At 36.6% G+C, this 121,896-nt stretch overlaps 3 protein-coding genes across 3 annotated transcripts; 2 read left to right on the top strand and 1 right to left on the bottom strand.

The window, feature by feature from the left end:
* The first annotated feature begins 20,945 nt into the window (after window positions 1-20,945).
* On the top strand, window positions 20,946-95,080 carry mical3a (microtubule associated monooxygenase, calponin and LIM domain containing 3a). Its single transcript, XM_058751359.1, is given in 49 exon segments — window positions 20,946-21,070; window positions 40,618-40,995; window positions 41,144-41,351; window positions 41,786-41,902; window positions 42,079-42,180; window positions 43,089-43,244; window positions 43,712-43,812; window positions 48,746-49,003; window positions 49,411-49,526; window positions 50,060-50,186; window positions 50,492-50,585; window positions 50,730-50,756; window positions 51,147-51,294; window positions 54,027-54,223; window positions 54,371-54,489; window positions 54,568-54,639; window positions 54,730-54,909; window positions 56,899-57,000; window positions 59,180-59,263; window positions 59,864-59,974; window positions 61,014-61,100; window positions 61,802-61,921; window positions 62,271-62,369; window positions 62,545-62,655; window positions 63,409-63,507; window positions 64,752-64,859; window positions 65,554-65,740; window positions 66,206-66,303; window positions 66,483-66,573; window positions 68,944-69,139; window positions 70,225-70,481; window positions 71,641-71,730; window positions 73,006-73,182; window positions 73,958-74,020; window positions 75,132-75,209; window positions 75,635-75,748; window positions 75,967-76,049; window positions 76,166-77,627; window positions 77,630-78,025; window positions 78,725-78,819; window positions 78,915-79,133; window positions 80,666-80,716; window positions 81,620-81,727; window positions 81,853-81,946; window positions 83,387-83,437; window positions 84,115-84,165; window positions 91,570-91,669; window positions 93,113-93,186; window positions 93,278-95,080. Coding segments are annotated over 48 exon segments (7,539 nt in total). The 5' UTR covers window positions 20,946-21,070; window positions 40,618-40,719; the 3' UTR covers window positions 93,463-95,080.
* A 942-nt stretch (window positions 95,081-96,022) lies between these two features.
* Window positions 96,023-105,585, top strand: ttc38 (tetratricopeptide repeat domain 38). The gene is made up of 14 exons (XM_058752320.1): window positions 96,023-96,153; window positions 96,646-96,723; window positions 96,802-96,883; window positions 97,198-97,369; window positions 98,073-98,246; window positions 98,385-98,460; window positions 98,869-98,988; window positions 99,079-99,138; window positions 99,458-99,496; window positions 100,944-101,025; window positions 102,513-102,678; window positions 103,627-103,786; window positions 103,868-103,941; window positions 105,115-105,585. Exons 1-14 carry the CDS (start codon window positions 96,124-96,126, stop codon window positions 105,200-105,202), a joined length of 1,401 nt encoding a protein of 466 aa, XP_058608303.1. The 5' UTR covers window positions 96,023-96,123; the 3' UTR covers window positions 105,203-105,585.
* A 145-nt stretch (window positions 105,586-105,730) lies between these two features.
* On the bottom strand, window positions 105,731-121,030 carry tspan33b (tetraspanin 33b). Its single transcript, XM_058752321.1, has 8 exons — window positions 120,851-121,030; window positions 118,389-118,446; window positions 118,165-118,292; window positions 117,135-117,209; window positions 116,247-116,342; window positions 114,763-114,891; window positions 112,124-112,285; window positions 105,731-105,836 (listed from the first exon to the last, which is right to left on the bottom strand). The coding sequence occupies exons 1-8, from the start codon at window positions 120,944-120,946 to the stop codon at window positions 105,768-105,770; spliced, it is 813 nt and encodes a 270-aa protein (XP_058608304.1). The 5' UTR covers window positions 120,947-121,030; the 3' UTR covers window positions 105,731-105,767.
* Between the last annotated feature and the right edge of the window lie 866 nt (window positions 121,031-121,896).

A 121,896-nucleotide genomic window follows, 5' to 3' on the forward strand; every position in this document is an offset into this window, starting at 1 on the left:
GTGTGTGTGTGTGTGATCATCATCACAAAGAGGGGATATTCTGCTGCCAAATGGTTTAAAGAAAACCTATGAGACATTCACAATTAGCCATTAATTCACTCCCTTAGTCCCATAATGTCTTGATCATTGTTCATTATTGTGTGGGCGTTTCCCTGGGACAGAGACCATATGGAGGGTCTCAGTGGGGGGTGTGAGACTCAAGAGGGAGGGTGGGTGTTTACACAGGCGTCTTATGGGTCGACCGACATGAATCTGCATATGCTATTAGCGTCATTAACAACTCACAACTTGCTATTACAATGACTAATGAGAATTCACTGTTGATGAGAGGAAAAATCTCATCCTAAACTGAATGAACTACATTCCCATATAAGCCACATGATCGATACTTTAAATGTGACACTTTGAATGATGTTTCATTACATTAATGGCGTCGGCAAGATCAAAACAAAGAGCGACTGTTTCTGTGAGTATCTTGAAACATCGAGTTATTATCGAACAATGTCAAATAGCATATCAGAGAATAATCGCTATTCTAAACATTAGTGTTTCCTTCACTACTTGAATTTTCAGGGCCATAGCAAACGAAAACTAATTTTACCCGTTTGTGGATGTGAGTTTGCAGCATCTATTAATAAGATAACAATATATTTTTAAAAATACTGGGTATCGCGAAATAACGACAAGAAACGTCTTTCTGTTGAGTTGTCCATGCGGACTACACATAAAAACAACATACCTGAGTAATTTGAATCACGAACATGAGTGATTCAAAAACATACAGCGCGACCAGTGTAATCTGATTCACGAGCAAATGATTCTTATGAGCCGGTTCCATTTAGTGAATCAAAACACCAGTGTAGTCTGATTCCCGAATGAATGATTCTTCATGAGCTGGTTCATTTTAGTAAATCAAAAGCATACAGCAGCAACAGTGAATTATTATTATTATTATTTTCATTTTATTCATAATTAAATGCATTAAATCTGGCCATAATGTTCATAATAATATTTTAATGTGGAGGTCTATGTGTGTTAAAGCGCTAAAGTAAGTTACATGTTATATAACCAATATAAGAGAACAATTTCAATTTCTATTTGTTTCTGTTGTGCTGTGTGTGATACTATGCAGTTTTAAGATTTATGTTTTGATTGTCAACACAGACGGGACTAGACTCTGTAAGGCTGCTTTTTCAGATTGCCTGTTGACGTGGACTATTCATATTTCATCCTCATCTCTGCACTAACCAGATAGACATATTCTTTCCTTGCCTACAGGCCTTCCTTTGCGTCAGCACTCATTCTCACAACCCCCCAATTACCCTGCCATAACCCTGTCTGTGGCTGTATCTTCTACAACCCAGAAGCATTAATCATTCCATGAGGCCGATTCCTTTGTCTGTGGGTCAGCTTCAGATGCCAGTGCAAAGCCATACAGCCCACATGGACCCAATTCGAGGCCATTTTTTTGTCTGTAGTGAATGATTGTGAATCACTGGCTTGGTTGTGCCTCTGCGGCTAAGGCCACTTATCCAGAGCTGCAGCAATATGCTTGGGTTCAAAAGCAGCTTGGAGGAGCTTGATAGAAACCAAAGCCATCTCTTATAGCTTATCGTTATGAATTAAGCAGCAGATGGGGGATATTATCATATTACAAGACTATAATCTTGGGATTAAATTATAAACCTGATGAATTGTGGGCATGCTTAGGTTTCAGGCTGGATCGAGCCTTGAGGTTTAACTCAGACTCAAAGTGATTTTTCAAAGTCTGATTCACCCCTTTTAAATAGCAAAGTCTGAGGAAATTGAATCAGACATCTTTGAAGAGGGACAGATTAATATGGTCCAAGTCTTCCAGTCTCATTGGGCACACAGCGGGTTGGAAAGGTTTTGTCTGGTTATGATGAAGTCTGGAGCATCAAAAAGAATTCAGAGTGTAAGCAGATCATCTGTGGAAACGATTTACACGGGGTTCGAGTAGACACAATGTTTATTTGTTTACCGTGGTTTAAAATGATCAAAAATGATGGTAAAGATGTCACCAAAAATAAATAAATAAATGGTTAAATAAAATAATCTATTTCTAAAATATTATATAAAGATATTCATAACTAAATGCTGTTCTTCTTGAACTTCCATTCATCAAAGAATCCTGTAACAAAATTATCAGTTTCCACAAAAATATTAAACAGCACAACTGTTTCAACTGTGATAATAATAAGAAATATTTCACAATCACAATATACACAATCAGCATATTTGAATGATTTTTGAAGGATCGTGTGACACTGAAGATGGAGTAATGGTTGCTGAAAATTCAGCTTTGTCATCAGAGGAATAAACTGTTAAAATTCCTGTAATTTTAATAAAGTAAATGTGGCCTTGGTGAGCATAATAGACTTCTTTCAAAAGCACTAAAATGCTTATGTCTTTTTTCCACCTTTTATTACCCCTCATGACTTGTGTTTCTCTCAGTGTGTAGTCAGTGGCATTGGATAGCTGTGGTGAGTCTGGGCCAGAAACTTACTTCCACCATTAAAAGCCTCAGACAGGGGGCACTTTCTCAGCCAAGGACAACTCCAGACCCAGTGCTGGGGGCTGTCAGCCTCCGTCGCTGGCAGGACAAAGCAGCGTTCACTCTGTGTGTACAGCATATGTGAGCCCATAGTGTTATGAGATACTAAATGCCTGTGCTTTTTACTCTGTAAAATGACTCTCAGGAGTTTGTGCGGTTGACATACCTTTGACTTTATTTTGGCACACAACAGAGAGCCATGAGTCATGTTGACATCACCTAAGGTAAGGTCAGGTGAAGGTGGTTTTAGTATCTTAAAGGGAAATATGCAGTTGAGAGACACTTTTATCATAATTGCATGCACAAGTGTATTAATTGATATATAATTGTTAAATTTACTATAGCAATTTGGATTGAAATTTTTTCCAGTGCAGTGTATATTTGATATACTGTATGTACTGCATTAAAAAAAATGGCAAGAAACATCTTTCTATTGAGTTGTCAAGGAGGTAAAAACAACATAAATGACCAGTTCAGTTCAATTTAAAAACACATGACTCATGTGAGCTGGTTCTTTTTAGTGATTCATAAACATGCAGCACACGAGCTTCATGAGCTGCTTCTTTAAAATATAAAAGAAAATATAAATCAGCAACAATGTAGTCGTTCATTCCCAAATGAATGACTCTTATGAACTGGTTGTTTAACTGAATCAAAAATATACAGCGCATCAGTGCAGTCTGATTCCCAAACAGATGACTCTTCATGATCCGGTTCTTTTAGGTAAATCAAAAGCATGTTCAGCAGCAACAGTTTAGACTGATTCCAGATCGAATGACTCGTTTTTTCATAATTAATCACTTCATACTATATGTACAGTATGTACACATTTTTTGCATGTTGCAAAAGTTTTAATAGGCTTGCTTATAGTTTATACTGAATCTTAGAAATCCACACAACACCAGGTAAACTGCCTTCTGTATTAATAATTTGTAATGGTCTCTGTGTTTTAATGGTAGTCGGACCAAAGTCTGACACTCTGAGCCTGTAATCTTTACAAGCTAATGACTACATTCTACTTGGCCATTAACTCATAAATCATTATCCTGGGTGCCTGAGTGTACACTGAAAGGTATTTTGTGTCTTAAAACAACTAGAAAGAGTGTTTGTAATTGGTATAGCAGAAAGGGCAGGGCTGGAGCTACAGGAACCCAATTTGTTCAACAGTTGTTCTCCTACAATCCCACCAAGGTCACATTTCACGTGTGTATGTTCTCTGCATTATCGCACCAGCCTTGTTTTTATGCTGTATATGCATGCATGTATGCACTTGTTCATGACGGGTCATATGCTTTATGCAATACATTCCTTGGTGGAGTGCAAACACAGATGATTAAGAAGGGTCCTCGCTCGAATAGATACACAATCTCTACTCTCCACCCACAATACATGTCGGGATACCAGAGCCACTCCACCCTGACATCTTTACATACTCTTAAGTATCAGAGTTTGAGTCATGTAAGGGACACTAAGATCAGATGATGAAGGATTCCAGTGATGTCAGGCAGTTAAATGGAATCAAAATCTGATTCATACACCTCGTTGGTCAATAGTCTGTTATAGTTCATCTACATTTTCATCTTTAAGTCAACATATAAAAAATAGTGTTTGTGTAGTTATAAACTTATATAACTATTTTCATTCTTCAGTGGAATATATATATATATATATATATATATATATATATATATATATATATATTGTCAAGTGAAGTCAACAGTGTCAGATGTTGTTTTGGACACCACTGACTTTCATTATATGAAAAAAAAAAAAAAAAAAACACTTGAAGTGACTTCTTGTCATTGGTATAGGATAAAAATGTTTGACTTCATAATAATAAAACAATTTGTAATTGCTAGGTCTTCCTCTGAAACATTTTTCCTATGTTTTCTATTGACCATTTGAGCTACTGAAAAATGTTAACCAAGTCACCATCCAACCAATTCCTGAATAAAACAAGGCCCCAGCCTACATTTTTTTCTAATTCTAATATCCTGTTTTGCTCTGAAATTTGTCACATTTCAAATGTAAAATTAATCACACACTACAAATTTTTATTTTTTTAAAGATGTGCTATTATACAGTCTAAAGGATGCAACTGATTCCTCTCATACTTGAGGAAATATAGTTTTATGAAAATTGCGTCTATCACTGATTCAACACTGAGCATTCCGTGTCTGGATCTTTACAGAGATTCTAATTGGATTATATAGATGATGTGATATTTATTTGACTGTCATAGAAAGTTAGCTTTGTTTCAGGAAATGATGAATCCACACTTACTCTTCTGTCAACACTGTCCAGTCTATTTAAACTGACATCTTTGTTTGAAAGCATAAACACATCTCCTTTCTACTTTTTAAAAAATGTTTTATGAGGAGGGCAGGGATGAATGTTTCTTGGAACAGGACGTTGAGCACAGCATGTTTGACTGATGTCATATACAGCACTGAGTGCCAAGTGTGATTCATACAGAATGATCTAGTCACCTCATAAAACCAAACCGCTGAAAAATAGCTCACACAAAAAAATACATTTCTGTCATTTACTCACCTTCATGTTGTTCCAAACCCGTACGAATCCAAAAATTCAAAAGGTGAATTTGTGAACATTTTTTGATCACTTTGTTTCATATAAAGAAAGTGAATGCCCCATAATGGTATCGTATCAAAAAGTGGACCATAAAATCCATGCATTATATTTTAAGTCTTCTGAGGTGATATGACCAAAATTATTAGGCCATTATTAACTGATAATTGTCTCTTCCAGGGGGCTGTTAAGAGCTACAATTGGTGAGTTTCATATTATATTCATATATATCATATCTTCCTGGACACTTTTCTTTAGAAAACTTCAAGTTGTGCTTTCTTACTTCCAGCTGTAATTTATTTAAGACACTATTGTGTATAAAAATGTGTTTCTTCAGCCAAATGATTTAGCCAACTAGAACACTGTTTGCGCTTATTGCTTCAGTCTTTATATAGTGCTTGAGACATCAAATATTGTTTGAATAATATTATGATCCCATAACGAGAGATCTGTGCCCTGTTAAATCTCAGCGTTATTAACGAAAGCAGGAATGACATTTTAAGGTCTCCTTAGCTGGATGTCATGCCTCATATCTGTTTTTCTGCATATTTTGAACATGATAACATGTGTTTTCATGTTACTGTAGCAGAACGTGTATATCCCGTTCAAATCTGCTTTTAATTTTCCAAATTTAATCCATTTGGAAGCAATCGTCTCTAATGCACATACTGTATCCGAGGTCAAGAGGAATGTTTGAAAGTGAGTTGCTTCATTAAAAACCTGTTGCATGTGTGTAGCCTTGTTGTTTTCATTAGCATGTCAACTTAATATTTTGAGGTGGTGTGTCACAGCTTTAAACAACTGGCACACTTGCCTGTGTTGACTCCATGTGCACTCATAAGACTGCAATTATATCATGGCCTAATAAAAAGCTATTTAATTATGTATAAAATATACAACAGAGCACATTGCACATACTGCTGTATCCCACAATGCAGTACACTTTACTTGACCTTGACCAGTGTCAAGGAATAGAAGGAATCCTTTTTTGGCTCATTATTTGATGGAACTGCTAAAAAGATACGTTTAGACCAAATTTATTAAATATTATTTTATTTTATTTATTTTTTGTGTTTATGAATTGCATGTATTTTAGTATATATATATATATATATATATATGAGTGTTTGTGTGTAGTGTACTTTAGGGATCTTATGTAAAAAAAAAAAAAAAAAAGATTAATCTTTCAAAGAATTTCACACAAAAATGAAAATATGCTCACCCTCAAGCCATTCAAGATGTAGATCAGTATGTTTCTTCATCGAAACAGATTTAGAGAAATTTAGCATTACATCAGTTGTTCACTAGTGGGTCCACTGCAGTGAATGGGTGCCGTCAGATGGAAATGATGGATTTGTTCCTTACAAACATGCACCTTTTCACTTGACAAGATGTTAATTGATAGACTGGAGTCGCGTGGATTACTTGTGGATAACTGTGATGTTTTTATCAGCTGTTTGGATTCTAATTCTGACGGCACCCATTCACTGGATCCATTGGTGAGAAAGTGATGTAATGCCATATTTCTCCAAATCTGTTTCAGTGAAGAAACAAACTCTTCCACATCTCAGATGACCTGAGGGGGAGTACATTTTCAGCAAATGTTCAGTTTTATGTGAATTCTCTCTTTAAGGAAAAACATTATTGGTTGCAAATGTTGTTAGCAAACAAAATGTGTTATTATGTGTCAGTGGTAGGCAATGACTTAATCTGAAAATACCTCTGTTTCTTTATCAAGCAAACAGCTGAACATCTGAAACAAAGGGTGTGTCCCAGCATTCCCTCTGTCTGATGCTCTGATGTCATGGCGTGTGTGTTGAGCACTGAGGTTATGTGTGCAATCCTGTGCTGTTGGATGGAGTTCAGTTTGTTTGTGTGTCTGTCTGTGGTGTAGTAACTCCAGTGTACTGCTGTGCTGCACCCTGCACAATGCTTTCTATTCTCTGCCAAGATAGAGGACAGTATGATGGTGGACTTGTCCTCTCCTTTCTCCCTTTTGTCCCTCCATTCTTGGTTAAAAAGGCCCTTTGTGTCCAGTTGAGATCACATGTCACAATATTTGAACAGCTGCAGTTTGTGTTAGTGGGTGTAATGTGGAGACTGTGTACAGTACAACACTTGATGTACAACTTTACAGTGTGATGTACAAGTTTAGTCCAAAATTTGTTTTGCTTCTTGTTTGCTTTTAAGATTTTTCAAGCTTTATATGTTTCTTAAGTTTATACATGACGTTATCATCATTTTATCCTGTAATCAAGTACATTTCATTGCCTACAATTACTTCTGCATGCTTGATTTGATTATTGTGCATTTGATAAATAAACTTTGACTTGACTTGACTTGACTAATGGAATGTAAAATTACTGTATATTCCTGTATAAAATGACTGGCCCTGACAAAACTAAATGCCAGCAAGAGTTTGCACAAATATTCTGTCATCATATACTCACCCTAAAGTCAATACAAGCCCATATATGATTTTTTTTCCTTCCATGGAACACAAAAGGAGATTCTTCTCCTAGCCGCTCTTTTCCTTACAATGAAATGTCTAGAGATGCGTTTTTTAAAAGTTGAACTTGATGGCAGCGAATGACAACATAGAAAATTGCTGAAAAGCAATACAAAATAGACCATGCATCACTATGTTCTTGTTTCTGTGTGCACTATTTTCAAAATTTTTGGAAACATTTGATAGCTTTGAGGAAATGATCAATATTTAAATTATAATTTAAATGACAATATTCACATATGGTTGAATAGATTACTTTTTGATGCTTTCATTAATTTAATTTAATTTTTTATCTTGGACATCCTCCCGCTTAAAAATCTCAGTTTGTGTTCCATGAAAGAAAGAATTCTGCAGAATATATATATATTTTTTTGCTGTTGACTCATTTGTCTTGAAGGCTTGAGATAATTTTTTAATATATATTTTTGGCATTTTTTTGTGATTGGATAGTTTTTTAGAGTTGACAGGAGGCAAATTGGGGGAGGGATCGGGGAAAGGTAATGCTGGGATTCAAACTCAGGACACCCATAGCGCAACAGCACTGTATGTAGGCACACTGCCCACAAGACTATCGGCGCCTGGCTTGAGATCATTTTAAACAGAACATATTTATAATGTTACATCAGTCTGCTGAGATCAGACAAAGAGGGCTCACCCAAATTTTGTAATGTACTCCGGTTCTATTCATCAGAACTTAGAAGCTTAGAATTAGTACAAGTACATTTAAAAAATAATTCTCAAAATTTCATTTTATTTTATTTTTCATTTAATGACATTAACCGGCTGACATTTTTCTCCCGACTTGTGAAAGTCCATAAGCAAAGTCATAGGAATTCTGTGGCTTGTTTACAAGAAATGAGAAAAGTGTTTTGTAAGCTAGCTGAAACTTTCATATAGACTGCTTGACTTGACCATAAACTGTGATTTATGGTCATTTTGTAACTATTGACGGCTAAGTAGCAATTAGGGCTCTTTAAAATACTGCTTGTGTTGAAATGTAGTGACAGCAATTGACAGTTTACTACTTATGTAAGAGTGAATCAAGAGACAGAGGGGAATGCTGGCTACTGGGAGGGTGGACGAGAGGGTGAGAGAGTTTCAACTCATTCAACAGTGAATCGAAGTGCAATTAAAATGCTGTGAATGATCAAATAGAGAACACATAGTCCCGAGAGGGCCATTCTTTAAAAGATGCCAGTTATTTGAATCTGAATACAGGCGAATACTTTGTATATGTGTTTGTGTTTGTGTTTGTGCTTGCGTAGGCATGCCATAAAAGATCATTTCGGTTGGCCACACAAAGCAACGATCCATCCAATTATATCATGTGTTATGACAGAGCATAATTAAAAGCGACTGTTATGCAACACATTTTGCATCGAAATGAATAGTCTCAGAACCTGTGCTATGTTGTATATGTACGTTTCAAGGTGTCTAGTATATATACACTACCAGTCAAATTTTTAAAGAATTCTCTTCTGCTCACCGAGCCTGCATTTATTTGATCCAAAATAAAGTATTTTTACTATTTAAAAGAACTGCTTTTTATTTGAATACATTTTAAAATGTAATTTATTCCTGTGATCATTTAATTGAACTTTACTACACACCAGAATATTTGTAAATATTAGCATATAGTTGGTTTGAAGAAACCTCTGTCTCTGTTTGGAAAGTAAGTTACGGATTGATGACTTGATTGACTGTAAGTCCTAGTGAGCCCAGATTTTAGCAGGACGGTTCTGCCAATCTGACATTGATCTGTAACCATGATGCAACCGTCTTTAAATCAATTCCTGTCCTCAGAGTCTTATAGACAGTCTCACCCTGATCAATACTAACCAGTCCCTCAGGTCTTATACAGAGAGGGATGTCAGCATGTGGTCCTCATTTGTTGTTACAATAAATATAACAGAAGATCTCTGAGACTTTCAGTTTCAGTGTTACTATTTATACTCTCTGACTCTGATTTTGATGTAGGGCAGTCGCTTATAAATAATGGCATTTGACCCATGTACAGCCCCTGGGAACCTTGAAATCTCCTCTAGAAACTACTCTGTCCTAGAAAAATGTGGTTAAATGAATTATCAGCTTGAGGGCATTGTAATGTGTCTGAGGAGAGAGAGAGCATTACATTTCTTTGGCTGGCCCAAAAACGTTTGGAATGATGCATGTTCAGTTTCAAGGAACTCTGGCAGTGTTTATGAAGACACATTCTGACATATATTTTATCCTGTATGCAATACTCCACAGACTGTAATGACTATCTGTCTTAAAGTAAGCCCACAAACAGGACAGGAGATGAGCGGTCTGTACTGTTCTGAACGGATTAGGAGATCTTTGTGCAGGTTCTTTGGTGGATTTCATCAGAGGAAATTCAATTTTCATGTTGTAGGTTCACTCAGATTTGTGTTGCCTGTAACAGGGCCTGTTGGACCTTTTGACTGGTATTAGATATGATATGCACACTTAATCTTACCAGAGTGATATTTGTTATTTTTACTCATTAAACTTCTTTCTCTGACTGTCACTTTTTTTTGTCAGTCGAACCTCCTGCAGTTCCCTCTCGATCCCTAGTTTTGGGAACCCTGCATTAGATACAAAATACCAAACAAATGATGCTAGAGCTTTTCTCAGAACTAACAGTTTTGTGAGCCTTTTTTTTTTTTAACCAATTGGTCTTGAGAGAATTTTTGTATGGAGTCAGTTCCTCTCAAGTTCACACAGGTGCCGTTGCAGAATAAACACTGGTGTGGTTAATCATATTAACATATGAACATGTTCCACAAAGTTTGCCAACTAGAAAGCATCCAAGGCTTTTTGTCTTCATCTTGAGCAACATATTATCTATTACTTCATATTTTGAAACCTAACAAAGGTCATTTTGTGAAATGTGTTGATTGAAAAGTGTGTTTGACCTACATTTCTTTAAAGTAAATATCATTCGTTGTAATATTTTGTTATATGATGTTAATACATTTGTGGCATACAATTTTATATACAGTATGATGTTGGTAAATATTAATATTGTAGGTCTCATTGTCTCTGAAGAGCACTGATCTGAGGGTCGACAGGTCCAGCATTCTGCTCTGTTAGTTTGATATATGTATCCAGCTCCACCCACTGCTCAATAAACAGTCTCGTAAATGGGACCCGTGATGATGAGCGTGGTGACTTTAACATGATGCACTATCATGAGTCACAGACTGTTAAGCTTAATGCAGAGAGCCTTGAGTGTGAGAAAAGGAGAAGAAGGCACTTAGACACACACACACACACACACACACACACACACAGAGGCCCTGCTTACTCCAAGAAGGACAAAAAGTGTGCATTGCATGCCATAAATCAGGGCAAGTGCAAGGTCATCTCAACTGTGACCTTTTAAAGCAGCAGATTTAGTCTAATGAGGAGTGATGCATGGTGTGGAGGACAGAGAGAGAGAGAACAAAGAGCTTAAGCAGGCTCATTGCAACCTATTGTGCTTTCTCAGGATGGGAGATTTTCTTGTGGTTATATTTAGTGTATGTGTTTTGTAATGTTTATTTATACAGATAGATTCCATAAGATATACCTTTACTGTACTAATTAAGGTCTATAAGGTTATCAAATGTGACCCTGGACCACAAAACCAGTAATAAGTCGCACAGGTATATTTGTAGCGATAGCCAGAAATACACTGTATGGGTCAAAATTTCTGTATATTTTGTACTGTATATATACTTTTATGCCAAAAAACATTAGGACATTAAGGAAAGATCATGTTCCATGAAGATATTTTGTAAATTCCCAACCATAAATATATCAAAATGTAATTTTTGATTAGTAATATGCATTGCTAAGGACTTCACGTTTTTCAATATTTGGCGATTTTCTCTCTCTCTCTCTCTCTCTCTCTCTCTCTATATATATATATATATATATATATATATAATTTTTTTTTTTTTTTTTTTTGCACCCTCAGATTTTAGATTTTCAAATAGCTGCATCTCAGCCAAATATTGTCCAATCCTAAAATTATGCATCTGATGGTGTTGACAGGTTCTGTATTTTTTATTCATGGTTGAGACAAACCTGGCCAATGGCTTTAGAGTATGGGATAGAAGTCAATACATAATGCATGAAACAGGAGACACTGGTTTGGACATCCTCTCTGATTCTGTTGGACAGCAGTTCAGTGGGAACAGAAAGACAGAAGGACATCAGTGATGTTCACACGTCAGACAATTTTTTTTCTTCTCTTCATATAGTGAAACAATTTAGGCTCAAATCAACATTTATTTGTTTAGTTAGTTAGTAGTAATAAACAGGTTGGATATTGTACAGTCAGCTGATAATTTTTGCAAAATAAGGGATACAGACCAGTTTTGGAAAGTGTGTATTTTAGATACTTTGACTGGATTAAATTATGTTTTTCACCATCTTGAATCACATTTTACCTCATCTCTTTAAAATACAGTTTAAACACCAAACTATTTCATGTAATAATTAGGATATCTTAAAAACTGCTTCTAACTATTTCTAAACTAATTAGAAAATGCTAATGCTAAAATGCTATTTCAAAATAGTTTTCAATGAAGTTACAGTCTTTATTGGAAAAGCTAACCACATTTTTTGCCTGCAGCTGTAAACTGTTGTTAATCTCTGTTTTGGGTGGTGCTAATGGGTTAGAGGCAAAAAGTCCACTGTGTTTTATGAAGAGTGAAATGTACAGGTATGTTGGAATGATAATTATCTTAACCACACACACTTAGGTGGAACGATAAGTTAATGGCCTCATTTACTTCCATTAAATCGCATTTAAGAGCAACTGATTCCATGTACCTGCATACCAAGCACTATTTAATGAAGTTTACCATGTGAACACAAACTTAGGTCGACTTTGGCAGCTTTCATTTATTATTGGCTAGTTTTGGCAGATATTTTTGTATAATGACCACAAAACTGTGTAATAGTCCCAAACAACTAACTGTGTACGTTTTCTCTCTTGTGCCTCTCTGGTCTCTTCTCACATTTTTCCAACATTATAAATAATTTAAGCTCAAATAGATCATACTTTGTGTCTATTTATTTATTTATTTGGTAAATACTCAGGAAATAGATCATATAAATCAATATTAAGTCCTGACAGGGGGATCTGGATCTCGTACTGTATTTGGAAACCAAAAAATTCAAAAGCAATCCTTCATTTCCTTACTGTTTCACAACCCTGGACCGATCAGAACCCACTACTGTCCCACAACAATCTCTGACCACCGCAGCCACATCTTTTATGTCTTAGTCAAAAAGCCACTTCCTACAAACACACTCAAGTTTTTTCAAACCAAGTGTGAAGCGAACAGTTCCACAGTGTGTAATGTCTTTTTTCTGTTTTCAGCGAGGCATTTAAATGACTTTAACAGCTCTGCTTTCTGAGTGCAGTACAGTTTTCCTGCCTGTAAAAGTAGCACAAATCTGTGGCTGTTTCTTATCATGTAATTGCAGCACTTTAACTTCATCTACGTGCCTGTTTTGGCATTTTGTCCTGTGTAGAATTTTTCTTCACTAAAACAGTGGCAGCAAACATTTGCCGTTATCTTAGGCTAAAAAAGTCAACATTTCTGTGTTAAAGAGCTCATTCAGATGGACTTGTAACAGGTAGCTCTATGTACAGCTCTCACTTACCATCATCTGATAGTCACTCATTTATTGTTACAGGCCTTATTTTGCAACAGGTCACAAAGGAACAGATCATGGTATCGGTCACAAACTGCTAAACAACAACAACAAAAAATCACCAGACACAAGTCATTGGCCTTGCAGACTAAACCAGACATGAGACTCTGCACCTCAGTCTAATTTGAGTATGTAGGTTTCATTTCTCAAACTAGTCAATCCATCTTGAATACAGGATGTACTTGAAAAGGTGCGTCTCCATGTCAGGTTAAAATTTGCTCTAAAATCAAATGAAATAAAGTAGAGAGTATAATATATATATATATATATATATATATATATATATATATATATATACACACACACACACACACACACACATACACACACACACACACACACACACACATATACATATATAATTATTATTATCAATTATATATATATATACACACACACACACACACACACACACACATATATATATATATATATATATATATATATCATATAAGAAGGAACAATTATAATTTCTTTTTTATTTTAGAATTTTTTATATATATGAATGTAAATCTTAACAGTTCTAAAATAAATTAGAAATGTATAAAACCTATTAATAAATAAATAAATATTATTTATATAGTGTTTATAATTTACAATTTTATTTATAGGTTTTATCAATTTCTAGGTTATTTTTAGAACTGTTAAGATTTACATTGTGAAATTATTTTCATGGTAATCAGGTACATTTAATTCTCATTACTGCAATGTATTTTATAATTGTCTTTGTCAGAGACTATTCATTTTTCTCATAATTCATTTATGGTTATTCTCATCATTAAAATTACTATTTAAATTACTATTTACAAATCGTTGTAAGTCATTGTATTGTAGTGTATATTTTTAAATAAATGCATATTATATTTTTATTAAATGTATTAAAATATACATTATATACATACTTTAATAACAGGCTATTTAAATAATATTTACATACTTTAAATATTATCATTATATAAATAATTTTAATAATACATCATATATATTGATATTATTAATAATATATCATTATATATTATTAAAATATAATATATAATATATTATTATTTTATTATATTATTATTAATCATATAAAGTATGAATATTTATTAATGTTAACAATGTTTATTTAAAAAACTTTTATTAAAGAATAACAATTTAATAACAATTAAAGTGTTTGTTTAACAGTAATGAGAATTTTTGGTGAAGTTATGCTTATTTTTTATGAAATTAATGTCAAACAATGTAATTGGTCCTAAAAACTGGCTTTAATCATAATACAGTTTTTTTTTTCTTACATTTCTTTCTTTCTTTTTTTTAGGTGAAATATGACCTGGCCATGTTCTTGACAGGTTTTGTGAGATTCACCCATATATAACTCAGTCTTCAAACCCCACATATTACACAAAGCTATGCAGCATATGCAGGTTACAGTGTGCTGCTTTTCATATCTGCGCTGCCTACATTTGCACACGTCATAAAATATCTCACAAATCTACCCCGATGAAAGACGGCACTGCATCTGTCCAGTGTCTGTAGTGATTTAAATAACCTCTCTCGGCTGGAGTGCCTGCTCACGGCCAGCGGGTCAAGCTGCCACACTTGGGAGGGTGCAGGAATGCCTGGCCGTCTTCTTGTGTGTTATTTCTGTATCCTGGCAGCCCGCTGCTGGTACATTTCGTACAATTAAGGCGCGCTTAACCCCTGCCTTTCCTCAGATCACCACACCCACCTCCTCAAGACGCCCATTGTGTCTTCACAGGGAGGATTTTCTTTGTAAACCAGTGACGCTCTAGGGAGGAGGGGCCTGCTTTTGCTTTCCCTCCTGGTCACGTGACACATTCCCCTTCCAGTAACCACAGCAACCAGCACTGGTCCAGCCTGTATCTTGCTGTTATGAGAAGAGGAGGAAGAGAGAAAGAAAAAGAGAGGAGAGAAAGCCCAAAATAAACACACTCTTCCCAGCAGCTGTCAGAGATCGCAGTAAGTGCCTTTCACTTGGCTTCTTTGCTTTGACTGCGTACTGCTTAGTGTGCATGCTGGTGAATAAATAAGAGGCATCTTTACTGGCTGCTTTGTTGCGGTGGATGACATCATTACATATGAATTTAAATATGAGATGCTGCATGTGCTAGTGTGCGATGCTAGTAAATATAGACGATTGTCAGAGAGACAGATATTATGGGTGGATCCCTGCGACTGCGTTTTCATAACCTGGGATGAAGTCTCAGTGGGATGCATGCTTCCCATTAGCTTTTTTATAACGCCTCTCTGCCAGCACGGTTTCTACGGTTGTGACGGAGGAACTGGGCCTTGTGTGCTCTGTTTAATTAGCAAACCTACTGTGCCAAATACAAGCACAATTCTGGGTCGCCCTGTTCTGCTGTAGAGCATCCATATGTGGAACGTCCTTGTGGTGCTGGAGGAGGATACAATGTTGGTATATTGCAGAGAGATCTCGTTTGATGTTTGAAGTAATAATGAAGAAAAAATACGAAGAATTAAACATAAGATATTATATTGCATTTAGATACTAGGATACAATCCAATAAAAACAGATTACTTTCAAATGAATGTTTGTATGATCAATGCATAATTCAGTTATTTTTGCAAAAAAAAGTGCCATTTTACAAATGTAACAGTGATATACTGAGAACAGATTTTTTTATGGAATCATTTCTGCTAACTCTTGCTAGGACTGACAATAACTTCTATGAGCACAAACACAAGGTCAAAGCATGAAAATTACTTTTTAAATTACTAATAAAAAATGTAAATAGTTTGTGGTTCTGATATTACATTTATTTTGATTCATTTATATTATTTCAATCGTTTATTTTAATTTATTAATACAATGACAAACTATTGGAATAATTGAAATACTATTTTAATATTTAATTTTTTTTTTAATATATATTTGTAACAATATATCATAATAATAATTCATTTTTGAGGGTTAATATTCCTGAAACTTGTGTATTACAAGCATTTCCTGTGTTTATTTTCCTCTTTATGATGAATCGCTTGTCGTATTCCTCAATTGTAAGTTGCTTTGGATAAATGAATAAATTTAAATGTAGTATTATAATATTTTGTTTTGCTTTTATAAAATGCAGAAATTTTTCAAACAAGCTTATCGGTTCAAAAAATATAAAAATCATGAGCATAATATTTTAATTTTTTTTGTTGCTATGACCTGGACATGTTTTTGGTTCACCCATATATGAAAGATACAAACACAAGGTCAAAGCATGAACATGTAAGGTCAGGTTTTATACAGTATATTTGGAGAAGGATGCATATGCATTCTGATGTCAGTCATTTCTCATACACCTTGTCATATTTTAATATTTCACCTTCACAACATTGAAAGGAGTTATTGTCTCCTATAATACTATGTCAGATTGTGTCTTGATACATGCTTGATGTAAACTTAAATGATTTCAAATGCTACTTTATCATGGTAATGTAATGGAATATGATTGATAACAGTAACTGTAATGTTTGATGTCCCGTGCTATTGACTTTTCATTAGAAGTGTTTTGTTTTGTACTCCTCAGTAAATCACACAAAAGCCTACAGCTTTATGTCTGTTGCATCTGTAAATCTTGTAGCAGCTGTTGGTCCATCTTTTCATCTATAAAGACGGAGCCTTTGTTTTGGGTTATGTTGGGCTTCTTTGTTTTACAGGAACACAGGCATTTCTTTTACTCTGAACTGTAGATTAAGCGATTTCTTTGTGGAATGCAGTATTTAGATTCTCTTCCGTAAATTATTTTCTTTGTCTAACACCAAACAGATGTAGACTGTCATCGAGTCTTCAGATGAATTATGTGTCTATGTCTGAGAAGCCTAGCCTTTAACTTGCTCATACTTAATTTAGATTTTAGGTTGAAAGCCCTCAAATTATCCCTCTACGAGCAATAATGACCTAATTAGTGCTGACAAAAGTATCACTATTACTAGTACTCATCCTTAGGGTTTGGGATTTGAGCAAACCACTAACCTCATTTATTAATTTTTGGAACGTAACTCGTCCCTGCATTGTTTGTGCTGTAGGTGAAAACTTGCAAAATGTAATAGACTTACACTGAAGGAGGGTTTAGAGACTTGTTTGTTTCAACTTGTGCCAGTAAATAAGCATTCCCTCAGAACACCTTAGTAAACACAAAGCAACGTAACGTCCTATAGCGATCTATTTTTGTACAGGTTAGCATCATCCTATAATAAAAGGTTAGATCTAAATCAAATCTAGTATAAAACATGTAGTGTAATGCATTTTAGAGGAGCACCACAGGAATGTGCTAAGGATTCTAGAGAATATGCTGCTATCTTTCCAACTGACTTCACTACCAAAGAATGTTCTTTTCACATTAGTTAAGCTGTGAAATCTGCAATCTGGCTGGGATCTGGGAGCACTCTTTAAATCAATCTAGAAAAGGAGAAATGCTTAAATTTAGTTGGGATAATTTAAATCTATTACTTTGGAGTTAGAAAGTGTGTTAATATGAATGTGAACTGAAGGTGTGCGGCTTCAGATTTGTGAACAGGACTATCTATCTATCTATCTATATACTTGTTTTATCGTATTTATTCATTCTTTAAAAAGTTATCTTCACTTATGGATTCTCAGAGCAGCTTGTGTTGATGGGTAGCAGATTTAGTGTGGCATAACAGAGGCAGGATAAAGCTGTGGTTGATGTTCTTGCTCAACATAGAGAGATAAACTAAAACCATCTGCACTGGAATCTATGCACTTAAAAAAAAGAAAGAAAGAAATCACAATATGGCACATAACCTCGGGGAGTAGTTTTGGCTTACATATACATGCTTTGTCACTAGGGTTGGGTACCGTTCACATTTGAACCGGTATCGGTACCGATACCGGTACCTGAAATTGCACCGGTACCCAACGGTACCTTTTTTCGGTACTTTACTCTCTCTGTGTAATAACAAAACATTTATTTCAGTGAAAAATAAGTCCAAAACTCTCAATTTCAACATTTTAACAATAGGGCCCTAGAATTTTTTTTCTTCCAGACATTTTTGGGTTTTATTTTTTCTGATAATCAAATGAAGACATTAAACATTTATTTATTTTTAATCATATGAAAATGAAACCATTTTATTTTTGGCAAACAAACAGAGGTTTACTGTTAAAATTAATACATGGTAGAAAAATTGTGTGAATATTCCTTTAAAAAGTTCTAATAATAATTGTATTTTTTCCACAATTAAGTTATTAATGTGGTTGTAATTATTTTTTCATTTAATTGTTTTATTTAATTTTTCAGTAAGTGGAATATATAAAGATGTACATTATACAGTACAAAAGTAATACAAGAGCAATATATTTCTGTTACGTGTTAAACCGCACTTTTATTTTGACAGGTTGCCGTGAAGTGTGTGTGTACAATATAATATGCTGGTTTTCTCAAATGTAATGGTAAAATTCTCATGAAGTGACTCTAACAGCCTGTAAGTTCATGTGTTCATGTTGTGAGATGCAGAGTTCACGTGTGCTTCAGTATTTGTGTAGTAAACGAAACCGCGTCTCCGCCATTCATACATACCGAGGATAACGGAACATGCAGGATTCATATTTAAACCGTCTTTTGCGTTTTAATATTCGCATACACTAGTTCATATCGCGAATCGAATTAAGTGACAGACCTTCTTTTTCATCCAAAACTTGACAAATTGCGTGGCATTCCGCTATAGAGTAAATTCGGTTTTATGAATGGACTCCGTATCCTGTCCGCGTCTTCTCGGAAACCATGACCCTAGAAATTTAAGCACACGTCAGAACATTTCGGTTTGCCCTGTGTGTTGTGTTTTAAAGAGTTGTAGTGGTGACATCATCTCTCTCTCTCTCTCTCTCTCTCTCTGTCTCTCTCGTAAGCGCCCAAATGCGTTCTCAGGTACCGAAATGTGGTACCGAATGATTTGGTGTGAATCGATACTCGGTAGTACCGACGCAATTCGGTCGGTACCCTTAAAAGTACCGAGTTCGGTACCCAACCCTATTTGTCACAGATCAGTATTTTACTGATTTTCATAGCAGAAGCTGAATCCTATATACTCTGCATCTTTCAATTAAGGCATAATGGCAGAATGAATGTGCAATTTAAAATAGACATTATATAAAAAAAATACACCCTTCACCTTCAAGGCCCTACAATCATTGGTCAATGTACTTTTTTAAGTGGGTGTTCAGTGACACCGGGTTGGGAGCTGATAGTAGTATAAGAACTCAACACTTCAAGAGTGTTTTCCATTTAAAGCTATACAATCACATACTCAGAAACACCTCAAACAGTTGTACATCAACAGATAAGTGGATATATTTATAATGCTATCTTTGTATTTGTTCTTTGAGTCATGTTCAAGAACATTCGCCATTCCCTTCCATCATTTTAACAGCGACATATTACATAAAAGTTTTGTTTTCTGATCTGGAGAGCTTCTTGCAGAAAAATATATGTTTGTAGCTCATAACATTAGTTTACTTCAGTTGCTTTCTGTGAACTATGATTTGCCAACAGTCTTTTCTAAAATCATCTGACATTTTTTGGTTCTTTGAAAGAAAAACAAGTCCTACTGAAGTATGTTTATTTTTTTGTGAGTTCCAGATCTTTGCTTGAAGCCTGTCAACACAATGAATCCAACTTGCTTTAAGTCTGTCAGAAAAATAAATACAACTTTTATATGATGTCCTCGCCTTTTCTGGGTCTGTATTTGGTTTAGAAAACCATAGAGAATGATCAAGGAACCAAGCCTTTTTCATTTTCCCAGACTGGTTGGATGAAGGGACACTGCATTTTCTCAACCAGCTGGCATTTATAACTCCATAAGACTGGGCAAAATCACAGAGGTCATAGTGGTTGAGTGTACCCTAACCACCGCTGTTTAAACTGCCACAGATGACAGTGGCTGCTCCCCTTCCAGACAGAGCTTTGCTGAATAACACGTTGTACTGTTGCAGTAGGGCATCTATTCATATATCAATTGCTTGATTTATATAACATTTTATTCCTGATAAAACTTTTTTTTTTTTTTCTGGACAGATTTATGAAGTGATCAAATGAGATATCCAAAATGCCCTCTGTAAAATCTTTAATGTTAAGAATTCTGAACTCGTCTCCATCCATTGATCAGATTTCTGTTCTGGAAATACACACAGATTTCAGAACACTTGCAATACAAAACAATTAATTTTAATTTACTGTGAATTAATCAACTATAAGGAAGCTTGGTGATTTTAGTTAAATTCACCTGTGGTAGAAAAAAAAATGAAAACAGTTGAAAACCTTTAATAAATGATAATAATTACTTGTAATAATAATAAATAATTAGGTGTCGTTAACCCAAAAACAAACGACTGAAATAAACAGTGAAGCAGGTGTAGTCTTCAAACACTAAACAGATTACAAAAATGAGGAGTCCCAAATCATTTTTAAACCTGTGAACGACCTTGCCTGGTGACGTCATTTGAGAAAGCCAATCAGATTAAACTGTGGCAATGTTCCGCCCATTGTTGCCAGGAGTAGGGGGAGTGAAGCCAAGAACTGTTCTTTCTTAACCGCCGTGCTCTTACAGTGAAATGCAGAGGAATAAATTCAACATCGACTGGAAGTTATACTTTATTGCCTTGTGGACTATTATCATCTGATACGTGACTGTTTACTCGTGAGAGAAATATTAAGGTTGGATTTGTTTCCTCCCCCTCTGCTGCTCTATAGTGTGGGATCCTCCGTCTCTCGCATTAGCGCCTTTCTGCTGCAGCAGTATGAACGGTCACACAGGCGGACCGATCTAGTGCACGCACATTTCGGTTAAAATGTTTGGCTCTGGTTTGGGATTTTGGGAACGACTTCAAGACGGACACGTGGAATAATAAACAATGTCACTGCTTTGAAATTCGTTCTTGGGAAGTGCACAGGCAAAAGCGTGTCCTTGTTTATTATTGGATCCGTGAAATAAAGGTAAGCACCGACTGCGGTGATCGTTGTTTAGAAACGGCTACTTCTGCTGACTGGTGGTGTGAAGTCCGACTCATTTCAGCGAACCGGTTCTTTCGAACAGTTCGTTTTAAAGAACCGGGTCAAAAACCGATTCATTCCTTTTTACGTGATTATGCTTTGAAACGTTCCATATCGTTTAATTAGTTGTTTTCGATTAAGTTTTATTAATTAGTTTGTTTATAATCATGTGTCCCAGTTCAGCCATGATTCAGCTCATAACAAAGTGATTTTTAGAAACTAAAACTACATTTATATTCATATCTGGCTTAAAAACGTTTTTTGCCCGTTTTAAGTAACTTTTGTTTACTAAAATCAACTGTTTCTTATATATGTGGACAAAACTGTTGTGTCAGACTTGCTCACAGAATGTTTTACACGTTTCTACGATTCAGCTGTTAAAGTAATTTCGTCCCATCTGTCAAATCCTCGGTTCACCCCACATGCTCATAGTATCAGATCAGTCATCAGTTGTCGGTTCATTGCGTATCGGACATGTTTGAAATGAACTCTTCTCGGTTCATTGAATCAGTGAGTTGACTGGAAAAGCGCTCGGTCCAATTCAGTCCGATTCGTGAACGAATCGTTCAGACCGGTTATGTAGAGGTTCTACAGATTCAGGTAAAAGATCCGACCCAAAATAACATTCCTAGGCTATCGCTGGGAAACCGAGATCGCAAACACCGCATATACTACTCGTGCTCTGTCAAACTCTCTTACGGAGATAAATAGTTAACGTTAAATCTTTTGACACACTGACCAACAGTAGAATAAGATGAAAAGTCGGTCTTGATTTATTATTTACGTTTCAACGGTTGATAAGCGTTTCGTTTCATAACATTCAAATTTGAAATGACTCGCGCGCACATTCCAGCGAACCTAGACGCCGGTTTGTTTACGTTTTATAATAACATTTCTATTGAAGAAGTAGTTCACCTTTAAATAAAAACTAACCCTAACCCTACTCGCCCTCCTGTTGTTGCAACTCTATATTACTTTATTTCTTCTGTCAGACAAAAAAATGTACGCTGCATGACGGCCCGAGTCACATTCACATCCATTGCATATTTTACATACTGTGAAAATGAACGGTGGCTTGAGTCTGTCAATATGTCTGACATATTTTGTGTTTAACAGAAGAATCTAAGGCTTGAATCACTATTATGATGCGAGTGAGTAAATGGGGATTTTTTTTATTTTTCTGTTAACTTTCTTTAATAAATAATTGGTCAGCTGTTTGTGTACATTGACATGTGGAACTACTTCAGTGCACATAAATTAATCTGTATAATGCTTGTTAGTGTTACCACAAAATATACAAAAACAACAAATGGTGGTTTACTGCTTGTGTGCAAAATGTGAAATATGATATTTAGTGAATTATGCATGTTTGTTTAGACTGCTGCATTCCATGCAGGATTCCTCTGGTCTTTCAGGGAGAAATATGTTGTGTCCTCACTGAACTGACCCGTTAGTGAAAGATAATGCATTATCACCTGTGCTTCTGATAATCTCATCATGCTGTGATGTTTGCCCATGACCAATCGTATGTTAATGTAAAACTTGACATTGACTGAGACTCTATAATCTGATGTCTGTCTTGCTGACCCACATTTCCATATTGGGCCTTTTTGCCATCCATGAAGACTCTGTGGCACTAATGGTTTTTATTGATTTGATGTTTAACACTGATGCATTGCAGGCATGCTGTTTACGTGCAGTTAATAAAAACGTTAGTTCTTCTGATTGACTGGTATTTCAATATGGATTGGTTTATGTTAATGCTATAATTTCTTAATATTATTGAGAAGATCATAAAGTAGCAAATGTACTGATGGATCCTTTTTACCATAAACCATCCTTGTGTCTTTGTTCACAGTCAGATCAGTGAAAAACGAGAGTGAGGAAGACTTTTTTGCTGACTCCACTCAAACCCATCTGATTATTTTGGCATCTACTCCAGTCTTAGATTAGATTAGACGTTTGACTTTCTAACAGCAGCCATAAGTGGGAGAGAGAGGCTGTTTGTTTTTTTTTTGACCTGGGAGCCAGACATGAAAAGACTGTGGGGTAGATCTACTCAACTGTGACCAGTTAAATGAAAGTTAGGTAACATTTACCAGTAAGAAGACCCACTAGATTGCCTTTTTGGAGGTCCAGTGTGATTTATTTACACTAGAGTTCTCATTTGCAGGCTGGTAGATGGTGAAAGATCATGCTGTGGGTACTGAGTTGACCTTAAAAGGAGATGTCTGCAACTTTTGGCTATAGGCCTATTGTTTAGGCAGCGGCACTTCAGGGATTTATTGCCAACATTTTTGATTTTCAAGTTCTGCATTAGCTTTGCCAGAGGATGTAACGGAAATGTCACAGAAGTGGAATTAAAGAGATTTAATTTACTTCTTGTGAATGTAGAGACAGAGTAAGTTCTGTTCATGGCTTCTGTTTGAATGTTTTGTATTCATTTGAATTGTCTTAGATTACACACATAAATTCACTTTTTAAATTAATTTATCAAGATGATTAAGATTTTACTTATCAATTATGAATTATTTATTTTATTCTATCTATCTATCTATCTACATCTATCATTTATCTATATCGATCTATCTATCTATCTACATCTATCATTTATATCTATCTATCTATCTATCTACATCTATCATTTATCTATATCTATTTATCTATCTATCTATCTAAAAAGCAATATTGGTTGATCTTGACGTACAGGTCAACTGTATTTGTGCTTAATCTAATTTTTTATTTTGTCCTTAAAGATTCCCATCTGTGAAGTTGTGAATTTGCTATGATTATATACAGAATTTGGAAAGTAGAATAGTGGCTACACTCATCAGGCATATTTTCCTCTCTTTCATCCTTGTTAACTTTATTTGATCTATACGTGGTATCAGAGATAAGAATTGATATCTAGCTTTGTGCAACTGTTATCACTTTTTATGGATACAAACAATGTGCTCATGCTTTTTTTTAAACTCATGTAAAACTTGATCACGTAGCCTTGATGTATTGTTATAAATTATAAGTTTTCCCAGGAGGTCTCCCATCCAGATACTGACCAGGCTCAACCCTGCTTATCTTCAGAGAGTAACCAGTCTTGGGCTACAGGGTGACATGGCAGGGTGACACGGAAGTGGTTGTCTTCAGATTGACAGGGGACTCTTGGACCTCTAATGGAGAGAACAGCCTCTGCAGTAGATTATTTCATTAAACCTGTTTTAAATTAGGAAGACTGTATAAGCACTTCCTCTATAGCTTACTGCCCACTGCGTCTGTTGACTTTTGAACATCGCTGGAATCTAATGAGTCACGTAAGATGCCAAAGACGGTAGTCTGGCGTGTTTTCCTGTGACTGTTTGGGTTCAGTTTGAAAATGTTTGCCTCCGTACTGGTGGAATCATGGGAAATGGCAGCTTTTTGCTTTATGACCTAACGCTTGTGTTATTAGCAAAAACCTTTGAGAACTAGATGATAAAATAATGTAGTTTCTACTGAAATGTCAGATTTATGTGAAAAGGATGTTTGTCCAGGAATGAGTAATGTGTGGTTGTGTTTTTCAAAAGACCTCTGAGCTGATGATAATCAATCAGTGTCACTGAAGTCTTTTTTGCTTTTAAGGAACCTGTCTTTTTTTTTTTTTTTTTAAGTTGAAATCCAGACCAGCTCCACATAGCAATTGTTCTCAATCAGTGGCCTGAGTTTGGGCTAAACTCTGTCTGTCCAATCAATGGCAGTGCTTGGGAAACCTGTTTGGAAATAAATAATCCTTAATTGTACAGTTCTGTTTGGTGCAACATTTATACACTCCACTTTAATTCTATTTATCCATGTAAGCGTGTCTTCAATGACATCATCCTACTATGCTGTACTATACTGCATTAAGGTCAGGCAAAGTGTGTCAGCTGATACTGTCAAATAGCATGTGATTACTCCCTAAAAGCCTTTGCATAAACACTCTTCCTCAATCCGCAGAACTCTCTGAGCTGTATAAAATCCAGTGAGATCAGAGTGGACATCTGATGCTGTAAGAATAAGTTTAGGAAAGATGATATAATGCATGCATGCACACACAGCATTTTCCAGACAGGACATTAGCTCTTCTTGCTGTTTATTGACTATACACTGCATTAGGTCTCAGATGGTTCACAACTGCTAACATTTAAATTTTGCTTGTTTACCACCTCAGCCTCAAGTTTCACTTGTTCCTTTTATTTCCCTTACTAGCTCACCTAGAAACTAGTTCACCTAGAAATTTAAATAGGCACAATTTTCTCATACTTATGTCTTTCAAAACCCATATGACATTTACTTTCATGGAACTCAGAAAGTCATAATCTGTGTCCAGCTTGCTTTTTTCTGTGGAAGCTTGTTTCCACCATAGAATAAAAAAATAAAGGTAACTGCAAATTCAAAATCCCAAAATGGAAAAAAAGTCAGAATTGCAAAATAAAATGTTGGAATTACCTTTTTTTTGTATGCACATAATAAATATACACAATACACACACAACTTTTATTTTGGATGCGATTTAATGGCAATTAATTGTTTGATAGCACTATAATTTATTAATTGAAATTGCAAGATATAAACTTGAGGGGAAAAAAAGTCTGAATTGTGAGAAACTCTCATTTGCCAGAAAAAAAAAAGTCTCCCGAAGTACAAAAGCGTCTATATTTTCTTGTTCTGCAAAAACTCCAAGGGCATATTTTTGGTGTTCTGTGGAAGAAAGATCATCAAACATGGATTGAAAAGACTTTAGGGTGAGAAAACAATGACACAAATTTAATTTTTGTTTTGGTTGAACTGACTGTTTTTAAGGTTCCCAGTAACCCTGTTTTGCGCTTATCTTAAAAACAGAGAAGAGGTGGAAAACCTCCTCAACATTGTCACGTCAGATCGGCCAGTCAATTCCTCAGCATGCCTGTGTGTCTCACTCAGATAAGATGTTACAGTGCCAGGGTGCCACCACGCTCTGCCCACATTCACTTCTAGCGACTGGCAAAGGATTCTTCCTTCCTCTCTCTGCCGCCTCCTCATCTACACCTCCTAAGCAACCGTCTCAACACATGCTGTTTATTTGGAAGAATCCAGAGAGACACAATGGTGATTTCCTACAGGACCCAGTGATGTTGGTTTTGGCTACAGACTTTGCTTTCTTTGCCACTATACTTTTGCCGTGGAACTCTTGCTTGGAGGAGTTTGTTTTGATTGGCTGGATTTGTTGAGTCAGCTTTAATGGAATAATGTCATATACTTTTTTTTTTTTTTTATGTATGTATATTCTTGTTGTTTTTGTGCTCAGTCACACTTAATATCGATATTGAATATGTTTTAACTGGAACTGTGATGTTCTGAATTTTCTGGCCTTAAAAGCTCTGATAATTCAGAGCGAGCCATATTTGAAGCTTAGTTTCAGTAAAAGTCTTTTTGGACCGAAGTTTTAAATGCTTTATTACTGTATCAAGTGCTTTTTACCAAAAATGATCCTCTTTAAGCACCCATAATTCTTTTTTAATGTTATGCCAGATATGTAAAACAATCTATTATATTTAGACTTACTTTTGGCGTTGCAGTAATCTTAATGAGTATCATTTAATACGGACTTCAGAAGTGTCTTATCTCAAAGGGTGTATTTTATTTTATTTAATTTTTTTCTTGGACTGAACCTTCATCCTTTGGGTGATGGGAAATGTTCCTGCTTTGACATCATGTTATGTGTTTCAGCTTTGTTTTTGTTTTCGTGAGTGCTTTTGGGATAGTAGTAGTGAGCCAGTCTTCCTTTTAAGATCAGTTTCCATTATTTTTGCAGTTGTCCTCTCGTTGACTCCACAAAACAAGCTTTTATTTCACCCGTCACCTATAGTTTGTGAAATAGCTGTTGGATTGTAATGTAATTCAGTATGTGTCTGTTTTCCTTCTAATGAAAGTCCATTGAAGTGCTTAGCATCTGTCTGAGAGTTTTGGGTTACAGGCCTATTGAAGATCATTTTGTATTCCATTCACACTTGGAGTCCACCCTTTTCCTCTGCTTGGTTGGCGCAAGCTCCTGACTTCAGTCCAGTTTTGCATTTTATCCCCTTACAATGTTTGAGGTTAGGATTTGAACCATGGAGGTTGGTCTTCAACCAGTACTTCAGGAGAAATGTATCCTCAGGCCCTTGGCGTAGTTAAAGGTGGCGAGAGATCACAGATGTTGGAATAACATGCACGTCAAAGCAGGAAAGGTTTCAGACTGCAGAAGTTTCTCATGAGCTCCTCATTTTTATTGCAGTTATGTTTCCATGTTGTTATTTTTTAGGATATACATGCTCTTGTAATAGCCTGCACAGTGTTTCCCCTAGGTTTATGGCTTATGTTTTTTTTTTTTTTTCGGCATAAAAACATTTCTTTAATTTATATTTTAATTAATAAAAATTAAACATCTTATTTTTTGGAAAATAAAGGGGATTTAATATTGATAATAACATTGAAGACATTGTATGATTATTCCTTAAAGATAAAGTTTTAATAGTTTTAGTAGCAGTAGCCTATTATGTACGTTCTACTGAACAATAGTAATATATTTCTGCCCAATGTCTTCAAGTGAAACCGAACTTTTATTTTGACGGGTTGCCGCGAATACCTTTACATTTATGTGTATATGATATGAGGATAGTTTTTCTCAAGTGAAACGGTCAAGTGCTCATGAAGTGACTCTCAGAGCAGTTCTGGAGATATTGTTCGTGTATTTATGTCCTCATTTAATGAGGCGGCAGACGTTAATATCACCGCAAGCGTCACGCGGGCTTCTGTATGAGTAGTAAACAAACCCGTGCTTCTGCGCCATACATTAGCACAGAGACAGGCAGAAGTCATATTTAAATAGTCGTTTTGCGGCTTAACATTCACAAATAGGAGTGGGAGTGTGTGCTCACTTGTGTGTGCGCTTACGTGTGTGTGTGTGTGTGTGTGCGCGCTAACTGGGGCGGAATTCCGCTGTGCGCGCGATACAGAGAGCGCGACCATGTAACGTAGAGACTGAAATGGCATGCCGTCGTGTAAATAAGATAAATAACATAAGGCTATTTAGTTTGTTTGATAAAAGAACAAAGTATAGACCTGTTCTATAGGGAAGGTAAGATTGAATGACTTCTTTTGTGGTCTGGCACCAGTGTTGCCAGATTGGATGGACGATTTCCAGCCCAAAAGCTCACAAAAACCGCCCAAAACTTTAAATGTCAAAATAATGTGATCGAATGTAAATCAAGGTTGATAAGAACCATTTTTAACTCCTTATAACGAAATAATGACGACAAAATAATATAAATATAATGCTAGATAAATTTCCCATGGATCAAATCGGGGCAAATACATTGAAGTCGGCATGACTTTACTACATTACAGTATTCCATCAAAAAATAAGAATAGTCAATTTTGATTTCATGCAGACTTTAAAGAGAACTACCAAATATGATTAAAATATGCAAGCAGATACTGTCAAAACGGCAATCAAGAAATGAACCGATACCCTCGAAAAACACATGCATCATTTTCAATACAAGTCAGAATTATGCAAAAAAGTGCCCAATAGTGATCAGAATAAGCAACGTAATTATAGCCTAGGTATTTCACACTCCTTCATGCACACACCATGACAGTCAAAACTGTGTCATTCTGTATGATAATCCGACAATAAAAAAATGTAACAACAATAATGCTCTTACCTTCGTGTCTTTCTATAATTTCACACAGAACTAAGTCTTTTGTGAAGTTCATTTTGAACATAATATAGAACTTTGCACAGTCAAAACAAGTCCAGCAGCTTTAAAGGATATACCAATCTGTACTGTATAAAAGACAGGATCGTATAGAATAGATTTTGATTAAATAATTTAACTGCGCTCTGATTTCGGAGTTGCAGTGATATAGCCTTCATGTCATCTCCCTCAACAGGTGTAATTCACGTTTTGAGTTAAAACACTCTCCACTCTTTACCATCGAACTTATATTTAGGCATTATGATCACTTACAGTTATACATTCAAAATCAGATCCGTTATTATCGTGCTAAAAACCAGTCACTCATGAATCATCACTCATGTCTGCTGATCCCTAGTGATTGGCTAAAAGTGCGGCCGTGACGTCAAGATATTGTGCGTGTGTGTTTAGTAAAGTTGTACTGGTTGGATGCATGCAGTAGTTTATATGCACACTTGGGCTTGTTTGTTAACCAATTAGCCTATACAGTTTATATGTTTTGAAAACCGCCAAGCTGACCAAAAACCCTCCCAAATTTTCTATGTTTGGATTTCTGTTTTTTTTTTTTTGGCAGCTTCTGCCTGTGTTTGCTGAAGATGAGCTGTCAAACCAGTACTACAGTTCCTTCTAATGAACTCCTGCTTGAAGTACTTGGGTACACATTGAGAAGTGTGGAATGAAGGTGGTAAGATACTGTACGTCATGATGGATTCATGTCCTGTTGGAATTACAATAATTATTATTAATTTTGAGATGGAAACTCTTAGGTTAGCAATACTCATGGCTGTTTACATCCTCTGAGATTATTTGTCTCTATGGCTGTGCAAACAATAAAATGGATTCCAAAAAAAAAAAAAAAAAAAAACTTTCACTGCACAAATTAATCTCTCTATTCTCTTGCAAAATTTTGAACGTGCACCAAGTTACACTTTCTATTATACTGTTATCAATTAAATATGTGTAGAAGTCGCTGCCAAACAAACTTGTTGATATGTCTGTTATGTTGGTTGTTCTAACATAATGTCACAATGGTAAAGTGAGAGAAAGCATTTTCATAAAGTCTCCAAGTTGTAAGTCCAGAAACTAGTAATTCTGATATGACATGAACGCATCAAAAGACAACAAGTAAATAAAAAAAAAAAAAAAAGTGGTTAATTTTGATTTCACAATGTTTTCAGGTATATTCGTTTATTTTTGGGACTATACTATTTGTTTGAATGAAGTATTTGAAATTTGATTGGTGAAGTGCTTGCCTTTTTAACTCTTTGGTTAAAGTATTAATTTACACTAAAATAAAAAAAAAATTAAACCATAGTATTTAAGTAGTTAATTTTAAATATACTTAAATATCATATTATGTATATTTAAAATACAATATAAAATAATAAATCTTTTTGGGAGCTTGACAGCTCCAGTACCCATTCATTGTAACTACCATTACAGTAATAACAGTTTCCTTTTGTGTTGCACAAAAGAAAATCACACAGGTTTAAATCCAAATGAGATCGAGTAAATGATGACATAATTAAGTTTTGGGTGAACAGTTCCTTTTAAGTAGTCTAACTTCACCATGTAATCAGTGATTTACCCCGTCGATCTCATATCGGTTGCAGTTGTTTAGCGGTTTGTGTGCTATCATTGATTAACGCAGGTAAAGCCGAAGCTTTGGCAGGTCTGGGTCAGTCACGACAGTCACGGCTCTGCTGTCTGGAGGCTTGTTTACCCTGTGAGTCGGAGTTAACCCCACCCTCACCGCGTTGGATTAGATCAGCATGCCGTATTCACCGGATTACAGTCTTGTTGTCTTTTTCTGAGACCAGGCAACTGTGCAGAGTCACGTACAGTAACTACCGCTTCTGTTTACTTTGCTAAAGTCGGAGATGATATGTAAGATGACACACGGTTGTTTCCTCAGCCGGTTTCAGTCTGAAAGGTGTGTCTGGTGTAATTTTACATTTGTAATAAAACCTAACAGACAGAGTAAACGTGTCTTATTGCGGTTGAATGACATTGCAGAGCTTATAGAGACTTAAACAGAAGTTCTGTTGCTCTCTGCATCATGCAAATGTTTTCCCTTTGGGTAACTGGATTTCATGAATTAAATTGTTTAGTTATGAGTAACACTGAATCATCATAATTTTCTAAGTTTTACCAGGGCATGAAACGTTTTTGCACCTGGCTGAGCATGTCCAAAACTTCCATTATTAGAGTTTTAGATGATATGATTTAAGATTTTGGATATCATGCTTCTTTCCAAACAGTTGGCGTACTAAAATAACTGCTGCAGCAGGAATTTCAGTATCTCTAAATCATCATTAAGCCTAAAAGCACATGACAGGATGGAGCAGTGGGGATATAATAATCACTGTTTCCTTTGCCTTGAAATTTATTGTACAATTTGTGGTTGTTGGTCACAACCATCTGGAATTCTAGCAATCTGCACAAGTTTTTTTGATTGCTGGTTAATTGTGTGTGTGGTGTGTGTGGTAATCAGTGTGTGGCAAAATGTTATTTTATTTTTAAATAAAAGTTTATGCAAACATTTTTTTGTATTCGTTCAATATCTAGGTTGGGTGGACTCTTTATATGGATCAACTGTACAAGTTTCCAGCTTTTGCAGTTTCAAGGGAGAGTTAATTAGAGTAAGATGCTTAAAGTATTTGTAATTTTAACCTAAAACTTTGAGCAAATCTTTTGTTGGATATGATCCAAAAAAAGGTTTGATGAATGAATCTTGGTGTTTTGATTATTGGTGTAATTCTGGTGCCAATATCTGTGTTATCAACCACACATTTCTATTTATGGAAAGCCATGCAAATATGAATATGTCTAGAGAAATCCAGGAAGTCAAACTTTTAAATGAAGACTAAGGTTAGGGCATAAGTGACACATTTATTTTTGCTTCATGAAAAATATTTTAAATTATTAAAAATGGATAACCATTTGTAATTTCGCTATAAAAATATTGAAAGTCATCAACTTTTTCAATGCGTCTCAGTTGCATCATGCAATATAGACATATAGCTGTCCTTAGTCCTAAATAGCACACAACAGTCTCATTTAATTTTAATGAAACTTAATGAAAAGGTTGATTTTAAAAGTGGTGAGAACAAAGTTGTATTGTTCTGGATCTCTTTACAATCATATGATTTTTACAGGACATTCCATAGATGCTGTGATTCATTGAATAGACCTGAGATAACACAGATGACTCAAATAACTGGGTCAAAATGTGCATTTATTTGTCTCATAAAATATCAACACTCAAGACAACAAGCTTTGAGTTTTTCAGTTAGGTCTCAGAAAAAAGCATCTGTTTTCTTGGCACAGCATTTCTGTGGTGGCATATTTTCATAATGAAGTGCGTGTCTGTTTGTGGGACAGTCTGTTTGGATTGTGTTTGTGGGTCATGACTTTTAACACTGTTCTTGCTGTTATGGAAAATGATAAACTATGGAAAGCTGATTGATGACAGAACTTAAGTCTACAGTATGTGTACTCCATTATCTGTGGTATAGACAAACATGTGATTTGTTTAAAGGAACAGTTCATCCAAACATAAAAATTCTCATGTCGTTCCAAACACCGCTCTTATTTATAAAAAAAAAAAATAAATAAAAAAAAGTTATACCATACAGGTTTTTATTTTATCTGATAGATTCATTTCTCAAGCTTTGTATTGCAGAGTTTTTAATGTCACTGTTTTTATTGACTTAATTTTTCTCTAGTTATTGCATTTTAAAGCGGAGTTCATATTTGTTTTAGTGACATTATGTATTTGTTGTTTACTTGGCCTGACAAACTCAGTCTTGTAATTTAAACGGCAATGCCCAAAGAATCAAAGCGCAGATGATACTCTAAGAATGAATCAAACTATTGTACACAGTCACTGAGGTGTGGTGGATAGTGTTCAGATGGTAATTACGGGCAATATTATTAACACGGGCATTTCTGTAACTCAATTTGTAAGGATTGGCTACTTTTTAAATCAGGAGATTCACAGTTGTTGCCATTGTTTTAAAAGAAGAAAGGAAAAGCAGCAATTTCAGGTGGATAATGGCCCAGTTTGCGTCACCCACATCGGTTTGCTTTGTTTACCTGCTCACATGCGGCTCTGTTGACTTGGCGCCCCTCCTCCATCATTACATCGCGTGTATAATGATGTCATGCTCCTTTGGTGATGTTTCCATAGTGACAGCACTCCGTCTCACCTGATTGTCTGGAGGGAAAGGCGCAGTAGGAGGAGGAGACATCACATCTGCTTGATAGACGGCACAGCCTAATCAATGTTTTATGCGGATCTAGAGGAAGCCCCTTCGCTCTCAGGGGAAAATCACAGCCAAACAAAGAATAAAAGACTTGAAGATAGATGTGCAGATTCTTTCTATGAGATGAATGTACGAGAGATACATAATGAGTTGTCATCTAGCACAACAAGGTTGCGATTTTCTATTTTATTTGAGATATATTTTATGTGCTTTGTCTCACCGTGGCAAGTATCTTAAGATATTTAGTCTTTCCCCTCATAGTCTGTCATGTGACAGGGATTTTATTTGTTTTCTGAATGTTATCCGGTGAATTCTTAGGAACTATCAACAATAAACTTTTAAATTATACACCAGAACTATATAATAAACTTGATGTTGTTCGACTGAATTTAGATAGAGAAGGCTTATCTAAATTGTGTCAGTGGTAAACGTGTACTGCACCATGACTTGCACCATGATTTCGCTACAGATATCAGCAGCTCTAAATTCTAATCAGCAGATATTTGGCCACATTGACATTATCAGAATTGGCTGATAACTGTGCCTGCTTTGATTAAATGGAGTATCTCACCCAAAAAATTAAAATGTCTGATAATAATGCATTTATGGAACCTGTTTGGTGCTAATTATTGTTGGATCGTTGTTTTCCACCCAAACTGTGAATGATCAATAAAACATGAAAACATATTATGAATGATAAATATTTATAACATGTTTCTAATAACATTTTATAATCTAAATCATAAATATTTCAATTTTAACAAGTGTACAAGTATAAAATGTATAAAACAAATACATTAATTATAATGTAAACACCTTCTAAAACAAAAAAACAACTTTTGTTGAAATTACAATTTTTTTTAACAAAAGATGCCATTATCTTGAGGGTGTTTATATTTATGTATTTATTTTATACGTTTTATCATTTATATATTTGTTTTTGATGGCATCTTTTTAAGAATAATTTTATGTGCTTTCCATGTGAAATCATGGAAAATAGTTTTGTGATTTTTCTTTTTTCCCCCTCATTTTACTGAGCTATGTTGGCTAGAAATTGCTTTTTTTGTGAATCCATTCATTCATTCATTCATTCCAGGTTTTTCCTGATGACTGGAAAAGTCTTGGACATTTAAAAGACGTGTGAGCCCTGTATGAAACCGTATTAACCCCTAACTAACACACAGAATGGACATGAAACTGTAGTATTATTGAATTTCCCTCTCTTATGTAATTTAAGAGTCTCAAGTTTTGTCATCAACGAGAGTCCTCCGAGTATAAAGTCCTTCCTCTATAAGCTAAAACTCACACATGTCTCCCTTCCACATGTCCTTACAGGAAGCATACTGGAAATATATGAGGTCCCCACAGGAAGAAAAGTGTGGAGAGAGCTTTTGTACAGTCCATTCAGACATGTAATGTGATCTATTTTTAGCCCAGAGTGTGACACAACCTCTCCATAAAGTTAAGAAATGCTTGCTTTGTGTGTGTTTTAGAAAGTGTGCTTTGAATTGAAACAGTCAGTTTGGATTCCCTCTTGTGTACACAGTCACAGGCGAGTGAAGGTGGGTTGTATATTTATCTGATTGGTTATTTATTCAGGTCTTCTTGCTGTAAAGTTGAATGTATTTGTGGTTTATTGTTTCCGTATGTCTTGTCTCTGTAATGCTGTTTATTAGCATGTCCATAATGATTATCTTCTGTTTCTCTCATGTCATACAAAGTTCAGTGCGTATTCATAGCAGTTATATATTGCTATTACCACATTGCTGAGTGACAAGGGACAGATTGCTGTGTCTGAAATTGAATATACCTATAGTGACAGGTCACACCATGGCAGAAATGTGTGGCGTTTCCTCTGTGAAAAAGAAGGCGCTGGATATAGACCTGCATTCAATTATAGTAGGCCCTGTTTTGGAAGTGTTCAGGCATGCTGGGAGTTCGTATTATGTTATGCTTTAACATGGCTAGGGCATTGCAGTGTTGCGTAACCTGGCTCTTCATCTTCCCATGAGTCAGTGCTGTGAGGAACAAGCATTTTAGTGTTGGTTTGTTGCAATGATCAAAGTCTCTCTTATCTTGAGTAGTTTTCAAGAATTCGTTTTTATGAATGAATCCAGGTTCTTTAACAAAGTTGTACTTTTAAGTTATAAATATAGTGGTAGGCAAGGATATTATGGGAAACATTTAGAGTTTTTGTGGTCATTGAAATGGGTAATATCAGGGAATATTCTATTGTATTCCATTCCATTCCAGAAATCCTGACTTATTGATTCATCATCAGGCTAGTGCTAAAAAATATATGCAATAAAAATATGCAATATATTTGTAAACCCCATGGTTCACAAATATTTGGATGGTTGTAGTTCCATGCACATGGTCATGCTTCCTTCTCGGCCAATCCTGAATGGAATCCACAGAATTCCATAAAAACCTCTGCAGACTTCATGATTTTAACGGCTGTTGTTTTCAAAGTTCTACACGTCCGTTTTATTTGATTATGATTTCTGGATAAAAGAAAAAAAGAAATGACCTGTTGCTTCCTCGCTAGGCTAGTGCCAAAAAAATGCTGCAATATCCTCCACAAAATGATCTCCGTAGAATTAAACCCCATGTTTCACAATATTTGGATGGTTGTAGTTCCATGCACATGGTCATGCTTCCTTCTTGGCTTATGGCCAGTCCTGAATGGAATCCACAGAGTTCCATAAAAAGCATCCTTCATGATTTTAACTGCTGTTGTTTTTGAAGTTCTACACACATCCCTGCACCTTATATTTGTTTTTAAATTCAATATTTTTTTGATAAGCGGTTTAATTTAAATCCATTCCATATAATTCTTTGACCTCCACCATCAGCACAGAAAAAGTATGCAGATTCTGTATGGATCTTATGGCTGACCAAGAGGTGTGTGTATATGTGAAACCAGCTTCTTCCCATGCTCTTGAGGAGTCAGTTGTCTCAGTTGTAACTACTTGAGTGCTTTAAACAGGTTAGTCTGCACTGATACATAGCACAGCTGGGTTCACATGATATTCAGTGTAACCCAAGCTTCACCTCTGAGGTTCTCTGATATCATATACATGCCGAGGTTCTCGGCTTTCAGGGGCTAACAGAATTAAAGCCGCATGAGGACAACCAGAAACAAAAATCTATATTTGTCCTATGAGGGTCAATTTCTGCATACCCTGCAATAGAAAACAGTTTTTCTTTCCTTAATTCAGCAACCTTTGTTAAATGAGCTGTACTTTGAACGTCAATGTATTTCAGTGTCGTATTTGTTTACCCGACCGCTGCCTTGCAAAAAGTTCAACCCTTTGAAGCATTAGTGTCGTGTCATAGAGTAATGGAGAGAGGAAACGGGTAACCAGATCCATCTGCCTCAGCAGTGCATTCACACGCCTTTCCAGTATTCAAAGCCAATGCAACAGCTGACATGTGTAGCGACATTTACAGGACAAAATACTTCAAGACTTTGAAATTCATTTGTTTAATATGAAAACATCAAGTCTTTTACACTTCATGTGGTAATAGGCCTGTCTCCGTTGTTTTAGAATCATTTGATGGAGATAACTGTGATTTATAAATGTTGTCAGTGAGAATGTAAATGTGAGGTGGTTGTTGTTGTTGTTGGTACACTGTGTAAAAAAAAAAAAATATGCTGAAGCTGGTTGCCTTAATTTTAAGTTGGCTTTTATTTATTACAGTGTAGTATTAGTAGTAGTATTGCTAATATTAAGTATATATAATTTATATACACAAAGCAAACACTTCATTTAAACTAATATTATATTATACATTTTGTCATTAATAAATGTCTGTGTATTAAGCTTACACTGCAAGGGCTTTTTAATTGTAATTATTTGTATTGCAATCAGTAGTCAGCTAAAATGTCATTATGACAGCCCTACATGTAAGGCTGATATCATTACATCATGTCATGTGGCTTTGTGACACTGAGGCTTTTATTGGCTGGCTGTGGTGTTGAGCCGATTGCTGGCGCAGCAGTTTCAGAGCGGAGAGGTCAGGAGCGTGTTTTCACAATACACTAGAGCTGGAACCGAGTGAAAGGGCCCTCACACTAACCCTTCACCTACCTTCCCTTTCATCTGCTTTCTGTGAGGTGGAGATTTCCTTCATCTAGACCACACCTTAGCAGTGTGTGTGAGTCTGAATTCGTTTAAAGGGAGTGTGTGCATGTACATGTCCTTGGCCTTGACAAACTGCTAATTTGTGATATTTTAGATGTTCTATTTCAGTGGCTGACAGTTAACTGTGTGGCCACTTTCAGTTACCCGATTGAAAAAGTCTAAATGTGGTTCTTTTGATGGGTCTGTATTATGTATTAAATTTTTTTGATTATTCAGCAGCATTCTTTTTTTTTTCTCCACGTGTTTAGAACGTCTTAGAAAATCTTGCTCTAAAAATATTCTTTTGGAGAGGTTTCCTGCACACTGTTGCCGAAATGTTTGGTTATCAGCATTTCTGGGGGGTTTTCCCCCCTTGTTGGCCAACGTCAATGAGATCTGGTCTTTGTCAGCCTGTTTTGAAGAATGCAACATTCTGAGAGACACATTTGTGACCATTTCTCACCATTTAAATGCAAAGTAAGCTGTGGTTGGTTGCTTTACAAGTCAGGAGGTCTCTTCCTGTTCGAATTGCCAGTTCTTGACCAAAATAAGCTCTAAAGAGAAACAGGCTGATGAAGGTTTGGCGAGACAAGATTATTTCACACCTGATTAGGATTTGGTGTCAGCAGTAGTTTTTGTTATTCATGCAGCACTGTGGTTGGTTTATCATGTCTGGGGTGTCTCTTTCACAGTAGAGTGCATGAACGTCCAGTATTACAGCATTTCCTGTTTGGGTTTCTGAGCTTTCATCAGACTTCCTCTGGTCACTGACTCCGAGATAAGGGCATGGGGCATTCTCTGCTCTTTCTAATGCAGAGTTTTTATTAAAGCTTCTAGGTCCTTTAGGCTATGTGAAATTTTCCAGACAAGGTTTTGGCAGCCCACTCTGTGTTGATGAAAGGTGTTAACTTTTTTAATTTTTAAAACTATCTTGTAATATCTCAAAGTCCTCATGAAATCAAAATTGACTATTTGACTATATGAATATTTTGTTAGTGCACATTGCTAATCTTAAAGTGAACAATTAATCTGTGCAAGTTAATCCACTGAAAAAAAGAAAAAATCAAAATCTGAACATTTGCTTCTGCTCTGGAATGGCATTCCTTCTGACGTCAGTTTGATGGCTTGGGCAGAATATCCTTAACCACACCCCTCCGACCGTTAGATTGCTGTGAGTGAGAGATGGAGAGGAGGAGCGCTAAAATAAAACCCCACCCTCTATTCAATATTCTGTTTCAGTTGAAAATACATCACTATAAGTAGGCAGCAACTTCTGGTTCACATGGACTTTTTCCACAACTTAATCATGTAGCAGTGCTTGTTTTATTTAGAGAGGTTAATTAAAATGGTCATTTATCACAGACTGGACTTGGGCTTTTGTTCCTACATCCCTGTTTAGATCCATGAAACTGAAATTAAAGTTTGTCTGATTCGTTTTTTTCACTGATATCGTTTCTGCAGATTATAGGATATGCTTGTTTAAAGAGTCTGTTTCTGACACTAAACCCGGAAGCTTCCATATCTCTCCTTTCTGTTAAAGCCATGCTTTGTGGAAATGTTATTTAAATGTTATCATCTCTTTATCATTGAAAAATCTAATAAGGTGGCCCAGATGCAATCTGCAGATTTTCATCGCATTTTCTGCACTTATTTTTACTAGAGCCCGACCGATATATCGTTTTGCCGATTTTACCGCCGATATGAGCCTGTCGCAGATATATCGGTATAGGCGAATATGCCACAGATTATGAATTTTTTTTTTTTTTTACAGAACATAAAGAGCAGATAAAATGCTTGTAAATGGTGTAATTACGTAGTTTGTCCAGCAGAGCGCACTCCATTGTTTGCTACTGGCGACCTGGATGAAACGCTTTAAAGCTTGTGTATGGAATACCATTTAAACTTGGAACAGCCATATCTCCATAACGGTGCGGCGGATCTGCACCAAATTCTGGGGAACCCTCTCGAACGCCGAATTGAGTATACGTCTTGAGGCCCCCTTTCGAATGTGGCCACCCCTGCGTCGATAGCGCCTGGGGTCTGGGAGTTACGGGCGGTTAAATTGGCAGTCTGGTGCCGACTGATCTGGCGATCCCGGGGGGCTACCGACACGCGGAGGGTGGCATTTGAGAGGGCTCCTTGAGCTGAAGGGATCCCCCGAATTTGGTGGAGATCTGCCGTCACGTTCGTGAGATAGTGACACCAGCCAACACTTTCACTTCAGTAAGGAGGTCTCTTGTTCAGGCAGCAGCCTTCAAGCATTGTCTTATTCGACTGTAAGTGCCCTGCGAAGGGGACTTTACATGATATTCTGCCATGATTCCAGTTCGAAGGGAATGTTACACTCAGTTACATTCAAAGGGCATTAAAGTGCGCGAGACTTGAATTTAAATTGTATTTATTTACAGATGTATATTATGTCACACTTCTCTAGTAAGTTTTGTTTGTGTGAAGACAGTAGCGCAAATCCGTGAATGAATGTTCCGAAGTGAAATAAACTTAAATGGAATAAAGTTGAATGGAATTTAATTGAAATAAAGTTGAATAAACTTCAACTTTACTGTTCAGTGCACTGATGTCAGACTCGTTTTAGATAATAAAATTTATTGTTAAATGCTCTGCCATCATTACATATCTTTGTCACGTCATTATAAGTGTTTGATCACCACATTTGAGTGATCATTGAAAAAAATGTTTATGTATATATATATTCTGTATTCTATATAGTACCAGTGAAAAGTTTGGACACGAATGGGCAAGTGTCTAAATTTTGACTGGTACTGTACTATAATAGACACAACGAATATCAGCTGATATATTGATATCGGCCTTTTTTAACTCCCTAATATCGGCCCCCAAAAACCCATGTCGTTCGGGCTCAAATTTTTACGTACAGTTGTCTGAAATGGTTTAAAAAAAGTGATGTGCTCTCATTGATAATTAACAACACTTTTTCAAAATGAACCAAAATATTGAATAAACAATTATTTTTTACATCTACATAGTTTTGTGCATTTCTACATGTGCCACAATGTAAATATAAAATATTTGATAAGTCTTTTTTTTTTTTTTTCTTCATTCAGGGTGAAAATGACCTATGGCGGAAGTTGAATCGCAAACAGAGAGACTCTGAGTAAGCTGGACGGGGCCTGTCCCATAATCCCCACTCGTCGGGTCAAGGGACCATGGGAGATGGAGGCGTTAGTGCGGTGGGAGAAGGGGTGAATCAGTCCCACGTGCTCTTTGACCGCTTCGTCCAGGCCACCACCTGCAAAGGCACTCTCAAGGCTTTTCAAGAGCTTTGTGACTTCCTGGAACTCAAGCCCAATGAATACCGTGTGTTCTACCACAAACTCAAGTCCAAGCTCAACTACTGGAAAGCCAAAGCTCTCTGGGCCAAGTTAGACAAGCGCGCCAGCCACAAAGAATACAAAAAAGGAAGGGCCTGTGCCAACACCAAAGTATGAAAGTTTCCCTGGGGTGAAAGAGAGTGTTTTGGTTATTAGTTCTCAAACTTGCAATGTTCTGGTATTGCTTAAAATAGATTGTTTATGGATTTTTTGTGGCTTGATGATTTGGTTTTTACTCCTTATGAATTGTGTTTCTCAGTGTCTGATCATTGGAGCTGGACCATGTGGTTTGCGTACAGCCATAGAGCTGGGCTTCCTTGGAGCCAAGGTGGTTTTGTTGGAGAAGAGGGATGCATTCTCCCGAAACAATGTGCTCCATCTTTGGCCTTTCACTATTCAGGATCTGAGGGGTCTTGGAGCCAAGAAGTTCTACGGCAAGTTTTGTGCTGGAGCCATCGACCATATCAGTAAGTAGTATATCAAACTATTTTTCTTTTAGAGAGAAATGAACTTTGACAGTGCAGACATTACACATGACATAGAGGACAGCATTAAGTGTAGATGGGTTACGACACACATTGGAGACTTTCAGTTACTCAGACCACCTTCCGAGGTGTTCAAGGACTCCCAGCAAGTGTAGTGTAAATACTAATACATACTGATTCATCCCAGACATTGAATAGCTGCCTACTCACATAATCATTGTGGGATGTGTTAGGGAAAACCTGCCAAAACATGGTCTTTTAACTTTGCCAGCAAGAAAATAAATTGAACTTGTGGAAGTGATGTATCTAATCAGAGGAACCTCCAGAATGTCTTGTCCACATTTTGAGTCAGATTTTAATACCATGGCATGTGTAAATGGAGTCTCAGATGTGGTTTTTGTAATCTCTTACTGCAGGTATTCGTCAGTTGCAGCTGATGCTCTTGAAGGTAGCTCTTCTCCTTGGCATCGAGATTCACGTCAACGTGGAGTTCAAAGGCCTCATTGAGCCACCAGAAGACCAAGAGAATGAGAGTAAGATCACTTTCTCATGTCCTCTCCATGCTAAAGTTCAGCAGTTCCATTCGTTTGTTTCTATTCCACATAAATGCCAGTCGTTCTAAAGAGCCTAGGCATATCCTGAGCGGATACCAAGTCTTGCGGAGAAAGAACTTGTCTGTCATCACTGAACATGCTGTTGGTTTTTCCAGGAATTGGGTGGAGAGCCGAGGTCCACCCCAGAACACATCCAGTCAATGAGCTAGAGTTCGACGTCATAATTGGGGCTGATGGGAGGAGAAACACGCTGTCAGGTAAGAATATGGCACTTCATATAAAATCATAATTGAGATTGTCCTCTCTTTGAATCTTTAGTTCTTGTCTAGACAGGAACAAAAATAATTAGTGGTGCTTGCTTAGGGATTTGAACAAACCTCAGTGTGTAACTTGTCCTGCAGACATGAATGATATCTCAAATCATGCTGCTTATTTAAGAGAAGTGTGCTTATACTTGACTAACTGAATAAACTGGGTGAAAAATCTTGTAGACTTGCACTAACGTTCAGATGTTTGTTGGAAGAAGTCTCTTATGCATACAAGGCAGCATTTATTTGATTAAAATGGGTAAAATTGTGTTATATTACTACAATTTAAAATAACTGTTTTCTTATTTTTTTTTAATGTAATGTAATTTATTTCTGTGCACAGCTGAATTTTCAGGATCCATTACTCCAGTCTTCAGTATTACATGATCCTTCAGAAATCATTCTTATGTGGATTTAGTGCATTAGATATATTTTCAAGATTAGATATTTTACAAGATTCTTTGAGGAATGTTCAAATGCTTTTATATACAGTATAACTATACTTTGTAACAGTGTAAAATTCTTTGCCGTCACTTTTGATCAGTTTAATGTGCCCTTGACTGCTGAATAAAACATTTGAAGATGACACTCAAATCTAATCAATGATTTTCTGGTTGCTAGATATGCAAAGGGTGTCTTTTGACTAAAACACCCAAACAACTGCATAGCAACACATTCAAAATACTGAAAATGTCACCTAGTAACGTGTTGGGATTTTGCATGGGCAACACCACTCACATTTTCTTCAAATATGTAAAAAATCTAGTTTTTAGTCATTGGAAATCTGACTGATCTGTTGTCGATCTGCATAAACATTTTGGCGTTCATTCTTATGAATGTTTGTTCTGTCTCTCCAGGGTTCAGGAGGAAGGAGTTTAGGGGCAAATTGGCTATTGCTATCACAGCTAACTTCATTAACCGCAACACAACTGCAGAAGCAAAGGTGGAGGAGATCAGTGGAGTAGCCTTCATCTTCAATCAAAAGTTCTTCCAGGACCTTAGAGAAGCCACAGGTACAATAAGCAGTCGTATTGAATATATCTGTCAGAACAATAACAACTACAGCTCATAGCTAACAGAAGAACTCTTGTTATATTTTTAGAGAATCTTTTTGTGGTACTTCTAGAAGATCCAGCAGTGTAGGAAACAAATACTTGAAGAATCTCGTATTGAAGAGCTGTCCCTGTGCTTTGTGCTGAGTTGGCAGTTTTTGTTGCTGTTTTCTGAGTTGTATAATCACTGTTATTCCTCTCTGTCTCTCTCTCTCTCTCTCTCTGTCCTGTTGATGGAGGGAGTGGGCACATTATCCGCCGCACAGATGGAACCTAATTACATCTGTGAATGAATACAAACAACTTCCTCTTTCTATCTCTGTCCCCCTATTTTTCCCCCCTTGACATGCTGTCTGTCACATCTCCCCTTCAATCTCTTCCTCCCTCTCACTCATTTAGTCTTTTTCTCTTTTGGTTTGCCTCCACAGGAATTGACCTGGAAAACATTGTCTACTATAAGGATGACACACACTACTTTGTGATGACTGCCAAAAAGCAGAGCCTGCTGGAGAAGGGTGTCATTCTACATGTGAGTGATCAAAGAGTTTGACTAGCGCCAGTTTTCTAACTAATCTCCACACTTTTATTCTCACTTCCCCCCTCCTTCTTTATCTCTTTCTCTTCCTGTTTGTCTTTCTCTGTCCTTTAGAAAAGCACTAGCACACCTCTGCTCAAGGCAGATGATTTGAAATGCAATACAAACTTAAACTGAAAAAAACAAGCTTGAACAACTGAAGCTTGATTTAGCTGGCCCAGTTTTTCTGTTTTAGATGGATTTTGACACTTTTAATCTGGTCAGGCAGGGAAGTCAACTGACCAACTAGCTAAACCAGATACACACAAGCTTGGTGAGGCTGGGAGAAGATCTTAAACCATCTAAAACCAGCAGAAACATCTGGTTTAAGGTGTCTTTTGGGTGTTGCTTGCCAAAGTAACGTAGCCAGAACTGCTAATGATTATTTACTACTGTTCAAAGGTTTGATATGAGTTACATTATACATTTTTTTTTTAAAGAAATTACGTTTTATTCAGCAAGGATGCATTTACATTTATCAAAAGTTACAGTAAAGGCATTTATAATGTTGCAAAAGATTTATCAAAGAATCCTCAGAAAAAATCTAGCACGTTTTCCACAACTGTTTTCAACATTGATAATAAGAAGAAAAGTTTCTTGAACACAAAATCAACATAGAATTCATTTCTGAAGGTTCTAGGTTTAATTATGTCTTTAGGAGTGTAAATAATCATTACTTGGTGTGGACAGTCTGTTCCCTTTTATTCACAATGAGCTCTTCTGCTCTGTTCCCAGTGCTGCCAAGTTTGTTGAATCATTAACAGGGAGCCTCAATCCCAGCCCTCTCTCTCACACTCACACACAAACTCTTACACAATACAACTGATATAATGATGCCACAGTAATGATACCAATTAATGTAGCCCGACAGGTTGTGAGAAAGGGATGCTTTGCATTTTTCAAGATAAATTACAGAATCCCACTGGACAAAACACTCGTGTTTAATATGCAGGATTATGGCTTAACTGTAATGGTGCTCAGAATAAAGCCATTTTAAATGAGTGTCAGCGTTGAGAGTCCTCATCTGTTTTAAAGTGCCTGACTGTTAGGAGAAACAAACACTGCTCGCTCGTAGCAACATGAATCAGAGAGGAAAAGGCCTCTAAAATATCCCATTACCACACCCACAGCCACTCAGGACTGAATTATATGCCTCGTGGTGCTCTTCAGTAGCGGAAAACTTTGAGCGTAGATTTAAAATATTATAACCGCCTTTAAAAGTTTTTTTAATAATTATATTTTCCTCAGTGCCAAAAATTAGTTTGACTATTTCTGTTAAATTCTGTCTTATCAAAAAGATGCCACAAACATTAATACTGGTCATAGTATATTTTATTGTTTATAAAAATACAATATTTATGAAATGGAAAAAAAAAATGTATATATTTATTTATTGTGGCAAGTCATACTCATAAATGTATGTATGTGTGTGTGTGTGTGTGTGTGTGTGTGTGTGTGTGTATATATATATATATATATAATATAATATTTTAGGGGTGTCAACGTATTTTTTTAACGCAGATTAATCGCTTGATAAGGTTTGACCCCAACTTCTTCCCGTCATCTCAGCGCGGAAGGTTATCTATCATTGTATGATGAGGGGACAGCACCAGTGTTACCAGGGTAACGACACAAGTGGGCTATTTTGAAAATACAGTCGCGGGAAAGATTACAGAGCCGTGGTCTGCGGTTTTTTTGGGCTACTTTTATAATGTACTGCGGCCGCACAAAGTGTAGACAAATAATAATTAAAATAGATCCTTTTACTAATGTGTATTATACTTGAAATGTATCCCTGGCAACTTAAGAACGGAGGCGGTTGTAACATCACAAACAACGTGAGTTTCAGCAGAAATAAACATGACAACAGCCACTATAGATTATATAAGATAATAAACACACGATTACGATAGGATATGGTCTGTATGTGATTTTTTTTAGATGAATGTGTACATCTGAAATGCTAATTTGTGCAGCAATATAAAAGGCTATAAATAGCATATTTTAACAACAGTAAACGACCAAATTCCACATGTGATCGTAAAAGGAAGTTATTACAAACACTCGATGGTGGTTTGAAGTGAGTTCTGAGTAAAAGTGTACTATTAATCTCATAAATTGTCTTATGTAGCATGATGCTAATATTAGCTCTGATGCAGCTGCAGAACAGGTCCAATTCTTCTTCATAATGCATTTTGTCATAATACTTCACGTAAGGTCACAAGAAAATGTTTTGTTGTATTTATTTAGAAATACTTTTGATAATAGTTGGCTAAATGTATACTGGGATTGAAGCGATGTGGCTTGGTGAACGTTTTATTGCCAGTTTAAAGGCTGATAATGGCTGAATAAAAGCAAAAGAATAATGATAAAAAAACTTTCCTTAAACTAGTTTGTCATGCATTTCTTTTTCAACACATTTACAGGTAAATCCTAATATTTTAGATGTGTGATTAATCATGATTAATCACAGTCCATGACTGTGATTTAAAGCGATTCAATTTTTAATCGATTGACAGCACTAATGTCTATATGTATGTATGTGTGTGTATATATATATGTATATGTGTGTGTGTGTGTGTGTATATTATATATATATATATATATATATATATGTGTATATATATGTATATATATATGTATATATATATATATATATATATATATATATCTAGATTAATCTCACTGTAATCTTGGAATTAATCTAGATTAAAATGGCTCATTTGAATTCTGCCAAGTAGATCAGAATAAGTTCACTACTAGTAGTAAACAACTAGCAGTCATCAAGAATTTAATATTGATAATAACATTGAAGACATTGTATGATTATTCTTTAAAGATAAGATTTTAATAGTTTTAGTAGTAGTAGCCTATTACGTTCTGCCCAATGTCTTCAAGTGAAACCGAACTTTTATTTTGACGGGTTGCCGTGAGGACAGTCTTTCTCAAATGAAACGCTCGAATGCTCATGAAGTGACTCTCAGAGCAGTTCTGGAGATGTTGTTCATGTATTTATGTCCTCATTTAGTGAGACGACAGACGTTAATATCGCAGCAAGCGTCACGCGGTCTTCTGTATGAGTAGTGAACAAACCCGTGCGTCTGCGCCATACATTAACACAGAGACACACAGAAGTCATATTTAAATAGACGTTTTGCGGCTTAATATTTACAAATAGGAGTGGGAGTGTGCTCACTTGTGTGTGTGCGCTTACGTTTGTGTGTGTGCGCGTGTGTGTGTGTGTGTGTGCGAACCGGGGCGGAACTCCGCTGTGCGCGCGATACAGAGAGCGCGACCATGTAACGTAGAGACAGAAATGACTTGCCGATTTCCATTGGGAAGCTTCTTAAAATAAATTTTCCTGAAGCAAACCGGCTTCATAGCTGTGTGTATATGTGTATATATATGTGTATATATATGTGTATATATATGTATATATATATATATATATATATATATATATATATATATATATATATATATATATATATATATATATATATATATATATATATATATATATATATATATATATACATATATACACACACATATACATATATACACACACATATATACACATACATATACATATATACATACATATACATATATACACATACATATATACACACACACATACAGACGTGTGTGTGTGTGTATTAGGTGGGAATCTTCAGGCACTTCACGATCCGATGTGATCCGATTCTGGGAGTCACGATTCCATTCCAAAACGATTCTAGATCTACATATTTTCCCCAATGAATTCTTCTGCTGTGCAAATACATCTTTACAACTTTACATTTTAACCAAAATTGCAGTTTCTATACTTTTTGTTTATGGAATTTCTGTGTGTCAGTACTGCCATCTTAAAAATAGGGGTGTGAATCTTTACTGGTTTCACGATACAATTCAATTACGATTATCATTATCAACTCAATATCAAGTCACATTCTCAGTTTTCAATATTACTGCACATGGCTACATTTTCATATAAATTTTATATCAAATTTATTTTGTGCAAATTTTTTTTTTTTTTTATTATACAAGCAGGTTAGTTTTTAAAACAAATACTTATTTAAAATAAGTGTTCTTTAAGTATCCGAAAGTTTACAGACAATAGTTATGGGTTTTTCTTTTTTTTTCTCAGCATTATTGCGTTTGATTATTACTGATGAGATCATAGACAGTGGCAGCTTTAACAGGCTGCATTCAGTCTAATGCAGAGATCTATTTTGATATATCAGATGTTTTGTCCTGCTCTGAAAACATAACTGTGTGTACATCAATTTCGTATAAAAGTATTCGAAAATGAAAGTGTACTTAACCGTAGGCACAATCGAGCTTCAGGACAAACAAACACAAAGCGCACGTGAAAGTCTGTCAGTGCGCGAGTTTTGTGCATCTAGTAGTACTGCATTCCAAACAGCAGAAATGAAAGCATGTCTAAAGTTAAAACACGGCGGGTGGAAGCATACACTGTCAAGCAATGTGCACGTGTCTCACAGCGCAAATTCTGTGCAATGAAAGCCCGCCGCATCTCTAGCGTGCACACATACCATATGCGAGAGAGAGAAAAAAAAAACAAGCTCAGAACAAGAATCGTTGAAGAGAGAATCACGAATAGCGATGCATCAGAGAATCAATTTTTTTTTTTTTTTTACCCCTAGTGTATATGTGCGTGTATATATGAGTATGACTTGACATATACAATGTAAAATACAATATATACAAAATCGTAGAAAAATATTATATAAAATTAAATTAAATGTTATTTATTTCAAATTTAAACAAGAAAATTATGATTGCTCGATTGAATCATCATGAGTTTTTTATTGCGTTTATACCTGTATTATTTATCTAATTTTTTTTTTCCGCTCTTGTACAGGACTATGCCGACACAGAAATGCTGCTCTCCAGGGCCAATGTTGACCAGAAGGCTCTGCTGTCCTACGCCAGAGAAGCAGCAGATTTCTCTACCAACCATCAGCTTCCTAAGCTGGACTTTGCCATCAACCATTACGGCCAACCTGACGTCGCCATGTTTGACTTCACCTGTATGTATGCCTCAGAGAACGCAGCACTCGTCCGCCAGCGCAACGGCCATAAGCTGCTAGTAGCCCTGGTGGGGGACAGTCTTCTAGAGGTGAGTGGAAAACCAATGTGGAGGAGGGAAATAAGACTGATGTTCATGAAAGGGAGTTTGTTATTTGTTAAAGCCTACTTTAATAGAACCAGATGGTGTTTTTCCATGAAGTTCCACAAAATTGGCTTTTGCTCTTCTCCAACGTCTTCCTTTGACAAATTTCAACATCTGAAAATACATTTTCTCACATAAATCTGAAACCACCACTTCAGAAGCTGTGGTAATGAAAGCATTAAGCACTCAGTTACACTAGCTAGACCGCAACTGTAAGGGCAGTTTTTCCTCCATCTTCCAAACAGAAGGTGACTGATTTCTAATATGAAGTGTACAGCTGTTTATTCTCACTCCTTCTGTATGAGGAACACGTTGACTGATGAATATGTGTCTTTTTGTGTGTGTGTGTGTAGCCATTCTGGCCGATGGGTACTGGAATAGCAAGAGGCTTCTTGGCCGGCATGGATGCAGCGTGGATGGTGCGGAGTTGGGCTCATGGAAGCTCCCCTTTGGAGGTGCTGGCTGAAAGGTAAGACATGCTATGTACAGAATGGAATGTTGTTTGTTTTTAAAAATAGAGCTTAAGATACAGTATGCAATAATAAGGCTTTCAAAAACATGGTGGTTGTTTTCACATGTGATTGCATTTATTTCCATTATCATATGTCCAATTATTTTGATTTACGTCTGAATATTTAAACTTTTGGCATACTGTAAAAATAATACGAGTAATACCGATGTTATACCAAACACATCTAGAGTGATACAGAACTTATGATGAGGTTGACAGTGATTGTGTCTTCAAACTGAGCAGTAAACAGCTCAAGTCCCTGCAGGCCGTCATTTACTGTGGTTCTCTTTTCTTCCTGCACTGTTATTTTGCTGCATACTGCAGGGTAATTTACAGTGGTAAAGCACTTTTCAGCTTGTATGCAATAAGCAGCGTGTTTGCGGGAAGCAAAAGGGTCTCTAGGGTCTCATCTTGAGATATCACTAAAGGGAAGAACGCCAAAATGAAGGGAATTTGGGTTTGAAAACAAGCACGGCTCCTTTGGGTTTCAGGGAAAGTATCTATCGACTGCTGCCTCAGACGACACCTGAGAATGTTAGCAAGAACTTTAGCCAGTACAGCGTGGACCCAACTACACGGTACCCCAACATCAGCCTTCACCAAGTGAGACCCAACCAGGTGGGGTTATGCACATCTGACCGGTCAGAAAACCCAGCTGCAAGTTTTGTCTAAATATTTTTGCTAAATATTTGAGTAATTTAATAACACTTATAACAGACAATACAATATAATACAAAATAATTATAACAATACAATAACAGAGCAAATCTCTCTCTCTATTATACGGCTTTTGAGTAAATAAGATCATTAATTTTGTGCACATTTAATTTGCTGTCACTTTATGCACATATTGGCATTTTATCTGCCTTCTGCATGCTTTTTAGATATTGGTGATATTGGCTTTACAATATAATTGTCTGCAGGTACGGCATCTGTTAGACACCGGAGAAACCAGAGATTTGCGTGTCGACATGGAGAATGTGGTGAACTCTTCAACTCCTAAACTCACAAGAAATGGTTGGTAGATTTAGTATCACATTATAATTGCACATCAGCTGTGGATACATTAATTTTCCATATATTTATTTAGTCTTTCCCCCTTTCTATACATTGTATAGTCTCAAATGTGAATGTGTATAATTTGATTTATTTTCATCCTAGAAATTCTGCTTGAGAAGCAATTGCAAGGTAATTTTGTGGGCGACTCTAATTCGATTGCATGATGTTCTACAGACTTCTACGTTTCAACAAGCTTTGTGCAGTTTATTGTATGAGAAGTGTAACTGACATGGAATGGAAAGTTGTCTTTGAGCGCTTTAGAATTAAATGCAACTATGCACTAACAAATATTTGTGGATTTACACAAACTGAGAACTATTATCAATGCCGTCGATGTCTTGAATGTTTCATAACCTCTCAAAAAAAGGAATGAAATGCACCATGAAAGTTCTTCAGACGCTGCTCTGGTCATGTGACTAACTCCGATCCGATTGGATGTTGGCGCATTCCATTACTGAATATGCACATTCTTGCTTAGGCACCACTTGACTTTGCTTCTCCCCCCCCCCCCCCAATCAGAGTCCATCGTGCGCTCCAGTAAGCTGCTGAACTGGTGTCAAAGGCAGACGGAGGGATACAGAGGTGTCAGCGTGTCCGATCTCACCATGTCCTGGAAGAGCGGCTTGGCCCTGTGCGCGCTCATCCACCGATACAGACCAGACCTCATGTAAGTGCAGTATGCCACATGCTGATCCCAGCAAAAGCCCTGTGTTATTACGGTGCTATATTTACAGATGCAGGACTGGAGCACAAACGCTGCCGCAGAGAATCAGAGATTCAGTTCATGCAAAGAATAACAAAACTTGAATCAGAAAGGATGTGTAAGTCATATGCCCCCGCAGTGTGAGTAGACAGAAGATGAAGCAAAGTTAAAAAGAAAAATGTTTGACATTTTAGAGAGTTTTGGTGTATGATTATGAGCTTTGGACTATAATCATAATAGATGCACTCTGTACTGTAGTGTTTCCATCATTCCATTTAGACAAAAATAATTTTATAATAAATACCTTTGCACTTCTGTTCAAAAGTTTGGGGTCAGCAAGATTTTTTACACTTTTATTCAGCAAGAACACATTGACTTGATCAGAAGTGACATTTATAACATTTATTCTGTAATAGAAGACAGAAAACTAGATACAAAACAGAAGATCAGACGAGTCAAAGATTTAACAGCTTTATTGAAAGCACCTAAAAATGAAAATTCTGTCATTTACTAACCCTCATGTTATTCCAAACTTTCAGGATTTACTTTAATCTGTTGAACACAAAATAATTTTGAGGAATGTGGGTAATCAAACAGTTTCTGGTCCTCATTGATGGCCATAGTATTTTTTCCCCCCCCTACTATGGAAGTCAATTGGGACCAACAACAGCTTGGTTACTCGCATTCATCAAAACACTTTCTTTTATATTCAACCGAAGATAGAAACTCATGCAGATTTGGAACAACTTGAGAATTAGTCAATTATGTCAGAATTTTCATTTTTGTGTGAACTGTCCCTTTAAGCTGTGGAATAAGAGTCAGCAAAAACTTAAGAGTGTGCCTTCAAGTGATAATGTCATTGCTAATATTAAGTGTTTCTTCAGCTGTGGTAGTTAATTTGTCCTCACCTCATTACTTTTGATAACATATTTATAGCTTTGTTTACCATGTAGTGTTTATTTACTTGGCTTACTCATCTGTTGAGTACAGCACACTATAATAACAGTACAGCTGGGTAAGTTTCTCTTTTGCAAGAGGCCAGGAACTCGTGCTGCAGTTATTTTTACTCGGCTCAGTTACGTAGAAAAGCTGAAAGCCTCATTAGCTTTTGAGATGCACATTAGCATTATCATAACTGTCCATTAGAGCAGACGCTGAGTGACCTTTAAAAGCTTTTGCTCATGAGTTGTTTGTTATAGTCAGCTAAACTAGTCTGCGTCTGTGTTTGTAAGGCAGCATTAGTGGAGGTCTCTGAGGAAGATACCACACGCTGATAATTGCCTTCTTCAGTAGCTCAATCCAGATGCAGTAGTCCTTATGCTGTGTGTTAGTTCAGTTTTATATACATACTATAGGAATATATATTTCTGATAATGGATATAAAATAGATTGTGTGAATTGACACAATTGGTAAGTAAAATTTTAAGCAGCCGTTACTCCAGTCTTCAGTGTCACATGATCCTTCAGCTGATTCAGTGTTCAAGAAACATTTCTTATAGTTATCGTTGTTGATAGTTTTTCTGCTTAATATTTATGTGAGAACCACTATATATTATATATAATGTGTGCAATATACTATATAAAGTTTGTGATTTGTGTAAGAATATTTTGAGTGTAAAAATTTTTAATAGTGTCCAATGTTTTAAATGATATTAGACGTTTTTATTCAAGTACTAAAAACATTTTTAAAAAGGTCTCTACCGGAAGAATTTTAGAATTTTTATCATTGAATAAATTCTATATGATTTTTATCAGTACTTTTGTTGTTACTTGTATGTTTTTGTATAGTGATTGCTTATTCAGAAAATGTTATATTATTGTAAATGATGTATTGAAATGATGCCGTTAATGTTGCCATTAATATAGCCATTGTTGCTAATATGGCGTTAAAACATTAAAAAAAAAAACATCAAAGTTGTCCTAAAACTAAAACAATACCCGTTCTGGTCTTAGGACAACTTTGAACTTTTTTGATTCACTTCAAATGTTGACTACTGTATGTATAGTTCATGATAACATTTGAAATGGAAATATTTTGTAACATTATGCAACATTCTTTACTGTCACTTTTGATCAATTTAATGTCCTTGCTGAATAAAAGTATTAATTTCTTTAAAAAAAAAAAAAAGAAAAACTTACCTGAAACGTTGAATGATAGTCACTATGATGTGGATATTTTCAAATAGATCATTTTTAAACCAAGTAGTAGTTCTTTGCTAAAATGTGTTCTTTTTGATGCTGAAACAGATTTACACTAACAGATTTGCATCAATGAAGCAGCCTTTAATGACGGTTGCCAGTTTGACACAATATGAGCAACACAGACTAACTTGGGAATGCAGCAAAATTCAACTTTAAAGTTTAATGCAATGCGGCGACCAGCAGTTGGAGTCCAGACAGTGAAGCTTGTGTGATCCACAACCTTATGCAGTTGTATGCAGCAACCGAGTAATAACTGCTGCTAACAACCAAACAAAACAACTTGAATGTAGTTGTCAGTGTGAACGGCCCTTGAAAATTATGTTCAGCAGATGTTCTTGTGACATTTATGATTTAAAGATGTATTAAACTACTTTCTAAATCATGCTCTTTTTACAGTATCATTGATGCATGTGTGTTATCTGGTGTCTAACTTGCTAAATAACATGATTATGGGATATGGAGATGTCTCATGTGGCGATGTCTTATAACTGCAGTGACTTTGACTCCCTGGATGAGAAACACATGGAGAAGAACAACCAGTTGGGGTTTGACGTGGCTGAAAAAGAGTTTGGGATTTCTCCCATCATGACTGGGAAGGAGATGTCTGTTGTGGTGGAGCCTGACAAGCTCTCCATGGTGATGTACCTCAGCCAGTTCTACGAGATGTTCAAGGACACTGTGCCACCTGGTGGTAAGTTGTAGATCTACAATAATGCATCCAGAGAAACTTGCAAAACCAAAAAGGAATGTCAAGGCATTAGGAGTGTTTATGCTGTCTCTTAGCATGCAGTTCATTCATTGATTTTTAGTAATTATTATTCATATTTTTGTGTTTCAGAAAACCACAATCTGAGCCCTGAGGAGAAGGCTGCGTTGATTGCCAGCACTAAATCACCCATCTCGTTCTTCAGTAAACTGGGTCAAAGCATCGCTATCTCCCGCAAACGAAACCCCAAGGTAGTCAAGTATCTCTTTCTGATACTGCAAAATTATTGATTCTTGTGATCTCAACTTTTCCTCTCAAATCCTGTGTAGGATAAAAAAGAAAAGGAACTGGATGGACTGGGGAAAAGACGAAAGACCAGCCAGGCTGGACAATCAGAGGATGTAAGACCATATCTTGCTGGGTCAATGGATGTGCAACATTGTTGTATGTACTTGTCTAAATCCTTTCATTCCTGTTCTCCAACATCACAGGAAGAGTTGCAGAGGGTTAATCGAGACGACAGGCCCTCTATAGCTACAGCTCTAGCAGAACGTAAAATTGATTCGGCTGCAGCAGCCAACAACAACAACAAAGTGAAGTCGATGGCCACACAGCTGTTAGCGAAGTTTGAGGAGAACGCCCCGACGCAGTCCACCGGTCTCAAACGACAGGTGGGTTAGATTTTGTGTTTTTGCACAGTAGCTGCCTTAAATGACTATGGACTTTCATTTGTGAATTCTTAAAATATTAAGTGTAATAAAGCATCATCTTCAGCAACAGCTAAACTGCTTTTTTGGAGCAAAATTTGCAACACAATGTTTGTTGTTCTGCAGAAATGTCTGGCTGACTGTACCAGTGCTACTTTGTTATTATTTACATGCTATTATAGTATTTATTAATATTTTGAGTTCAGTTTTCATTTTAGTTTAATTTTGTGTTGTCATTTTTATTAGTTCTTCTATTTTTACTTTATTTTTACTTCTGTAATTTTAGTACTTTTTTTTTTTTAAGTTTTAGTTAGCAGTACCGTTAGACTGTACATTATCCCTTCAATCTGTAAAAACTATTTCATTTTAAACATAAAGTTGCAGTCCGTAACTTTTTTTGTGTTCAAAATGTACTAAATTTATACAATAAGCAGCGAGTACACCATGAATCCATTTTCCAGACTGTGTTTTTGGCTTGTCCTGAATCACTACGTTACACCTATAATAAGTGTTTATATTGGGACTATTTTAGACTGGTTTGGGTAGATACCGCTGCGGAGTAACCCCCGGTACCTGCTTGATTTGTCATAGACGTAAACAGAGAGAAGTAGCTCCGGCTACAATTTTCTTCTGCAAGACGCACGCAGTTCTGTTTATTAACCGCCAAAAGTAAAGGACTGCAGCTTTAAGTTAAAAATGAACCTTTACTTACCAGAAAATAGGCAAAATACTACATGAACATGATAACTGATTTTTGGCGGATGGTGTTAGAATATCATGTTGTGAATCAGCATTACTTTTGCAATGCAATTTATTTATGTGGGAAGCATAAAAGCTCATGTGGTTGTAAAGTCCAGGTTTGTTAAACCAAGCGAGAAGAATCCTGTCCTAAATTGTTGTTACTTGAAGGTTGAAGTGCACAGCATGCTGGGATTGTTTGAAATGATTAGGTTTATTGAGGAAAATTGATTCAGATTTATGCTGTGATCCATTCTAATGGAGTAGCCGGCAAGAATGACTGGCATGGGCAAGGATTTGGGAGCTTTTTATAGGAACTAAACACTTTGTGCTCTGCAGCAGTGTGAGGCTGATGTGTTTGACACTGTTATCTACTGGAGCCATGCAACGTAAAGGGTTATCTATATACTACCGTTCAAAAGCTTGAAGTCAGTAAGATTGTTTTTAAGAAATGAATGCATTTATTCAGAAAGAATGCAATAAATCAATCAAAAATGAGGACTGTCTTTTATAAAGTTTCTATGGATTTCTATTTGAAATAAATGTTGTTCTTTTTAACTTTCTATTCATATAAGAGTTATGAATAAAATGTATCTTGGTTTTCACAAAAATATTAAGTGGCCCAACTTGAGCAGTTTTCAACTGATGATAGCAGGAAATGCTTCCTGGAGACTGAACTAATGGCTGCTGGAATTTAAGTGTTGCCATCCCATTAATTATATTAAAATAGAAAAGTTATTTTTTTTCCACTTTAATAAAATTTAACAATATTTCTCTTTTACTGCATTTAAATCATTACTGCCTTGGTGAGCATAAAAGACTTCAAAAACAATAAAAAATCTTACTGACCCCAAGCTTTTAAACGGTAGTGTTTTTCTCAGGTGTCTGTGGTCTGACTCATGCATGGACTGACTCATTTGAATGTCTGCTCATTCATCTGTTTCCTTCTACTTCCTGCATGAATTAGTTTCAAACTCAGTCCCTGGTCACATGTTTTTAATAGTTGTTATTTTTAAGTTTTATTCATGCATTATGCATTGCACATTGCAGGTGTTTTTTCTGCAGTCAGTTCAGTCATTTACTTTCAGTTTCTCTCTGCATGCCTATCCTTATTTCTCATTTCTGTTCTTTTCCATTCTTTTTCTCACTCCAATTTGGCACTTCCTCCCTTTTCATTGGTCACTTCACCCATCACGTACGTGCGACTGGTTACAGGGGGACTCCATGCCCAATCTGGGGCTCATACTGACCCCCTCTCCGGCGGCTCCCTCTCTGAAAGAGTCAGTGCGGCTGGCTCCAGTCCCTGCATGGAGGAAGGTAAAGAGTGTAGTACAATCCCAAGTTCCCAGATTCCCATCAACCATTAACACTCGGAGTGTACCTACTTACCTTACTACTCATCCATATTTGTTATTGTCTTTGTGACTAAATTAACTGGGTCTTAACTAAGCTTGTGTTGTTGAAATTTCTTACATGTCCATTTTTCTTCATTTAGTCTTACTGCTGTTTCAAAAGCTAGTTTCTTGTCTTTTTGAGTAGCCTTAAATTTGACATGAACAAAATTGAGGTCAAAAGACCTCAAAAAGAAGAAATTGAGGTTGAAAAGATATGAATTGTGCTTGAAAAGATTCTTGTTTTGCTTGCCATACTAAATTGGTCTACCCAAAGATAGTTTTATGAACGATTTACACAGAAATTCATTCTGCACGTGTGTCATGAATTGTGACCCTGGACCACAAAACCAGTCTTAAGTGTCAATTTTTCGAAATTGAGATTTATACACAGGGTTCCCATGGGTCCTTGAAATCCTCGAAAGTTTGTGAATCTGATTAAAAATTTTCAAGGCCCTGGAAAGTTTTTGAAAATAAACAAACATAGATACAGGTCCTTGAAAATTCCATATTATTCCCTCTGGTCCGCTAATGTGTTATTTCGCCAACACTTTGTGCATACTAGCTTGCTTGATTTACGTTGCACATTTATACGTTACGTTAATTGTTTCCCACGTGAGGTACTTTGTGTTGTTCGATGCCATGACGTTCACACGCACACGAAACTACTAAGGTGGTACCTCAACGTTTCACAGACACACCGTGAAACATTGCAAAAATAGGCTGAAACCGCTGAAACGTGATGACTGGAAATGAAAATTTCAAAATATTTGGCTCACCAAAGAAGATTACAAAGAATGGCTTGCCAGAGATCCAAAGGATGTAATGTTGAATTGCTTTGCTTGTTAAGATAATGTAAAGCCATGAGGCAAGAAAAACTTAAAAGCATATTCATATATCTTAAAGGAACACTCCACTTTTTTTGGAAATAGGCTCATTCTCCAACTCCCCCAGAGTTAATAAGTTGAGTTTTACCGTTTTTGAATCCATTCAGCCGATCTCCGGGTCTGGCGATAGCACTTTTAGCATAGCTTAGCATAGATCATTGAATCCTATTAGACCAGTAGCATCGCGTTCAAAAATGACCAAAGAGTTTCGATATTTGTCCTATTTAAAACTTGACTCTTCTGTAGTTATATCGTGTAGTAAGACCGGCGGAAAATGAAAAGTTGCGATTTTCTAGTCCGATTTTGCTAGGAACTATACTCTCATTCTGGCGTAATAATCAAGGAACTTTGCTATACTATACATTATACTAATGATTTTTGGCATAAAAGAAAAATCTATCATTTTGACCTATACAGTGTATTTTTGGCTATTGCTACAAATATACCTCAGCGACTTAAGACTGGTTTTGTGGTCCAGGGTCACAATTGTTGCATACCTGGGTATCTGTCATTTAGTCATCAAAATATATCTTCCCTCAATACTAAAAGATATTGAACAGAGTATGCTTTCTTAATTCCTTCCTTTATAGTTTTGTTTGCATTTGCGTCAAACTAAATGTATGTTACCGTTGTTGAGTTCAATAAGATTTTTAAATTGTTTTTGGAAGAATTCTCTTATGCTCACCAAGGCTACATTTATTTGATCAAAAGTACAGTAAAACCAGTAATATTGTGAAATATTATTACAAATTAAAATAACTGTGTTCTGTTTTAATGAAGCAGAATTTTCAGCAGTCTTCAGTGTCACAGTGATCCTTCAGAAATCATCCTAATATGCTGATTTGGTGCTAAAGAAACATTTTTTTGTTATTATAAAAAAACAAAAACAGCATTTGAAATAGAAATCTTATATAACAAATGTCTTTTACTGGCTATTTTATCAATTAAATGCATGCTTGCTGATTACAGGTCATTACATCATAAAAAAAGTAATAATACATTAAATTAAATTAAAATACAGTACTGTCCCAAAACGTTTGAATGGTAATGCATTTACTCTTCTCTAAAGTCTATAATTGGGTTTAGTAAGATAAGTTGGCGAGCTAAGTTTGTTTCCATTTGTTTTAATGAGAGAACTGTTATATGAACATGAAGGCTTGTGCATGTGTGAGAGGGAAACATGACACCTTGAATTCATCTTTTTATGCTTGTATTCAGAGGCGCACACAGTTACAGGAGCAGATGAGTTTCCGCTATAAAGAAAGACTGAAGTGTCAAACTCTCCCCATCAAACAGGAGCAGGTACACAGCTGTAGAAAAGACGCATTGCTTTTACAGTTATCATATAGTGTCATGTGTCCTTCCTTGTGTAGTAAACAAGAAGGTACTATAGTCCCATGAGGTGATCACATAGTCTCCTGTGTACTTGTCTTCTGTTGTTAGTTTCCTGTTTGACTAGACGTGCTCATGCATTGGAGACCTAGAGGCATATCTTTCCACGCTGCGCTTTGGTGCTCTTTGTTTGCGTTTCCAGATTGATTGAGATGAATGAGCCGAACACTTTGCTTATTGTTCTGGTGCTTTGATATTCCTCGTTCTCAGATTGTAGAGGTTCAGATGTGGTTTTCATAGCTTTGTTAGACAATCCATGTGCATGGGAGGTCTGTGTGTTTGTTAAGTGTCTCTAAAGTCACTGGGTTTGATTATCAACTGTTTTTCTGGTTCTTATGGATCACTGTTTGTTCTCTAACACAACGCTCCTGTCTCTCATCACTATGGTTGTGTTTGTGTGTAGTAGGTGATTGGATGTTTGGATGGTATTATCAGGTTTTTTAATTAGAGGAGTGTGTGTGAGGTGTTGTATTTATGTGAACGGGTTTCTCCTCTCTTGTCTATTTGAAGGCCAGCAGCGGGACTGAGGTCTTGAGGAGCTGCCCTAAGAAAACCATTCTCCTTTCTTCTTCCTCACCCTCATCTTCCTCATTCTCTTCATCGTTTCTTCCACACGCACAGGTGACACTCTCCTGTCTTCCTGTACTAACCTCAGCATCTCTCACAGGGGCCGGTTTTAACAGAACGTCTCCTATTGCAGTCTCTTGAAATGAGGTTTTTGGAGGCATTCAGACTGTATGGTGCAGAGCTGTTTGTCTTGATCAATGTAGACTATTGAGCAATCCTGGCATATTCAATTTTTTTTTATACTTCAACAGTTTGATCTCTGCAAACAATTGTACAAAAAGCACAGAGAAAAAAAAATATTGATAAATGTATTGTTAAATATTGGTGTACTTCAAATACCCTTTAAGTACATGTAAGGAAAAGTAAAGACTATTTTGACACTACTATTGTTATTTGATATTCATCCATCATTTTTTATTTTTTATTTTTTTATTTATTTTTTTATAACTTCATGCTCCAAGCTTGATTCTGGCTCACATCAGTCTCTAAAATAAAATAAAACAAATATGCTGATTTGGTGCTGATTGATCAATATTTTTGTGAAAAAAAAAAATAAAATAAAAAATATATATATATATATTTATTTTATTTTTTCAGAATCTTTAGATGAAAAGGTCAACAGCATTTATTTTAAATAGAAATCTAAGGGATTATAAAGTGTAATTTTCAGCCTTTTTTGATCAATTTAATGCGTTATTAAATTGTTTATTTATTAAAACCTTGTTTTAATATTTTTAGCTGTGGTTAAATGTTATTTTTATCATACATTTATCATTCAGTCAGGCTTATCAGTTTTGGAAGTATGTAGTTGCACATCCTTACACTTGACCAATTTACCTAAACCTAAAATGGAATATTTCATGCAGTTCTGGAAACCAAAAATTTGTCATTGTTTTTATGGAGCTTGATAAAGTTGAAATTGCATTTTGGTTAGCATAATTTTAATGAAAATACTGGAATGGACCACCATGCTTTTGTTGCATTTTTGTTTCAGAAATATGGGGCTGTTACCCTTCTAGTTTTGATTGTTCGTTTAGTCTGAGATCTCCTAGCTAATGATAGGGTGGAACTGATTTATGTCTGTTCTCTGCAGCATAATGTTAACCAGTCAGAGATAAACAAGTGTAATGGTGGTGGTGATGAAGAGAATGAGATCCAGGACCCTTCAGTCTATTACAGGGTAACCATGACATCTGCATGGGGCTTCTCTCAAAACTGTTCCAAAAAAAAAAATCTTTTGAAGATTTGTAACTTCCATTACATCTTCGTGAACATGCATGCATGTGTGTTTTGATAACTACAGTTAACTTCACTAAATTTGCATAATAAACGTTATATTTATAACAATGTGTAATTTCAGTATATTTATTAATTTTTAGAATTAAAAGTACAAATGAGTGCCACAGATGTGATGTCAAAACCAAGAAAAATAATTCACCATGGGTTCCCTTGAGATTTTCCTATGGGTTTTAATGGTGGAGTTTTTCAATTTAGGAGTAAAACAAGGTCTGTGGTAAATATAAATTGATGATACTTGGATGTTTTGCTCTACAACATAAATTACATGTACTGAAAATCAAATTGTAATGTTAAAAACTAAACACAACTGTTTGTTTGTAACAAGTAACTAGGGTTTGTGACTGTGTACAGTTTACACTGTACAACAAAATGTACAAGTATAAGTTATGTTTACCACAGACAGACTATATTTCACTCATGAATTGAAAAACTCCTTTATAAAAACCCATAGGAAAATCTCAAGGTAACCCATGAAGTATTAGTCGTCTGGGGTTTGACGTCACAGCTGCAGCGCTCTACAATAAAATATCCAGATAAGATTTCAAACCCAAAAAAATTTTTCATCAGCCTTTCCGTTTACAGGAAAATAACCTGCCTAATGCGGACAAGCCAAAGCCCATTCATATCCCTAGCATTCAAGAGCGAACGGACACTCTAGTCGCTAGGTTTAAAGGCAAGTCTGACAGGAAGGACAAGCCACAGGTACTGCATTAAAAAAGCATGCTCTTAAAGGGATAGTACACCCAAAAATGAAAATTGTCATCATTTACTCACCCTCAAGGTGATCCAAACCTGTTTGAGTTTATTACTTCTAAGATATTTTGGTAAGCAAACAGTTGCTGGTGGAGTAAATTACAAAATTTAAATTTTTGGGTGAACTATCTCTTTAACTAATAGATGATGGACAATATCAGACAACTTAGTCAAGAGCACAACTAGGTTAAAGACAATAATAACACCATGTCTTGAGTTGTGGCCTTAAATTATCTTGAACATTTGCACTCAAATTTAATAGTTCTATTTTTCCCCCCTCACATCTTCCTTTGTGAAGGTTATGAAAAAGCCGTCACGGTTCTTTATTGAGCGGTGGCTTTTGACCCACGATCTCAGTCCTGAGCAACCCTTCAACCATTCTGACCCCCAGCATCAGGTAGCCCTGTCTGAGCATGGAGAGATATGCATGGACCTAACCTATGATGGTTTGAATGCTTTATACGTAACTCTACACAACTAAAAAGGTCTTTCCTAATGGATTTTATTCGCAGTATTGCACAGTGATATTCCTTGTCCTAACGTCATGACTTAAGACTGCATGTCTCTCACAGCAGAGGGAGATTTTGCTTTCTGATGATCAAGTGCCTTTACACATCCCCAGCATTCAGGAGAGAGCCGAGAGGTTAGCCTCTCAGTTTAAAGACAAACCAGCAAAGCCAAAGGTGAACTCTCAACACCGGGTGTCCTTGAAAACACACTTTTTTCTTTTTCTTTTTTTTTTTCTTTTTTTTTTAAACTGTTGATGTATTTTAACAATCTTTTGGCCTTATCACAACACAGATTTAGCAAAAATGGAGTGGAAATAGTTTCCAATTGATCATTGTTTCCAAAATGTGATCACACTCCTCAAGTGTGGTGAAATCACTGTAACATGACCTCTTGTGGCTTATTGCTTTTATAAATAACCAATAATTTCATAATGGTGGCAGCAGCGATATACATTACCTTTCAAACGTTTAGGTTGTTACTTTTTAATGTTTTTGAAAGAGGTCTGATGTGCCCAGCCCACTAAGGTTGCATTTGTTTTTTCATCAAAAATACAAATATAATATTGTGAAATGTTATTAAAATTTAAAATAATTTATGCCTTTAATGGCAAAGCTGAATTTTCAGCATCATTACTCAAGTCTTTAGTGTCACATGATCCTTTAGAAGTCATTCCAATATGCTGATTAAGTGCTCAAGAAACATTCATTATTATAATCTGTGTTGAAGTGTGTACTGTAAATTGTACACTTGCCCCATAGACTTCTATTGTAAAGACCCTGTTATTATTTTCGGGTGCTGTCAGTGAAGGTTAACTTGCACTATTCCTTTTAAGACTGTCGATTTCACGTTTTCTTTCTGCCTGTTTATCTGCCGTTCCCGTCATCTTGCCTTTACATCCCTCATCTCTCTCGATGTCCCTCTTTCAGTCTAAGAAAAAGGCGTCACACTTCTTCACAGAGCAGTGGTACAGAGCGTGTGATGTGAGCTCTGTTAGCCCTCTGCACTCTCCCAGCTCTTTCCAGCAGGTAGCAATGATGCATCTAACGACTGCTGTGTTCTGGAGTCATGTGTGCACATGGATTTGTTTCTATAACACTTTCAAATGCACTCTGTTAATGGAGATGAGCTGCCATTCTGTATATGTCTGAGGTGTCTCTCTCTAGTCTTCACGTGTGTATGTATCAGTGTGTGAAGCTGAGAATATTGAAATACAACAAAAATTGACAAGTGCTGTATGTTGCCAAACATTTTAACACTGCTGTAAGCTGGATGTGACCTATATTCATGAGCTGCATAAAAGCTATTTTTGGAAACTGATCTGCATGTTCATACAACATTGAAATATTGAAATGAATTTGAATTTAACATGCTTCAAGCATGATTGTTAAAGTCCAGGAAGAGTATTTTAGGAGATGCTGATAAATAAGCTTGCATCTACAAGTATGTTTAACAGTGTAATTTTATGTTGAAGGCTCTTGTTTTAATTAACAATTTTTCTTGGTACAACTTGACTGCTTCCTTTTGAGTTGCTTTGAGCTGAATTACACCTTGTGCCTTCTCTCGTCTACACAAATAACCATGCAAGAAAATCTGAGTTAATTATTTTTATTTTTTTTGTATTCTTTATTGTCTTGAAACACTCACATTCAAAAATTTGGGGTTAGTAAGATATTTTAATAGAAAGCTGAATATTCAGCAGCTTTACTCTATTCCTCAGTGTCACATTAAACTTCAGAAAACATTCTAATATGCTGATTTTTATGTGCTCAAGAAACATTCTTTATATTATCAATGTTAAAAAGGAGTTTTTATTTTTATTTTATTTAATTAATAGAAAGTTCTCGTAACGTTTTTTGTAGCATTATGAATGTCTTCACTGTCACTTTTGATCAATTTAATTGATAAATATAAGTATTCATTTCTTTCAAATGAATCTTACTGACCCCAAACTTCTGAAAGTTTGCTTCTCAAAGTAAGTTATGAGGTAAAAGTGTAATTTTAGGTTGAACATTTTATTTCAATTAACAGTTTTCCTTGTTACTCGTTTCTCACAACTTGACTGCCTTATTCTGTTTTACCACTTTGAATTGCTGTGAGCTGAATTACACCTTGTGCCTTCTGTCATCTACACAAATAACCATGCAAGAACATCTGAATTGAACTTATTTATTTTTAATTTTTCATAGTCTTAAAAATTGCTACAGCATCTCACTCAGCTTTAAACCATTTATGCTTTTAAAAACCTTTTTGTTCTGTTCACCCCCTGTAGCGCTATGTAAAGATGTACACAGGGGGTGTGAGCTCACTGGCTGAGCAAATAGCCAATCAGCTTCAGGCTAAGGATGACCCCAGGCCCTTGCTTGAGAAAAGGGATTTGGTAAGAATTATGGGTGTTGTTGTATTGGTGTACGCAAATGAGACTGCATAGCTCATTTTTGCTTTAGTACATGACTAACTTGAAGTACTGAGAATCACCAACTCTCTGTGATCACAATGCGCAGCGTAACCATGATTCAGTGCACTGATAACTGGATCAAGATACTGCAGCAACAACAACAACCGGACAGGAATAACACCTACGAGATTCAATATAAAGCAAAAAAGTACCTCTTATAGTGCAACATTTTTTGTTTCAAAGAAAAATGGTGTGAGAAAGACTCACTGTATTGATGCTGAGCTACAGATGAAACTGTGAACTGTTTTTCTTTCTCGTCTGTGAACTACTATAGTAGTTTAGTATTTTCTAAAATCTACTATAAAATCTTTTGTTTTTATAATTTCTAAATTTACAAAATTTATAGAATTTTGCAATTATTGTTATATTTTGTTTTAAAGGATGTTATGTTTTTATTTTGGTGTCTTTGGAAACTATTGACTGTCATGCACCAAACTTTAAACAAGAGTTGGATCTTCAGTTCCTCGAAGTACAGAAGATCATAAATTATTTTGGTGCATGCTGTCTCTCTTTTGGCAGATTTTTAAGCACTTAGGTGCCACTCCTTGCTCTCACTTTAAAAAAAAAAAAAAAAGACCTGAACTAGCATGTCTTACTTCTGTCTTTCTCTCTGCAGGGTTCCTTGCGGAAGGAGTTCCCTCAGAATATTGGAGGCAGCGATGTGTGTTTCTTCTGTCGGAAGCGCGTCTATGTGATGGAGCGTCTCAGTGCAGAGGGAAAGTTTTTCCATCGCAGCTGCTTCAAGTGTGACTACTGCGGCACCACCCTCCGGCTGTCCTCATACGCCTTCGATGTTGAGGACGGTATGAAATCCAAGCAGAATTAAAATCCCTCCTGATCATGTTGTAGTACTTATAAGTTACCATCTGTAGCTACATACTGTAGTTACTTATAAGTTACCATCATTTTATCCTACATTAAATTTCTTAATCTGAATGCTCTATAAAGCTGTTTTGATTAAAGTATGCAGTTTCTTTAATTTCCTGCTTGCTCATAATTTGCTGTCATGAGATGTGCTTTGTGACCAACACAGTGGGATATTGTTGTATGAGACAGAGGGACCGTTTCTCTACATCAACGATTCTTTATTAACTATGAGCCATTTTGTATACTCCCAGATGGCGTATGCAGATATGCACGTTAAGCGGAAATCAGCCACATTTGTTGTATTTCGCATTTGATAAATCACCTCATTTGAGGTTTTCTCCGATGTATGTCCTGAAGCAGATGCTAATGGAGTACATTTGTATCTATTTTCGCTCTTGTAGGGAAGTTTTACTGTAAACCGCACTACTGCTACCGACTTTCTGGTCTGGCACAGAGAAAACGGCCTGCGCCTGCTGCTGCTGCTCCCGCAAACCCCAAGGTACTGACTTCTTTAGTATCTGTGTTTGGGGAAAACCCAGTGTTTTTATCGGAGAGTAGTTTTTCTGACACTCTACATTCTGTTTTAACTTTTTTTTTTTTTTTATGATGATGATGATGAAAAAAAAAAAAGCTAATATATTCAGATGTTTTTTTTTTTTGTTGTTGTTGTGGTCATAGGAGCCCCAGGTGTTGGCGGTAACCCCCAACACAGTGGACGCCCCTGGCCAAGCCATAACTTCTCAGGCCCCTGTGGAACGCCGGCCCTCAGGTACCCGCCTTTCCTCTTTAGGCCCCGTCCTGTGTCTCTCTCGAGGAGTAGGGGGCACCCTGCGCTCGTTGCGACGAGCGATGTCTTGGACCCGCCACCAGGTGGCACACAATCCCTTAGATTCTCCTTTCCTCCTCGCCTACTGCGTTTATCTGCTCTCCTGCTTTACTCTCAACATCCTGCTCAATATTCTCTAGCATGACCCCCTTCTGGCCTCTGAGCTAATCGGGGCACTTCCTGCCCGCACGTGCTGTGATTTCGACTCTTATTGTGCTTGTTTTATGTATCCCTGATGATGTCATAAATGATTAACTCCTTGTAAACTGCTTGGCTGTATATAATATGTATACTATTCCTAGTGGTGCAGCCTAATTAAATCTCTTCTTTTGATTATGAGTAAACCATCCGGGCAAATAAGCATATCAGTTAAGTGCGTTAACTACTGTAAATTAATGAAATGCATAATTTAGAGCTTTTAAAATGTGTGAAGTGACTTAGAAAGGTTATATTCATCAAATAACATATTAAGCGTAATAATAATTAACCTTTTTTGCCTGCATGTTATAAATATTCTTTTTTTTATTGCCTGTTTTTGTTGCTCTCCTTTCTGTCCTTCCACTGTATAGATCTGTGATTTAGTGCCTTTAAGTTTGTGATTGTAATTTCTGACCTGTGCACCTTTTTGTAACATAGTGCTCGTATCAGTGCTTGTGATTGGTGGACTCTGTAAGCTTTACCTTTCCCCTCTCCTATCAGAGCAGCTTGTTGCTGAGCTAGTGCCTGCATCTGTGCCTGTGATTGGTCTACACTCCCATCAGTCCTTGCATTTCTGTCCCAGTGTTTGTTCACCTCTTAATTCTCCTCTGCATAGTACTAACACCACTGCTTGTGGCATCCGTTATGTGTGTATCACTGAGAATGATTTACAATACAAAAGGTCCGGTGAGTTTGTGCTACTTACGATGAAATATATCAAGTGTAAATGGTTATAGTGGTTTTATTGATACGTTTTAGCATTGAAATTTTAGAGGTTTGAATCTCATAACAATTTTTCAGTTATATTTCACCTAAAAATAGCAAGAAAATATAAATGATGTTTTGCATAAAGAAAATAAAGCTTATTTTTAGAACCGTTAAGATGTTTTGCATTTTGATGTTATTTTCTTAGTTTTCATTTAATGCAAGAAATATAAATATATAATTTGCATTATTATTAGTAGTATATTATCTGACCTGTTTAATTATGTTTTTCATTGCGGTACTAAAAGTTATATACAGTATTTATGGTTTACAATAGACTTGGACACATACAATTACAATTATATTACATATAATTAGCCTAAAAACAGACTTCAGTTTCCTCATGCAAAAATTTCTTTCATACTCTTAGATTTTTGGGTAAATATGGCTGAAAAATGAAAGATTTAAAAGTAGAATGTGTCAGAATAAGAATATTATATTATTTATTTACTTTATCTTTAGTATTCCTCTAGCATTTGGTTGATTAAGATCAGATTTGTCTGGAATCACAGATATGCATCAAGTGAACACGACACACTATTTTATTCATGGGGTCTGTCACTATATAATCACTATATGAGGCATATTCGTTATTCAGTAAGTTCTGAATACATCGGTCATAATTCAGTTATGGGTGATGAGTTTTTTTTCAATTGATTCTTTTTATATGGATTGCACGCTTCATTCCTCTAACCACTTCCACCATCACAGTCATGTTTTTATGTTTAATTACATGCACAAAATGTTCTCACTGGTTTGATTTGGGTTTTGGGATTTGCTTCACTGAATAGACGTATTAGTCATACACATGTCCACCTATTCATTAATATTAAAACAAAATTTACTCAATTTATCTGAGATGCTTTAATAGGAAGGGAAAAAGGCAAGGTAATCATAACTTGTATTTATTATTTAAGGACATATTTTAAGTATTTTACTGACAACATGATATTTAAATCTAGAATACATGTGGAATCCTGAAGGCCAAATATTGCTTGTGTAAATAAAGTTAAAGAGTTATCACTTTGACTGTGTTTGTCTTATTTGTCTGAGTGGAAATGAATCCTTGTGCAGTAAAACAATCTTAAAAGAAGGTAGGGTGGGTGGACAGTAGATATGAATTATATGAAATAATAAACTTAAAACCTTTATACATCTCTGGATTGACGCCGAATGCTTTTAGCTTGAACTAAATCAAGAATTTATTAGTTATGATTATGCAAATATTAAGCTAATTACTACTATTATGACACCTCTACATACCGGCCCAGAGCCACTCTCTATTTGTTACATATTAACTATTTAGATTAATGACATTTTCTCTCTTCTGCTCTTTTCTGTCCGTCACAGTGACAGAGGTGAATGGGGTTACGGAGCCCAGCGTGGCCAAACGTCTTAAAGGGACTCCAGAAAGGATCGAGCTGGAGAACTACCGTCTATCTATGATGAGAGAGGAGGAGCTGCAGGAGGTGCCCGAGGAGACGCTGGCCGAGCACAACCTCAGCAGTGTGCTGGACAAAGCCACCGACGTTGAGGAGGGATCCAGGTATCCCTCTCATCTTTATATTGTGTTGGTTGCATTGTTCTAGCGTGTTTCTATCATATAAACATCACTCATTATCAGTAATTTTATGTAATATAATACATAACATAATGAAAACGGTGCTTGTTCATTAGTATTCCTTAGCACTTTACTAATATAATTCTGCTGTTATTAAAATGTGTGACAACAGTGTTTGCTGTTTTTAATTAAAAATTTCCATGCTCTTTAGTTCCTGTTTCACATGATAGAAATAAGTTGGAAATTATTTTTAATGCTAAAATTAAAGTTTATTCAAATTTGGAATATGTTAATTTGTTCATAAGGACAGGCTTCCTAAACTACTTTAGTGTTCATAATTTGAGGACACAGTGTTGCCATTATTTATTATTATTATTATTATTGTTTTTTATTTTATTGTATTTTTTTTATTACCTGTTTTGAATTCCAAATATTCTCGCTTGGAATCAAAACTTTTAAATATGCAGGCAAGTGTCCTAAAGTGAACATGAAATCAAAATAGTTTCTTTATACTCATTCCTGGTCTTATTGAAAAAAATTCTGCTATTTCAAACTTTCAATAAAGTTTTTTTAATGCAATGATCATTTTATTTAGCAATTATTATTAAATTGATCAAATGTGACCATAAATTTTTTTTTTTTTTTTTTTTTTTACATCTATCTAACTTTATATTCATTACAGAACCTGTGAAAAATTGCTTTACAGTTTCCGCAAAGAATATTAAGCAGCACAAGTGTTGTCGATATTAATAATAAGAAATGTTTTTCAGCACCAAATCAGCATTAGAACGATTTCTGAAGGAACGCGTCACACTGAAACTGGAGTAATGGTGCTGAAAATTCATATTTCTATTAAAATAGAAAACGTTTGTTGTGTTTCACAATATTCATTTTCTACTGTATTTCTAATCAAATGGTTTGGTTAGTTAAGAGACGCCTTTCAAAAACATTTAAAAATCTTACCAACCCCAAAACTTTTGAACTGTAGTCTAGGTAACTTGTTATTTTGCGAGTAAAAAGAGCAACCAGGGTTTATTTGGTGAGTTTTACACACTTATCCATCCCTACAGCAGCTCAGAGTCTGATATGGAGGAAGAGGATGAAGAACCGGAAGCAGCCGGCCCGTCCGATCTGGGTGGGGTTCCCTGGAAAGAGGCGGTGGAGCTCCACGCTAAACTAAAGGGAGGAAGCGACCCTGGAGCAGCAGAAGACGATGATGGCCTTCATGACGGAGATGGAGAGATGGACGAGGATGAAGAGGAGGAGGAAGATGAGGAAGATGAAGACGAGGAGGAGGAGGAGGGGGAAGAAGAGGAATCGAGTGATGGTAAGCATCGCGCCAGTGCTGTTAGACTCATTGTGCTTGTGAGGGTGATAAAAGTGTCTCTACACAGTGAATAATGTGCATGTAGATAGATGTCCTGGACAGAATGTCCTGTTTGACGGCGGTTCATTTGATTTTAGAAGGAAATCTTGAAGTAGCTTATGTTCTTTTTCTTTTTAGAAGATCATTTTAAAGGAATAGAAAGACTGTAATGTGTTTGCTCTGCAGAGTCTCATTTCCTCTGTCCACTTCATATCATCTTTATGTATGTGGCGTCTAGCTCCCCTGATTAGATATTATATGTTCACCAGGGTTGTCTGCTGTCTCATATTCACAGAGAACTTCTGAAATTACATTTTCTCTTTGAGTATGACTCTTTCTGATGAAAAATGTAAGACAAAAGATTTCCCAAGAGATTGCTCTAACCCCAGAGCTTCAACCCCTGATATATAATTTTTACGCTGATACATCTCATCAGTGAGACGCTGAATCATTCAACGATTCTAAACTTGTTTATACTAATGTACCACTGTTACTAGCCTTTTCAACCTTCTGCATTTTCACATGTTTGTGGCATCTCTGGCAAATTGAACTAGTTTTCCTTTTTCAACTGTCTCTCTTGTATTTCTCCCTTTATAAAAAGAACCTTTTATAACTTTCTTTGACACAAACTTTTTAATAAGAGTCAAACTATTTTGCATTGTGAAATCTAAAAATAGCTAAGGAAAAATTGGCGATGGAAATTTGAATTATTGAAATGATTGAATTATGGAGCATCTGTCAACCAATCAGAATCAAAGACTGTACAATGCCATTGTATAATATTTTTTTAGACAACAATATATAGTACTCGTATTATACTGTCATATTACATCATTCCAAAGATTTGCCATAGTTTGTCAGTTCATTGCTTTAACTCAATAAAATAAATAAATCACCCAAATCAGTACCAAGTACATACTGTAGCTGAGACTGCTGAAGTCCTCAGTCCTCTGAATGTTATTGGAGGTTCCTTGTTCTGTGCATCATCCTGTTCTGTGACAATATTATTTTTTCCCCATCTTTTGCCTGTCACTTGTCTCTTGATCTTGTTCTCCGTCTTTTCCATCACTGTGTGTCTGTGTGTATGTGCGTGTGCTGGGGTAATTGTATGGGATGACAGCGGGAGAGTATTTCCCCTGGGACAGGGAGCTTCAGTCAGGTCTTTGGTTGGAGAATCTCGCAAATGAAGAGGATACGAGTATATTTAAAGGTAGTGATGCCTGTGGATGTGTTTGGCTTTAGCACATGCCGGTATCTCATCATAACTTTATCAGTAACTAAAGAATTACTGAGCTAACACAATTTGCTTTTTTTTTTTTTTTTTTTTATTAGCTCTAGAAGTGTTTTAATTTAATAAGGCTGTGAAGCTTTTACCATTAAAATAATTATTAATTGCTGTGTGTAACAATGTTGTTTGGGGTTGAAATGCCGTGCATTCACACCACCATGGTGTTTTGAATGAGATTTGTTTTGTTTTTGTTTTTGTGTTTTCACACTTGCTTTGATTGTTTGGTGGTCTGAAACTGAGCTTATGTCGTTAACACGAGTACCACTAGCGGCATCTGTTTATTACTGTATCTGAGTAACAGGAAGAGAAGGCACCAGCTTCTGTGTTTTATTAATGTTTTGATTGTTGTTTTACCAAACATTAAAGGGATAGTTCACCCAAAATGACTGACTTCTGTGGAACATAAAGGTATTTTGAAGAATATTAGTAACAAAACCATTTTGGTTACCATTGACTTACGTTATATGGACACAACAGACGTTTCTCATTTTTCTTTTATGTTTCATGGTATAAAGCCATACAAGTCATACAGGTGTGGAATGACATGAGGGTGAGTAAATGATGACAGAATTTTCATTTTTGGGTAAACTCATTTAAGACACAGAAAACAGCTTTAGCGTCTGCTGCAAATGTGTGAAATTTCTGCGACGAGATGGTATGATAAATGCATTATAGCCCTACTTTAAGGATTGCTCACTAATTCGGCCTGACTGTGATCCATACATGAACCATAACCCAGACTACAGTTTCAAGCTGACTTGGACACAGTTTGCGGTTTCAAGCCAGCTAAAGGAACTGAACACTGACGTTGTGTACTCAAGTTCGCACCAAAAGCTCAAGTGTGAAAGCACCTGCAGAGTTGATTGTTGCTTTTTAAAAATTGCTGTCATACATGAAGGAGCCTTTTCTAATGCATGCTACTTTTCGTATGTACTAACTTGCCACTTTACAGTCTATTCTAAACCATAATGTTCTCCTTTCTTTTTGTCTTCCTCAATGTGTCTATCTGACTGTTTATGGCTGCTGAATGTCACGCTCTGCTCACTTTGCTGCCCATGGGGACACTTTTTGTGACCTGGACCTTTTTACTTTTCGAACAAATTGGATTTTCTGTTCCTGATGTGCTAATGGACTCACCAATTCATCCTACAAAATGATCATGTCACCTTAATGGCTACCCATAATGCCACCATGCAGCTAGGAACCTGCAAATCCAGCAAGTCATACATCCAGTAGACCCTCTAGACATCCAGATGGGCAACCACTGGACATCCAGACAAGCTGAGGGGCTGGTTGAGGGCCACTCGATGTCACCCTTAGGCTCTCAGCCCTCGCTGAACAACACTCAGCTCACACAGCCCACCTCCTCCACAGGTAACCCCATGTGGAGGAGTCATACCTGGGCCCTGTGGCTTTTGGGGGGTAGTAGATGGTGCAATTTACACCTGGTGTTAACATGAATCTCATGTGTTTTTCTGTGTAATTGGATTTCAGGAGTAAAATATGTTTTTCAAGTTTGTTATCGGTCGATATTTTACATTTAGATTGCCTTTGCCATCATCTGCTGTAGCACTTACTTAAAGTTAATCTTTTAAAAGACTTAAAAGACTAAATGAATAACAGTTAATCGGAATTTTTGTCAAAAATGTACAGAATTTTAAATTTGGCATAAAAAAATGATCGTAATCGGCCAGAATTTTTATAGTAGTTAATCCCTACTAGTATTTATTGCTGTTCGCTTTTGGCTGGATCAATCGAGAGATGAATGTTGCCAGGTGTAAAGGAGATTGTTGTGTGTGTGATTTGCATGTGTGAACTTTCTCTGGTTTGATCCACAATAGTATTTAGCTTGCTTATTGTACTTTCTACAATCTTTTATCTTGCTTTAATACTTTTTATCACACTTTGTCATTGCTGTGACAGTATGTTGACCTTTTACGGGTTGAGATATTTGTTCTCCTATATTTTGTGTGTCCTTTTATCTCACTTTATCAACATTGTGGATATCGGGGCATTGCTAACCAAGTATATGCCTCTTTTTCTGTTAATTTCTTTTAATTTATTTATGAATGTATATGTTTTTGTTTTGTTGTGTCTGTGCATTTCATGTACTTGTTCCCATTCTCATTTTCTATTGGTTTAATTGTAGCCCCCTCCCACAAATCCATGCGTCATGAGGCTGTCAGAGCCTGGTTGGACTCGATGTCTGGAGGTAGAGAAGAAAAACAAGTCCAGCAACTTATATTAGTGCTAATACATACATACATCAGTGCATGGCAATACTATTGAACACTTAACACCACTGCAATCATTGTTGAACATTGATTGCATGTTAAAATGTAATGCAAACACAAGTTGACGCTACTGCATGTTGGAGTGGCGAGACAGTGTTTGGTGTGATAGCTATTATCCTTCAGCTTAATCCAAACACACTGACTAATGCATGCATTTGACATGTTTCGTTAAGCGTTCTTCTAAAATTAATACAAATTATAAAATGTACTTAAAAGTAAAATCAGAGTACAGAATTTTAAATCAAGTCATAAACACAAGTTTATTGTCCCAGGATGCGTGTGGTGCATCTGTGGAGGATACAAAGAGCTTGTTGTGACATAATTGCAAGGCACTTCCATCTGTACAGCGCAAGGCCACAGAGGTCGAAACTAAAAACATTTCTAAGTATTTTTGTGGTTCAGAGAGTGGACACGCAAAAAATCCTTTGAATACAACAGCCTTGAGCATATCACAGATGTGCAATAAGGAAATGGACTGAAAATGGTTGCATACGATTCTGAAGCTTGCAAAAAATCTCTGCTGAAGTTCAGAACTTTTTTTCTGAATAATAACATTAATGAATGTAAAAAAAGTGGTGGTGTGTGGAAGGGGGTGTCTCCGCTAAATCTCCCTCTTTATTTATGTTTGTAATGTTCGGGTTTGGTGTCATTACATTTCATTCACAGCTCTTTACTCACTCCTTCTCAACAGCTGCTGATTTTGAGCCCAATCCATTTGACTGTATGTAAATGGATACTTGCATGTGTTTAACTACTAATACCATTGTTTATTTCTACATTTTGTCATGTGCACTCATTGTATGTTTACTTTAATGTTCTCTCAAGACCATTCATTTATTAGCTACATGATTAATACATTCTGTGCTTGTTATTTTTTTTGCTCACATTATTCATTATTTAGATATTTTTTGTTGCTAACATCTTCTGCACATAGAAGGTCTTCTAATAGTCATGAGTACAGTTTTTAACCTTTTCTTTTAGTCTTTTGCCCAACATATTCAGCTTATTTTTCTTCTCCTGTGACCCCAGAGCCCTGTGAAGAGGATGATGACCCAGAAGCAGAAGCAAGCAGTCCTGACTTTGAGCCGGGCACTGAAATCGATCAAGGTTTATCAAGTCTATTTGCCATTTACTTGCTGTGATATCATTATGCCTTCAGAAAGGTTACATAGTTAACTGTTAGAATTTAATTAATTGAAAACGCCTTTCACTACTTTCCTAAATAAAATGAGGTTAACAGACTTGACATTTAAAGTTCATCCCCTGCTGGCAAATATTACATAAATGTGTTTTATGTAAGTTAAAGTTACTTTCAGTTGTCCTTAAAAGGATTATGTTTACAAAAAGCTTTCCCTTTTTGTAATTTATTTTTAAATGATTTAAAAAGGCTAAATAGGGTTGACACAGACTGGTGCTTTTTTAATAATACATTGTTTACAGAAATGAATACAGACAAAATGGTTGCTTTTAAAAGATGTATTCCCATGTATTTTAAACAGGCTTTCACACTTTTAATTTGTTTAATGTCACAGAGGACATTCCCTCAGATGCAGAGGCTGAAGCTCGTTCACATTGCATAGATGAAGTGGTGACGCTTCCAGTAGATAATGGCAAAGCAGAGAGCCAGGGACATGTTTCTAACACTGGTAATCATAAACTAATCATAGTCATAAATTCATGCCTTTTCCATTTCTGTTTGAGACCGATGATTGCAAATGTTCATGCACTTGCATAACTTGTGTCTCTGAACACATTACATCAATGTCTTGCTTCATAATTATGCAGGCTTTGATGATTAAAATCTCAACACAAGGGGATTTTCAATGTTCATCAATATTTGAGCCAATTTTATTTTTCCATGCAGAGAAAACATCTGCAAATCCAAGGGAATTGATTGTGGACGTTGTGCTGTCTCCAATCCAAAAACCTGCTTTACCCATTGAAGAGGTAATGCGGGGTTGTGGGATTGAAATGTCTTAGACTGACTTTTTTGCTTGATTATTTAAAATGACAAAAGCCTCTGCATACTATAAAATTCCACCATTCATTTTCTCTTTCTACAGGTGAAAGAAGTTTCTCCTGTAATTCTAGTTAAATCTCCTGGTGCACGTTTTTTCCCTGAGCCCTATCTACCTGATAATGTCAAACTGAACGTTTCCCCTGATGCTAAAAGTCCCCATTCACCTGTTGCTCAAATTGTTGCACTATCGCCCATCTGTTCCCAACCTGTTCCGCAACCAGAGACAGCGTCTCCCAAATCTCCTGTCCAGCCCGAGCCTTGTGCCTGCTCTCCAACAGGTAATCCTTTATCTCCAATATGTACCCAATCACAGCCCTGTCACGAGCCACCCTTACCCCTCTCCACAAGCTCCCCTGTCAGGACTCAGCCAGTCCCAGCAGTCACTTCCACTCCTTTGGCTAAACCTGCTTCTGAGAAGAGAACCAATGAACCCTTGAAAGATTCGGTGCTTGAGGAAACCCCCGTCAAGAAAACGGACCTCATTGAGGAGTTCTGGTTGAAGAGTGCAGAGATCAGAAAGAGTTTAGGACTCACTCCACTGGATCGAAACAAAACAACAGTGGAGAAGAGCATTGTGAAAACTCCAACGCCTGAATCATCATCTCCAAAGTCTTACACCCCCGAGGACTTTTCTGAAGAGCAGAAGCCCACTTTCACAGGCCGTTCTATCATACGCAGGATTAACATTACCTTGGAGGGTCAGGTTATATCTCCGGTGGAACCTAAGAGTAATGGTTCTGAGAGGAAAGACTTGAGCAGCAGTTCAGGGTTGGGTCTTAATGGAAGCGTGACTACCAGTCAGACAGCAGCTAGTGACAGCTACAACAACTCTGATTCTACCATGCTAACCCCTCCCTCCAGTCCCCCACCACCTCCACCTAATGAGGAGCCAGCTGCGCTCCAAAACAAAAGGCCTCAGGTGTCCTGGGACAACCTCCTTGAAGCCACAGAGGAACCTAAACCTGAGACTACACCCCCTAAACCTAAGACTCCAGTTAGTCCTCCTCAACCAAAACCAGTTACGGCTCCAGTCCCAGACCCTAGAACGAACCCACCTGTTGTTATGAGGGTAAAGGAACCGAATAAACCACGCCGTGAAGAAGTGAGAAAGTCTTTTGTGGAGTGTGTAGACGAGATACCATTTGCTGACGACGTTGAAGACACGTACGATGACCGCACTCCGGACACAAGTGGTCTGGAAAAATTTTACACTCCACCAACCAGCAAGGTCAACCGGGAGAAACCACCTTTGCACTTGGCGCTGGCAATGGAAAATGGCAAGCCCAACATACCTGGTGGAGTCTCCCGGACAGCAAAGGGTCCCCAACATTTTTCTGCCGAAGCCAAGGAGATCGCAGAAGAGCGAATGCGGGCACGGGAAAAGTCTGTGAAGAGCCAAGCTCTGAAGGACGCCATGGCCAAGCAGCTTACTAAGATGAAAGAATCAGATGCTGCCAAGGGAGCTGTGGCAAAAGTAGCCTGGAATGTTCCTGAGACAACAGGAAAAACAAAAAGCAATCAAACACACCCAAGGACTCTGCAGTGAAGGCTTTGGAGTCCAAAAAGCAGACAGACACACTACATGACCGAGTCTTCACCACACCGACCAGTAAGAACTTGGACAGTTCTGTCACATCGTCAGAAAGCTCAACAGGGGGCAAAAGCAAGAAGCGCAGCTCACTGTTTTCTCCACGCAAGAACAAAAAAGAAAAGAAAGCCAAAAATGAAAGGCTCTCTGGCACAGAAGAGACTCCACCCAAACACAAGTCCCTGTGGAAGGCGGTGTTCTCTGGCTACAAGAAGGACAAAAAGAAGAAAGACAAGTCATGCCCAAGCACACCTTCAAGCTCTACAACTGTAGACTCAGGGAAGAAGAAAGAATCACCTCTGGACAGGTCCTCAGGTCAGCTAAAATCTTTTCATTTGAACAGCTTCCCCTTTGTCAGAATTCATCCTTGTCTATGCTAGCTATGTTCCAAAATCTAGTATGAATCCTAAATAGCCAGCTCCTTTTCAAGACAACATCATAACCTTCATTGCACCTCATTAGTGACCTTTTGCAATGCTCCACATGGTTGGATTCAACTTGCAGTCTACTGTTAGCATATTTGCGAAGATAATGTTGTGATACCTTTAATAAGCATGAAAGTACATTGCACAAAATATTGCACAAGATATTCTTTTTTTGAGCTATGATTAATAATACTTCATGGTGTTGATTGAATAATTTGTTGCTCTATAATCAATATCTCGCCTCATTCACAAATTAGAATTGTTTGTTTTCTTTAATTGTCGCAGTGCATTCTGGGTTTCCCTTTTCCACAAAAAAATATATTTGTGATGCTACTTTAGAATTTGGTCAGTACAAGGTATCTTAAGAGGCATCATTAAATTGCCTACCTTTTGGAGCAGCCTTCATGTCTACAGCGTGCCTGTAAAAAAAAAAATGCTGTCCACTGAGACGGCTCACTTCAGACCCTCATGGGTTACGTTCAAATCTTGCAGTATTTTGCTAAGTTTAGTTTAACTTACACATTTTCTCAAAGTCTCTTTCAACTGGTGATTTTTCTTCAGCAAAGTTCTCTCTAATTTACTGATGTAGATTTACGTCTGCGGAGAAATCTCAGCTTCTCTGAGGACTCTGATCTCTCCTGTGACGATGTTCTGGAAAGATCCTCTCAGAAGTCCAAGGGCGATGTAAGTATTTAAAGAGCTTCTTTTTTCATTCGAGTCAACTATATGTATTTTTTTCTGCTGTCTCGAATTTTAATGAAATCTTTTACTCTTCTCAGCGCCATGTGGACCTGTTTGACTTGGTATCAGATTTGAAAAAAGAGGCAATTAAAGAGGAGAAATCCAAAGAGAAGGATAAGGACAGGGCGAAGGCAAAAGGAAAAAGAGTAACAGAGAAGGGAAAGGAAAGGTCAAAAGAGAGGGAGAATGAAAGAAGAGTCAAAGAAAAGATTGTGAAAATGAAGGATGTGGAACAGGAGAAAGGAAAAGAGGAAGAGGTATTTGTGATGTATTACACAGCAGCTAGAAGCTACTGGGTTTCAGACAGAACATGAATACAACACTATGCCAAAAAACCAGTAAAACCATGTTAAAATGTATTAAAAGATATTGTACAGCATTCTGTTTCATTCATAGCCTGTAAGAAATTAAGTATCTTTAGCCATGCTGTGATTGTGTGAAGGTGAATAGAGAGAGACAGAGGCTAAAATTGTAGAACAAAAAAATCAGTGTCCACCAGAATTCATAAAATAAAAAAATATATATAGTAGGCACTTTTAGTGTGCATTCGCAGTGCTCATCTGGCTTTCATAACTAGCCTAGTTGTGGATATGAAGCTGTGGTTGTGACAGGTAGTTTGTGTTTCGTGAGTTCTGTTTGTCCAGATTATTTTTTTAGACTATTTTAATTTAGTGGTGTTGTGTTTTCAAGACAAATTTGCCTTTGGTTTAGTCACTGATGCAGTCATGTTTTAGCATGTACTCTAAAGGTCATTGCACACTGAGACTGAAAATTTAGTCCAAAATTTTCATCCGTCATAAAAAATTTGGATTGGGTTCGATTTTTTTTTTTTTTTTCGTATCCGTGGCAAGCATTTTGAGAGGTGTTTTGACAGTTCAGAGCCACCTTACAAGCGAACGTCAAAATCCAGAATGGCGATTTGTCAAGTTCATTTCATCTCTCAACACAAAGCACTGTATAGATCCTTGCACACTGAGTTGACAGAAATTGGTTGTTGTCTTTTTAATATGTGGCTCTAGTATCGCTAGTAAAGCATCAAACTGAGCCACTGACATCCTGAAGTAAACTGAATCGCCCGTGATAATCCCGCTGCTCCTTTATAAGGAGGGGGAACTCTCCGTCCTCTCTATATCTCAGGATTGGATGGATCCAATATTTCCTTTTTTTTTTTTTTTTTTTTTTTAAAGAAGCGAGAGGACAACAAAATCATCCTCAATGCTTGAAGAGTCCATTTAGTAGGCCTACTGTTTTGCGAATTTTTTTGCAACGGATTAATTAATACGCATCAGACTCTGTGTGCGACGTTTCTGTGTGTGACGAATTTTTAGGATTGCGAACATGAAAAAACGCATACGAAAATTCCGGACTCTGTGTGCAATGACCTCTATCAAGTCTTTTAGAGTAATCCTTTAGTTCAAAAGGTCCAAAATTTGTTTTTTGCCACACTTGCAAATGGTGAGTAAAAATTTTCGGCCATAGGTTTTTTGTTTTGTAAGAAAATTTAAAAAACAAAACTAGTTTTGTTGGTGATTAATTTTTTATGTACTGTCTGTGTTGCCACATGAGAAGAATTTTGGTTGGCGGGTGTTAATTTTGGACCCGGAGTATAAATGTGTTGCACAAAACACGGTCAAATTAATTTGTACTTTTGTACTCATCCCAGCGTCCTTACATGTTAAGTCTTGTGTCTGTTTGTTGCCGTAGAATCCTGATTTTGTTTAATTGTACATTAACCCATCTAATCACATAATATTTGTTTTGTTTTTCTTTTTTAATTTATTTTTCTAAGTCTGTTTATGTACCTCATGCATTGGCGTTCAAGAGATCGTATGCCACAAAGGTAGTGTGTTCATTCATTCCCATTGGTCTACCCGTTTTACGCATGTCATATCACACCGTCATTCCTAACCCCTTGTTGTTGGTCCAAATTTGTTTGCTTTATTGTATTACTAACCGTTTTCTGCAGCATGGTGAAGGCTAAAGCGCCCCCTTTCTGCTGGAGGATGTAACTGTATCACATGACATTCTCAAAAGGCTTTCTGGCTGTTTACCTGCATACTGTTTTCTATACTGTGTACCTGACTGGTTTATATGCAACTTGTTTTTCTTCTTTCATAGCTTCTAATAGACTTTCTTAAATAATCTCTCCAGTCAATATTTGTTCTATGTCTTTCTTACACTTTGTTACAATTTATTGGCTGTGTGCAATATATCAATGAAATACACAAAGACAACTCCTATCTATCCATCTATCTATCTATCTAGTATTACGTAGTTTAGTATTACGTTTTTGAGTCTCTTTTTGTGCTAATTTCAGTTGTAGTAAATTTATGAATAGTTTTTTTGTTTTGTTTTTTTGAATGGAGTACTTAATATACTGAAGAACTTAAGTGTTTAATTATTTGTTGCATTTACAGCAAAAACACACACACACACACACACACACACACACAGTACCATTATCGTGATAAAAGTTACTTGTACTGTGATTATGTGATTACAATTATTATGACTTGACTATGACGCATTTAGAGGTGCTTTAGAATTGTAAGTCAGAATTATTCAGTCTGTTGTAGTAGTTACCTAGCTTTGACATTAGGCTTTGTTTTAGACCTTCTGTAGTCTTCTATTACACAAACCCCTGCCGTAGACATCCATGTGATGACCGACAAGGATCCATCTACAACTGACCTGGACACCACTTACTGGAGCGCTGGATCTGATTTTTAATTTCCTATTGCAGAAAACATACACAGAGGAGGAACTCAATGCCAAGTTGACAAGAAGAGTACAGAAAGCTGCACGGAGGCAGGCCAAGCAAGAGGAGCTCAAGAGACTCCACAGAGCCCAGGTGAAAGCATACTAATGACTTTTTCGCATGAGGTTGTCAGAAAGTTGAATTTCAGCCATCAATATGCGGAAGAATAGAGTGTGAAATTAAAAAATTAACTAGAAGCTGCTTTTTTGATTCCTCAGATCATTCAGAGGCAGCTGGAGCAGGTGGAAGAGAAACAGAGACAGTTAGAGGAGCGAGGTGTTGCCGTGGAAAAGGCATTGCGAGGGGAAGCAGGTATTTATTTATTTCTGTCTCACTTTATTCCTCAGATGCGCTGCTGTAGGGTTAAAGCCTCGGAGCAGATCTTCAAAGCTCGTGCTTTTCTATGTAGTTATACTTTGACCTTTAGGTCAGAGCTGCTTGCTGTTTTTTTTTTTCTAGATTCTACCTTCAAACTACAGTGCAGACATAAAAGGATGTAAAATGATGTTTATGCATCATTTTCCTTGTGATTTACAAGCCATTTCGTTAACTTGGGTTAGTTAGTATTCTGATTCGTAGTAAAGTAATGCCTTTTTTATATATATATATATATATATATATATATATATGAACCTTGCTAGAAGATTTTCTCTCACTACTAAATTTATAATACTCTGTCGGGTTCCACACTGACATAACATTAGAATTACATTCAGAATTCCCTGGAAACGTCAGGGAATTTCAAAATTGTGATTTCCAGTCCTGGGATAGACAATGGTAATTATTAAAACCTTGAAAGTCATGAAAAAGTCATAGACATTTTGGTAGTGAATATCTTTTTTCTAGTTATGCGCAGCTCTAAATAATTCATATGCCAGAATTGCTTTTTGAGCTCTCCAGTTGAGCTGTAAGTGAATCTCATTTTTCGTTTTCTTGGACACATTTTAACATTTAAAAATAATTTTAATCTACGAAATCCAAGGATTTGTCCTTGACATACAATTTAATCTGCCCATGCAATCTCTGTAAAATATATATATTTTTTAAATCCCTATTCACTAGAAGAGACTTTAAGAGTATTTTTAAGTCTTAAAGTCTTTATTTGAAAATGTAAATACACACACACACACACATACATACGTGTTGTGTGATTTATATATATATACACACACACACACACACACACACACACACACACACACACATATATATATATATATATATATATATATATATATATATATATATATATATATATATATAAAAGTGAGTTTTTTATTAAATTTTTTTCAAATATTGCAGAAAATATTGCAAAAATTGCAGTATAAAATGCTTCTAATAAATCAAAGATATTGCAAAATGAATGTTTTGACTACCATGGCTGTTCTCATATTTTATGTTTTCTGCATTAAATTGCATATGACAAGCTATCAAAGATTTTGATTTTCCTTTTGATGGGTGCAACAGTAACAGCTGAGAGAATTGCTAGAATCTATTTCATTATTGGATTAAAAGAAAATGGTCTCCTGTTGCAAAATGTGAACATGTAATATTAACAAAATCATGTAGCTGTAGCTGTAACATTAAAATTCATGACGTTGATTTGTGATTTCCAGACAGTAGGGTAATTATAGGCAGTAAAAGAAAAATTCTGAATTATTGCCTCCTCTCTCACCTCCCCCTCTCCTCTCCATCCCATTTTTTATATCTAGTGTTTCTTAATCTCTTTTTTTATCCTTTACTCTCTCTAAGGGTTGTATAAAGGTTCTAATGTTAGTCCAAAACAGCGTAAGAGGCGCTCAGGTATCCATGGTGATAACTTTAGTAGTTGTTGTAGTCGTCTCAGCGTATCGTGCCATTCTCATGCCGAATGTCGTCTCTCCTCTCGTGTGTCTCAACTGCATGCCCCGTCAATCCGATCACGCCAAACATAGATTTGTATGCTGCCTCACTGGATGTGAGCCACTATAAGTTTAACAGTATTATAGGCTGTTTCTTCGGATTTGGATCTGTGTAATTTCACGTCATGAATCCTAAAGCATCCCAAGTCATCTTCTAAATGCTATATTCATGTTTTGTTGTATAGCATAACACACATTCACAGGCCGTACCGATTATTTGTAGTATTTAGGGTTAAAATGTTTGACATTTGAATAAAAAGAGTTCTAGATAGACAGATAGGTAGATAGGTGTTAAAACAAGTGTTTTAGATACAAAAACATACTCGCATTCCAGAGTCTGTCGTGGCCCTTGTGGCAGAACACAGCAGTGCAACAAATCTATGTGCTCATCTACCATTACAGAACATGCAGTATAAATGCAATTAACTACGTGTTTACATGCCAAATAACAAGTGTGATGAGTGTTTATTTGGCATACCTTACTGTGTGAGCGTGTGTGTTGTGTGCAACATATGCATGACTTGAAGCTACTGGCTGTGCCTGTGTGTGCAGTAACATGTTTCTAATATATCCTTATAGACTATTGGGGAGAGTCTAATTACAGTGAGATCCTGGATTTGCATCTGGGCGGTATGTATTTCAAATCTGTTGCTTGAAATGGACTAACATCTGACGCCCTCTCTTTTCCCCCTGTACTTACTGAGTATTCCCTCTGCCTAAATACTCTCTCATTTTATCCTGCATAATGTTAATTCACTTTATATATAATTTATAAATTTTATGAAATGTTTATAGTTGTATTTTAAATATTATTTTTGATTTTATTTCTAATTTATTTTATATTTATATTTAAAGAACGAATTATTATTAATTTTATTTCATGTTTAATTTTTAATGATTGTATCATTTTTATAAACTATATTCTTATAAATAATAAACAATTATATAATAATTTAATGTATTTTAGCTTTTTTTTTTTTTTTTTTTAAGTGACAATCATTAGAATCAAAGCAACAATATATTATTTCGTAACAGTTTTTGCCCCAAAATTGCTTGCTTGCAAATGGCTCTGGCATTATATTTGCTTTCAGTTTTAATCTTAGTTTTCAAACTAAAAATGTGCCGTTAATTTATAGCAGCATCTGCAATCCAAAATGCTTAAACAATCAAATCAATGTAAACTAGCTTGCAATCCTGATTAAGCCCCTCCCCTCTAGCCTTTTGTAGATGCCTATGGCTGTCTGCTTTACCCGCCAACGCATTAGCTTTCATATTTTCCTCCCATACCTGCTCAGTTGCATAGGAGCCCTGAGAGATCCCAGTGTTCAGTGCATCATTCCTCATTGCGATTGATCCCATCATGTGTGGTTCGTCTTCAGTGTGTTCTCTAACCTTATATCTCACGCTGTGGATCTGTTGAGTGCTTGTTGGAATGAGTGCATTGTCTTGTGGCGTTGCGTTGTTCACGCTGTGAAGTTCCAGGCAAGCCATGCCGAGATCACCCACGCAGACAGGAGATAGCGTGGAGCGCTGTTTGTGATGGTGTATAAATTACCCATTGTTTTTAAAGGACATTGAGGCATTGTTAAAATCATCCTATGAATCTTTTTCAATGCAACAAGATGTTTCTTAAACATAGCATGCCAAAAAGCTATTGGAAGGTAACAAGGGTTATTTTAGGTGTTAGTCTTTACATATGCTAAGAAAGAGGATTGTTTAATTAGGAAACTCGGGTAAGTACAACATATTCACATTTTATAAATGTTCTGGTAAATTGTCTCAAGACGTTGATGGAAAAAGCATTTGAAATCCAAAAGCAAGCTAAATTCACCAAAGTTTGTATGACTTCTGTTTGGCGTTTTAATGCTGCAACCCCATAATTGCTTCTTGTGTGTACATTTTCTTTCATTTTTGTAACAGTTGCACAGAGATTAAGTAGCTAATATGTGAGCTGTTCGCTTAGATTGATTTTCCTGTAAAAGTTTTTTTTTTTTTTTTTTTCATCACAACCTAGTTGGTAGCAGACCTGCTAACAGTTGGAGGATTTCTTGTAATCTGAGCACAAAAACACTTTGCATAATTACTGTCAGCGTTCTGAGGCCTAAGCCATCTCTTGGCAGGAAAACTTGGTCGTCTTATCCAAAACAATATAGTTGTCCCCATTTTTGTAGCCAATTAAAACAATTTCTGAAAGCTTTTGTTGATTTCTGTGTAACTTTGCATCAGTGTGCGTTTGTTTATGGCCTGTTTCCCATGGGTCGTTTCCATGCATGTCTGCATAAGAATGTGAGCTTGTTGCTTTTCATGGATAATTAGTTCCCTGATTCTTCCCATAATTGCAGAGGATGAGCCAGCGATATGAGATGATGTGGTTTATGACGAGTAGTTAGTGCATGTTAGATTGAAACAGATCCTTTCAATGAAATGCCCCTTTTAATGTTTATTTGCTTTGTATGTGTTAATGAGGTCAGAATAGGGGTCACTTATGTAGAATAGGAAACTAAACCTTCACATAAGACTGTGTTGTGTAAGTGCTGATTAGTTTCTGAATGCAGACAAGGTCGCAGTCAGGCTTTCGAGGGTTGCGTTGACAAAATCCTCTGGGATAGTCCCTTGTAGTGAATTAAACGATGTCTCATCCAATTGGTTCAGCATTTTAAAGACCATTCTGTCTTCCCAGCTTTGCAGAGCACTAAGAATTGTACAAGGATCTGCCTTTTAATTTGCTCCACTGGCGAAAACCTTTACTCTGGTGCCAATCATTCTTCTGATGTTCATTTTTTTTTTTTTTTTTTGTCTAGAGGTTTGATGCCCGCCATATACGTTGCTGATTTCCACATCAGACGTAGTGAGAGGATTGAGAAATCCAGGAACATCCCCAGAGATGATATAATAATTCAGCCTTAGCTCTTAAAATCCAAATTTTCCAGACCCCACTTTCAGGAGAGCTACAGCTGCATACTGTACTACTTTGATGTAGCCTGTGCAGACATTAGGTTTGCTCTCGAGTCGCCACTTATTTGCCCTCTGTAGTGCACAGAAGGAAAAGTTCAAAGAGTAGCGTGATATTTCACCTCTCTTCCTCAGTTCATTCATGTTTGCGCTCTGTCCCGTGTCATTTCCTCCCAATATGTCGCATCACACTGCTGCTTTAAGTTTCTCCCCAGAGTTCTTTCTCTTTTTGATTTCGCTCCTCACTTTTTTTTTTCTTCCACATCTTTCTTTCTCTCCTCTTTCTTGATTTCACCCTTCTGGTCACCTCCACCACTCTGCTCACTCTCTCTCTGCTATCTCTCTCTCTCACATTCCTTTCCTGTGTTGTGGAAGTTGAGCCCTATGTCGGGACCCCTCGCCGAAGAGCCCTGTACCTCTGCCCCTGCTGTGCCCCTGAAGGTAACGTAAACCCCGTCATGTTTGCCGCTGGCCAGCTATGTTACTATAACAACATGGCCAGCGGTGTCACTTTGACAATCCACTGGACCTGTGGAGTATTGCTTTTGCCCTTCAACTACAAAGTCTACTCCTCTCCCCTGCCCATGTGTGTCCAGGCTTAGTGGATTTCCCCCAGCAGATTGCGTCAGTGCTTCTGATGTACAAACACAAATTTGTAGCAGCAGTAGGGCTGGACGATATTTTTCAGGCCTTTTGCCAGTATTCAATTCCATATCTAAATTAATGCATTTGCTGTAAAATGTTATGATACTGATATTTGATTTGATTCATTTTTAATGTGTATTTTAATATATAAAAATATTTTATGTAATCGTTTATTATATTTCGGAATTTGATTTGATTTAGTATCACAAAGCATTTTTTGGTTTAGTGGTATTATTGTTATCATTATTAATTAGAATTATTTATATATAAAGGAAAATATTTACGTTTTAATGATAGTTTTGAAACTCAGTGTTCCAATAAAATGTAGCAGCACAAATCCAAAATGCTTGAGTAGCATATTTTATGTAGTAGAAGAAGCAAGAAGCATTTTATTTTTTCATTTTAATCATTTTATTTGTATGCACAAACATAATTCATTGTAATAAACAGGAATACTATGTATTACATCTTAAAACTTGTGTATGTACCATGCAAGGATTTTCATGAACAGTTGACCTAAATAAACTGTTAAATCAGTATTTGAATCAGGAAATTTGAAAGAATTAAGGCGAGTTAATCAAATTTGCCCTCACTGCCAGAATTTTATGCTATTCAAATTCTATATCAGCAACAAAAAATAGAATATGTGGCAAATGTCTGGTATATCACCCAGCCCTCAGCAGTAGCAGCATAAGTTAGGCACATATTTTGGTTTCCTTCTTGATCAAGGTTCTACTTTTATTTTCTGTATACTTTAGACTTCCTAAAGAGGATAAGCATAGCATGAAATGCGTTTTCAATTAGTACATTAGAGCAGACATGATACAATGACAGACTGTGTTTTTTGGGGGAAACTGCTCTGCTGATTGTAAGTGTGAATTTAAATAACAGCATGATTGTCGTTTGCTCTTACCGAGTTCTAAAACTGTCAGCGTTTTACCTGTCCCGACCTCACAGCTTCTTTACAGAGCTGTATCATAGACTATATTTACTGTGTTCATATGTTTCCATAACACTGATGATTTGTTATGAAGGATAGCATGTGTAAGAGGAACACAATAGGAAAGTGAGGTCTCCAAACTTGGTAGTCCTTTTTATGTCTTTGTCATTCCATTGCATTCAAATTTAAAGTCAACATGAAATCAAATGTTTTATTTTTTTTTCCATTTTATTTTGTTTTGATTTTATTTCAGACTCTTGGACTTAATGCAAATGTTAATCCAAAGATTTTTTTTCCTTATCAGAATAATAACTTTATCTTTCCTTTTCTGATAAAACCATCAAGGCCAATATGTTGGGGAAAAATAATGTTGCACAAATTATTTATCAAGCTGTTGTTTTGGCTACATTTGTAAGTAATGCATTTTTAAAAGACCTTCCAGCAATGCTTTAATTTTAAAATGTTTACTTTAAATAGTTTTTATTTTATCCCTGTTTAATTTATTGTATCAATTGTGTGTGTGTGTGCGTATATACATATTAGGGGTGGCACGATACATGTATTCGTACCGAACCGTCAGGTACGGACATCTCTGTTCGGTGCATGAGGCCTTACAACAAATACAGGCAATTCACCCCCAATCCAGAAGGGGGCGCCCGCAGTAATGCAACTCTGTTTGATAACCGTCAGCGCCAGCAGAAGAACAGTGAATGCCATGAGTTGCGCACTTGAAAACAAAGCCCACTAGACAGTGACCATGTGCTGATTCTGAATGCATCTCTCACTGACAAAGGAGTATACTTTAAAGGCTTGCGCACTCAACTGTTTGCGAAATGGAGCTTTGTGCTCGTGTATCCTACCTCTCTCATTCGGCACAAATCCAAATATTCCATAATATTTCCATATTTGTGATGTACCGTATCTGAATGCAAAACTATTATTTATTTTGTAAATTATAGGCTTTGTACTTCAGTCGTGTTCCAACGGTGACAGAGGCGCGCGCGCGCTGATGTTTAGTTCACTGTATTTTATTTTGATAAAGTACCAACTGCGCTGTCAAGTTACATTGACACATCATACATTGTAATGTGCACTACTGTCTGTTTAAAATAAATGAAAAGAAACCGAGCATAGTCGTTTTTTGTTTTGTTTTGTTTTTTCCTGTTGTACCGAAATCGTATCGAACCGTGACCCCCGAACCGAGACATCTGTATACCGTTCCACCCCTAATACGCACATACACACATTTTGTTGTACGTTATATATAATGCATAATAAAATGAAATAAAATCATTTTAATTATAGTTTTATAAAATAATTACTATTACTATACCATATCAGGTTACTGATTTGTTTCATGCTTAATATATTTGATATTATGTACTATATGAGTTATGTGATTTTAATGCATTCGATATTGAGTTTGAAATATAACAATATAGAAGTAAAATGGTAGCATATGACATTTCATGTTGACTTTAAATGCAGTAGCACAAAATACAGAAGTTTGGCAACATTGTGTTTTTGTCAGTTTGTAATCTGGTGTGTGTAACTATGCCTGTGTATAACAGTGCCCTTTTGGCACGACGTTAGTGTGGCTGTTCTACGACTGTTCTAACTGTGGTTCTTCTTTCTCTGTTCCTCTTGGGAAAAGCATGGGGCTGAGTGTGGGGGAGGCCACTCACAGTGCGTCCCACTGGATAAGTTTAGCCTCCCTGTCCTCTGTTGTCTCTGTCTCTCACTGTTTTTATGTCTGAGGACCTCTACTTTGCCTCTTTGTGTTTAAAACAGTCAAGGCCAGCAACCGCGAGCTCAGCCGTTCGATTTATGTGTGTACTGTCTTTTTCCCTTTTGTGTTGCAAGAGCCGCCTCTCCGTCAGCTAAGTACGTCATGCTCCATCTAGGTTTGCCGTGCGACGGTTCATCTCAGCGCTTGGCTTCACTCGTGTGTTTATGTATGTGCGTGTAAGGATGGAAGATGGGGTTTTCATAGACGTCTGGGACTGTACTAGCATGGGCTGACATGTACAGTTGTTCCCACATACAGCCGGTTGACAGTATTCTGCATTGATCATGGACTTCAGCACATGCCATGAGGCTTTTTACCTCATGCAAACATTAGAGGAACGTCTAACTGCACTGCAGGTAAAGAATATTGAGTCATAAGCTCAACCCATGACACTTTTTAAAGGAATGTTCCAGGTTCAATGCAAGTTTTATTTGCAAGCTTTTGTTACATAATGTTGATTACCACAGAAAGTTAGTTTGACTTGTCCTTTTTGTTTTTATAACAAGCAAAAACTGTGGTTGTATTAAGGCACTTACAGTGGGACAATAAAATTAACATTTAAAGTTCAAAGCCATTTTAACGCTGTTAAAAAGCCAGTGTGATGCTAGCCATTTCTATGTAGAATGTATCCAATATTATGATACATGACTTTTTATCTATAGATAAAACATTATTGCAATTATTTGTGTAATTTTAAAAAATATGGTTATACACACACACACACGCAAACACACATATATAGATAGTATTTAGATAGTTCTTTTAGCATATATTTACATTTAATTATATTTATATAATTATATACAAAAAGTAGATTTGTATTTATAATCATATACATTTTATGTATTTTATTATTTAAAAAAAAGCAAAATCCAGATTTTTAAAAATAAATTCAAAATTGCATTTATTTGAAATATAAATAATTTATAACATTATTTATGGTCAGTTTTGATTTAATTTAATGTATACTACTTGAATAGAATTTTTATTTTTAAAACAACAACAAAAACTCGTGTTATTTATGCTTATTTATATATTATTTGTAAGAAATAATAATTAGCATAAGTTCTTTAGCAAAGATACAGTGCTTTCTGAGAAAAGAGTCAAAATTATTTCTTGTGGTAATCAACACTTTGCCGCTCTTGCTGTCAGTAGTGCTGAACTTGTAATGAAACTGGAACATTTCTTTATGATATGCCATAATTATGGCCATGGCATTGGGCTAAAATGGTATACAGTTGGTATACATACATATTTTTTGGAGGAAACCTCCTTGGAGCAAGCTATGGACCCACAAAGGTAAAACCAAGTTTAGATGTTCACACTTTTCGACACATACTTATGACATTCCCTTGGATTATTGGGTAGCTTTCATAATTAATAAACGTAGTTCTGCAAAAGAAGGTTTTAAAGTCTGAAGCAATATCCACTGCCTTGAAAAAGACCAAATGCCTCAGAAGTCCAGTCTGATCAGCATTGATCACGATATGCTGTCCAATCAGAAGCCGTATCTCCACGCCATCCTCTGTGAACCCGGCAGGCTCGACCTCATCACGGTCTTCCACATTCCCACCCTACTCTTGCCCTGACAAAGACATCCTGGCTTGGCTGTCATCGCATTTGCTGTGTGGGTGTCTGTGTCAGGTCTGTGTGTCAGCGAGTGGTTAACTGCCAGGTTCCTCATGCTTCTCCAATGTGCTTCTTACAGGAATGGGTAAAAAGGACGATCCAAAGCTGATGCAGGAATGGTTTAAACTGGTCCAGGAGAAGAATGCCTTGGTGCGCTATGAATCGGAGCTGATGATATTGTGAGTAGAGATCCAATTTAAACTTCAGTACCCATTTCTTAATGCTCTTTAATTTTAACTTAATTTTTTAGTCTATCTACATTAAGAACTTTTTTTCAAACTTGAAAAAAAAATAACTAGAACTAATTTTATTTTAGTTAGTTTTATAAAAAAAAAGAAAAGAATTAAACTCATATTCTTGTTTGTTAATGTTTCTCCATGTCCAAAAATCTATTATAATCAACTCATTTTCCATTACACTGCTCTTCAAAACAACAGCCAAAAGTGGGAGGGAGGAAATATTTGCTAATCCAACTAGATGTTTTTGGTCAGGTTTTTAGGATTAGGGTGTTTTGATTTTTACTTTTGTAATAATTTTATGATTTAAAAAAAAAAAAAATGTAATATTAACAAACTCCAGTTTATTGTCTGGAGTCTGGATGTTTTTATCCATTGTACAAAAAGAACAAATGATTAGTCTTTTTAAACAAGAGTGGATGATCTCTAACAGCCGAATTCGCTGTAGGCAATGACATGGTGCTGAAAGATTATACCAGATGCATTTATTTGATTCTGTTTGTTCTGTTTACATTGTGTGGATACGAGATGCAATTACATAGTGACTGTGCCTCAGAGGCAATCAACTGTGCATCTTTATTTGCAAAGATGAGCACCAAATGACAAAAGGACAGTTTCATCAACAAAACTCAAATTACATCAATACAGTTTCATCAAGAAAAGAAAAACTGTTTGTGGGCTCTCCATAGAGAGATATTAACAGTTTATCAGAGAGATATCACATTTTTCATCAGCTCTAAGTTCAGTCGGTCAGTATTGGATTTGTAAATGTATGTGCTTGTTTCCCCTATTTTTTTACATTAAAATTTTTCCAAATGTAGAATTTTTAATACACTTATAATTTAAAAAGACTTTAAAATTTAATATTTAGCAAATCACAGAATGAATATCTATTTTTTATAATTTAAGGATGTGATGCCAGAAATCACTTATGATTTTAAACTTGAATTTATTTACACAAAATAGAATTTTAGAATTGGCCATTTAGCAACCACAATACAATTATTAGACAGAATTTGAATAATAGTGCAAGTAGTATATAATTATTAGACGGAATTTTAATTTCAGTGCAAGATGTTTAATTACAGAAACAACTGATCATCAAAATAACAGAAGATCCAACAGTGCTTTAGTTCTTCTCAAAGCATGCGGCTTAAAAGTGCATCTGTTCATCCACACTCTCATGTTTGTGTGAACTGTCAAGCATAAACCAAACATTATGGTGCTTTAATGGCAGATGGCTCCTTGATGTCCATGTGTCGCATCAAGGAATCCAATATCTTTGAACATCAAAGATTTTCCAAAATATCTCATACAAACGCAATAGTTTAACAGTCATTTGTTCTCTTCTTCCATTCAATTCTACTTCCCCCTTCCTCTCTGCAGTGCTCGTGAGCTGGAGTTGGAGGACAGACAGAGTCGACTGCAACAGGAACTGCGAGAGCGCATGGCAGTAGATGGTACTTTGTATTCCAGTATAGGCCTGATCATATTGTAACACCAAAAAAAGTGATACGCATTCTCTTGAAATCAATGTTTCACTCTCTGCAGACCATCTGAAGACCGAGGAGGAACTTGCGGAGGAGAAACAGATTCTGAATGAGATGCTGGAAGTAGTCGAGCAAAGAGATTCTCTGGTGGCCCTGCTGGAGGAGCAGAGACTCAGGGAGAAAGAAGAAGATAAAGACCTGGAGGCGGTGATGCTCACTAAGGGATTCAGCCTCAACTGGGCTTAGCATAACAATGGTGAATCTCTTCTGACCGCCAGCGATTCCCAGTTTCACTGCAGGGAGTGTAAAAAATTGCAGAACGAATCGGTCTGTCTCCCCCTTCCATTTTATTGGGCATGTCAACAACGTTTACAAACTCATGAGCACGAAGATGATGTTTACGAGTTCTCCTGGCACGACTCGGGGCGTTTTGTCCCTCGCCAGCCAAGGCAGTGGTTCTGTGCAAGATGTTCTCTCATTCAGAATGGGAGAACGCGTCAATTTACAGATTTTAAAATTTTTTTTTTTTTTTGGTCTTGAAAAGGGACATATCAATCCTGCTGATGTTGAGGAAGTCTGAGACTAACGATCCCACAAAAAGCCAGTCTTGTTTTTCAGAGAACGTCTGGTCAAACAACTGTTACGTTTTGATGGGCGAGTGACATTTGGACTTGATTTCCTATCATGCGTTTTCTACCTTGACTACTGACTGAAAAAGTACAGCTGTTTTCTCTCTCCTGTTTAATATAATACACTATAAGCATCAGACCTTCATGCAACAGATGAAGTCTTCAGGTGTGGTTCACAGATAAGCATGTGATGGACTTCTATAATCGTTACAGACACCCTCAGCAACCAACATGTGTTGTGTTTGTAGCATCGACAATTGTACAATTTTCAAATCTATCAGTAGCCACTTGATATTAGAGATATTGGTGTATGCTGGGAGCACAACTGTCTCGATGTACTTCACTGATGTTGGTTTCCATTTGTCTCGAGTGGCGTTACCACACATATATCCTAAAATCAGTTTACAATCATTTATAATCCATGAATATCTGATACTTGTACTATAGTTTACATAAAGCAATGGAGTGTATATTAGTATATAAACTTTCTCACTGCAGATATACCCAATATGCATTGATATACAATCAAATGCATTAGGCATTTTGTTGGTTGGTCAGTGGTTTCAAGAACAGTTAAGGCACCCACAGCTTTTCTGACTTTTAGTATCAAATCAGATGAGAAATGGTGCCCAATTTCACATTTAATTATCTGCCACCAAGGTTTTGTGTCATACTTTCCACTTCCTCCAGGTTTGGAGCAGCAACATGCCTTTTTTAACTTCTCATACAACAGCTCTTCACATCCACAGAGTTTTCTTATGTTTGCAGAGTGTGTTATTTATAATTGTCTTTGTAAAGTTTTATATCACATGAAAACGTTCCAGCACTGTCGACTGACACCAGTGCTGATTAACAGCGGGAGCTCGTAGTCATGCTCGAAACATCAATATTGCAAATGAACATGCCTTTTTCCTAAGTGTACATTTCATTTTAGTCACCGTTATGCTGTATAGATGGGCACAGATTTTTTTTCTTTTGTTTTCCTTGTAAGTACAGATAACTGTGAATGAAAACATACACGTGGTCAACGATAGTTATTTAGACTGTAAAATGTTTGACAGATTTTATGGTATATTTATTAACATGTGTGAAAAATGTATTATATGTAAAGTAAATGAATCCTAATTTTTAAAAAATATGTTGTTGGCTCTTGAAAATGCTTCATGTTGCTAATTTGCATATAGGGTATTGGATGTATGCAGAGGCAATAAAACAATGCAGTTGTTACAAATGAAGACTACTGTGCTTCAAAGGTTTTTTTTCTACAGACATTCGCACTACTTAATGTGCAAGATTTATTCACATTTACTCAAGCCTTTTTTTAAAAAAAACTTAAATGTTGGTTAGCTTTCAATAGCTAACCCCTTAAGATTGTAATTTTTGCATATTAATTATGATTTAGTCGTCTTCCTTGCATCATTTGCATAGTTGATTTGATTAATTTATTTTACATATATTTATCCATTTAGCATTTCAATGTTGGTCTGTATAGTTTTACCTAGAACTTCACCACTTTTCATTTGCAGCTTTGTTTTACTGGTGTTTGCTTCAGGAAATGGAAATCTTTTAAAATCCGTTAAGCAAACCTTTTCAGACTTTAAAACACAATAAAATACATATACAAGGGAAACTGTACCAAGTCTTTACCTTTGGAAGAAGGGAACGTGCAAAAATTACTTTGCTTTATGCAGCACAACAGCTCACTTCCGATTTTCACGCAGTGTAAACATTAATCCTGAGCCACTGCATTCACCGTCAGGAGAAGACAATGGCGGTGGGAAGTCCGATTCATTCCCACGAATCGGTTCCTTAGAACAGTTTATTTCAACAGTTCAAAGTACTGGTCTGGTTCAGAAGACGAATCGCTGCATTCTTGTTTTCACGTTTCCTGAAATCTTGGCATATTATGCTCCAAAACGGTCTAGTACCACATTTTCGATTAAGTTGTATTATTAAAGTGTGTATTGTGTGTCCCAGTTCGTTTTATTACAGCTATATATCGGTTCATAGTGCTATTTAGAACCTATAAAACAATTTTCATTTGTACATTGGCTGAAAATATTGTTAACAATGTGAGTCGGACGTGTTCGAAAGAGACAGCTCTTGATTCAATTATTAAGCTGTTACTCTAGAACGGCTAATTCAGTCCGATTCGTGAGCGAATCATTCAGAGCGGTGTTGTGAACCGGTTCAAATGATTCATCGGAAAGATCCGACTTCAAAGGCTGAAGCTCACGAGTCTGTCTGTCATCGCTGAAGGAAACCTCTGGCTGTGAGAATGAACGTCTCGAGTTTCAGAGACTGCAAGGTAAGTTAGGGATTTGTTTACAGTCTGTGTAATTCGTAGTACATGCGTTTAACGGCAGCAACTTTTATGGATTTTTCGAGATGAAAAATAACTGTAAATCTGAACTCGTTCCAAATGTCTATTGTAAAAGTTAGCTGAACCCTGGTGCCCCTGTCATTGACTTTTACTTAGTTATTAAACAACTAAACAGTGGAAGACAGAAATTTTGTAAACAATACAACCTACATAATACACGTTGTAAACAATACAACAAGAATAAGACAATAGGTTTCAGTTTTCTGATTTGTCCGCAGTTTCTGTATCGCAGTTTACTTCTTGTTTAGAAGAAATTAAGTTAGTGTTTTGCATGTTGTTCTGCACAGTATATGTCATTAGATACTGTATTAAATATTGCACTGGGGGCACAAAACTAATTCAAGCAATCTTACTAAGCCAACAAATTTCAATTACACTTCATACGGTGTATCATTTCTGTTGTGCATGTGTTGTCAGGAATGGAAATCAGAAGGTCTGCCACTGTCCACCAGCAGTAATGAGGCCTGTAAACTATACGATGCTATACTGTCTCAGGTACATATACATATGCTGATACTGATAACTGTGTGTAGTTGTATAACTAACCTGAATATTACTGTCTCTGGTGATCAGTATGTGACCTGGCGTAATAATGAGACACTGGGAGGAATAGAAGGCTGTATTACAGCCATCAAAGCTGCAGACCCGGACTTTGGTATGTGATTGCAACACTGAATGTTGTAGTTTGTTAAAATCCATTGTAAAAAAAAAAAAGATTGTAAATATTAAATGGCTTCTGGATTTCAATTGTGGTATTCTGCTATGACAGTTATTTTTTATATCACTCCAGTCCACAGTGATTTCTCACATAATATTTAGTAATTGGATCTCAATAATGTCATTTTTTTGTATTTATTTGGTAAGTAGCCGTGTAATAAGTGTGATAATGTGCATTCAGCTGGTCATTATTGCAAGATAAACTCCTTCAGGCTTGCCTAAGTCCTCATTAGTGTCTGCTCTGTGCTGCAGTGATGGGTCATGTGATCTCTACTGGGCTGGAGTTGGTGGGAACAGGAAGTTCAGTCCTGCGGGACGAGAGATTGGCCAGCGCGGTGAGGAGGACCGTGGAGTTGGCCAACACTCAGGAGCTCACGTCTAGAGAGAGGAACCATGTGAAAGCTGTGGAGCTCTTCTCTAAAGGGTGAGTGTATATGAGGACATTCAACAGGTGACATTATGAACGTTTCACATCTGCATAAAAATATTTTTTGTTGTAAATGGAGGTCTTTTTCAGTTTTTTAAGCAAAGTTGCCTTCGGCCCACAAGCAGTTATGAATTGGTTCTTTTAAGATTCATGTTCACTTGTATCCTTGGGCAGAAAAGAGTGTGACTGTCATATGAAAGTTTAAGCCTGATTAAAATTCTTGAATAAAGAAACCTTCATACAGAACCTTCATACATCCAATCATTTCTGTTCTCAGCACTAATTAATTTGCTTTAGTAAAACCAAGAGTATTTTGTCAAAAGCATTTTTAAAAGAGGGGTCGGAGGTGACTATTTATTTTTTTACATTTTGGGTGGTAAAAAATGTCAGATTTGAAAAGGACTGTCGTCAGAATAATGTTGACTTTAATACAGTGTTAACATAATCATATTAAATAATTGAAATTAAGCTGAAATAAAATATAAATATAAAATTAAAAAGTACTAAAATTACATTAAAAAAGGTAAATAGTTCAAATTAAATTAAATCAAATAAATTCAAATGAAAATATAAAAATAAAAGCTAATTAAACATTAAAAAATACTATAATAGTAGATAAATGCTACTAAATCAACATATATAAATATGTAAATGTCAAATGAATTGTTATGGATGAAATAGATTGAATGGTGTGTTTCAGAGCCCTGCACAAGGCCTGTGAGGTTTGGGAGGGTATTTTGGTGGATCACCCCACAGACATGCTGGCGCTGAAGTTTGCCCATGATGGATTCTTCTACCTGGGTAAACAGATTGAGATGAGGGACTCGGTGGCCAGGGTTCTGCCCCACTGGAAACCGCATATGCCATTCTACAGGCAGGTTCCCAGCCAGACAACGCTGTCTTGAAATGTATTTTACCATGTGATGAGTTGTGAATTACTTGTAAAATATATATTGTATTATAGTATATACAGTATGTTGTTTTCATTGGATTTTTTCTGTTTTTTTTCCAGTTATCTTAAAGGGATGTATTCCTTTGGGCTTCTTGAGACTCGTTTGTATGATGAAGCTGAAAAAATGGCAAAAGAGGTAGTTTTGTTTAGCTTGCATATTAAATTTATGTCGTTCATTAGTATTGCTCACTACTTTATCTTATGGCAATATAATGTAAAAAATGACTAATTAAGCTATTAAACATGCATTATTAATTATGATTACATGAATATTTTATCTGATAAACCTCTTTTTCATGCAGTAGACACTGTTCTGGTCTTGCAAAACTGTTGAAAAAACAAAATAATATCAGATTTCATCCTATAAAGTCTAGTGCTCTGGACAATTAATATTTTATAATTCCCCACACAGAAAATTTGAAATATATATTAGAATAAAATTGTATTTAAAAGTAATTAATAAAAGTATTTTCTGCTTTATAAAATATCATCATAATTCCTTATTAGCTGAATGCACCATTATTGTAATTCATTGTTGCTGCAGGCCCTGGCTCTGACCCCTGAGGACGGATGGAGTGTCCACGCTGTGGCTCATGTCCATGAGATGAAGGCAGAGATGGACAAGGGACTGAAGTTCATGGCCTCTACAGAGAAAGACTGGACGGTCAGAAATATTAACATGTAGAAGCACACCGTGATTGTAAAAAAGATTATAAAAATTTTGGTCATATGATGTCTTATATCTCCCCTAAAGGTGTGTGACATGCTGGCATGTCATAATTATTGGCACTGGGCTCTATATCACATTGAAAAGGTAAAATTCTAATAACATGGGAGGCAACACAATTATTATTACTTTTTACTTTATTACTTTAAAACATATTTTTCAAAACATTTATCCATTTTGAAAATGTAGATTTTTTTTTTTCTTGGCCAGAAAATATTTTAGTTTATGTTTTGTCTTTTTTTTTATTTATTTGTGTATATTAATATTTTTGTATATATTAAATATGTATGTATTTATTTATTTATTTATGCCATTTTCTTTTTTTTTCACACACACATTAATTATGTTTTATTTTATTTATTTATTCATTCATTCATTCATATAGTGATTTTCGTTCCCCCCACAGGGTAGTTATGAAGCAGCTTTGAATATTTTTGATGAGCAGGTGAGTGCACTGCTGAGCTCTTGCCTATAACATTATATTTACTAACAAAGAAGTGGCATGATACTATGGTGGTTTCCAATATAATGTTTTTTCTATGTATCATGGTAGTAGCATGGTATTCTTTGAAGTGTCAATACCAAGGCACAGCATTCAGTGTATATCAAAGATATTGGCATCTAATACAGCCCCTAGTACCACCACAGTACTTTTTTTCAAGTGTAGGATAAATGTTGCAGGCATGTAGTGAATGTAATTAGTCACACCAGGGGAGAAGTGTGAATCCTGCCATGTGTTACATATGGAATGTGACGGATGCAGGCTGGTGAAAGTTGAACTGATGTAGACAGGAGCATATGGGTGTCAGGGTAAAATCTTTAGACTACACTCTCTTGAATATATACTGCAGGGATACACTGTGAACAGACCGTCAGTAAATGGACATTAGAATACTGAAAGCTGTGAAACTAAAGTCTTAAAGCAATTATATAACTGATAATTCTTTATTTTGTAAAATATTTATCTTGAATGGGAGGGTTGATGTGATGTGAGATGAATATCTTTCCATTTAGCTCAGCAGGTGCATTTAGTTAGTCAAGTAAAGCCACAGCACTCTTAAGAAGAGCACTTTATATTTAGGAAGTTGTTAAAAATGTAGATAACATGCTGTACACTCTAAAACAATGCTGGGTTAAATACAACCCAGTGCTGGGTAAAATATGGACGCAACCAGCGATTGGGTTGTTTAGACCCAGCATGTGTTCTGTCCGATATTTACCCAGCACTGGGTTATATTTAACCAAGCATTTTTTTAAAGTGTAATAACTTTCATAAGCCATTAACAGACATTACATAACTTAAAAGCTCAGTTTTATAAATCCCAGTAGTTAAAAGTAGTGTATTGTAATTTTACATGGCCAGACGTTTGTGACCACCAGAACACATCTGTGCTTGTTGAAAATTTAATATTAATATGGAGTTAGGCCTCCCTTTGCTGCTGTATTTTCTTCCACACTTCTGTGAAGGCTTTCCATTGAATGTTGGGTCTCAGATGTGGAGATTTACTTCTATTCAGACACATGCATCAAGGATTTTAGGTAGTGATGTTGGACAGGGGATCCTGACTGACATTCTGTGTTTAAAATCATCCCAGTGGAGTTCAGGTCTGGGCTTTGTGCAAGCCAGTCAAGTTCTTTCATGAAATCATTCCAGTTTTTGCCAAGTGTGCTAGAAGAGAATACATACGCTCCATTATATTTAAAATGATGGCCTCTACATACTGGGTATGCTTGTTTTTATGCACCTGTTCGCAATGGATATAGCTGAAATTGCCAAACCTATTGATTATAAAGAGGCATCCATATATATGGAATTAGTTATTCAGTATATGAATTAGTTTCATGACCTTTCAAACTCATTATATAATGTGACATTTAAAACCTTTCTCCAGGTTTCTCGGCGCTGTGTGAAGTCTGGAGCCATGCTGGACATCGTAGACTCTTGTTCATTGCTCTACAGACTAGAGCTGGAGGGTAAGATATCATCCAGTCTCAAAATAGAGATTGAAAACAGTACAACTTACTTTCTCTCAGCAGGAACAGAGAAATGTGTTGGTTAAGTCTTTTTCTGGTAGGAGTCCATCTTCAGCCAGCGCATGCTGAACACATTTGTATTTGACTGTTTAATCGAGGCAGGTTGTGTCTGAAGTCTGCGCTGGAATATAATGTTTGAATCTGCTGTGTTGAAAAGCCCTGATGTGATGTGAAAAGCACTTGAATGTTGTTAGGCATGCTTCTGAACCTTGAAGACGAGTGTATTCTGGGTAAAGAACTAGACTCGTGAAAAGAGCTGATGGCTGGGGTTTGAAATGTGGACATTGCTTGTACTGTAAATAACAGGACCAGGCTATTGCTAAACAGAAACAGAAACAGACACCTGAATTTGTTATAAAATAATAAAATAAAAACGAATCTGTATATAATTTATATTTAAAAATGTCTTGATGTATGCTTTAAACACAGAAAAAAGTTTAAAAACAAGTTTGCCTTCTAAGAAAAAATTGCAATATATTTTCTGAAAAATGAAAAACTTGCATCTCAAGTTTAGACATAGCAAAAGTACTGATTAGAAAAATCATTTTTGCAGTCACACTCCTTGAAAAAACATGTTTCCCTTCATGTTTCCTTGTGGAACATGTAGTCGCCTAGAGAGACATTTTCAGTGCAATCTGTTTTAAGTTCAGGAGGTCATCTAGAATATGTTTTATCCTTTGGGATGTGAGGATTTGTGACATTCCACAGAGAAGATAAAGGGGAGTTCAAACTTTCTGCTCTTGATCTTAGGGTGATCTGGTTTGAAAAATGGCTAACGTTACATAAAACTGCTCCTGCACTTTTTTATTTAGCCTATTTATGGGCACAGCTGAAGTACAGAATGTCATGATCTGTTTTCAAGGATGTGTTTAAGGTCTTTGCTGAAGAGTATATTCAGTTTTTATAAAGTTTTTCACAAAACACATTTTAAAGCAGTTTTACAGAAGCACTAACCAGTATGTACTGTAGTCATGTGTTTATTTAGGAAAAAAAAAAAAATTATCTATTGTGTTATTAATAAAGTAGCCTATGAAGTCCATTCTAAAGCATCTGATATTACAAACCCTGCAGATTTTAAGTTTGTGTGTTCTGTCAATAAAGAGCTCAAATGTTTTTATACTATGCTAATTTGCAGGACAGAGTTCACTTGACGTGAACGTGAACTTTCTGCTCTCTCGTATTCACATGCGTATGAATGAAAATGGATGGAGTGTGAAGTCTATCGTGACTGCACCTTGAGACAGCTGGAGGGAAGCTGGTTGCAGCCAGTGAAGGTTTAGCTGCCTGTAGGCATGGTTCAGAAACACTGATGAGCTGGGATGTGTTGCATTACGGTTGAACAAGAGGCAGGTTTTCATGCTGAAATGCACCCGAAGTGGTGCAGCTGTTTGTTTGTTTGTTTGTGAATAAAATGTTCTTCATTGCAGGTGTGAGCGTGAAGGACCGCTACCGAGAGCTGCTGCAGGTGACCCAGCCACATACAGAAGACCACACGTTACTTTTTAATGACCTGCACTTCCTCATGGTTTCCCTGGGTAGCAAGGAGACCGCCACCACTCAGCGCCTGCTGGAGAGTCTCCAGGAACTAGCTAAGTGAGCCGCAAACATTACATAACCCACTAAAGAGATTACATTACAGCCAGGTTCTGCTCACGGGTGGGAGTTTGTGGAGGCCGAGTTGCGGATGAATGTTGCGTGTCTTCAGGCTCTGTGTGAGATTTCTTAGAAATGTCCCTGCTCTGGGGAAGACAAGTGTTTTCAAGGCTGATGCGCTGCATGCATATTCATTCCAATTTGTCAAAGCAGCCAAAACAAACGTCCAGGAAAGGTTGTACAGAATGAATACAGAGTGTATCAAAAGTATTACCGAGCACAAAAATACATTTCTTGTCAGCATGCTGTGTTTTATAAGATAACATGATGGAGAAGAATCCTCTGGGAGCTGTATTTTCAGCACAGCATCTGTTCAAAGAAGGCAGTTTTCACAAAGTGCACAATGTTTTTGTTACCCACTCTTTATCTTTAGGCTTTTGGTAACAGTTTTACAAAAAAAGAAAGAAAGACCAGACCACTTCAAATCTAAAAACAAAAATATAACAGGCAGTTATGTATTTTCATGTAAATATGTGTAAAATATTATCTGGAAAATATTTTCCATTCCACTGCACTACTTTTCTATTAAAGAAAAATAATGGAAATGAAAAAGCAGCACAAAAATGCATTCTGTGTGAATGGCCCCTTAACCTGCATATAATTACTAAATTGTATAAAATTGAAATTTTAAATAATAATTATTATTATTACTTTTGTTTAGGTTTGTCTTCAACCTTTTTGTGGACAGTTTGAAAACCTTTGGTCTAAATAAGGAATAAAGCTTAAGCTGAATAGAATAAAAAGTCAGTTCACATCCATGCTGTGGTTAACATATAGTGACCAGGGGCTGGCAAACTCCAAAAAAAGTCATATTTGTTGTACAAGGAATGACATGAGGATGAATACATGATGACAGAAATGTCCATTTTAACACTGTTCCTCCTTCAGAGACCCAGCTGAGAACCATCAGCTCCAGATAGCCAAGCGTGTGGGGCTGCCCATGTGTCAGGCTCTGCTGGAGTATGACCAGGGAAACTACAGCCAGGCCGTGGAGCTGCTCAAACCCATCAAAGACCGCTTTGTAGAGATAGGGGGCAGTGACGCACAGGTCTTTCACCGCTTTACTACAGTACGTATAAGATAAGCAGTGTTTCCATTCTAAACAACCTCTTTATTTATTCTTCTGCAGAGAGATGTTTTCAGTCAGCTCCTTGTTCATTCTGCCATGAAGTCTGGAGACAAAGAACACCAACGATTTGCCAGGTAAATGTTGTGTTATATCCTTCTAAGTGAAAAATGGTTTCTTTTGTGCTTTTATGCTGCACTTTAAAGGAGCTGTTAGGCTTACAGTTTAAGCTTGAGACACATTACCATAATTTGTCCTTTTAACTTGCGTTGAAAGTATGTGAAATTTACATACCTCCGGCAGAATCTAGAAGATACTTAGCATTTTGAAAAGATAAGATCAAATCTTTAAGATAATAATAATAATAAATAAATGATGTTATTTCACATAACAGGTGTGTTAAATCTATTAATATTTTTACAGTTAATATTTTTTGTCTGGTGAAATATATTAATGTGTTTATATCAAACAGCTTCATTAAGACAAGAAGTAAATAAAATTTTATTTATATTTTATTTATTATGTTTTAGATTTCACTGTGAAATAAAAAATAAACTTATTTATTTATTTACCGTCTGTCTATCTATATCATTTTTATTGTTTTGAGTAAACTTCATGCATTTTTTGTTTGTTGTGGGTGGGAAAAATCAAAAATTGCATTTGATAGAGTTTGAATTTTATGTTATGGGAACGTTCCATTAAACCTGGGTTTCTCAACTTGGGAATTTTAAGGGAACTGATTAATGTTTTGTCTTCTAGTCGCTATCAAATAATCTGTGTTATAAACACAGATGTCTTTCCAAGCTGATAAATAACAAAAAATAACTTTTGTTAACGGAAGAGTGTAATAGATCAAAAGCCATGGCCAAATACCTTTTAAAAAAGAAAAATGGGTGAAAATTCTCTGCGTTCTTTGAACTGGTTGTGAACAAAGGCACACAACAGAAGTGCACAGTCATTTTCATGTAGAAATTAATAAAACTGCCATACAAGGCCACAGGTTTCCCATTAAAGATGAATCGTCATGTCAGTTGATGTGCTAATTATAACCAAACTGTCTGCGGATGCCAGGTATTTCTGTGTAATTCAGATTCAAACAGAAATTTACATGTTGCTTTGCATTAGTATGCAGTGCTCATAAATCCAAACTCTTCCAAATCGCAAACTCCCACCTGTTTTACACAGGTTGTGCATAAAATGAAGTGCACGTGAATATTTTTAAAATACCTCGTTCAGACAGAAATGTTCTCCTGCAGGGATTTTCTTGGACACTTTCTGAGGAAGCAGGTGTTGTGTGTTTTTGTCCCTAGATGCATGCTGATCGAGAGAGACGCAGTGCGGCCAAACTCCTTGCTCACGGACCGGCTGATCCAGAGAGCCCACTCCTTACATGTTTAAATTCAGACCCCATTCCCTACACGCTTAACAGCCTGTTCTCTGTTGGTTTAATTACGGCCTGCTTTCCTAACACATTTAACTATAGACATCAGATCAGAGAGCCCTAGAGTTTGCACTGAACAAAGTCTTGTTTAATGGGTTCACTCCTCCAGCAGTGTTAAACTGTTAGTCTGGTCTCTTCCTCCTACATTGCAAGACATAAACGAAATGGAAAGTCTTTGAAAAGATTTTCCTTTTGCATTACGTGTTAATCAAGTCCGAACAGTAGGCATGCAACAAATGACTGTGATTATTCAATGCTGTGTGCATTAAAAATAAACTTGCAAATATGCCTCCAGACCTATGAATTTGTAATGAAGAAATAAACAATCTCACAAGCTTTACAGACAAACTTTTTTATCAAATAACAGAAAAAATGTAAACCAAAAAAGCAAATAAATAACTGGCTCCGAGGCATAGTGAAATGAAATTGTGCTGGAAGTGTGAGAGCAGTCAGTGCAGAATGAAAGCATCACTCCAGAATGTGAGAGAGTTTGGCGGCACTGCAGGTGATTGTCTGCTGCTTCTACATGATGGATCCGATCTCTTTCTGGATCTCAGAAATGAGGATCAGAGACAGAACGATGCCTACAATCTGTAGATCAAACAGAAGAACTGTGTCAGGACAGCAGTGTGCATAGAGAGAGGATAGTAATTTCACTTTCTGCCCAACACCCACTGAAAAATTCATGACTGGAAATGCAGTTCATTGCATTCAGTGATATGGGATACGAATACACAATATTCATTTCAAAAGGATCACATCTTAAAGGATATATATATATATATATATATATATATATATACATATATTGGAGGTATATGGATTTGTTGAATTGCATTTGACTGTCATGGGAATGTGTGTATAATTCAGGTTGTCTGTATCTATATCCTTAATTATATGAATTATTAAAAAGGTCACACGCACACACACACAGAGAGAGAGAGAGATATGCTTCACTGATTTATAATGAACAGACACGATATTGCTAGTTACTTTGTTTCTGCTCCACCAACGAAAATGGTTTCTAACAAAGCCACAGCAGAATGGACCATTGCGAGTGCGATCAAAACGTTTTTGTTTTTTTTGTTTTTTTCATTTCTGAATGAAACCTTAAAGGTTGACTGAACGATTCGAAAACTCGCTCAATCAAAGACCGTGTATTCAGTGTAATCAACTTGTTTTTAATAAACTGGCTGAATGATACAATTACTAAAAAATAAATAAAAAAAAGGTCACCACCTACTGATGTATTTTTACTGACATGCAAAAAAAAAAGTCACACTGTGAGACCTGTAATTCACAAACTAAGGGTCTGTCCCAATACCCACATTTGCAGAAATATATCCCCACGAACCTACAACGGTCAAATGGATTGGAGAATGAATGGTGAGGCAATAATGATACACTATGTTCCACCTAGTGGATGAAGCATAGAGCTACAAGTGACTTGCGGATGAACATAGTGCTGGTCATTACTTGATTTGTGCTTCGGCTTCGCTGTTTTACGCGGATGAATCTGATGACGCACCGAGTTGTTTTGACTTGTTGAAAACAATTGTATTAAAATAAGGTTACAAAAGTTTGGCGATGCTGACACTAGTCATATCGATTGCCTTTCATCAGATAAGATAAAACAGTAGGTTAATAACGATGTACATGGCTGTTTAGAGACTGACATTGCCATTATAAACAGTTTTCGAACCTACACTCTAAAAAATGCTGGGTTACAACCAGTGGCGTAAACTGCAGGCAGTGCAGCCGCACTGGGGCCCGTTATATAATTATATTAATTAATATTAATAATATAATGTAATTTATGCCAAGAGTCTTCACAGTAATGAATAAATATATAAATAATTAAAATCTATGTGTTGTAATGGTCTAGCGGTAGAATTATTGACAAGCAACTCTGGGGTTTCAGGTTCTAACCCACCCTCATATATAGTTTTTTTTTTTCCTCATTAAAACCAAAGTGGTGTTCATCAGTGATTGTATATCAAGAGCAACGACACGATTGTGTGCATTTTGTTTCGTGATTTTCCTAGAACAAAGCGCTCGATCGTCTGTGTGAAGATGCGCATTGTGCACGAGCGCCAAGAGAGAATAACAGCGGCAACGAGCGCTCGCCATAACACACCGCCTGTTATTTAACATAGACCAACAAGTATCTTATAGAATGGAGATGTTTCTTTCTTTTAGGTACATCCGACCGTGCGTGCCTCGAGATGGTCGTGCTCTCTCGCCTCTAGGAGAGGAATGCGGTTGTAGTGATTTCTGCGTGTTGGAGAGAGACGCACGCAAAGAGAACGGTTCAATTTAATATAAGAAACAGATGAGATACTGATTTTAGTTGGTCTAAATTAACTAGGTTAGGCACAAATTCGCGTATATGGGTTCCCTTCAAGACACGAGCGCTGTGTTTGTATATGCTTCATAACCGTGCAGCCCAGGGGGTCCGTCGTTATAGCCTGCACTGGGGCCCGTCATTACCAAGTGACCAGCCTTTACGCCACTGGTTACAACCAAGCGGAAACCTCCCGGTCTCTCTCGTGAAACCAACACGGAAGTGACTAAAACTGCAATTCATCGACTGGCCGCTAGAGGCTGGCTCCAAAAGGGAGTCAGTCTCATATACCTTCCATGTTAAATGCCCAATTTTACAGCAGAAATTTTTTTACAGCCTGGTACAAAAAGTGGTTTTGGTCTATATAGCTATAATTTTGCCCTTCATGACAACTGTGAGGGGGGTGAATTTCTTTGTAACTCATCAGTTTAAATTATATTAAGCCTTAAAGTTCTGCATAATTAAGGGCGTGGCCACGAGTGACAGAATGGATTGCCGCTTCTGTCGCCACCGTCGAGCTAGATGGGCGTGGTTTCAGCAAAGTGCTCCTCTTTGCCCATTTTCGAATATACATAAAATTTTTGAAAGCAAGAGCAATTTTTGAAGGGGACACAAATAATACAACTAAAATTGTACTTGTAAGGATATGTACTGGTGCATCTCAAATTAGAATGTCGTGGAAAAGTTCATTTATTTCAGTAATTCAACTCAAATTGTGAAACTTGTGTATTAAATAAATTTAATGCACACAGACTGAAGTAGTTTAAGTCTTTGGTTCTTTTAATTGTGATGATTTAGGCTAGAGGTCTTCACGGAGGACCCGGGACCCGCACGGGTTCGGGTCTATATTTTAAAAGGTCAGCCGGGTCCGGGTCGGGTCCCAGTCTATTATTTCGGGTCCCGGGTCTGTTTAACATTGTGTGTAATACCCGAGTCGATCGGAGAACACCGCACCCGCCAGTGATCAGTGTCAGTCAGCATGCGTGTGTTTTGTAACTTGCAGTTTGTAAAATTAGGATGAGAAAATTGTGAGCTGGAAATAAAAAATAAAAAAACAAGCGTTACCTCAGCCGCCAGAAGCAGAGCGCGGGCGGAGTTAATGTAGCCTACTGCACGCGGACGGTGATCATGGATTCCTTCATGAGTGATTTTGAAAAAAAAAAAAAGCTGAAACAAAACTGAAGAAGAGACTCACCTGTTATTGAACACGCACAAAAAAAACATCTTTAGTGAATTGTTGGCCTTCTGGAAAGTATGATCATTTACTGTATGTGTACTCAATACTTGGTAGGGGCTCGTTTTGCTTTAATTACAGCCTCAATGCGGCGTGGCATGGAGGTGATCAGTTTGTGGCACTGCTGAGGTGGTATGGAAGCCCAGGTTTCTTTGACAGTGTCCTTCAGCTCATCTGCATTGTTGGGTCTGGTGTCTCTCATCTTCCTCTTGACAATACCCATATATTCTCTATGGGGTTCAGGTCTGGTGAGTTTGCCGGCCAGTCAAGCACAGTAACACCATGTTCAAAAACCAGCTTTTGGTACCTTTGGCAGTGTGGGCAGGTGCCAAGTCCTGCTGGAAAATGAAATCAGCATCTCCATAAAGCTTGTCAGCAGAAGAAAGCATGAAGTGCTCTAAAATCTCCTGGTAGATGGCTGCGTTGACTGTGGACTTCAGAAAACACAGTGGACCAACACCAGCAGATGACATGGCAGCCCAAATCATCATTGATTGCGGAAACTTCACACTGGACTTCAAGCAACATGGATTCTGTGCCTCTCGACTCTTCCTTCAGACTCTGGGACCTTGATTTCCAAATGAAATGCAAAATTTACTTTCATCTGAAAAGAGGACTTTGGACCACTGAGCAAAAGTCCATTTCTTTTTCTCCACAGCCCAGGTAAGATGCTTCTGACGTTGTCTCTGGTTCAGAAGTGGCTTGGTAGCCCTTTTCCTGAAGACGTCTGAGCGTGGTGACTCTTGATGCACTGACTCCAGCTTCAATTCTCTCCTTGTGAAGCTCTCCCAAGTGTTTGAATCAGCTTTGCTTGACAGTAATCTCAAGCTTGCGGTCATCCCTGTTGCTTGTGCACCTTTTCCTACCCAAATTCTTCCTTCCAGTCAACTTTGCATTTAATATGCTTTGATACAGCACTCTGTAAACAGCCACACCTTTCAGTAATGACCTTCTGTGACTTACCCTCTTTGTGGAGGGTGTCAATGTTCGTCTTCTGGATCATTGCCAAGTTAGCAGTCTTCTCCATTATTGTGGTTTCAAAGAACAAGAGATACCCAGAATGTATACTGTATGGATGGTCATTTATTGAAACTCAAATGTAAATATTCTAATATTTTGAGATACTGATTTTTGACTTTCATGAGCTGTAAGCTCTAATCAACAAAATAAAAAAAATAAAACACTTTTGAAATGTTTTACTTTACATGTAATGAATCTAAAATATATGATAGTTTCACTTTTTGAAATAAGTTACAAGAAAAAATGAACTTTTTCACGACATTCTAATTTATTGAGATGCACCTGTATACATGGGAAGGCTATAAGGCCTTATTTTAATGACAAATGTCGAGAGCGCATATTGTGACGTGAAAGAATCTCTTCCCTCGCACGCAAATTTTCTTTGCTCTCGCACAAAACCGCACGCGCGCTCTCAGAAACACGCTGCTCTAGCAAAGAGAAAATAATCACTTCATCCAACGTTTAAGTGAAAAAAAACAAACAAAACAAATTGACAACCTTACTTCGAGACTTTGTTCTCTCTCACCGGACTTGTGTGTGTGATATAAAAGAGGAAAGCATTTGGACCAAAGCACTGTGAGGCAAGGGAGGGGGAGACTCAAAAGGTTTCTAAACTTAAAACGCATTTTTGCTCCGTTTGCGTTGTTTTACTACTTACACAATTATTTTAAGTATAAAACATGATTTAATACACAGCTTTTTTTTTTTTATCATATTTTTAGGGGGGACAACCCTCAGATAGGGTGGGTCTTGTCCCCCCCCGGGATTTCCGCCTATGGGTAATCAACCCAGTATTTTTTATAGTGTAGTCGGTAAACAGCAAACATGATGCTATGCTAACTATGCTATACAATGTTGATTCATAATTTATTACAGGCACTGCCGCTTTCCGTTTTTGCTTGCAATGAGGTTTCATGAGGTTTATCTGTTGCAGCTTCAAGCTGCTATGACACCTTCCACTGAATATAGCAGCCTGACCTTTTTTATTTACTTAGAATAGGGTTGCCAACTGTCCCGTATTAGCCGGGACGTCCCGTATATTGGGCTTAATTTATGTGTCCCGTACGTGACCTTCCTTGTGCCATTTCTGCTAACCAGACTTATACAACAGCAGCAGTGCTGAATGCTGATCACTTGAGAATGATCACTGACACCTGTCATCATCCAGTCACAGCCACCCTCACACAGAATACATTAAGTTAATCAGAAATCGTGAACATAACTGTTCGAGTAAGGCTGCTCAATCCTCTGCCGGCTGGTCGCTCCCGCCTCACAGCAAGTGGCGCTCGCGCTAACGCCAATTCCGTCCGTGTTTTGACTTCAGTAAATCAGTATTGGTGAATACAAACAACGTGATTATTTCTCATGAGTCCAACATCCAGCTGAGCAAGAGACGTGATCAGTAAGGGAAATCGTCTTTCAATGTTGTTAAATAGAGAAAAACATTTTACATTTTTCTTGAAACACAAAATGACCAATAAAAACGTGCCAAGCACTAAAAGCAGCCCATATTAAATCTATAAGCTGTCTTTAATTGAAAAATACACATTTTCATATATACTAATGTATGTAGCCTATACACACACACATGGTCAATCACATTCGCCACCCCCACCCCCGGAATGCTATTGTCCCGTATTTTCATTTTCTGAAGTTAGCAACCCTACTTAGAAGTTTACAGTTTCCAGAGAAATCCATCATGACATGACTCTAAAACACAAATAATTGTTATAGGCTTAAACTAGTGATTTAGGCAAAAACATGGTTTGGCAGATGGGTTTGTTGTTATGTAGCCTCATTATTTCAGTGTTGATCATTTTAAATAAGGTGTAATGTAAAGGTTAACAGGACACTTCACTCAAACATTTACTCACCCAAACCTGTATGAGTTTCTTTCTTCTGATGAAACATGAAAGAACATATTTTTTAAGAATGTGGTAGTTGATGGTCCCCAGTGACCATAGTGTTTTTTCTCCATACTGTGGGAGTCAATGGTTCAGTTTGGTTCAATTGTTTAGTTACCCATATTTTTCAAAATATCTTCATGTTCAACAGGAGAAAGAAACTCATACAGGTTTTAACTTCATGGTGAGTAAATTGTTATTGGGTGAACTATCCATTAAATATTGATTGCAATAATAAAGCAATAATATTACATTAATATTCAGTAAAAAAAATTTTGTGCAACAATGCTTAACAAAGCTGTATTGACCAATCAGCACCCGTGATCAGATTGCCATCTGTTTAAGAAACTGAAATCACTCACAAGCTAAATGTTACCTGTGGTAAAGCGAGACCCAGCGTGAGCGCCCCAACTAACAGCAGGTGAGATTCAATCCATATTACAGCTCTGTCTGCACAGCCCACCGGATAGATGGATTTAGTGGTGTCCAGGTGGTTTTGTGTTTGAACCCCAAAACCACACATGGTGTTGATCACAGTCTGAAACAGTATAAGATGTTTTTAGTCAGTAATTAAGCAGCAGGGGGCAGTAATGTTTTAGCCTCTTTCTAGTCATGCTTGCTTAATAAACCTCATTTTAAATCTATAGTATACAAATGCAAACATGACTAATTAGTAGGTTCGCTAAAACAAGCAGCACTATTAATTCTATGCATATTTTTGCCATATCTAGGGACCAGAATATCATCTGGGGTGATTTTGGGAGAGTAAGCAACCGTCTAACAATCACCCAAAGCACCTTAGCATCTTCATAACACGGTAAAAAAAAAACACCTGCACACATTAGCAGCTGTCCTGACAAGCATACATGTCAATTAATTAATAATGTAGAGATTCTTAGTGCTTTTGATTCTATCATTGATGATTATTCTCATCTGGCATGCACATTTTTAACACCTACCCAAGCCAACAAGATCTTCTGACTCGACTGCATCCTACGCTATCTAATGGGTCAGGGCTGGTCACTTCCTCTTAAGCTTTTTACAACTCTAGTGTGAGTCTTTTACCACGCAACCTGAGGATGTTCAATTCCCTTTTGTTTAGTGGGCTGCAGATGTAAAATGCAGGTCAAGGTCACAACTGTAGACATATGCCGTTTTCAATTGAATGTTTGCACCAGGTATTTCCTTAATGTGTGGTTTAATCATTCATCACCCTTTTCTACAGAGATTTCACACGTTTGCATCTGAAAGATCATTTTAATGTCCGAAAGGGGATCAAATATCACCTTTAACAGCATTTATAAATAGATTTTGTTGATGGTTAAAGTAAATGCATGTGATCCCTGCAGGTCTCCCTGAAATAATGTTATGATTAATTTTCATATTGCTTGCGCAGATGCCACAGAGCAGTGCCATCGTCTCCATGTGAACATCTGTTCGGATGAATCACCGAATTTTCTGTCATTCTTTTCACTTCAAATAATACGTTTGAATACTTGAAAACAATTAAACCTGTAAACCACACAGCTTTTCGCTCTCAGCGTCAATAAATGTGACATAGCTCCTCGATTTCCTCCTGTTTTTGTTTGAAAGAATTGCATTTTGTCCGCTCTGACCTGTTTAGAGCGTGTTTATCCAGCAATCACCGTAGACGTTTGCCAAGGGAACAGAGATCATAATATTTAGGTCTGCCAAGGAGTGGCTCTAAATCAGTGATCTATGTTCTGTTTGAGTATCTTATCAGCATTTAGACATGTCTCGCGGATTGAATCAGAGCACACATTTAGCATTTCAGCCAAGCAGCTGCTTTGGACGTCGTGCCAAAATGGCTCTGCTCGGTCATTCGCTGTCTTGGGAGGCAAGAAAGCAATTCAGAACACATAAATTCTCCTCGAGTTGCTGCTGTGACAACTGTGTCGAAATTGAAACTTTGTATTACTGATACGTTTGGTAAACCCAATCTGTTTAACTTCACAAAGCTCTTACTGATGTGATTATAACTGGGCTAATTAGCCGCACAGGCCATCATCGTTAAAGATGAAGGCGCAGAGGAAGGGCAAAGGCTGACTCGACACTTTGAATTCGTCTTTCATGTCACTTTGTTGCAGAGTGCAATAAACCAATGACCACATACAGTTTTGTTGAGCTGATGAGATGAAAAATAATACAACTTTGCCTTTGCACTAATGCTAGACTACAAAGACTGAGAACAAAAGGGGAGGGATTGTGATCAAATAAAGGATCACAATGAAGGATCACTGTATAACTGAACTCAAATTTGACATTTTCTGAAATCGTGAGTGGTGTTTGCCCATGCAACGTTTGCTGGAGTGTTGTTAGGGTTTTTGCAGTGCATTCTGAGCGGTTGTTAGCATGTTGCTATGTGGTTGCTAGGGTATTCTGGATGGTTTCTTGAATGTGGACCAGCAAGTCTCTATGATGTTCCTGATCCTTCATATGTCTTGAGTCCTTTTGGCACTTTGTTTCACACTCATTTTATCATCCACTGGTAAAAAATGTATTGTAATGTCTTAGAAAAGACTTTAAACTTCTGAATTATGTTTTGATTTTTTTTTTTTATCAAGTAAATGCAGCTTTGGTGAGGAGAAGAGACATCTTTCGATAACATAAAAAATCTTATTGACTCCAAACTTTTAAATGATATCCACAGTAAGTGCTATTTTTATTCTCCCAATATATGATTTTCCTAGGTAATTATGCAGAGATTATTATAGATAATACAGTTACTGTACACGTGTTGCCACCAAGACCGTTTGAGAGAACGTTTTAAATTTGAAGGGGTGAAACTGGGGAAATATAAAACAATATTGTAAAGTTAAATGTAATTATGAGCTTCAGTCGCACCAAAGTTATTTCAACTCATAAAGCACCATATGAATCCTCGCTTCACAGACAGACCTCATATCTACTTTCATTTCTATGTCCATTTTCATTTTTGATATTCATAACTGCAGATTAAAAATCAGGCAGTAGGTGTAGGTGCTTGACTCTCACCTCTCCTGGTAGAGGAGTGCAGCATGAGAAGGGAACCGCACATCTCTCAGTGCTGGGGTTTGACGGGGTGCAGTTGAAGTAGAGGTTCCAGGACCAGTCGGTGTAGTTGTTCCAGCCACAGCATTTGAACTGCAAGGAGAAGCGAATGTGAAAGTATTTTTAGACACAGTCTCTCAGACCACATATTCACCTTGTTTTTTCTGGAACCATAAGAATTTTCATTGTGAGGAGGACAAAAGAGGCAGGAGAACATACTGTGCTGTATTGGAGAGTAGAACATTTTCTTATTCAGAGAGCCGTGCATGTGTTCATAGTACCATTACCAAACAAAAGTTAGGTATAGAATATAGGGATAGTGTACCAAACAGTGAAACAACCTGATCTCACAGAATTCCGTGTAATGACCACGAACTTAATTAACCCCCGAATCTGTGGTGGCATCACGGAATCGCCGAAAATTCCGTGATGGGCTCACAGAAGTGATACCAATGTCAGTCAGTGACAGGCATCAGCCGTGAACCACGCACGGATCCACTGGTTCAACACTTTAAATATGCCGACGCGATACTGGGAAATTTATCGTCATCATTATTGTTAAGAACTGGGTAGGTTTAGGGTAGGGGTGGGTCAGGTACTCCAGTGAAAGTATAACTGCATCGGAGTCACTCTTTTTACGTGGTCCGATGCAGCGCTGGTGTTGAACCAGTGAATCCGTGCATGGACCACGGCTGATGCCTTCTGTGAGCCCAGCACGGAATTTTCGGCGATTCTGTGATGCCACCACAGATTCGGGGTTAATTAAGTCCGTGAACATTACACGGAATTCTGTGAGATCAGGTTGCAGTGAAAAGTCTGTCATCTTGTACTAACCTTAATGTTACCTTAACCTTTAAATAAACATATTTTTTTCCAATGTCCAAGCTGACAACTTAAAAAATGGACAAAAAGGACAATATAATTTTTTAAAAATAAAATGAATATTTATTTTTTTTCAGCAAGGATGCATTAAATTTATCAAAAATATTTTTATATTGATACATTTTTATTTCAATTTATTTGTGTGTGTGTGTTGTCAAACAATTAATCACATCCAAAATAAAAGTTTTTGTTTACATAATATATGTGTACACTGTGTATATTTATGATGTATGTACAAATACAAACACATGTATGTATATTTTTAAGAAAAATGTTATGTTTATATATTAAATCTAAAATATAAGAATATAAATATATAAATGTATATACATGTAAATATTTGGTTGCGATTAATCACAATTAATTGTTTGACAGCACTAATATATATATATATATATATATATATAAAACAATAAAGGGAAGATCAAGTGTATACATGAATGTTTCATCTATTTATTTATTTAATTTAGTTTGTAGAAATGCACATGACTGCTGGTGTCTTATTGTTTTTCATGTGACCTTATGCATAAAGAATTTGCACAGTCTGAACAAAATATGACCCGTACCTCTTTTTGGATGTAGTCCATTAGGTTTTGAAGGTCCAGGTCATCTCGATAGTGCACAATGGCCTTTTTCACGAATTTCCCCAGAGCATCGCGTGTCTGTGAACATGACACTTCATACAGTCTAGCCACCAAGTATATTTCCATACGTACCTAAAATCAAACACTTCCATCTGGGTTATATATGCATATGTAATTGTGCTACGGGAGACAGGTCGACAGCGCTAATTCACCATGGCGGCTCTAATAGCATATGCTTTAGTGTGGTAATTAACTCTTGGGGCCCCCCTGAGCTCTCTGCTTTTCCCCTGTCAGTTCCTCTAACGCTGGCATGTTCAAGCACCTCTGAATGTCATTAACAGGAAGCCTTCTAGAAAGCCTCCATCAAAACGGAACATTTGGTTCCACTTTGATGTGGTAAAGCTCTTTAATCATTAAGCAGCGAAGATGCTTGAAGCGACGTCGTTAAACTCCCCTGTTTAACCGTTTGCGTTGCGCTCTGACAGTGAAGTATAGTTTGATGCAATACACTCGATGGGACTTCTCCTGGACTGTAGAACTTCAAGAGTTCAGTCGTAGGATGAGGTAATGGCAGAATGATAGGAAACTTTATAGCGGGAATTGACGTTAAGGATAAGATGAACAATGGAACTGAATGGTGGATTGCTTTTAAATCGACTTGCTATCCCATGAGATGGACTTCGAGACTGACAGATGACTGCTAAAAGAGGTTAACCAAGCCAAAGCCTAATGTTTCAATTAATCTTTAACAACCTGCAGTGTGTGAAAGTCATAACAATGAAATATGTTTCATATGATAGCCCATATCCTGTATCAGTGCTGCAGAAGAACCGTCTAGTTTATACACTTAAGTTTCAAGTGAAAGCCCACCTGGTCAGAGTAGAAGAAGCCCAGGATTGCAATGACCATTTGGGTTAGAAAGACCAAGGTAAGACTAAATGAGAACTAGAGAGGAACAGGAAAGAAAACCAAGGAAGTGATAATTGTCTTTAACTGCTAAGTGATCAAATTAACTGATAATAACAGATGTGTTGGGAAGACCGGGGCTAGTTGTCACACATTGTACTCCACTGAATATTTCACCGTTTTTTTTTGGGTGGACATTTTAAAGACATGGTTACTGATATTTAATTAATATTTCTATTTTTATAATTTAGGTTTATGCAAGTGCTGTCAAACGATTAATCACGATTAATCACATACAAAATAAACCTTTTTGTTTGCATAATATATGTTTGTTCTGTGTATATTTATTATGTATATATAAATACACTCATATATGTTGAAAATATTTACATGCATTTACATGTCTATTTATATAATTTATATTATAAATAAATATATTTAATATATAAACATGACATTTTCTAAAATATATACATGCATGTATGTGTGTTTATGTATACATAATAAATATACACAGTACACATACATATATTATGCAAACAAAAACTTATTTTGGATGCGATTAATCGTGATTAATCGTTTGACAGCACTAGCTTATACATTTTTTTGTAATTTTGGATTGTGCTATTGTCATTTTATTCTTTTTTTTTTTTTAAATAGTATTTTTTTAGTTTTTTTTTTTTTAAGTTTTTTAAATTTTCTTTTTAATTTTAGTTAAGCTTTATTTTTTTTAATTTATTGGCAGTCTAATTTTAGTGCATAAAATCAAGAAAATTTTAGTAAATTTAGTAATTTATTTGAATTAATTTACGTTTTAGTTTTAGTTAACAGACTTTAATTAAAAACTGAAGAATCTATAAAAGTTTATAAGTTTATAAAAGCAGTTGAACCCTGATGTGACAACTAGTGCTAGTCTTCCCTATTTAGATAAAGTTTAATCTTAATTTGTAAATCACTTAGAATAGATATGTAAAGTATGTGCCATAATGCTCACAATTTTAAGGAGCCGAATGTTTTCTCGCAGAGCTCCGATGCATCCGCAGAAGGTGATGAAGAACATGACCACCCCGACCACAATGAGAAACACAGCAGGATCAATAAGGAACGTGTCACGCACTGCGTCTGCGGAAAAAAACCCAGAAACACCGCTAACCTCTCGACTGATCCACACACATCTGCAGTTTATTCAGAGGCGAGGAACACACACACTTCACATACCGGTTGCTTTCTGAACTTTGGCATATACTCCAATAGCTACAATGAGAAGAGAAAACACCTAAAAATGGATAAATAAACAAATAACATGAAATAATCAATTGCACATTGATCATCCGCAAAACACAAAATGGGATGGCCTGTGTGTGTGTATTTATATACAAGTCATCACATTTTGGTGTCCGTATCAAATTAAATGTACAAAAGTGATTGTATATGTGTTTGCATATCAAATGCAAGTTAAGTGTCTACTCTAATGTTTCAAAATGTGAAAATAAAATGATCATGTTCATGTTCCATGACAGATATATTTATGCAAAAACAAAACAATATAATTAATATTATTGTGCATAATTAATTATTCTAACCTGTACTTATTTAAATATATAAAAGAAATTGTGATTTGTTTTCAGATGACACTTAACTTGATATTGTTTTATATAATGAAATCACATTCAGACATTTAAAGTGGTTTTATATTGGATTATTGGAATTTATATTTGGATTACATTGGTTTCTCCATATAAATATATTATTACTGGTTATTATTATTATTTTAATCAAAGGCCGCATTCCCAGAGCTAAAGGGTAAGAGTCTCTGAGCAATAGTGTGGTCCTGAGACCCTGTTGGCAGTGCTGGTAATATTGCTGCAGTCACCGTGGTACAGAATAAGGGTTTTTTTGTGTCTGAGTGCCACTGCAGTTCCATTATGCAGCTGAAGAGTCTTCCACCTGAGTTTATAAAAGCAGTTGAATCCTATCATCTCGCTCCTTAAGAGTCGATGACAATACTTTGAGAGCATCTATAATATGAAATACAAGGAATCAGGTTAAAGAGCCATTCAGAGGCTTTTTTAGTGCAGTGGAGGAAAAGCCACTCCATATGTGCGGTTTTGTGCATTTCTGAAAAGCCCAGCAAGCCAGTGCGGCTGGAACAAAAGACTAATGGATTATGCCTTCACACTCTGTCCAGAGGTCCATCTGTTGTTCACAAACATTGGTTTAGTGTGAAAGAGTGTGATTTGGCAGTGCCGTTCACATTTCCAGCACAACACTCACTCACAAAAGACAATTAATGGCAATCATAGTCTGCAGATCATATATTCACAATGAGAGTTGGTGATATGAGGCGTTATGAGTGATGGCAACTGCTGGTAATGTGACAAAATTGAGCAGAGTTTAAAATGATGTGAATGCACAGTGTGTGGCTTTTATTCCATTTGCATTTATTTTAATGTTGAAACAATTATTTAAACTTTTCGTTTTTGGTTTGTTTAATAGCATGTCACCAAATTATCTATTTAGCTAACAGATGATGTTTTGCTCAAACTGTGATACTGCATCAGTTAGAATGGGTCTAATGTGGCCATTTTTGTTTATTTATTTATTAAAAATAAGTCTATGTTACTACTTAACGACTTAATTTGATCAAAAATACAAGCCATTAATAATGTGAAATATAATCACAATTTAAAATAACTGTTTTCTATTTTAGTATATTTTAAAATATAATTTATTCCTGTGCTGTGATGCAAAGCTTAATTAATTCTCAGCATCATTAGCTTCAGTGTCACATGACCCTTCAGAAATCATTCTAATATGCTGATTTGCTGATCAAGAAACATTTATTATTATTATCAATGTTGAAAACAATTGTGCTGCTTAATTTTAAGAAAAAAAAAAAATAAAATAAAAATGGTTAACTTTTACCAAGAATAAATGAATGAAATAACGATAAATGGATAGATAAATAAATAAAATTAATTACATTAACAAACAAACAAACTGGGCCTGCAGGGGCCAATATAAATATAAAAATTCAGTAAGGTTTTATGTAGAGTTCAAGAGTGTTTTTTTTTTTTTTTTGTGTGTCTATTCAACTCGATGCATTTTGAAAAGTTGTGTTTTCATCTTGTACAGAGCATTTTAAATCCAATGGGAAGCTCGAGACTCTTGAACAAAGCATAATCCGAGGCAAATTCTGCAGCGCGAGCAATTCACTTGATTCTGAATGGCAGATCTGTGCAGACTCTGTCACAGTCAATGCACTGATAAAACACAACACAAACACTACGAACAGAAGAGGAACATGAGAACAGATGCTTTTGTTTTGATTGCACATTTCTTTAGGGGATTCAAGCTTTCCGCTGCATCGTATTCCGCGATTACATGCTGGAGAGTGGTATTTTTACTGTTTTCATAGCTGTAAAATTCCTTGCAATTGTATGCAAATAGAGTGCTCTAGTCGTGTTGTGTTGAAAACATCACGGTTGCAGAACCGTTTGTTTCCTCCTTCATCACGGTTGCAGAACAATTGCAGCAGCGAGTCTGTTGAAAAGACTAAATTACACCCCTGATGTTTTATTAACTTCAAAGCTGGCCAAAGAGCCTATGCTCTGTAGCCTGGAAATGTCCTCTCCCTCAACAAAACAACTTTTGGAGCTGGTGTCAGAGGCCTCACTTACCCAGAATAAAAAGCTGAAGAAGAACAGGAAGTACCGAATCCAAGGATTGACGAAAGAGAACATTTCCGTCCTGGTAAGGCTCACCTGCCTGTCCATTATAGCAGATTTATAGCAGAGGCTGAAGATTTTTTTTTTTAAAAATGGCAATGGCAGAGCAGGCCAGGCCAAACAAATATACCATCCAACATGTACGTTTCGGTCCGCAGCTATAGCCTGGAATGGACTGCAACAGCTGCTGTACATGTGGACTGACGCGCCACGTACATTAGTGTCTGTGGAAATGGCCAGAGCACACTGTTACACAAAAGCCACCTTTGGATGCTTTGAAAGCTCCGTTCCATTGTGTTCTATCACCAGTACGGCCAGGGCAAGAATTTGCAGTTAGGCAAAACAGACAAGGCTTTTCGGTGTTCCAGTTTCGACAATATTCTCCTCCTCTATCTCAATACGAGAAGATATAACGGCGGGTGATAATAGACAGAAGAAAAAGAGACCCTGAGACTTCAATGAATCAGACTGTCACCTGCCTGCTTTTCGGTTCAAAATGATGATTTTATTAGCAGGGCTGCTGCGGGACTCTTGGTAGATCAAGGACTGTGAAACCAGGGCAGGCAGCACAAGTGCTCCTCTACTGCTGGAAAGCAGTTCTAAATATAAATGACCCATCGTGAAACTGCAGTTTCAGGAGTAGTCTGGGCTCTGCTGGTTGTCTGACTGGCTTTTCCCACTGGGAGCTCTGCTGTTTTTCTGCACTGCATCTGTAAAGCTCATTGAATCCTTCATTCACGAGAGCCGAAGGACAATCAATCGGGCTGTTGAGAATCTTTCTCACAGGTTTATTGCTACAGGCTCTGAAAAAATTTGGAGACATACCAGTATACTTCATGAGATCCAAGACATTGATTTGTTTGTTTCCTCCCTCATCCACAAATACACTGGGTGTATCCGCTGTATGCGATGTGGATCTAGTATAGTCTATCATAATACTCGTATTACCACATTCAGATGCTACTCGGTAGCTTTCAAAATATACTGTAGCTATAAGA

This window comes from Onychostoma macrolepis, chromosome 18, assembly GCF_012432095.1.
Source record: "Onychostoma macrolepis isolate SWU-2019 chromosome 18, ASM1243209v1, whole genome shotgun sequence".
NCBI lineage: Eukaryota > Metazoa > Chordata > Actinopteri > Cypriniformes > Cyprinidae > Onychostoma > Onychostoma macrolepis.

Bases quoted from the DNA above. Each gene is read 5' to 3' on its own strand.
- ttc38 (XM_058752320.1), top strand. From the start codon at position 96,124: ATGAACGTCTCGAGTTTCAGAGACTGCAAG. The intron at 99,497-100,943 runs GTGAGTGCACTG...ACCTTTCTCCAG, and splicing joins TGAATATTTTTGATGAGCAG to GTTTCTCGGCGCTGTGTGAA. The intron at 101,026-102,512 runs GTAAGATATCAT...TCTTCATTGCAG, and splicing joins CTACAGACTAGAGCTGGAGG to GTGTGAGCGTGAAGGACCGC.
- tspan33b (XM_058752321.1), bottom strand. From the start codon at position 120,946: ATGGACAGGCAGGTGAGCCTTACCAGGACGGAAATGTTCTCTTTCGTC. The intron at 116,343-117,134 runs GTGGGCTTTCAC...TCATGTTCACAG, and splicing joins GCTTCTTCTACTCTGACCAG to ACACGCGATGCTCTGGGGAA. The intron at 112,286-114,762 runs GTGAGAGTCAAG...ATACTGTTTCAG, and splicing joins GCACTCCTCTACCAGGAGAG to ACTGTGATCAACACCATGTG.